This window comes from Budorcas taxicolor, chromosome 6 (genome assembly GCF_023091745.1).
Source record: "Budorcas taxicolor isolate Tak-1 chromosome 6, Takin1.1, whole genome shotgun sequence".
NCBI classification, from domain to species: Eukaryota; Metazoa; Chordata; class Mammalia; order Artiodactyla; family Bovidae; genus Budorcas; species Budorcas taxicolor.
This window is the reverse complement of record NC_068915.1, coordinates 70,516,057-70,660,235: the sequence shown is the minus strand read 5'-3', so window position 1 is coordinate 70,660,235 and position 144,179 is coordinate 70,516,057. Positions and strand designations below refer to the sequence as shown.

The 144,179-nt window shown below is 41.1% G+C and overlaps 1 protein-coding gene across 1 annotated transcript; it reads right to left on the bottom strand.

Moving 5' to 3' along the window:
- Window positions 1-53,920: 53,920 nt before the first annotated feature.
- Window positions 53,921-132,821, bottom strand: KIT (KIT proto-oncogene, receptor tyrosine kinase). The gene is made up of 21 exons (XM_052641937.1): window positions 132,718-132,821; window positions 98,596-98,865; window positions 95,238-95,519; window positions 94,025-94,161; window positions 89,635-89,806; window positions 84,797-84,986; window positions 82,564-82,679; window positions 68,186-68,300; window positions 66,317-66,498; window positions 65,001-65,107; window positions 64,780-64,906; window positions 64,403-64,507; window positions 64,208-64,318; window positions 62,716-62,866; window positions 60,684-60,775; window positions 60,101-60,228; window positions 58,966-59,088; window positions 55,954-56,065; window positions 55,755-55,854; window positions 55,303-55,408; window positions 53,921-54,210 (listed from the first exon to the last, which is right to left on the bottom strand). Exons 1-21 carry the CDS (start codon window positions 132,782-132,784, stop codon window positions 54,082-54,084), a joined length of 2,922 nt encoding a protein of 973 aa, XP_052497897.1. The 5' UTR covers window positions 132,785-132,821; the 3' UTR covers window positions 53,921-54,081.
- Between the last annotated feature and the right edge of the window lie 11,358 nt (window positions 132,822-144,179).

The window sequence follows — 144,179 nt, the reverse complement described above, 5'->3', positions numbered from 1 at the left end:
GGGGTGAAGCAGAGAATGAGAGGAATGGGCTGAGAGAGTGGGAAAGTCTGACTCTATAATGGGAATGGATAAAGCTTCTCTATTTTTAGAAAGAGCTGGATCCAGGCAGGAGATGTGCATTAAGAAGAACATCTACTGACTTAGGAAACAGTGTATCCCCGTTTCCTGCCTGTTCAATCCCTTCTTAAGCCTTCACTTGTAAATTCCTCGAGTCAGAATGGAAACTGTGAGCTGAGCTTTGGTCAGGACCAACAGAGTTACCCTGGATTGTTTTATAAGGCACCTACCAAGGGCTTCCCTGGTAGCTCAGTGATAAAGAATCTGCCTGCTAATGCAGGAGATATGGGTTTGATTCCTAGCCCAGGAAGATTTCCTGGAGAGGAAATGGCAACCCATTCTAGAATTCTTACCTGGGAAATCCCATGGACAGAGGAGCCTGGTGGGCTACAATCCATAGGGTCACAAAGAGTTGGAGATGACTTAGCACCTGAACAATAATAGCAACATGTTCATGGTCTATCCTCATGGGCATGTGGTTCTCAAAAAATTGCCTTATGCTTGATAACAATGCTGTCCAATAGAAACATGCAGGTCACTGCTGGAATTTTTAATTTCATAGTAGCCACATTAAAAAAAAAAAAAAAGAAACAGGTGAAATTAACCTGAGTAATATATTTTCTTTAACCCACCATATCCAAAATACCAGCATGTCAACATGTAGTCAATACAATCATTAACTGGATATTCTACATTCCTTTTTTCACACTATATCTTTGAAATCTGTATACTTACAGCACATTCCAGTTCCAACCAGCCATGTGTCCAGTCCTCACTATTGCATGTGATCCTGGCTTGAGTGCATCTCGGAGTGTCAGCTCCTCATGGGAGCGTGGGCTGCACCTTTTAATATTCTGAGCTCTGGGAAGTCAAAACCATGCTCTTTATCAGGAAAGAGCACTTCATTAACAATATAAACTGTCCTGGGTCAGATGGCTCACAGTGGTTGCAGGGGAGACCCTGGAAAATACTGGCCGTGGGCTGTGTACTGCCAAATGTATAGACGCAGGTCCCACTTTAAACACTGAAACAAGATTTTTGGGGGGAGTCTGGAAATCTGTATTTCTAAGGCAGATTTTTAATTATAGGTTTTAATATGATAATACATGGTGCCTGTTATTAATAGGAGGAAATGGAGTCCCAGAGAGACTGAATGACTCACACATGTTCTCATAGTTGGGGATCAGCCAGCTCTTGAACCTCGATCTGACCCACCAGGCTCCTTTCCGTGCTACCACCAAACCCCGCCCCTCCCCCCGCCCCCCTGCCCCAGGCCCATTCTTCTGTCAGCACAGATTCTGCCAATAAGATACCTGCTGGTGTGTGACAGGCATCAGTGTTTTTGGAATACTCAAAATAACTTTCTGGGAAGGTAAATTGTGTTTATCCCATTAACCCAAGAAAGATGAGAAAGAATAACTTTCTTCCTCTAATCTGGTTGTGTTCTAGGTTGAAATTGCCCTCTTGTCAAATAGTAATAAAAAAAATCACGTGATAAGACAGGTGGGCCAAGAATGAAACTCCTGGCCTACCTTTCACAAAATCGATAGTCCTAGCCCGGGTTCTATTTTTCAGTGTAGAAATACGCAGGTGTATACTTAGATCAGAAGGGTTGAAACAAATGCCTTGGAGACATTTCAGTAACAGAGACGACCTAGCTAAATTGCCTCTTCGGCCGGGGTCATGTGGGAAAACGCTTTTCAGACCCAAGTGTGTTAATGAAACAAGAACAGCCAGAACAGCAGGTCCGTAAACATCCTGATGACAATGGGGAACACACAGCTGGGCTGAGACCAAATCAGTTCAAGAAAATGTACTTGTGCTTTTTGATCCAAGTCCTGTATGAACGGATGCAGGGGAGGCAGCAGCTGCTACACAGCTGGACTCGGGAGGCATGTGATAGCGTGACTTGCAAATCATGCTTGAAAAATTCATTCTCCTGAGCTTGGACGTGAACACAGTCACATGGGCCCCCAATCAGCTCATACGCTGCAGCCAAGAGGGAGGCAGAAATGCAACCGGGCTGACAAGAAGCATTAGCCCCCACTTCAGGCTGGCCAGGGCTGTCTTTCAAGGAAGGAACTGTCCAGGAAATGCACTATATTTGGAAATGACCCTAAATTTAGAATAATTTGAATGATGGACTGGCTTAAGCAGGGAGAGAAAGTTTGAGAGATGCTTAAATGTATTCCATAAGCGTCGAAGGCATTTGTGGAGTATTTATCAGAGGTTCTGAAATGAAAGGCGTTTCTGAGTCCTTCTATTGGTCCAGCAACTGGGGTTTGCAAAGAGCCTCACATTAACTTTCACTTCACAAATGTGGAAATGAGGCTCAGAGAGATCAAGTAAACAGTGAATGTGTGTGTGGGTATGCACACAGTTATATATACACCCCAGGAATATACACACTGTATTATACACACAGCTGACCTGTAAACAACATGGATTTTGAACTATGCAAGCCCACTTACATGTGTTTTCTTTCAATAAATATATTGGAACATTTTTTGGAGATTTGCAAGAATTTGAACAAATTCACAGACAAACTGCATAGCCTAGAAGGATCAAAGAAAAGAAAAAACTATGTCATGAATGCATAACATGTATCGAGATACTAGTCTGTCCTTATATAGGCACCAGATGAGTGATAGTTAAAATAAAATTGATAATGTTCTAGTTTTCTTATGGTTTTTTAACTTTGCATTCAAATAATTAAACTACTGTACATATGCCTCTCTCTCTGGAGAAAGGTGAACATTAGCCTATCAGCATGGGTTAGTGTAACAATGTTTTTAATTCACTGAAATATGACTGTATGAATATGACTATAATACTGTATGTCATACAAATTTTATAATGATTCAGTTGTCAGCATATAGGCCAGGCTGCCATGAAGCAACCATACTACTACTTCTTCGTTATCAATGCGTGAATCATGCTACCTGTAAATAGACATGAATTTCTTATTCATATTATCTTTTCATTTTGATGTCTGGTGTTAATAATACATATGACATCTACGTTGTTTTGAATTATATAAGACAATATTGATGTGGCAAGTGACAGATGATTCCTCTTGTAAATGCTACCAAAAAGACAGTAAGCATTGTAGATGTATTTTCTCTTCCTATGATTCTATTAATAATGTTTTATTTTCTCTAGTTTACTTTAAGAATACAGATTATAATACATATACAAAATGTGTGTTAGTTGACTCTTCATATTTTTGGTGAGGCTTCCTGTCAACAGTAGACTATTAATAATTAAGTTTTGGGGGAGTCAAAAGTTATACACAGGTTTTTGAGTGGTTGGGGCCCCTAAACTTCATGCTGTTTGAAGTGCAACTGTATTTTATGTCTCCTGTAGTATAGTGATATATGCATATATGTCTATATAAAGAAACATAGCATTTATTCAATAAACATTTACTGAACAATTACTAGGTCCTAGGACCTGAGTAGCTGCTGTCTCGACAAGGCCAAGAGATACAGGGATGGCTGCAGCTCTCGTAGAACTTGCAGTTTAACTGGGAAGAAGGCATTCCATAAATAATTGTAATCTAAATATGTAATTAGAGTCTGGAGTAAATACTACAAGAGAAGGGCATGGCAACCCACTCCAGTATTCTTACCTGGAGAATCCCCAAGGACAGACGAGCCTGGCAGAGCCTACAGACGAGCCTACAGTCCATGGGGTCGAAACGAGTCGGACACGGCTGAGCAACTAAGCACAGCACAGCACAAATATTACAAATGAAAAGCACAGGGGTCCTGCGAATGTATAAGAAGAGGGGTCTGGCCCAGCCTCTGGGAGAGGACTTTGAGCTGAGATGTTGGAATGAGCAGTCACTAACTACAGTCTCTACACTATGTCCACTGAGGATATGGACATAAAAAACACAACTGCAGTTTCACCATAGACAAGGCAGAAGGTTCTCCACAAAGTTCCAGTTTCACAAAGCTCCAGTTTCACAAAGCTCAATCCTGTCTTCAGTTCAGTTCAGTTCAGTCACTCAGTCGTGTCCGACTCTTTGTGACCCCATGAACTGCAACACACCAGGCCTCCCTGTCCATCACCAACTCCCAGAGTTCACCCAGACTCATGTCCATTGAGTCGGTGATGCCATCCAACTATCTCATCCTCTGTCATCCCCTTCTCCTCCTGCCCTCAATCTTTCCCAGCATCAGGGTCTTTACAAATGAGTCAGCTCTTCGCATCAGATGGCCAAAATATTGGAGTTTCAGCTTCAACATCAGTCCTTCCAGTGAACACCCAGGACTGATTACCTTTAGGATGGACTGGTTGGATCTCCTCGCAGTCCAAGGAACTCTCAAGAGTCTTCTCCAACACCCCAAATCAAAAGGTAGGGCTTCATGGAAAATGAGGTTGAAGTCCTGCCAATTCACTAAAGACTAAGAATGGAATGTAACATAGAAAGGGAAATTTGCGGGCAGGCCCTTGTTTGCTGCCCTTTAAAGTTGCAAGAAGAACAAGCTCTAGCAAGAAGCACAAGTTCTGGCACCCAGAGCTCACCTAGTTTTGATATGGTCTGTTCTCTCCTTCTTCACTTTAAATTAATACATTCATGTCAGCTAGCCTATTCATCTTGACTATAAATAGCCATTTTTTCATATTAAATGCTCATCAGTTGTCTTCTAGATTTCAACATTTTTAAATGATATACAACACAAAGCAAGTTTTATTTATATTTGCACATGCACACACAGAGAGTAAAATAAAAGGGTGCATAGGTAAGATTAGAATCAATTCCTAGTGTTTACCACTTCAGGTCACTCAAATTCTAGTTAGCTTAGCCTGGTTATCTAACTAACCTTGAGGGTCTTCTTAAGCAAATAGTAAAATCATCATAATATCACAGCTATTTTCTCAAAAATAACGAGTTTGAATTCTTGCTGTAGTCATTCCTAAATTAAGGAGAGACTTCCTGCTCCTGGTTGCTCAGATTCAGCAGTTTCCAGGAGGCAAGGATGCCAACAATTTGGCAAAAGCAGAAAGAAGAAAAAAAAAGGCAGTAGAACCCACATGAAGTTTCAACACAGTGGTTGCCTTGGAGCCCATTTGGGGGTTAACTTGAGCTTGTCTCCCCAGCCCTTCCTCGCTTAAGGAGACTTGTGCTCCAATTCCAGCAAACTCCAATAAAATGGAGATAAGATGCCCTGGAGGCTTGAAGGCAGCCCTGTGGGTGTGAGCAAGGTCACATCACATCATGGGAACTAACGAGATGGGATTTTACATAGTTTGAGTGTTGGCTCTTTTTCACTTGCCAACAGTGGGACGTTTGTTCTCGTTGTTCAATAATTAAATAGGCAGTTTGTATTTATTTAACATACAGACTCTAGCCAATTCCTGCTGACAGCTACCAAAATAACCCCACATTTCCTAGCTCGGAACGGCTCCGAAGATTGTTCACTGACTGCGGGGGCATCCCCGCAGACTGAAATTCTCCGCTGAGTCTCTGAACACCGTTTTTCATCACTTCAAACAATAAATCACTTCACAGCATGTGACCCAAAAACAAGCAGCCCAGGTTTATTGGATGAGGGTCCTTCTCTGAGGCTCTTCCTGCTGCCAGTGCTGAGCTGTCATGAAACTGTTTAGCTAGGGCACAAGAAAACGCTGACAAGTTTTCCTCATTTGTGCATGTCCACTAAAGAAAGTGAATTTTGACCTAATGATTTTAGAAAGGAAGAAGGGGTGGTAACTTGGAGCAGAAAGTAGGGAGCTTGGGAAGAAACAGGCCAATCAGGGAGTCAGGAAAGGTGACTATTGAAAGGCCACAGTGGGTATCTTTGGAACAACTGATGGTAAAGTTAAGGGTCCTGGCTGGTCCCCTGAACAGGGAGAGGGAGAGAGAAAAAACTGAGTGGTGGAAGACTGCATTCTTTTCCGTGGTGAAGGGCGATGCTAAGAGAGATACTGGGAATGTGTCTGTACTGTTAAGGCTTTCCCCTATCACGTGTGCAGAAAATGGTATCAGAGGAGATGCAGACCAGACCCCTGTTGAGGTTTCCTGGAGTTCATACATACCTGGGGTATTTAGGCTGTACATGCTAAAGAGGGATCTTTGGTAGGAGTTTAGGTGGGAGAAGGATGCTATTTGCCATGTCCTGTTTGGTTATCAAGCAGCCAGCAGCAGGGCAATCAATGTATGGTACCACCACACTGTACCACCTTTCTTCTGATGCCTTTACTAAAGTGGGCCTCAAAGGGTCACACTGGGAAGGAGCAACCAAAGGTATGAAGCAGCAGTCAGTGAGAAGAAGATTCTTTTCCTTCTCAGCATTCTACCCATACCCTCTCCCTGGCTCTTGAAGGGCCCCTCAACTGTACAATTTGCCTTTGAGTGACTTGTGACTCAATTTGCCGCTGAGTGGACTTATGGTGTCCACTCCAGTATTCTGGCCTGGAGAATTCCATGGACTGTATAGTTCACGGGGTCACAAAGAGTCAGACATGACTGAGTGACTTTCACTTCAGGCTTCCTTTGTGACTCAGCTGGTAAAGAATCTGCCTGCAACGCAGGAGACCTGGGTTTGATCCTTGAGTTGGGAAGATCCCCTGGAGAAGGGAAAGGCTACCTTAGTATTCGGGCCTGGAGAATCCCATGGACTGTATAGTCCATGGGGTCACAAAGAGTCGGATGTGACTGAGTAACTTTCACTTGATGGTGCACACTGTGAAGGCCTCTGTGTGGTCAATATTAAAACTAAGCACTGAAGAGTCAAACAGCTCCACTTTGAACTATTCAACATTAGCAGCACTGCAGAGATTGGAACTCGGGTGAAGAAAACCATTCACACAAGAAGGAAGCAGCCTATTAGGGTGACATCCACAATTCACCTAGTATATTGTATCTAAAGAAGAAGTCTCTTTCCCTATTATCTGTGCATATCCAACAGTCTGAACTCACTTTTCTCATCTGTAAAATGGGTCTGCCCCATTTGTTCTTATCAATGCGTTGTTCTGGAGGTTGAAATGGAAGTACTCTGCCCTCTGTTACTTACCCTTAATCCTTTCCTTTTAATCCACCCTGAGGATTCATTTTGGCCTCTTCCAGAGATGTGAAACTATGGATGTAGCCGTAGAAGTTGAAGTCAATTTTTTAAAATGTCATCATTCTGTACCTCATTTTCTCATTTGTGAAAGGAGGAAAAAAATATCTTTTTTGACCGTGCTGTGCAACTGTGGGATCTTAGTTCTCCGACCAGGGATCAAACCTGAGACCTGGTAGTGAAAGCATGGAGTCCTAACTGCTGAACTGCCAGGGAATTCCTGAGGAGGAAATTTTTTAGTAAGCTCTCCAAAGTTTCTTCCAACCTCAAAGAAAAAAGGGCAGGCAGTCCGTTCAAAAATATTGGTTGCAGAGTCTTGACCACCTTTGGGATGAGAAACAATGTCTAAGTAAACTCAGCCTAGTATACTAATAGAGTATATAGAAGCAGGTATTCTGGTGTTGGGTGTCTCAGGAGTTGGGGCAGAGATCTTGGCATGTTTCTGAAGCATAATCAAATGGGTGTGGATAACAGAGAAGTCTGTCATCCTGCTCATTATCTGGGGCCATATTCCTAGGAGGCTGATTCAACTATTCACAGCCAAGAAACCTCTTTTATCACAGTCTCAAGTCTCCCATCAGAAACCTGCTCCTGGCATGTCACCTACACTGCTGTAATGCTTTCAATTCCCTGGATCATGAATCCAGTGACTACTGTCAAAAACAATGAAGTTGCTCATTGTGTATTTTCTGGAAGGGTCCCTCACCTCTTTTTGCATATGATTTCTTCTCTTCTCCCCTTCTTGCCTTACTCCCAGAACCCTCTACAATCTTTATCATTCCTTTTCTCGCCTACTTCTTTGCTTCCTCTCCATTTTCCCTTCCTCAGCACACCTCCATTTTTTATACTTCAAAGCTTCCACTGGGATTGACACAGTCTGTTTCACTCCTGTTTCCCTCCTCCTCTTCCTTCCCTGTCCCATTCCAGTTCCTCATCATGGAGGACAAGAGGACTGTGTACAAACTGGGACTGAATACAATCTGCAAAGAACTTAACAATCTAAGCCCCACAGCCACAATGCACTATATTCTAGTACAATATCAGCAGATCACAGGATCAAATAGCATGCCCTTATTAGGATGGAGCATTGTTGTTCCCCATGGAGAATTGGCCTCTGTCGATGGAATCCTTTGATATCCATAATACAGAACTGGATAATGGGCAGAGAGAAAGAAAATCACAAATTGGAGGTTATAGGAAAGAAGGCAGAGAGAAACCAAGTTACTCTAAAAAAAAGTGAGGGAAGACAAAAAGCTAAATGAGATGAAGAAGCATTTTATGGGCAGAGAGGCTGTTGGTGACTGGGCAATCAGAGTAATATGGGGTGCAAGAGACTCAGGTGGAGAAAAAAGGGGAGATGAGTAGTGTCTCTAAGTTATAAGTTGGATCCTCATAACCTTTTTTAAAAAAGAGATGCAGTTTAGAAACTGGGTTCCTTCTTGATTACTTTCAGCTGTTTGATCTATAAATGCTTGAATAAAAGTCTCCCTAGAAGCTGAGACAGGTGGGTCAAAGAGCCATACAGGTTGCTTACCAGAGTTCATAGAAATATAGAAACTTCTGAGTTGTCTCTGAATTAAGTTTAACCCACTGAGGTTTAGAAAGAATGATATTTGCAGGAATTTCCCCTACTGTACTCTCTCATCAGATTTTTCAAAGGGCAGTCATTTCAGCAGAATAAGAAAGAGATAAATGGCAGCCTGTGCATTTGATATTTGATAATTCTTCTTCCACTGAGAAGTTAATGCTTTAGTTCTAACTTACCTGAAGTCATCAGGAGACATCAGAGATGTCAAACTCCCATGCTATGCTGAAAGGAAGTAGGTTTTAGAGGCAAAAGGAGAATTGTGTCTCTCTCTGTAGTTCAAATGGCATTTGGAAATCCAATTAATGTTTGGTTTTTAAAGCAGAATCAGTAACTGTGTTCAAAACTGCCGACTGTTCAGTTTGATAATAAAACAAGCTACTCTAAAGATGGCTTATAGTCATTAGGGAAAGTCTCGCTCTGTAGAATAAACTTTCTCTTTGGAATAATAATATTTTATGTTTTATGATTTCTTTCATCCAAGAATTTCAAAGCATTTTAAAATAGTTTGGGGTGATGGGAAATGTAATGCTTCATAACTTAAGCTACATATGTCAATACTTTGCCTGGGGACAGAAATTAATTATTCCATGGAAGTAATGTTGGTACCTAATTTTATTCCATTTATACTATAAAAGTATCATTATTAATAATTATGATAGCTATTATTTATTGAAAGGAGAATGCTTGTGTTAAATATTTTACATGCATTATCTCATTTAATCTTCATATAGATCTAAATCTAATGTCATTTCAGTATGATTCTTTGAGAAAAGTACTACTTTTATCCTTCTTTCACAGATAATGTAATTTAGGTTCAGGAGGTTAAGTAACTTGTTCATTGTCATGAAGCTAGTGAAAATGACCGTGTGTCGTTAGTGGGTGAGGATTAGTTAGCAAAAGTTCTGGTGGTCGGTTTCCTTTCCACTTGTCATCTGAATCGCATTTTATGCAGCCTCTTAGATCATGAAGAGATGTTTTTCTTAATCCTAGGACTGTGTGGCTGCAATCTTTGCTGATCCTTGAATGTGTCAAGAGTTCTGTTGTCCCTTGACACCTAGCAAGTAGAGAAAACTCAAGGGTGATTAAAAATATTGTAAATGACACCCCTTCTCAACTGTCAGCCAAGTCTCTAGAATTACAACTACAAAATGTTCTGTAGCCAAAAATTCCAGGACTTCAAGATACAGGGCCTTTACCTTTCCCCTGGATTGTTGTGATGTTCTCCTCTTAATTGGTCTCTCTGCTTCTACGCTTGTCCCCTATAACCTAATACTGATTGAGTATCCAGAATAATCACCGTAATATGCAAAACCAAGTCAAGTTCCCTGCTTCAAATTCTCCAAATGGTTTCTCATCATATTTAGAATAAAACCCATGGTTAAATGCTCTCCATGATCCATCCAAGCCAAGCAATAATCTGATCTCATCTTAACATCCCTGTCTTCCTGGCACACTCCACTTCAGCTTGACACACTCAGCCTTTTTCAGATCTTCAGATATACCGAGTTGGTCCTGCCTAAGGGTCTTTATACAGGCTGCCACCTCCTACTGAAACCACTCATCCCTGCTCTTTTCCCAACTCCTCCCTCCTGTTTCTCAGGACTCAAATGTTATAGTACGTCTTCAGTGATACATACACCCCTCCCCACCACCATCCACAGACACACACCACATCGAAATTTCATCCTTGCTACATTTTCTCCTAATACCCTGTGTTTTTCCTTCATACCTCTTATTCATATTTATCATTTTTTTAGTACTTCTGTATCGAATGAGTGTCTCCACAATTGGGCTATAAGCTTCATGAAGGAAAATTCCTTATCTCAAATACAATGGAATTGTATTTGATCACCAGTGCCTGAGAACTTGTGTGAATCATGCTAGGTACTGATGAAATATTTGATATTGAATAACTCTAAGTTTGATTCCTTATCAATCACCTAATTGCTATGTGACCTTTGGAAATATATTCAACCTCTTTTCTAAGTCTCAATCTTTTCATCTGCTAGATGGATTTCATAATAACCTTGTCACAGGATCCATAGGAAGTAGGTACATGATAATATATACAAGATGCTTTGTAGACCATTACAACTTCTGTTATAAAATTTCAAGCTTTAGATCCAGCACCATCTCTGTGGAACAAAGGGCATTCCCTCTAGTCTACTCTGCTAAACTTGCAGGAGGAGGAAAGCTGTGGACAACACGTGGGCATTTTTCACAAGGCTTGTAACTGGGCTCCAGGGCACTCAGAGGCTCCATAAAGAATGAAATTAACGCAGCTGTTCCTCCAAGGAATAAACTGGTCCCTTGACTGAGCCTGTGTGTTCATGTTGCTGACTTGGGCTTCATAAACTCAGCTACCTCCTGTCTGGCCTTTTGTCCTCTTTCCTAACTGACTTCTCCTCCAAAGCACACAGCCAAATGGAAACCCACAGGGGCATGTGTATGGACAGCACATACCCTTGTAGGATCAGAGTGCCTGGTGATTATTTTAAGGGACAGAAAAATGGAGAAGCTCTGTGGGCACATAACCTGTGCTTAAGATAGACATCACTCTCTTAAATGCTTAGGGAAGGAAAGGCTGTGTTCAGTGTAGGATAAAACTTTTCCCAGGGGTTTTATGAAACTCTTCTTCTTTTTTGTTGATCTAGATTTGATAAAAGCAGTAGTATCAGTAACTATGTTAGGGGAAAGGTGAGGATGGCTAGAGTCCATCTTATATGGGAAGGATCAGAGTAGGTGGAGGTCACAAGGTATAGCATATTTGTTTTCCTTTGGCTTCTTTCTTCTCAGCAGTGAGCAGATCAGTGACCTAGGTATAAGCATCCTTGGAACCTTTGAGAAGTTCTCTTATCTATTCTAGTATTTTGAGACAGAGTGTCTCAGACCAGACTACATTCAGAGGTCTTTCATTTCCCATGGTTTGTCTTCTGAAACAGGTGAGAAAATAAGCCTCATTACAACTGGTATTCCAAATAACTATTTGAGATTCTTAACTGGTATTATGTGACTGGTGATGGAAGTAAAGTCTGATGCTACAAAGAGCAATATTGCATAGGAACCTGGAATGTTAGGTCCATGAATCAAGGCAAATTGGAAGTGGTTAAATAGGAAATGGCAAGAGTGAACATCGACATTTTAGGAAACAGTGAACTAAAATGGACTGGAATGGGTGAATTTAACTCAGATGACCATTATATCTACTACTGTGGGCAAGAATCCCTTAAAAGAAATGGAGTAGCCATCATGGTCAACAAAAGAGTCCAAAATGCAGTACTTGGATGCAATCTCAAAAATGACAGAATGATCTCTGTTCGTTTCCAAGGCACACCATTCAATATCACGGTAATCCAAGTCTATGCCCCAACCAATAATGCTGAAGAAGCTGAAGTTGAACAGTTCTATGAAGACCTACAAGACCTTCTAGAACTAACACCCAAAAAAGATGTCTTTTTCATTATAGGGGACTGGAATGCAAAAGTAAGAAGTCAAGAAACACCTGGAGTAACAGGCAAATTTGGCCTTTGAGTACAGAATGAAGCAGGGCAAAGGCTAACAGAGTTTTGCCAAGAGAACACACTGGTCATAGTAAATACCCTCTTCCAACAACTCAAGAGAAGACTCTGCACATGGACATCATCAGATGGTCAATACAAAAATCAGATTGACTACATTCTTTGCAGTCAAATGGGGAAGCTCTATACAGTTAGCAAAAAAAAAAAAAGACTGGGAGCTGACTATGGCTCAGATCATGACTCCTTATTACCGAATTCAGACTTATATTGAAGAAAGTTGGGAAAACCAGTAGACGATTCAGGTATGACCTAAATCAAATCCCTTCCAATTATACAGTGGTAGTGACAAATAGATTCAAGGGATTCGATCTGATAGAGTGCCTGAAGAACTATGGACAGAGGTTCATGACATTGTACAGGACACAGTGATCAAGACCATCTCTAAGAAAAAGAAATGCAAAAAGGCAAAAGGGTTGTCTGAGGAGGCCTTACAAATAGCTGAGAAAAGAAGAGAAGAGAAAGGCAAAGGAGAAAAGGAAAGATATACCCATTTGAATGTAGAGTTCCAAAGACTAGCAAGGAGAGATAAGAAAGCCTCCCTCAGTGATCAATGCAAAGAAATAGAGGAAAACAATAGGATGGGAAAGACTAGAGATCTCTTCAAGAAAATTAGAAATACCAAGGGAACATTTCATGCAAAGATGGAGTCAATAAAGGACAGAAATGGTATGGACCGAACAGAAGCAGAAGATATTAAGAAGAGGTGGCAAGAATACACAGAAGGAAAAAGATCTTCATGACCCAGATAACCACGATGGTGTGATCACTCACCTAGAGCCAGACATCCTGGAATGTGAAGTCAAGTGGGCCTTAGGAAGCATCACTCTGAGCAATGCTAATGGAGGTGATAGAATTCCACTTGAGCTATTTGAAATCCTGAAAGCTGATGCTGTGAAAGTGCTGCACTCAATATACCAGCAAATTTGGAAAACTCAGCAGTGGCCACAGAATTGGAAAAGATCAGTTTTCATTCCAATCCCAAAGAAAGGCAGTGCCAAAGAATGCTCAATCTACCACACAATTGCACTCATCTCACACACTGATAAAGTAATGCTCAAAATTCTCCAAGCCAGGCTTCAATAGTACGTGAACTGTGAACTTACAGATGTCAAGCTGGATTTCGAAAAGGCAGAGGAATCAGAGATCAAATTGCCAACATCTGTTGGATCATCAAAAAAGCAAGAGAGTTCAAAAAAACCATCTACTTCTGCTTTATTGACTATGCCAAAGCCTTTGACTGTGTGGACCACAACAAACTGTGAAAAATTCTGAAAGAGATGGGAATACCAGACCACCTGACCTGCCTCTTAAGAAATCTGTATGCTGGTCAAGAAGCAAAGTTAGAACTGGACATGGAACAACAGACTGGTTCCAAATTGAGAAAGAAGTATGTCAAGGCTGTACATTGTCACCCTGCTTATTTAACTTACATGCAGGGTACATCATGAGACATGCTGGACTGAATGAAGCACAAACTAGAATAAAGATTGCTGGGAGAAATATCAATAATCTCCGATATGCAGATGATACCACCCTTATGGCAGAAAGTAAAGAGGAACTAAAAAGCCTCTTGATGAAAGTGAAAGAGGAGAGTGAAAAAGTTGGCCTAAAGCTCAACATTCAGAAAACTAAGATCATGGCATCTGGTCCCATCACTTCATGGCAAATAGATGGGGAAAAAGTGGAAACAGTGATAGACTTTATTTTGAGGGGGCTCCAAAATCACTGCAGATGGTGACTGAAGCCATGGAATGAAAAGATGCTTACTCCTTGGAAGAAAAGTTATGACCAACCTAGACAGCATATTAAAAAGCAGAGAGATTACTTTGCCAACAAAGTTCCATCTAGTCAAAGCTATGGTTTTTCCAGTAGTCATGTATGGATGTGAGAGTTGGATTATAAAGAAAGTTGAGTGCCGAAGAATTGATGCTTTTGAACTGTGGTGTTGGAAAAGACTCTTGAGAGTCCCTTGGACTGGAAGGAGATCTAACCAGTCCATCCTAAAGGAAATCAGTCCTGAATGTTCATTGGAAGGACTGATGCTGAAGCTGAAACTCCAATACTTTGGCCACCTGATGCAGAGAGCTGACTCATTTGTAAAGACCCCGATGATGGGAAAATTGAGGGTGGGAGGAGAAGGGGATGACAGAGGATGAGATGGTTGGATGTCATCACTCACTCAATGGCCATGAGTTTGAGTAAGCTCCGGGAGTTGGCAATGGACAGGGAAGCCTGGCGTGCTGCAGTCCATGGAGTTGCAAAGAGTTGGACACAACTGAGTGACTGAACTGAACTGAACTGATATTAAAGGGGGAAAGGTATTTTTTCAACTTTATGAGGAACCCCAGTGTCTACTGGCCACTGGGAATGCACTCTTTCCTTTCTGCCACCTTGCAACTGCATCCCAGGACTGTTCCTGACCCAGGACCCCGTCATCTCTTGCCTGGGCCACTGTAACAGACTCCAAAGAGGGCTCCCTGCCTCTGGTGTGGCCCTGCTCTACCCTCCCCCATCCATTCTCCACTTTTCACCCAGAGTGACCTTTCTGACATGACCCAATCCTGCGGGTGGCTCTTCTGCTTCAAGCACCTCTGCAGTGGCCCATTGCCTTTGAGGTAGAATCCATGGCATCACTTGGCCTTCGAGGCCTGACTACCTCACCAGCATCAGCTCTTGTAATTCTTCTCTTCAATCACCACCCCCCACCCCGACCACATCTGCCCACTTCAATTGCCAGCCATTTTTCTCTGCCAGTAGGTCCCAAACTGGCCAGGTTCTCTCTCAGGACTCTGGGTTTTCATACATGCTATTGTCCGTGAATTACAAAGTCCATCTTCTCACTGTTGTTTATTCCCAATATTTTCCCTGAGCCCTGACACTGTGCCTAGTACTGTCTGATAATGCTAATGAATAAAGCAAAATTCCTGCCTGAGGAGATCGCAGTCCAGTAGGGCAGATAGGTGAGTAAACAAGTTAATTAAGAGTCCAAATGTGATTGAGGGAAATAGGTACAAAATGACAGGAACCCAGAGGAAGGGGCCACTGGGTTGGTCAAAGAAGAGTCAAGGAAAGTTTCCATCAGAAGGAAACTATAAGCAGAAGAATACAAACGATAATAGTTTGTTTTTATTGAACATTTCCTTAGCTCTGTGCTAAGTGTTTTGATGCTTTTGAACTGTGGTGTTGGAAAAGACTCTTAAGAGTCCTTTGGACTGCAAGGAGATACAACCAGTCCATCCTAAAGGAAATCAGTCCTGAATATTCATTGGAAGGACTAATGTTGAAGCTGAAACTCCAATATTTTCGCCACCTGATGCAAAGAACTGACTCATTTGAAAAAACCCTGATGCTGGGAAAGATTGAAGGCAGGAGGAAAAGGGGACAACAGAGGATGAGATGGTTGGATGTCATCACCAACTCAATGGCCACGAGTTTGAGTAAGCTCCGGGAGTTGGCGATGGACAGGGAAGCTTGGCGTGCTACAGTCCATGGGGTCGCAAAGAGTCAGACACGACTGAGTGACTGAACTGAACTGAACTGAAGTGCTTTAGGAATATTACCAAATTTACATAACAATCCAATGAGAAGGATGCTATCAGGAGACAAGGGAACATAATGGTTTAAACACATAAGCCATACCTTGGTTCAAACTGCCTCTTTCATGTGTAATGTTTAGGGCTTTGGGTGAGTTATTTAATGCCCAAGGCATTGCCATCATCTTTATACAGAAGACGATAAGTGTAAAATAAGTCAATGTTGATCATGTATATTATGAGAGAAGACTACATGTAAATAGCAAGGTGCCTGGCACTAACTAAGCAAGGGTCCATTGAAAGTTGGCTACTACTAATATTCTTCTTCTTGGTTTACAGAGAGTTTAAGTAACTCTCCCAAGGTCACACAGCTAGTAAATGCCAGAGCCAGGTTACAAACCCAGAATTGTCTGAGTCCAGAATGCGGGCTCTAATCCAGGATGTGAGCCTGTATAATGAGAGGAATTTGGGGATGAGTATCATGGAAAAAGGAAAAGGTTGTTGTATGGAAGAAATCAACACAGTATTGTGAAGCAATTTTCCACATTTTTTTAAATATAAAAATTAAAAATTGTTTTAAATATAAAAAAACAAAATTAAAATTAAAATTTTTTTTAATTTTTTTTAAAATTAAAAATTAAAATTTTTTTTAAATTTAAAAAAAACAAAAGATGGTGTTGACACAGCACCAGCTTGGGAAGAGTTACTTGGATCTGAAATCTGCAAAACAGTGCATCCTGCCTAGAGAAGAATGCGCTGAGGCTGATTCAGCTCAGGTACGCAGTGCACATGCAGGGCAAGCAGCAGCAGTTCATACTGGGCCCAAGGCTAGCTGTGCCGGGCTGGGGTGGCCTCCAGGAATGCAGAACCAACTCTCTCCTCCCTCCTTCCCTTTACCCTGGCAGCTGCTGCTACTAGAATATACCTGACTGCAAAACAGTTCCCTCCTTAAGTACCAGCTGGGCCTCTCCCTGCTACTCGGACCTGCTGTAATAGGAGCTGGAGGGATGCATCAGTGAAAGAGCAGGGCCAGACCTCCATCCCACAAACTCTAATTGCTCCAAAGGAGTGGTTAGGGCACGTCTATGTAAAAACCCCTAATTATCTGTTAGCCCAATGAAACAAGTTTCAAAGGGCCCACGAAGACCTATTAACCAAACGTGTAATCTGTAGTTACAAATCATCCATTGGGCAATCAATGGACATTTTAAGCCACCATTTGAAAGTTTATGCCCTTCCATGGGAAACGGTTTTCCTGAGGCCTTTTATGTTGTTTTTAAACTGAACTACACATAAAAAGTTGATCATGGGTATGGAACCATTTTTATGGAACTCACACATCAAGATGAAATATCTGATCTCTGATGAGTTTACCGAAATAAACTATGATGTTGACAACAGTCCCTGAATCATACTAAAGGCAATAGATTTGAGGCCTTCAAAATTGAAATTGAGTCTATGATAATAAAATGCTGGTTGTGACCCAAGAACCAGCAGCTTTCAGTGTGTCCCAGCCATGAAACCAGACCATGGAGTCCAGACAAAATGACTCTGGTTCTTGGGCTGAGTGACACCCCTGTGAGATGGTTTCATTCATATATTCATTCATTTGGCCAACAAATTGCTCCCACTGTATTGTGTATTGGTGAGGATTAGATGGACAAGGTCCTGCTCCCTTGGAGGTTATATTTGGAAGTAGCAAGAGATAAGTAAACAGATATGATAATTTCAGAGAATGGTAGCTACTGAGAAACTAAAAAAGGTAATGGGACAGTTATTACCCAGTAGGAGGCTGGAGAGGGCCTGATTTAAATGGAATAGAAGGCTGATTTTGAGAAAGTGACTTTTTTTTTTAGCTGGAGACAAAATGATGGGAAGCATCCAGAGACATCCAGATTGGCAGCAAGCTTGCCATGTAAGAGAAATAGAGGCCAGTGTGCCTGAAACATAGAGAGCAAAGTGGTCTAGGATAGCAGTGGAGGGACCGGCAGGGACTAGCTCATCTGCAAATTTGTCATAGAAGGAGTTTGTATTTTGTTTTTCACGCAGTGAGAAACTACATGAGCATTCAAGTAGAGTGATGACATGGAAATATACATTTTAAAAGAACATTCTGGCTGCTGAGTGGATAATAGATTATGTAAGAGCAAGAGTCAACAGGGAGACAGCTAGGAGGCTATTGCAATCATACAGATAAGACCAAAAACAAACAAACAAACAAAAAATGTGCTTCAATTACAATGAGAATGGGGAGATGGTGAGAAGTGGCTGGATTTGGAATCTATTTTGGCATCGACTCAAGAAGACTCAGTTTATGTGGAAAATGAGGGAAGGTGACAAATGAAGACTAACTTCTGAGATTTTGATCTGAGCAACTGGGTGGATGATGAAGGTAGTCCCTAAAATATGGGAAGATAGATAAAGAGGCAGTGTCAGGAACAGAGATGCAGCAATCAACCATTCTGTTTTGAAAATGAGTTGCAGTGCCTGTTGGACTTCTAAATGAACATGTCAAATTACACTGAATGACTTAGAGCCCAGAGGAGAGGTCAAGGCTGGAGCTTTAGTATATTGAAAATCATCTTCATTTTAAGGAAACTGAGACTTCGGAAGGTCGAGGGACTTCCCTAGGACCATGTAACTTATGGGCCCCAGGATGTGGTCTCCTGATGTCCCATCTGCCACATCCATAGTCCCCAGGCCTGTGCTGTCAAACGTCCAGCCACAGAGACTTTCCCTCCAGTTCTCAATGGGATACAGTTGTCTCCTGCCTTGGAAATTTATGCACAATCTATCTTCTGCATGTAGTCTTCCATCTACATCTACCACAATGTCCCCCCTTGGGAAAGCTTTTCCTGACCCCCTGAGATAGATAATTTACCCCTAAAAATATGCATTTATGGTTCCTTCTATGTGTTACATGTCATAATATAATTTGAATATGCATGATTATTTGGTTAACTTCTGCTTATGTACTACAATAAGAAGCTTCATGAATGGTCTCTTACTAGTGTTTACCCAGGGGCTGGGTAATCAAGAAATACAAGTTGAAATTGATTATTGATAAATAGTGGTAATCGATAAGTATATGTTGAAAGAATTAATTATTTTTTAGAAAATTAATTGATTATTAGATAGATAGATGGATGATTTTATTATCTGGATAATGTTGGGAAATTATTTAGCTTATCTCCGTCTTCTACAGATGTGTAAAATTTAAATGAAAAAACAACAAAGATCTACTTATAACACAGGGAACTATGCTCAATATCTTGTAATAACCTATAATAGAAAAGAATCTGAAAAAGGATATATATATATATATATATATATATATACATACACATAACTGAATCACGTTGCTATACAGTTGAAACTAACAAAACATTGTAAAAGAAATTAAAATTGACACATATTCTTTATGCTTTTGGAGATGTTAAAAGGCTAAAGATAAAGTGCTTTGCTAGCTTGAAAATAAGACATATAAATACAGGGTATTTTAAGATCCAGAGCAAATACCAAAACATCGATTAGTTAATAGCTACTCTATTTTACCAAACCTTTGTTTAGAGTTGCAAGCAAATCCATTTCAGCAGATTCCCATTTCCCTTCCCTCTATTTCTTTGTTCATTCACTTTTAGGAGAGAGAAAAACTTTTAGAAAATGTCTCAATTAAGAGCAGCCAGGAATGTCCCAAGTAATCCTCTAATAACTGTAAAATTAATCTCCAACCAGAGGTTAGAAAAGCTAACTGCATTTTTCTCTCCTGTTACTTTTTTCGTTGATGACCAAATGACCTGGGACCCAATAAAGCCTTCATAGGGCATCTGTGGGCCATGAGAAATAAAGTGTCATTTGTAACTGAGCCAATTGTAACTAGTCCAGCTACTCTGCTGCAAAGATCATGTGCAGAGGGAGAGATCCTGAAACTACATGAAGAGTGAGACAATGGCCCAGTCATCCCAGCATTTCAGCTGAGCCCAGTCTTCCTGCCACCCCTACCAAGTTACCAAAAACGTGAGAGACGGAGGCTGGAGATGTCAGTCTACCAACCCCTCAGGACTATAGGCACAGCTGACACCGTATGTGAAGCAGAAAAACTGCCAAGTCAGGCCCCACAATCATGAGAAATAAAAAATTGTTGTTGCTGTTAACCTTCAATTTGTGAAGGTGTCTGTTAAACATCAATAGATAACAGAAATAGAAATTGCTACTGGGAATGAGATGCTCCATAACAAAAGCCTGAAATACATGGCTTTGAAACCAAATGGCAGGTTGATACTAGAAGCACTTTGAGAATACTTTTAGTAAAGGCTGTGTGGACACTAAGAGCGTTTTTTATTAGAGCCTAAAGAAAAGGTGAACTGTGTTAATTAGTTGTAGAAATGTTGGTGAAACTGTTACCCACTGTCACAGGGAAGACAGGAAGGGTATGTAATTAATTAGTAGGTGGTCAAGGAAATTTCCAGGCAGAATGTTAAAAAGTGTCAGCTTGTTTTATCTAGCTGCCTATAACATAAGAAGAGAGAGTTTAACTGAAGAAGGAATCGTGCAGTTTTCATGCGGAATTTGGAGGAAATATAGAGATCCCAAAACAGTTTTTTTCAATCTGAAAAAGGTTCCGAGAAATTAAAAAATGTTCTCAAGCAAAGATCAAATCCAAGTTACTGCCAGTTAAAAAATGGCCTCAGGGTAAATTTAGATCAAACATGGGGTAAGACTTTTTGTTATGACTCTCAGGAAGATATAAGGTAGTCCCTCATAGATCCTCCCAGCTGGAAAAAAAAAAACAAAAAGACTTTTATTTTTTGAGCACTGGAAACAAAGGAAAATTTTTTTTGTGTGTAAATGGTGATGAAGAAAGAGATGCTTCATAGAAACTCATTTGGAAGTAGAAAGCAGGATGAAAAACGCTGAGAAACGAAGAGACCAAATAAGAAATAACCACCTAGGTGTTGGAGATTCCTTCTGAAAAATATTCTGTTCTTAACTCTAGAAGAATACAGAAGATTCAGCACCTACTGTAGTATCTAATACACAGTAGACATGCAAGAGCTTTTGCCAAATGAGCGTATGAATGATTCAAAAATGGGAATATACTAACGCTCACAAATGGCAACCCACTCCAGTATTCTTGCCTAGAGAATCCCAGGGATGGGGGAGCCTGGTGGGCTGCCGTCTATGGGGTCGCACAGAGTCGGACACAACTAAAGCGACTTAGCAGAAACAGCAGCACAAAGACCTAGCTTCAAATCAGCGCATTGGATTAAGCTGATCCAACCCTAATCTAACTGCTTGCAGAAGCAAAGGCAAACCTTCAAAATATATAATGCAAAATCTGATACAACTGAAAGAGGAAACAGAAAGATTCACAAACACAGGGAAAGATTTTAACACATCTTCCTAGTTATTGACAAAATGAGTAGGCAAATATAAAGATATAAAAAGATTAACAATGCCACTAATAAAACTGACCTAATTTATAAATATGTGCTGTATTGCACTTAGTTGCTCAGTCGTATCCAACTCTTTATGATCCCATGGACTGTAGGCTGCCAGGCTCTTCTATCCATGGGGATTCTCCAGGCAACAATACTGGAGTGGATTGCCATGCCCCTCAAGAAAGTAGAAGAAAGAAAATGATAAAGATAAGAGCAGAAATCAATGAAAGAGAAATAATATAATATACAAGAGATTAAAAGTTGAATCTTTGAAAAGACTAAAAAATTTTATAAACTTCTTGATGACTGATTAAGAAACAAGAGATGATGTTCAAACAAATAATATCAAGAATGAAAATGTGATGTCCCTTACATTTTACAGACACTGAAAATATAATAAAAGGATATTATGATCAATTTTTTGCCAATGAGTTCAAAAATTCAGATAAATTAGACAAGTAACTAGAAAAACAAAACCTACCAAAACTGATCCTGGAATAAAGAGAACATGTAAACAATCCTGTGTCTGTTAAAATCACTGATTCTGTAGTAAAAACCTTCTAGATGGTGTCTTCAGTAAATGCTTACAAATATTTAATATATTTAAGGACAAAACAACATCAAATTTAAACTCTTCCTGAGAATAGGGGGAAAAAAGGAAGCACTTCCCAACTTGTCTCATTAGACCAACAAAGCTTTGATAGTAAATCCTAATAAGCACATTACAGTGCAGGCCAGAGTGTTTCATAAATATAGACACAAAATCCAAAGAAGGTTATTAGCAAATTGAATATAAGAAAGAAAATACATCAGGACCAAGCTGGGTACATTCCAAGAATGCAAAATTGACTTAATATTTGAAAATCAATAGATGCAATTTACCACATTAATAGAACAAAGAAAGAAATAATATAAATTATCTGAATAGAAGCAGAAAAGGCATTTCACAAAATTTAACAGTCATGCATAATAAAAACCTTTGCAAACTACAAACAAAAGTACACTTCCGTAATTTAGTGAAGTTATCTATAAAAATCCTACAGAAAATATACCTTGAAATCAAGGGAAAGAAAAAATGCCCACTTTATTACTTTGATTCAACATTATATTGAAGATTCTAGCCAATATCATATAATGAATGCAATAACATAATAAAACAAAATAAAAGGTAAAAGGATTGAAAGTCAAGAAATAGAACTGTCAGTATTTATAGATGATGTGATTTGTATTCTTACCCAAGAAATCTCCATATAAATTATTATAAACAATAAGTTAAAAATTGAGTAAGATTGAAAAATAAAAGGCCAACATAAACAATTATTTGTATTTTTATATACCAGTCACAGTTAGCAAATGAATTTTTTTCAAAGATCATTTACAAAAGGATCAGAACAAATACCTAGGTATAAATATAATAAAAACTGCTCAAGATATACATCCTGAAAATTATAAAAAGTTCCTGAGAGAAATTAAAGACAATCTCAAAAATTGCAGCATATGCCAATTTTCATGAACCAGAAGATCAATATTGTAATGATGTAAATCTCCACAAGTTGATCTACAAATTTAATGCAATGTCACTCTAAATTCCAATAGGTCATCTCATTAAAACTGACAAGCCAATTCTAAATTTTATATGAAAATACTAAAGATCATGAACAGCCCCCTTGAAAAATTGTAAAGAAGATCAAATTTAGAAAACATGGATTATCAGGCATCTAGACTTACTATAAACTCTGGTAGTAAAGACTATGTAATATTTGCACAAGGATATACAAATAAACCAAAGGAACATAATTGAGAGCACAGAAGTAGATCTATGCATATATGAATACTTTACTGATAATAAAATTGGCAAAGTAGAGCAGAGGGGAAAGGCAAGTTCCTTTCCATAAATGGACCCTAGCCAATGAAGTATCCATTCAGAAAAAAAATGCTATTAATACTTGACTCTTACCTCACATAAGTATCATTTCCAGGTGAATTCTAGTTTTAACATGAAAGGTAAAATTTTTAGAAAATAAAATATGAAAATTTTTCATGGCCTTGAAAGAGAAAAAATGCTTTAAACAGAACACAAAGAGTAATAATCATAAAGAAAACAAGTACTGTATAGATTGTATTGAATCTCTGATTCATCAAAAGATACCATTAAGGGAATGAAGAGGCAAGCAACAGAATAGAAGATATTTACAATATAGAAAACTGACAAATAACTTAGTCCAAAATAAGCATAGTTCTCCTACCTATCAATAAGAAAATCTCAGAAAAAACAATAGAACAATACCAAAAGACTTAAACAGAAATGTTACGAAAGTGGAAGGCCAAATAGCCAATAGGACTAAGGAAATGTCCTCAATAGGAAAGATGCATATTGAATCCATAATGAGACTGTATTATTAATGCACCAGATTGGTCAAACCTTTAAATTATAGTCAGTAAATTATAAGTTTTAGGTGATATGTGGAACAATGAGAGCTCTCACATACTCTTGGTGTGAGTGAAATTAATATAACCACTTTGCAAAAATATTTGGCAAAATTTACTTAAGTTGAACATACTCAAAGACTCTGATAAAGAAATTCCACTCCTGGGAGTATGCCCAACAGAGGTGCATACTTTTGTTCAAACCTGTTCATGGCTGTGCTTATTGTTAATAGTCCCAAACTACCAACTCAAATGTCAATCAATTATAAAATGGATATATTGTGGTTGCATTTGTATATGGAATATTTTACAGCAGTAAGAATGAAGGCACTACATCAATAATGCTGGTGAAACTTAAAATTGAGCTAAGATGGTTAAGAATTCACCTGCAATGCAAGAGACCTGGGTTCTATCTCTGGGTTCGGGAAGATCCCTTAGAGAAGAGAGTGGCTACCCACTACAGTATTCCCGTCTGGAGAATTCTGTGGACAGAAGAGCCTGGTCGGCTGTAGTTCATGAGGCTGCAAGGAGTTGGATACGATTGAGTGACTTTCACTTTGCCAGCGTGGGACAGATGGCCTTCCTGTGCCTTCAGATGTGGGTCCTGAGATGAGCACATCATCACTCAGTAGCAGTCCAGTATGGAATGCAATTATAAACCCAACCTTTGGGAAACATCACTCAAATCCCAAATGAGGAATAACCTACTAAAACACAGGAGGGGAGATAATAGTATTCATCAACATCAGAGTGAGGCAAGACAAAGAAGGGCTTTGTGGAAACGTTCCAGATCAAAGGAGACCAACGAGTCACAATAAGTTCAGTTCAGTTCAGTTGCTCAGTCGTGTCCAACTCTGCAACCCCATAGACTGCAGCCTTCCAGGCTTCCCTGTCTAAATGCAATTCTTAATTCTATACAAGAGGAGTACAACTGTGAAAGGCATGAGGTCAAAGGAACTAATAATTGAAAAACAGATGGTAGTATTCTCATGAAAGCTGTATGAAAGTGTTTAGGTATAAAGAGTCATAATGAAGACAAATTACTTAACTAGTTCAATAAAAATTTTATATATGTATATGGAGAGAGAGAAAGAGGCCATAGAAGGCAAATGGAGCCAATATTAACAACAGGTGAATCCAGGTCAGGATTGTTAATTGTGTTTTACATACTATTCTTATTCTTGCATATTTTCTCTAAATTTGTTTTGAAATAAAAATTTTCAAAATACATTGACTTATTGGACAACTTCATTGCACTGACACTAGTTGACATGGATACTGAAGTTACAAGTGTTATGAATAAATCAACAATTGAGCAACCTGCACAGCCCATTCTATTCCATTCTGTGTTACTGAGACATGTACCAATTCTAATGGTACAACCAGATTTCTTAAAAAAAAAAAAAAAAAAAAATATTTATATATATATATATATATATATATATATATATATATATATCTCCACAGTGACCCTGTTAGACTCCTGCCAGGAGAATTAGCAACAAGTTGCAAGTCCCTTTTAATATTCCTTAAGTCTGGAAAAAATATAATGTCTGGGACACTTGTCTGGGACACTTGAGAAATTTTCAACATCATTTATCAATTCAATCACTGAGAAAGTCCTATGCATGAGCTGACCCTGGTATTAGGCACCAAGGCTAGTGCTGAAAAATAGAGAACATATATGCTTCCTGAACCCAAAAAGGGAACTTAAGAATGTAACAGGGAGAACAAGATGGTGGAGGAGTAGGTGGATGTAGAGTACATCTCTCTCCACAGATACATCAGGAATATACCTTCAGACACAGAAGTGCATGCAGAACACCAGCTGACAGCAGATAGGAGTACCTGACCAGCGGAAAGGAATATATAAAACATGTAAAACTTGGCAGGATGAAGGAACTAGGGGGGAAAACCGGAGTCTTAGTAGGACTGGACCTGCCCTCGGTGGGTGGGGGAACGGAAGCAGGGGTCTGATCCCCACATCAGGGCGACTGTCTGAGTCAGAGGAGAAACATTTAAGGCTGAGAGTAAAACAGCTGATCTCTGGCGGCCTAAATGGAATGAGAATGGCAGTCCTTGCCACAGCCATACATACCCTGGACACACACAGGTCCCCTGGAAGGGGCAGCAGCTGGGAGCTGGAATTTAGGGATTGTGGAGCAATCCCAGGGTGAGGGCTGCTGTTGACTGTGGAGAGACGGATCAAGGGGATATGAGGGAGGAGATTGTGGTGGGAAATGCTGGTGGAGGAAAGCCAGGCAGCCATGGAAGCAACGTGATACTGTTGAGTCGCACGTAGTGGGTGGAGACATCACCACAGCCTCTTTCACCCCACACACCAGCATTCAGCAGCTGAACAATAGAGAGGCTGGCCCATCAAACACCTGACACAATGAATCACAGAACAGGGCCCCACACAGGGTGCTCCTTTAAGTTTCTGATCTGCCAAACTACAGGGTAGGACCCCAGCTGGCAGGGGGCGGGGGGAAGGGCCCTCCATGTGCCTGGCATGCCAAACAACAGAGAAGGACCCCAGGCAAAGGAGCCCTCCAAGTGCCTGAACCAGCGGAGGTATGGAGAAAAACTGGCCAAAGAGGACTTCTGATTGCCAGCTCTAAGAGGCTTGAAAAAAGACTCTGAAAGGGCCTTAACTCCTGCGGTAGAGGAAGTCCATGTCCTTGGCACACTTGGCACAGCCAGGGTCCCTGCAAGCCAAGCATCTGTGCCACCTTCACGCCCAACTCTCACTGGGGCACAGCTGCCACAGGCAAAAAAGTCTTGTGTCTGTTCATGCAAGGTCACTTCGATCATGTCCAGCTCTTTGGAACCCTGAAGACGGTGGCCTGACAGGCTTCTCTGTCAGGGAGGGGGGTTCTCCAAGCAAGAATCCTGGAGTGTATTGCCCAATACCTGGTGCTTCCAGAACCCCTGCTACCCAAGCAGCTCTACCACCTCCACACCTGGCCCTCACAGGGGCAAACCCAAGTCCTCCAGGGCAGCCTCAGGAGCAAACCCCAGTGGACAGCCCACATACAGAGGTGGAAATAAAACCACAACTGAAACCCAGGGGCAGTGTGGCTAAGGAAGAAGACTCAAAACCTTCCCACCAGTTGTAGAAACTGCAGATTAAATCCATACCATCAATTAGGCAGACTCTGTATCTATGGAATATATAAAAGGACATTGAGAGTTCCCACAAAAGAAAAGGCACTAGTTCTGATAGCTATGGACATTGAAGGCAAGAACACACAGGAACAGGACCAGATTAGAATCTAGCTGCCCACACAACAGGTCCAGAGATCAGCATAGAGTTGGAGGGCATCCTAGGGAGGCGAGGTGGACTGTGACTCCCCACGAGGGAAAGGACTCCGTTTGTTGGACTGTTTTGATTTTGCTTATGGGTGTATATGTGTATATTCAGTCACACTTTTTATTGTTGTTATAAACCTCTGCCTCTATGTTGGGTTTTGCAGTTTGGTGGAGTTTTCTTTGTTTTCAGTGACAGCAGGAAAACATTTATTATTCTTATGTTTTAACTTGGTCCACAGATTCTTTTGTACTTTTTTTTTCCCTCAGTCTCATTTTTTATTGTTGTTAGAAACCTCTGCCTCTGAATTGGACTTTAGCAGTTCTGTGCAGTTCTCCTCTTTTTTTTTTTTCTTTTTTTAATTTTAATTTTTAATTTTCTAAACCTATTATTATTTTTTCTACATTTATTCCTTTGTTTGCTTTTCCTACTCTTCTTTTCTCCTTTCAGTTAATCTTTAATGTATATAAATCTTCTTTATCTACCTCTATGTAACTTTGCATATCTCTTCTTTCTTTCCTTTCCTCTCAACATATTTGTTAGTTTTATTTTCATTGCTTTATTCCCCATTTGGCACCTTGTGTTAGTTTTGTTTTCCAGTTTGTGCTTTAGTTAGTTTTGTTCTAACTGGTAGATAAAAATTTTGGCTTCCTTTGTTTGTTGGGTCAGTCTATTGTACTTTATGTTTGTTGGACTGTTTTGATTTTGCTTATGGGTGTATATGTGTATATTCAGTCACACTTTTTATTGTTGTTATAAACCTCTGCCTCTATGTTGGGTTTTGCAGTTTGGTGGAGTTTTCTTTTTTTTTCCTTTACTCTTTTTTTAATTTTAATTTTTTTAACCTGTTATTATTTTTCTACCTTTATTCCTTTGCTTGCTTTTCCTATTGTTCTTCTCCCCATGTATATAAATACATTTTAATGTATATAATGTATATATATTCTTTAATGTATATAAATATTCTTTATCTAACTCTATTTAACTTTGCACATCTCTTCTTTCTTTCCTTTCCTCTCAACGTATTTGTTGTTTTGTTTTCATTGCTTTATTCCCCAATTGGCACCTTGCTTTAGTTTTGTTTTCTAGTTTGTGCTTTAGTTAGTTTTGTTCTTAACTGGTAAATATAATTTTTGATTTTCTTTGTTCACCAGGTCAGTCTACTGTGCTTTTAGTTGGACTGTTTTGACTTTGCTTATGGATGTATATGTGTGTATTCCATTATTTGAATTATTATTTGCCTGATGTTGTCACTGCCATTTGTCTGGGGTTCATCTTTGGTTTCTCATTTTTGGGTATTTGTTTTAATCTCACTTAATGCCATAACAAACCACTTGTGGAATCATCATTCCTGACCAGAGATCAAGACCTGAGCCTCTGCAGTGGGGGCACTGACTCTGAGACCCCAGACTACCAGAGAACTAACCCTAGGGAGTATCACATAGTGAGAATTCATACAAAGGAAACCACTTGAATTCAAGACCCAGCATCACCTAACCACCAGTAGCACTCTATGCAGGATGCCTCTTCTAAACAATAAACAAAACAAAAATACAAACCCAATCATCAGCAGACAGGATTACCACCTCACTCAGCCTTGCTCATGAGAAAAATCAAACAAACAAAACAATTCAGCACAAATCTCACCCTATATGAAGCTTACACAAACCACTAGACCAACCTTAGGAGGGCAGAAACCAAAAGGAAGAAAGAATTCAACCCTGAAGCCTGGGAAAAGAAGACCTCAAACACAATCAGCTAAAAAAATAATGAGAAGGCAGAGAAATACTACACAAATGAAGAAACAAATTAGAAGCACAGAAGTCCAAATAAACAAAGAGGAAATAAGCAAACTACCTGAAAAAGAATTCAGAATAATGATAGTGAAGATGATCAAAAACCTTGAAAACAAAATAGAGAAAATGTAAGAATCAATTAACAAAGACCTAGAAGAATTAAAGAATAAACATACAAAGACAAACAATACAATCACTGAAATTGTATTACTCTGGAACGAATCAGCTGAATATCTGAAGCAGAAGAACAAATCAGTGAGCTGGAAGATAAAATGGTGGAAATAACTTCTGAAGAGCAGAATAAAGTAAAAAGAATGAAAAGAACTGAGGATAGTCTCAGAGACCTCTGGGACAATATCAAACACACCAACATTTGAATTATAGGGGTCTCAGAAGAAGAAGAGAAAAAGAAAGGGTATGAGAAATTTTTTGAAAAGATTATAGTTGAAATTTCCCCAACATGAAAAAGGAAATAGTCAATCAAGTCCAAGAGGGACAAAGAGCCCCGTACAGGATAAACCCAAGGAGAAACATGCCAAGACACATACTACTCAAACTAACAAAGACTAAACACAAAGAAAGAATATTAAAAGCAGCAAGGAAAAAACAACAAGTAATATACAAGGGAAACCCCAAGCACTTAACAGCTGATATTTCAGCAGAAATTTTGCAGACCAGAAGGGAATGACAGAATACGTTTAAAGTACTGAAAGGGAAAAATTTACAACCAAGATTACTCATTCAAATTCAATGGATCTCATTCAAAATTGACAGAGAAATAAAAGGCTTTTCTGACAAGTTAAGATAATTCAGTACCACCAAACCAGTTTTACAACAAATGTTGAAGGGATTTGTATAGTTAAGAAATACAAGAGAAGAAACAAAAATCTACAAAATCAACCCCAAACAATTAAGAAAATGGCAATAGGAACATATATATCAATAATTATTTTACATGTAAATGTATTAAATGCTCCAACCAAAAGACACAGACTGGCTGAATGGATTCAAAAACAAGACCTATATATATGCTGTCTACAAGAAACCCACTTCAGACCTTAGGACACATATAGACTGAAAGTGAGAAGATGGAAAAATATATTCCATGCAAATGGGAAGCAAAAGAAAGCTGGAGTAGCAATCCTCATATCAGACAAAATAGACCTTAAAATAAAGAAGATTATAAGAAATAAGGAAGGACACATAATGATCAAAGGATCAAACCAAGAGGAAGACATAACAATTGTAAGTATCTATGCACCCAATATAGGAACACCTTAATACATAAGACAAACACTAACAGACATTAAAGGAGAAATTGACAGTAACACAATACTAGCAGACTTTAACACCCTACTCCCACCAATAGACAGATCATCAAAACAGAAAATTAATAGGGAAGCACAAGTCTTAAATGATACATTAGATGAGATGGATCTCATTGATATCTTCAGGACTACAGAAGACTACAGAAGACTACACCTTCTTCTCAATGCACCTTATGCAGAAGACTACACCTTCTCAATGCACATGGAACATTCTCCAGGATAGACCACATCCTGGGTCACAAATCAAACCTCAGTAAATTTAAGAAAATTGAAATTGTATCAGGCATCTTCTCTGACCACAATGCTGTGAGACTAGATATCAATTACAAGAAAAAAAATGTGAAAAAATACAAACACATGGAGATTAAACAATGCATTTCTAAATAACCAACAGGTTACTGAAGAAATCAAAAGGGAAATCAGAAAATTTCTATAAACAAATGACAATGAAAACATGACAACTCAAAGCCTATGGGATGTAGCAAAAGCAGTTCTAAGAGTGAAGTTTATAGCAATACAATCCTACCTCAAGAAATTTAAAAAAAAATTGAATAAACAATCTAACTTTACACCTAAAACAACTGGGAAAAGAAGAACAAAAACACCCAAAATTAGTAGAAGGAGAGAAATCATAAAGATCCGAGCAGAAATAAACAAACAGGAAATGAAAGAAAGAATAGTAAAGATAATAAAACTAAAAGCTGGTTCTTTGAGAAGATAAACAAAATTGTCAAACCTTTAGCCAGATTCATCAAGAAAAAAAGAGAATAATCAAGTCAACAAAATTTGAAATGAAAAAGGAAAGGTTACAATAGACAATGTAAAAATATAAAGGATTATAAGAGACTATGATGAACAACTATATAGCAACAAAATGGATAACCTGGAAGAAATGGATAGATTCTTAGAAAAGCTCAATTTTCTAAGACTGAACCAGGAAGAAATAGCAGTTATGAACAACCCAGTTACAAGGACTGAAATTGAAGCTCTGATAAAAATCTCCCCAAAAACAAAAGCCCAGGACCAGATGGCTTCACAGGAGAATTCTATCAAACATTTAGAGAAGAGCTAATGCCTATCCTTCTAAAACTCTTTCAAAAAACTGCAGAGGAAGGAATACTTCCAAACTCATTCTATGAGGCCACCATCACCCTAATACCAAAACCAAAGACAACACAAAAAAAGAAGAATACAGGCCAATACCACTGATGAACATAGATGCAAAAATCCTCAACAAAATTTTAGCAAATAGAATTCAGCAACACATCAAAAAGCTCATACACCATGATCAAGTTGGGTTTATTCCAGGGATGCAAAGATTCTTCAATATATGCAAATCAATCAATGTGATACGCCATATTAACAAATTGAAAGATAAAAACCATATGATAATCTCAATAGACGCAGGAAAGGCCTTTGACAAAATTCACCCGTTTATGCACCCATTTATTCACCCACAAAAGCACCCATTTATGATTAAAACTAAGCCTTTGACTGTGTGTATTACAATAAACTGTGGAACATTCTGAAAGAGATGGGAATACAAGACCACCTGACCTGCCTCTTCTATATACAGGTCAGGAAGCAACAGTTAGAACTGGACATGGAACAACAGACTGGTTCCAAATAGGAAAAGGAATACATCAAGGCTGTATATTGTCACCCTGCTTATTTAACTTATATGCAGAGTACATCATGAGAAACGCTGGGTTGGAAGCGGCACAAGCTGGAATCAAGCTTGCCAGGAGAAATATCAATAATCTCAGATATGCAGATGACACCACCCTTATGGCAGAAAGTGAAGAGGAGCTAAAGAGCCTCTTGATGAAAGTGAAAGAGAAGAGTAAAAAGGTTGGCTTAAAGCTCAACATTCAGAAAAGTAAAATCATGGCATCTAGTCCCATCACTTTATGGGAAATAGATGGCGAAACAGTGGAAGCAGTGTCAGACTTTTTTGGGGGGGATCCAAAATCACTGCAGATGGTGATTGCAGCCATGAAATTAAAAGACGCTTACTCCTTGGAAGGAAAGTCATGACCAACTTAGATAGCATATTGAAAAGCAGAGACATTACTTTGCCAACAAAGGTCCGTCTAGTCAAGGCTATGGTTTTTCCAGTGGTCATGTATGGATGTGAGAGTTGGACTGTGAAGAAAGTTGAGCATGAAAGAATTGATGCTTTTGAACTGTGGTGTTGGAGAAGACTCTTGAGAGTCCCTTGGTCTGCGAGGAGATCCAACAAGTCCATTTTAAAGGAGATCAGTCTTGGGTGTTCACTGCAAGGACTGATGCTAAAGCTGAAACTCTAATACTTTGGCCACCTCATGTGAAGAGTTGACTCACTGGAAAAGACTCTGATGCTGGGAGGGATTGGAGGCAGGAGGAGAAGGGGATGAAAGAGGATGAGATGGCAGGATGGCATCACTTACTCGATGGACATGAGTTTGAGTAAACTCTGGGAGTTGGTGATGGACAGGGAAGCCTGGCATGCTGTGATACATGGGGTCACAGAGATACGGACACAACTGAGCAACTGAACTGATTCAGGAAATAGTCATAGAAGGAACCTACCTCAACATAGTAAAGGCCATATATGATAAGCATACAGCAAACATTATTCTCAATAGTGAAAACTGAAAGCATTCCCCCTAAGTTCAGGAACAAGCCAAGGGTGTCCACTTTCACTGCTATTATTCAACATAGTTCTGGAAGTCCTCGCTACAGCAATCAGAGAAGAAAAAGAAATAAAAGGAATCCAAATCAGAAAGAAGTAAAACTCTCACTATTGGCAGATGACATGATACTGAACATATAAAACCCTAAAGATAGTATCAAAAAATTACTAGAGCTAATCAGTGAATTTAGCAAATTTGCAGGATACAAAATCAATACACAGAAATCACTTGCACCTCTATATACTAACAATGAAAAATCAAAAAGATAAATTAAGGTATCAATCCCATTCACCATTCTTATTCTTTTTATTGCAATAAAAAGAATAAAATATCTAGGGATAAACTTACCTAAGGAGACAAAAGAACTGTACACAGAAAATTATAAGACACTAAAGAAAGAAATCAAAGATGACAAAACGGAGTGATATTCCATGCTCCTGGGTAGAAAGAATCAATATTGTGAAAATGACTATACTACCAAACACAATCTACAAATTGAATGTGGCCCCTATCAAATTACCAATGACATTTATCACAGAGCCAGAACAAAAAAATCTCACAATTCATATGGAAACACAAAAGACCCTGAATAGCCAAAGCAGTCTTGAGAAAGAATGGAGCTGGAGGAATCAACCTTCCTGACTTCAGATTATACTACAAAGCTACAGTTGCCAAGACAGCATGGTACTGGCACAAAATCAGAAATATAGACCAATGGAACAAGATAGAAAACCCAGAAATAAACCCATGCACCTATGGGTACCTTATTTTTGACAAAAGAGGCAAGAATACACAATACGGAAAAGACAGTCTCTTCAATAAATGGTGCTGGGAAAACTGAACAGCTACATGTAAAAGAATAAAATTAGAACACTGCCTAACACCATATACAAAGATGAACTCGAAATGGATTAAAGACCTAAATGTAAGACCAGAAACTACAGAACTCTTAGAGGAAAACATAGGCAGAACACTTGATGACATAAATCAAAGCAAGATCCTCTATGACCCACCTCCTAGAGTAATGGAAATAAAAACAAAAGTAAACAAGTGGGACCTGATTAAACTTAAAAGCTTTTGCACGGCAAAGGAAACTGTAAGCAAGGTGAAAAGACAACCCTCAGAACTGGAGAAAATAATAGCAAATGAAGCTACTGACAAAGGATTAATTTCCAAAATATACAAGCAGCTCATACAACTCAATGCTAGAAAAACAAACAACCTAATCCAAAAGGGGGGAAAAGACCTAAATAGACATTTCTCTGAAGAAGACATACAGATGGCTAACAAACACATGGAAAATGCTCAGCATTGTTCATTATTAGAAAAATGCAAATCAAAACCTCACTGAGATATCACCTCACACCAGTCAAAAAGTCTACAAACAATAAATGCTGGAGAGGCTGTGGAGAAAAGGGAATGCTCTTACACTGTTGATAGGAATATAAATTGATACAGCCACTATTGATGACAGTATGGAGATTCCTTAAAAAACTAGGAATAAAACCAGCATATGACCCAGCAATCCCACTCCTAGGCATATACACTGAGGAAACCAAAATTGAAAAAGACATATGTATCCCATTGTTCATTGTAGCACTATTTACAATAGCTAGAACATGAAAGCAACGTAGATGTCCATTGACAGATGAATGGATAAAGAAGGTGTGGTACATATACACAATGGAATATTACTCAGCCATAGAAAGGAACACATTTGAGTCAGTTCTAAATAGTTGGATGAATCTAGAACCCATTATATACAGTGAAGTAAGTCAGAAAGAAAAAGATAAATATCATATTCTAATGCATATATACAGAATCTAGAAAAATGGCACTGAAGAATTTATTTACAGGGCAGCAATGGACAAACAGACATAGAGAATAGAGGAGAGGATGAGATGTATGGAAAGAGTAAAATGGAAAATTACATTACCATATGTAAAATAGATAGCCAACGGGAATTTGCTGTATGGCTCAGGAAACTCAAACAGGGGTTCTGTATCAACCTAGAGGGGTGGGATGGGGAGGGAGATGGGAGGAGGGAAGTTCAAAAGGGAGGGGATATATGCATACCAAAATGGCAACCCACTCCAGTATTCTTGCCTGGAGAATCCCATGGACGGAGGAGCCTGGTAGGCTACCGTCCACGGGATCGCAAAGTCGGACACGACTGAGCGACTTCACTTACTTACTTACTTACATGGCTGATTCATGTTGAGGTTTGACAGAAAACAACAAAAGTCTGTAAAGCCATTATCCTTCATTTAAAAAATAAATAGTTTTATAAGGATTGCCAGGAGAAATATCAATAACTTCAGATATGTAGATGACACCACCCTTATGGCAGAAAGTGAAGAGAAACTAAAGAGCTTCTTGATGAAAGTGAAAGAATAGAGTGAAAAAGCTGGCTTAAAACTCAATGTTCAAAAAATGAAGATCATGACATCCAGTCCCATCACTTCATGGCAAATAGATGGGGAAACAGTGTAAACAGTGACAGACTTTATTTTCTTGGGCTCCAAAATTGCAGATGGTGACTGCAACCATGAAATTAAAAGATGCTTGCTCTTTGGAAGAAAAGCTATGACCAACCTAGACAGCATATTAAAAAGCAAGAGACATTACTTTGCCATATAGTCAAAGCTATGGTTTTTCCAGTAGTCACGTATGGATGTGAGAGTTGGACCATAAAGAAGACTGAGTGCTGAAGAATTGATGCTTTTGAACTGTGGTATTGGAGAAGACTCTTGAGAGTCCCTTGGACTGCAAGGAGATCCAACCGATCCTAAAGGAAATCGGTCCTGAATGTTCATTGGAAGGACTGATGCTGAAGCTCCAACACTTTGGCCACCTGATGCAAAGAACTGACTCATTGGAAAAGACCCTGTTGCTGGGAAAGATTGAAGGCAAGAGGAGAAGGGGATGACAGAGGATGAGATGGTTGGATGGCATCACCAACTCGATGGACATGAGTTTGAGTAAACTCAGGGAGTTGATGATGGACAGGGAAGCCTGGTGTGCTGCAGTCCATGGGATTGCAAAGAGTTGGACACAACTGAGTGATTGAACTGAACTGATAATTGAGGACACTGGAGCTCAAAGATCTTATGAAATTTGCTCAGAATCATACAACTAGTAATTAGCAGACTCAAAAGTCCAGGCAAAGCTGTCTGGTTCCAAAGCTCATCCTGCCAGTTTGTATCTCCAGCCTTAACTACTCTCCTGAGTATACCTGGAATATACAGATGTCTGCTTTATATTGTCACCTGCATGATGATGGCCATCTCTAGGCACCTCTTCCATGTCAAAATGAGCATGTCCAAAATGAATTCTTGATGTTCCCCCTCCCTCTTTACCCCCAGAGTCCTCTGTTAGTAACTTTATCACCATACACCAGATTTTCTCAATGAATAACTACAGTTGCTGTTGATTACTTTCATTCCCTAATCCCGTAATGCTAATTCATCAGCAACTCCAGTTCACTTAGTCTCCAAACTACATCCTGAATCTAGACCTCATGTACCACCTTCACTGTAAGCACACTCAAGTCAGCACTGCTCCTACAGCAGCTCCTGCTTTCCCCTCTTGCCCCCTAACCATCCACCTAGCAGCCAGGATGACCTTTTAATAATGTAAAGCAGATCAAGTCACTTCCTACTGAAAGTCCCTCAATGACTTTCCGTTGCACTTAAAAAGCTAACTCTTGCATGACAGAGGTAGGCATCGGTCATTTCTCTGCTTATCCAGAATCCTACCCTACTTTGCACATTAGAGAAATTCCCTGACTTTTGGGTTTTGATGGGTGATAGATTTTACATCCCTCTTAAGAATGCATCAGATACTCACTTTCAGACTCTTTTGTGAAGTGAGTGAGTGACCACTTAACCAATCAGCTCTCCTTGTCCGCCGTGATGGTCATCTTTATTTGTCAACTTGACTGGGCCATAGGATGCCCAGGTATTTGTTGAACCATTATTCTGGGCGTGTCTGTGAGGGTGTTTCTGGATGAGACTAGCATCTGAATCTGTAGGAGTAAAGCAGATTGCCCTTCCCACCGTGCATGCTCAGTCATTTAGTCATGTCCAACTCTGTGACCTCATGGACTGTAACCAGCCAGGGTCCTCTGTCCATGGAATTTTCCAGGCAAGAATACTGGAGTGAGTTGCCATTTCCTCTCCAGGGGATTTTCCCAATCCAGGGATCGAACTCAGGTCTCTTGCATCTCCTGCATTTGTAGGTAGATTCTTTACCACTGCACCACCTGGGAAGCCCCCTAGACTTCATTCCATCACCAAAAACTTTACTTGACTAATTGTCTGAGAAAGGAAGAATTCCTTTTCTCTGCCCGTCTTCAAGCTTAGACACTGTCTTGCAGAAGACTGGTCTTCTGCCTTCAGGCTTAGACTGAAATTTATTCCATCTGCCCTCTTTGTTCTCCAGCTTTCCAACTACAGATCTTGGCACTTCTCAGCTCTATAATCATGTGAGTCAATTCTTTATGATAGAACAGATGATTGGTAGATAGACAGATAGACAACTCTCATCTTGTTGGCTCTGTTTCTCTGGAGAACCCTAATATGCCCACGTACCCACCATTTGACGCAAGCTTTGGTGACTACAGGGACTCAGTGCAGATAGCAGCAGCAGTGGCACTGGCTGCCATCCAGCGGAGTATCCAGTGACAGGGATGATGGCAGGAGCACCATGTCAGTGTCCAGCTGCCGTCCCTTGTTCTTGCCACTTTTCTACACCTGTCCCTGACAATCCTGTGGGCTATCTAAGTTCCTTCCAGTAAATTCCTTTTCTGATATAATTATCCAATCATTCTCTATTACTTACGGTTACTTACAGAAGGGTTTATAAGTGTGGCTAATGAAAGCTGGTCACTGCCTCCTTCCCTAGTTTCATCACATACCACCTCCCCACTCAGTCCCTACGCTCCATCCCTTGGAGTCTTTTTCTCCAAACTCTTCTCATCTTGATTCTTGGGTCTTCCCTGGGTATATGTAGAAGCTCCTTCTTGTTATTAAAGATTCAGCTCAGTGTATCTCTTTCAGCGAGAACTTTCCTGACTGTGTGACTTAAGGCAAATCCTTCATCAAAGTGCGTTTACTGATTACTTTGTTTTCTTTATTGCGCTAGTAACTACCTGCAAGTTTATTAGTCATGCTTTTACTTGTTTATGGTCTATCTCGCCCATTAGAATTTATCCCAGTGGAGCAGGGACCCCTTCTGTCCTGTCAATGCTGCCTCTGCAGAACATGGAGTGGTGTCAGGCACATAACCAACCTGCAGGAATCATTTGCAAAAGAGAGAAAAGGGAGGCCCCTTGAGGGAAAGCCGTGGCGGCCAGACTTCTCAGAGGGAAGGGATCGCTCTTCATGCTTGAGCATTGATTTCTAAGTGCAGTAAACTCATGAATTTTGTCTTTCTGAGGATCCAAGCTTTGCCCCCTCAGGGTGTCAGCAGGGGTGGTTCTGTCCATGTGGATTGCTGCCATTTAAACCCTGAAAACCGCTAGAGTGTTTGACAGTAAAAAGTTAGCAGGCCAAAAGCCGCAATCACCCTGAGCTACAAATGTCATCGAGAGAGCCCTGGCTGTGTTGTCAAGAAAGGGCACCCGGGGGTACTTTTGACTGAGAAGCAACAATAACAACAAACGATTTATTTCTTTGCTCTGGTCTGTCTTCATCTCTTCCTCTGCCTTTTGCATAGGAAGGGGCGCGAAGAGGAAGGGGAACAAAGAGCAGAGGGGGCTCTGGTTTTCCAGGCTTTGGAGCAATGTCTATAGGGCCATCTTGGCTGACATGGGCAGAGGGAGGAAGACGAAGGTTACAGGGAAAGGAGGAGGGGAGAGAAAGGGTGGATGAAAAGAACAGACCTCAGGGGGCTGAAGGGAGCTGGAGGGAATGAGAGGAGGGAGCAGAAAGGACAAGGAAACAGAGGGAAGTAGGAAAGGATGGAGAAGGGAAAAGGGGAGGAAAGGAAATGAAAAGGAGGGGTGGGGAAGAGCATGATGCTGGGGAAGGGAAGGCAAATTCCGGGGACTGTGGATCCCAGGCCAGGTTTTTATTTTGTTTTTGTTTTTTCTTGAATGCTGATAAGAGCAAGTTCCATCTGGGAGTTACTGAAAGGAACGCCTGTGCTTTTAATCTGGATCCCATCTTCCCCTCCTTTCTCTACTCCTTCCAGTGAAGTGAAAATTGCTCAGTTATGTCTGACTCTTTGCAACCCCATGGACTGTAGCCCACCAGGCTCCTCTGTTCATGGAATTCTCCAGGCAAGAATACTGGAGTGGGTTGCCATTCACTTCTCCAGGGGATCTTCCCAACCCAGAGATCAAACCTGGGCCTCCCACATTGCAGGCAAGTTCTTTACCATCTGAGCCACCACTCCTGTTCAGTACCCATGGTAACCAACAGGCCCATGTACTGCACTGACCCACTGACCTTGCACCAAATATTGATTTACATGTGTTGACTCATTTTTGAAAAAACTTTATTGAAGTATAACTGATTGACAATGTTGTGCCTTTTTCTGCTGCACAGCAAAGTGACTCCGTTATACACATATATACATTTTTTCATATTACTTTCCATTATGATTTATCACAAGGTACTGAATATATTGCCCTCTGCTATACAGCAAGACCTTGCTGTTTATCTATCCTATATATAGGGGTTGGTGCATGGGGATGATCCAGAGAGATGATATGTGGTGGGAGGTGGGAGAGGGATTCAGGATTGGGAGCTCGTATACACCCGTGGTGGATTCATGTCAATGTATGGCAAAACCAATACAGTATTGTAAAGTAAAATAAAGTAAAAATAAAATTAAAAAAATAATAAAATATCCTATATATAATAGTTGGCATTGGCTAAAAATCTTTGTTGACTCTTAATCCTCAAAGCAACCCTAACAAGGTAAGGTCAGTACTGTTAGCCCCATTTTTTCAGATGGGAAAACTGAAACACAGAGGGGGTTACCTAACTTGCCAAAGTTCACACAACTAATGAAGTGAAGGAGCTGGGGTTCAATTCTAAGCAGTCTACCTCTGGAGTCCACCTTCTCAAATATCCACTCATTCACTACATATTTATTGAGGAGATACTATATTCCAAGCACTATAAAGTCTCTTCCAGTCCTCCAGGCAAAGCTAACTGTTCCCGTCTCTTTGCTCCCAAGACATTGTGTGTACCCTGATCCCACAGTAATAAGTTGTACATATGCGATTTGCCACTCCCAGGAACCCAGACATTTCCTGAAGTCACCATCCATGGCTTGTTTTTCACCCAGTCCTCTGCTTTCTACAGAGAAGGTACTAAGAAAATAGTTGTTGCGTAAGTGGGATTCAGTGATTGATTGATCAATATTATTTGGTATGACTTTGGAAATAGTTGCCCCCGAATTCTAGAATTGCAGGCTTCAGGTAGGGAAAATGGCAAAACAGCAGTTAAGGCAGCCAAAAGAGAAAGCATATATGTGCCTGTCTGAGTCCTGATTCATCTGCAGCAAAGGGGTGCAGCCCAAGGCAAGATTGGGGTGGGGGAGGGGGAAGCAAGGAAGAGTGATCTTGAAAACCAGGGTAGGAGGCATTTTGCCACAATTCCTAAGGAACTATGCACATCCCAGAAGGGTTCAGTTCTGATGTGGTGTGTCTGGGTTCTGAGTCAGGGCTGGGACTGCACCTATTATTTGCTTACATCTAGGAAAGGGCTTGGGTGGAATGACACACAAGAGAAAGGTCATCACCTGTTCTCAGCTGATTCTGAGAATCTGAATTGCAGGCCCTAGAGATCAACCAATCCAGTGGTTTTTACAACCTTTTTCTTGCTTTGGGTAGCAGACCTTTCTTCTAACCAGATATATAGATCAGATAAACATCAGATAGCTCTGGGTAAATCAAGGGTGGGGACTCAAAGTCCCACCCACTCCCATCCCCATGTTTACTGAGTATTTTGAAAACCACTGATATATCATGACCATCTCATTTCAAAAATGGTTGAGTCCAACCCCACAGAACTTAAATGACACCATCTGAAGTCACCTTGGTGCCGAACAGCCTATGTGTGGGGTTCAACAGATCTGAAGAAGTTTCCTCCATTACGTCCTTCTGCTTCTTTTGTAATAGATACAGCACACTAAAAACAATGATGAGGATGGTACCCTGTGCTGTCCAGCATGTGGTTTGCAGGGCACTCTTTCGGAGCCCATGGCTGAAATGCTGCTGCTCATTGGGATGTCAAGAGACTTTTTAGACAAATAACGAATCCCTGAGTTATACTCAGTGCACTTGTCGACTTGTTGGCAGATCGACAAACTCTTTTTCAGATGTGGCAGTATAATTTGTTGGAAGATTAATTTGTGTGACAGGCAGGAGCTGCCAGAAGACAACATTCCCTCCCTTTTGGAGCCTTCATTTTTTAAAGCCTAGGTTCATAGAAGTCATTATGCTAGCTTTTCCTAGAATGAATGAGGAGGCAAGTGGGGACCTGCCAGGGAGGCTGGGGATATAACTGGGGAGACTGCTGGAGACTCAAAGGGTGTAGGAAATGGAAAGCCTGGCCCCTAGGTATCTAGACCCTCAGCCAAGATCAGGAATTGAGTACCGGCCTGCTAACACTTAGCCTGGATTATCTCATCTAATTTTACAAACAGCCAAAGAGCTAGAAGCTGTTCTTATTTCTATTTAATAAATGACGCAGCCAAGGCTCAGAGAAATTACATGACTCACCTGAAGTCTTAAAGTTAACAAATGGCAGAGCTGAGATTAAAATTCAGGTCTTCTTGACTCCAAACATTCATCACTATAATGTTCTTTTTACAATTTTCTTAATCTAAGGTAGAAGCTGATGGAATACTCCAAAGTATAATTCGGCAAAAACATTTCTGGGGTTATGGTTCAATATAGCCTGACCATGCAAACAACTTTCTTACGTTCGTGGAGAGAACTTACCTTTCGTAGGAGAGAAGAGATGAACTTATTATCCTTTAGATGATTGTGCATAAGCACTGTTTCCAACAACTAGTCTTCTGATGGATTCGGAATGTCAGGGAGTTGGAGGTTAGACGGCTTGACAGCTATTGGTGTGCAGCTATTATATTTTGATTGTTGGTTATAAGCAGGCTAATGCTTAACTAATCAGCCCAAACAGGGGTAAGGATTGACATTCTTATGAGTAGGGGAACTGCAATCATTGGAGAACAGTTCAAGGAGGAAGTGATACCTCATTGCTATCTGAGCAGTGAATATCTAATGTAACCCTGGTGTGGTCTGGCTTTATTTTAATCATGGGCAGCTGAACTGTAGATGCATGTGTATGATTGGAAAATACCTCCTTTTCTTTCAATTTCCTTTAGACATCTAAGAAAAGCTAATAATCTTCCTTTTAAAATTCACTGAATAAAAATCAATCCAGGCACACTAATGTACCTTCTACTTTCTCAGCCTCTTTTTACTTACTAAAGGATATTATACTTTCAGATTTAATTAACCTTTAATGAACACACACACCTTACCTGGCATTGCTCTAGGCCTTCTCATATGGATCATCTTTATCTAATAAATTGACTAAAATCTATTATCACATACTTCCCCAACTCTGTTTTTAACCCAAACAAACAAATGCATGTCAGCTTCTACATTTGTTAGACGTAGGCCCCAAAATATAAGGTCTATAAACTTTCGGTAGCTAAAGTGATATTTCTTATCTGAAAACGTCAGGTTTTGGTATGTCCATGCAATGTAAAATTTTAAGCTTCATTTACATGTGGTGATCTAGAGTGATAATCATGATACAGTATAAGTTAAAAACATAAGTTGAAGAATATATAATTTCCCATTTCTTTAAAGAACAAGAAATACGTATATAAATATATATGCAAAAAGAGCTAGACAGATGATAGAGGTAAAGATATATATTTGTATAAAATAAAAAGCTATGGAAGGAATCATATCAGAGTTCACACTGTTGACCTAAGAGGGATTAACAGTTAATTTGAAAGCAACAGGCTTGGTGCTGGAGAGGACTGGAAAACTTGCAGACAAGGAGGCTGTACTTCCTCCTGTATCTTCCTGTTAAGTCAAAAGAGTGTCTGTTTAATGGCTGAGAAATGCTACCCAAATGCCCCCAGACAGGAAACCTTTTAGTAAGAGGAGCTATCAGCTAGTCAAGCACGTGGAAATGCGACAGACAGAATTTTAAGCTACTGAACTGTAGGGAACTTCTATGGTTTCCCAAATGTGGTCTGTGATGGACTAGTCTGGGGTGACTGTAGAGAAGGGGAATAAGAGTCTGCCAGGCACACCTCTGGGACCCCATTGCCATGGAATGTTTTGCTTCCTAGAATTTCCTTTTAACTGGGGATTCAGCAGCAACCCAGCAAAAGAAGTAGAACATTTCTGATTCCATTGAGAGAGACTTTGGAGCCAAACAAAATTTGCTTAAATTCCCTGGATCTTAGTTTCCTCATTTGTGTAATGGAGACAAAGTCCTACCTCCTAGGACTGTTGTGAGGATACAGTGAAACAATGCAGGACTTCCCTGGTGGTCCAGTGGCTAAGACTCCATGCTCCCAGTGCAGGGGGCCCAGGTTTGATCCCTGATCAGGGAACTAGATCCCAAGTGCCACAATTAAGACCTGGCACAGCCAAAGGGGGAAAAAAAGAGATGAAATAATGCAAGTAAAGAGCTTAGCACTTAATAAATGGTTGTCTAAAAGAAAAAAAGTTCACTTGAGCTGTAAACAGAACCACAGGTAGGGCAAGTGATGGGCTTGGAATACCTTTCACAGTATCATTAGCTTCAACTTTCCCTGTCAGCTTTAAACATTATGCATTTCAGAGACCTGAGTTAGCCTGGACTTGTGGTTTATACCCACACATGTTGAGCACCTGGGAAATTCCTCCTTCTCATCCTGGGGACTTCCACCTCCGCTGTGACTCATGAATAGATACCTTCTTGTATCTGAGGCCAAGGGAAAACATGTGAGGCTTTTACTGAATGAGGCTAACCCACGTTGTCTGTCTTGATTGAAACAGGACAATAGAGGCAGTCTGACACAATGCTTTAGAACCAAATTCCAAAGCCAGACTCCCTGCATTCAAATTCTGCCTTGGCAACTTACTATGTCAAGTTACTTGACCTCTCTATGCCTCAGTTTCCTCATCTATAAAATATTAAACATGGTCATTGAAAGGATCATATTAGTTAATGTATGTAAAGCACTTAGAACATAATAAGAGCTATATAAAGGTGTTATGTGGGTTAACAAATAAACAGCATTCCCCATACCCATGTCCAGGCAGACATCACTAATTGACAGCAGCATTCTTTTTCACTGAACCTGTTTGAGGTTCTAGTATCCTTCTCGAGAAAGCCACTTGAAGAAGTTATTGATAGATTAGGTCACTGAATGAAAACCATTTTCACAGACTAATATCATATCAACTGGATGTAAGCAGTAAAGAAAGTCAGTTTACCCGTACCAGTTTTTTAAACCACCCACCCCTCTCAAGAGTAAAGCACACCTTGATTAGAGCAAATGATGCCATATAAGGAAGGTTTGGCACTCAGGTCTGGTGATTTGTCATGTCAACATAAATGTTTTCAGCTGCCCTAGAATATCTATTCACATCCTGAGACAAATAACCACTACAAAAGTGCTTGCCTGTCCTCATTCTTCATTAGCTATAGAACAAAAGCAGCTGCTAAGCCACAGACCACAGAGAAAAAGGTCAGCCTCATACAATACACCAGGGTCTTGCTGATGTGCTTGAAAAAGCACGCACACACTTCAAAGCCAACGGTGGACAGAGATACCTAGAAGAGCCACTTGAGAACATGCATTTCAATTAGGAGCCTTTAACCCTAAGGACCCAGCCCTTGAGAGGTTAACACCGCCTCCCCCCACAACCCCGTCAAATCTACATCATGAAAGCTGCACTTATCCAACAAAAGTGGAATTGACAGTGGAGGAGACATATGGGCGACAGCTTGTTAATTTATAAGCAACAATAACAACTGTTGGAGCAAAGGAAAGGTGGTATTTTCACCCCCACTCTCACTGATCTGCAATTCCTGATTTGCCCTCTTTCTCCAGTGCTTCTCTGCATTTCAGACTCCAAGCCCCTGCTGCAAACACTATTATGTTTTTCTCACAAGGCTGGAATGAACAAGACTGTTCTTTTAAATGCAAAGGGGAAAATGTCCTTGAAGGATTCGAGGAGGGTCACATGGTACACAGGTGAGAGCATAGACTGTGAACCTGGGAAGTCAGTGGTTGATTCTGGAGCCTCACATTAAGTTTGACTTCAACCACCATTCTCACCGACATTCAGAGGAGATGGTATTAACAATAGGGAGCAAAATGGTTGATTCACTTTCTCTTTCTTTGCAAAATTGAAGGTGAAATGAAATGGCTAAAACCTCATCCAAAGCACAGAGGATACACGGAGCTTGCCTGTCTATATAACAAACTAGTTTATAGTGACATTGCTGTTTAAAATTCAGAGATCAAACAAACTAGAGCTTGCCTCTCAACTCGACCGCTCCTAGCTGTGGGGTTTAAGGCAAGACAGCAAGCCTCTCAGAGGCAGTTTTCTGATCTTTAACTGGAGATAAATCATCCCTACCTCCTAGTGTTATTTTGAGGCTTAAATAAGGTAATCTGTGTAAAACATCTGTTGAAGGACAGGGAGAATAAAAAATACCTATGAACTAAGAAGTTATCCTGAGACCAAAAAATGAGTCAGGCAGCTCCATTTAATCAATGAACCAGTTTATTATAGAGTAATTTACAGGATGGATTGGAGAAGGAAATGGCAACCCACTCCAGTAATCTTGCCTGGAAAACACCATGTACATAGGAGCCTGGCAGGCTACAGTCCATGGGATCACAAGAGTCAGACACAACTTAGCAACTAAATCATCCACCACTACAAAGTGAATATATGCTTAAAGATAATGTGTGAAAAGGATATTTGCCATATACTAGCTAGTTTTTTGGAGAAGGCAATGGCATCCCACTCCAGTACTCTTGCCTGGAAAATCCCATGGATGGAGGAGCCTGGTAGGCTGCAGTCCATGAGGTCGCAAAGAGTCGGACACAACTGAGCAACTTCACTTTCACGCGTTGGAGGAGGAAATGGCAACCGACTCCAGTGTTCTTGCCTGGAGAATCCCAGGGACGGGGGAGCCTGGTGGGCTGCCGTCTATGGGGTCGCACATAGTCGGACACAACTTAAGCGACTTAGCAACTTAGCACCACAGGATGGATTGACCAGACAAAGATCTGGGAGCATTTGCAGTGCACCCCACACTGCTGAGGGGCCACTGGGACAATTTTATACATAACCTAGGGTATGGGGGTACTTGCTCGGCATCAGGGAGCGCATTCCTAAGTCAAGATTTATGAAAGGGTAACTAGTCTCGCGGAGAAGGCAATGGCACCCCACTCCAGTACTCTTGCCTGGAAAATCCCATGGACGGAGGAGCCTGATAGGCTCCAGTCCATGGGTTGCCAAGAGTCAAGCACGACTGAGCGACTTCACTTTCACTTTTCACTTTCACGCACTGGAGAAGAAAATGGTAACCCACTCCAGTGTTCTTGCCTGGAGAATCCCAGGGACAGAGGAGCCTAGTGGGCTGCCATCTACGGGGTCACACAGAGTTGGACACAACTGAAGTGACTTAGCAGCAGCAACAGCTGGTCTTGTGGGTACTGGGAATACGTCAACAAAGGCCTTTGTCATTGTTTGGAGACTATCAGAGCATAGAGGCCACCTGGTTGTAATGGTTATAAGGAATATCTATTAACTACAAAGCTGTTAGCAACAAAGAAGGGATTTACCACAGAGCACAGTCCTGGGTAGGAACAGTGGAAGGACAGGAGGAACTGTGTGGGTCCAACGTGGTGTCAGTTATGTTAACCAGCCATAAGCATCCAATATAGACCCAGGTACATAGTAGGCATTCAACAAATGGTAGCTATCATTACCATCATCACCACTGTCTGCATCATCACTGATAATATCCAAACAAGGCAACCTATCAATTATCACTGTTATTTGATCAAAACATTTAGAGAGATCCCAGCGATCTAAATAACTGAGTGCATTCTATGGGAGTCAAATATGTGGTGTCACCTTACAAGGCAAGAGTAATCAAAACTTAATTCATTAAAATTATTTGAATACTCATTAAGTGCAAACAAGCATGAGATAAATTTTGGAGAAAATGTTCTAAAACTATATCATGGGGATGGTTGCATAACTATAAATTTAATAAAATCACTGAATTGTATACTTACAATGAGTAGATTTTATGGTATGCTAATTATACTTCAATAATGGTGTTTAAAAAAAAAGTTCTCGTTGGGCAGTAGCTGAAGGGGGATTTAGACAACAAGAAGAATAAAAATTACCTTGTAAATAGTGTAAAAAGACAAAAAGAAGGGAAATATGATGAAAGATTTAGTGACATGGAGGGTAGAGTGAGATGCTCTAAGATGCAACGAATTGGAATTCTAGATGGAGAAGAGAAACAGGATGGGCAGAGGCAATTTTATTTTTTATTTTTTATTTTTATTTTTTTAGTTTGTGAAATGATTTTCTTTTTTTTTTTTTTTTTATTTATTTATTTATTTTTTTTTTAATTTTAAAATCTTTAATTCTTACATGTGTTCCCAAACATGAACCCCCCTCAAGAAATACCCGGTATCCATGAAAAACATCAATCCATAGATTCAGAGTCCAAATAAATCTCTAAGAAATAGAAAGAAATTTGATCTCTGGCTGTTTCTGTTTTGCAAGTTCATTTGTATCAATCAGAGCTTAGACATTTCATAGTGAAATCAAAGACAGGGTTAGAAGCAATAAAGAAAAAAGATAACTCTCTTCAAAAGAACAATATATTGATCTGACTTTTCAACAATGACAATAGAAATCAGAAGAGGGCATGGAAATAAGGATGCTGAAAAATTTAACTGCCACTCTTGAGTTTTATATCCAGTGAAAAATTTTTTCAAGAATGAAGGTGAAGACATCACCTTTAGACAGCAAACACAAGGAGACCTGACATCTATAGATCTTCACTAAAGTAAAGTTCCTCCTCTGGTTTTTTACAGTCATCAAAACTCTTCATTTCTTCCACGTGCTGAAGTTTGATTCCTCAAATCTAGACAAGGGTTATCAGATTTAGCAAACAAAATATAGGGACACCATTACATTTGGATTTCGGATAAACAAATACTTCTTTAGTATCTATGTCCCCAATATTGCATGGTACGTTTAACTGGGTGTCTTCTATTCTGTCTCACAACCCTAGTCTATACAGGGAGAGAAATTTCAGAGACAGAGTTGGAATCATCTTACCATGAGAGCCATATCCCAGAGATGATATGAAATAGATCAGGGGTTGATGGGAGCATATCAGATGAGAGAAGACATTAAGGACCAGATCTTGTACAATTCTGATGGTTGAAGGGGTGATGGAGGAAAACAGAGGAGGAAGATGAGGGGGGCAAGTTCCAAGGAGGAGCATAAAGTTTCCTTCATTCAAGAAGTATTGAGTGTCTTCTACAGACCAGGCACTGTTCTAAATAATAAAATAATTGAAAAGTGTGCTCTGAAATTGGCATTTTGGAGATCATTTTCTTAGTTTTTCAGAGAGCCAATTTCAGTACGCTAGTGAGGATCAGGTCACCTGCTACAGTACAGAGGGTTTTTCAGACACTTCTGCTATGGACTGAATTGGTATCCCACCAATTCATATTGAAGTCATAACAGTGACTTCCAGGATGTCAAAATTGACCTTACTGGAAATAAGACCATTGCGGACATAATTAGTTAAGATGAGGTCATACCAGAATAGAGTTGGCTGACCCAACATGACTGCCATTCTCAAAGAAAGAGGAAATTGGACACACACACACGGGGAGAACACCACACGAAGAAAATAGAGATCTACAAGCCAAGGAACACCAAAGATGGCTAGCGAACCACAGGGAGCCAGGTGACAGGCAAGAAACAGACTGACAACCTTCAGAAGGAATCGACCCGACCCTGCCAACACCCTGATCTAGGACTTCTAGCCTCCAGAAGACAATGGGTACCTGTTGTTTCAGCCTCCCACTTTGTGATACATCATCACGGCAGGCGTAACAGACTAATACACTTTCCTTTACAGGTATCCACTGGAAGGCTGCCCAGCTGGTACTAGCCAGGCTGGTCCCAAGGCCCCTCCTGGGAGTGGGTGTGCAGGGTGCTTCTTCATGGAGATGCTGGCCCTGCTGGGACCTCCCCGAGTTCAAGTCTAGGGTGTAGGTCTCCTGTCTTACTTCTGTACCTCCAGCCCAGCCTCCTGGGCTGCACAAGAGGCTCTTTGTAGCCTCCACACTGCATGAGAGAACTTCTCTTTCCCTTCCTCCCCAACCCTGCCCCAGCTACCTAAGCCCTCCTTTTCTCTACTTCTCTTCTCCTCTTTCCCACAAGGCAGCTGGGTGTTCCTCAGTGAGGCTGCCAGAAAGTTTTTAGTTCCCCTTCCCTCTTCTCCCCAAAGCCTCAGCCCTAGGATGAAATGAAGCTGCCTTACCAAGGTGCTGCTCTGGGTAAACTTTGTACATTTCCTGTCTTTCCAAGACCCATTTCCTCCCAGACGGCTCTCCCTTACTCTGTGCTGCTGGAATGTTTAATTATTCATTCAAAAAAGATTAATTAATCACTCATGAAACATTGTGCTAGAAGCCTCAGGAGCATCTGAGAACACCTGTTTCTCAAGAAATCTTGAAACGTGGTGATCATTTAAGGGTGACGGGTGAATCTCTCCTTAGGCTAACTCCCACTGACAAGTACAGGCTTCCAGAGAAGCTGAGACTAAGGCATCTCCGTGGGACAGAGTGCTGTGATAGAAGAGGGGTGACTACACGAGCACAGATGGGGAGATGCCAGCATGGTAAGACCAGGTACTTGTCACCATGCAGGTACAGAGACTCCACAGACCACTGAGTGAACTTGGGCTAGTCTTCACTCCTAGCAACTTCTCAAGCAATTTAACCTCTGGAGTGTCTAATTAAATACTTCAACAAGTGAATGATAACCTGTGAAATCAGAGACCTTAGCCCATATAGGTCTGCTAATTCTAACACTGAATATAGTACAGGTGGGGAGGAGCTAACACAAGAATCAAAATAATTATAGTAAGAATTAAAGATTTTAAAATTAAAAATAATAACTTAAAAAATAAATAAATAAAAATAATAATTATAGTACCAGGCAGAATCGACTGTAAGAGTAATAAAAAAGGACGGGTATCAAGTGTCATGGGGATTCAGAGGCAACTTCCAATGAGATTATTTATTTGCCCGGTCTGGAAAGCTGGGGGCTTGCTGGGAGAGGAGACAACATGAAGTCAGAATGAATGGAAACAGAAGTGTGGGGCATGTTTGTGAGTCTATGGTAACATGAGAGAAGAATGGAGGGAATACTGGAGCAAAAATAAGAGCCTTGAATTCCTGATGATTTTAATATAAAACAGAGACATCTCTCTAGCAAAGTCAAGTTTCACGGCAAACTAGTAGTTTTGTTTGCATTTTAGAGGAAGACAGTAGCTGGAAGCACATTTTTGACCACAGAGTTCTACATGGGGTACATTGGTAGTTGGTACAGGAGCATCTTCTTCCTTCTTAAGAAGCCTAATCAGTCATGACAAAAGTTACCATTTTTGAGTGCTATTTATGTAATAGGCACATGAACAGACTTCAGTTGAGTATAATGAGGCAGTCACCACTGTTACGGGAGATGAGATTTCAAGAGCTCATCTGTTCAGTGTCACAGAGCAGTAAGAGGTTGGGACAAGGCTGGCACCTCTGAACCCAGAACGTTGACACCAAGCATCTCCTTGATTAAAGCTGGGTCAGTGAAGGAAACACCTAGACTAATAGAACAGGGGCTCTGGACTGCTTCTAACTCGAGAGTGCACATACATGAATAAGTCTAAATGACACTGAAAATATGTATAAAGGATTTTCTTGTTTTGTGGTCAATTAGCATTCATTCTTATCTGTAATAAAATAATGGAAAATGCTTAACTGAAATGCGGGTCTATTTTTCATTGATTATTGATATGTTTCTAGTCACACCATTTCCCCTCAAGACTTTAAAAGGATTCCTCTTCATTACAGGTCACCTTTAACCCCTCTTCCCTCTGCTTTCAGGAGTTACTTCTGCAGGAGTAGATGCCATGACAGCAAAGAAAATAAAAACTGATGGCGTCTAGTGTGCTTACCTCATCTTTAATAGGATTCTGTGGTTCAGGGTGAGTCTTTATTTTAAGCTGGAATAACTCTTAGGCTCTATGCAGGGTTCACTGGTCTGGACAGCCCTCCTGAATACAGAGGATGCGTCAGTCACAAAACATACTGCATTAAGTAATACAAGTCACCTCCCTCCAAGCAAATGATAGAATTTTGTCCCAGAAACAAGTGAGAATAAAGACTAAAAGGTGGAGCGCAAACATCTCAGGACGGATGTTCAAAATCTAAGCCAACAAGAACACAAACCATTTTCTCAGGATTCTTCATGTCAACCTTGTGAATTACTTCACTGTTCATATTAATTTTTAGACAATCTCTTTTAGGAGGAAACAAGCTAGTTATATCAGATTGAACCACATAAAATTGCTGCTAACCAAGATGGGTCATTTCAGAATGAATCAACTTAATAATCATCTTAGCATTGTTTTCTATATTACTTTTCAATTTAAATGGAGATCTTGGGTTGTAAAATAAAATGAGAAAACAGCACATACAAATTCTTAAAAAATGTTTATTGAATCTTTAAGTATACAAATCCTAGTGATCTGATAGCCTTGCATGTATCTTACACGCACACATGTGCGTGTGCTCAGTCGCAAGGTCATGTCTGACTTTTTGTGACCCATGGACTATAGACCACCAGGCTCCTCTGTCCACGGGATTTTTCAGGCAAGAATATTGGAGTGGGTTGCCATTTCCTTCTCCAGGGGATCTTCCTGACCCAGGGATCGAACCCAAGTCTCCTGCATTGGCAGGCGGGTTCTTTACCTATAAGCCATCTGGGAAACCTCACCTTACACATACTAGGTACAAACCATTCTAATGTCAGGGTGAATGCACTTTAACACTTTTAACACTTTCAAGTTTAATTTCACTGACTCTGAAATAATAAAATAAAAATTCCATTTGACTTTATATTTACACTTTTATTAGAATTCTTTAGAACTGTGAACAATTGGACAACATATCAGGAAAAAACACATAGAACATCAACATCCTTTAAACTTGCACCGCTTACATATTTACACATAAAGTTACTGTATATATAAAAAATATTTTCAAGGACTCATGGGCTTGGGAATATTCAAAAGACATTATTGCTACATTTCAATATTTACAAAAAAAAATGCCACAAAATAATTTCAAACATTAAGCTACTGCAAAGAAACATCAGATGTAAAAAAAAAAAAATTATAAAAATATAAACTTTCAAGAATATCCAAGACAAAACTCTCAGTGAAGTGCCCCTGAAGTACCTAGACATCTACAATTAACAACCACTTTTCTTACTATAACCAAAGTCAATAGAAACGCAAAGGAAATTTTCAGACAAAGTGTGGCAAACAGCAAAAACGTCTTACATTAGCAACAAAACGCCCCAACCTGTTACCTTTGGAAAGGTGCGAGAGCATAGAACTCCAGTGCAAATGGTTACTTTCAGATAAATGGCGACAGTTCTCTAAACGAAAGCAGAGAGACCTAGGAGGGGAAAACCACGAGGGCAGCATACCTGAATCTTGCGAGACAACACACAAACCCTGCCATGTACCCATGGACTCTTATAATTGGGTAGAGGCAAAACAAAACAAAAAAACAGGTAACACTAAGAATAACATCCAGGCTACAGCCTAAAGGGTAGAATTGAAATGTTTCAGTAGGAGAGTAGCATTAATAAGGTCTAAGGAACAGGTACAGTATGTTGAGTGTAAGTAACAGAGTGCCTTAAGTGCAGGTGGATTGCAAATAAATATGGACTTAAGCACGCCTCTATGTAAGCTTTTGGTAAGCTTCTCTACACAGCAAGGTGAAGTGAAACAAAAGCTGGGCTGCTGCTGAAAGCCAGGCTACTTCTTGGGTGCTGAAGGACCCTCCTGGGCTCAAGGCAAGACTACTCCCACAATATTTTGTCTACAAGCACACATACACACGCACACATACACACTTATATAGATACTGGCCAGGTGTCCAGGACATGCCTGTGATGGAGGCTGAATCTAAAGTTTATTTTTGGCTACAGAAGAATCCAAACTAAGATAGCACTGGTTGTCACTCCTGCCAGAGTCATGCAATAAATCACTTTTTCAAAAGGCATCAAATCCACTGAACACGATGACATTCTGAAGCTGGTCGGCTTGTTCTGGACAATCTCTAGAGCAAGTTCATCGGCTACAAAAGGAGATTTTTGTTAAGACTGTGCTTGGCAATAATTTTTTTTTTTAAAGCACTGTTTCCTTCAAACTTGTTCTGGCTCATCAGTTATTCCTATACACAGCAGACTCAAGCCAGAATTGTATTCAGAAACTACACCTTGTGGGTTTTCCCCCCTCAATATGTGAATGTGTACAATTTATAGATGAGTATATACAAAATGTGGGCTGGGAGGCCGTCTCTCCAATTCAGCTACTATTAGTGAATTTGATTTAGAAGGCTCATGCCCAGCAGTCTTTATTCAGGACCAGAGAGCATTTTTCCATGGCCTATGTCTTACTTCCAGCATGAAATACTAGATTTCTTGACCCCAGATAGTCTTGAATAACATTCTATTTTCCACATCAAAGGATAAGGTTTCAGCTTCTAGCCTTGCTGCATCATCATACCATCATGCGTGATTATGAGGAATGAAGGTGACTACTGCTATGTACTCAAAACTATCAACTACATTTTTCAGATAGAAATTGGAGAAACCTTGGGAAGGACTCAGTGTGTCTAGTCTATCCCACCCACCCTTTCTCCAAGTCTGAAGTTTCCTCGTTAGCAGGGGCTAGTGTGCTATTAGGAACATAGGCAGATCGATGGTAGCTGATGACAAAAATCATCGGCCACTAAAGGGTGCTCATAAACACAGGGTGTCCACTACCCTTCGGTAGGATTCGAGTCGAAGGAAAACAAAGGAACCATTGTAAAAACCAAAAGAGAGGGGGGTCGGGGTTGTCAGGAGACCCCCGGATGCAGACTCTGCTTCAGACATCTTCGTGGACAAGCAGAGGCTGCGTTGAGGAGGCGCTGCTGCCCACAGAGTTGATGCGCACAGAATGGTCCACTGCGGGGTTCTCCCGGTGGGGGCTGCAGTTTGCTAAGTTGGAATAAATCTGAGGAAAATAAATCCACAGTCAATACGCCAGTCCCCACAAGGAACAAAGGGGCACATGTGCAGCTTAGGAACTGCAAATAACTTCGGAAGATTCTTACAGCCAGGAGGTTGACAAGACCTTACAGCCAAGAACTGAACCACACTGACCAAGGATAAGCTTTGTTTTATCCCTCATTTTCCCATGGTCTGATTACATAAGAAGTGATAGTCCAAAATGTGCTTTTCTGCTGGGATGCATCTAGGAATGAGAACGACCTAACTTTTTTTTAAAGGTGCATAAATTTCTGTAGCCAATTCCCATCTAATGGCTGATGTCATTCACTAAGAAATTGGTGGTTCTTCCATTGAGAACCAGGCACTTGGGTGTGAAATGCTGTCTAATTTGAAATGTGCTTTGACACCCAGAAGAGCGAACTTCAACCTGAAAGTATCAATGGTATAATCTTAAGAAAAGATAGCTCCAAGCACAATACAGAAGAAAAAAGCAGCTTAAAAAAAATCTGAGTCGAAGTAAGGATCACTCATTCTTCCTTAAAAGCAAAGGAAATCATGAATTTGAGTTTTGAACTCCCCGCTTCTCAAATCACTGGGAGGGATCCCTCAACTTCAAGCAACTCTTCATTCTCTACGGTTTGTGGCCATGAAAGCTATCTGCCATATTGTGGTTATACTTACTTGAGCAGAAGGTTTATTTTACTGCAGGGAACAAGCTGTCTTTTCTACGTGCCCTACCCCAACCCTCCAAAGGCCGAATGGCCTGACACGTGAGACAGAAAAGATGCAGACTCCCAGGACCAACACTTGGGGTAAAGAAGGAAAAGTGGCAAATCGTTTCGGAAACTTCTATGCCCACACTTCTGAGCGTCAAGCCCTCTACTCTTTCCCCTCTTCATCTCATATCCCTTGGCTCAGAGTAGGGGGCTAGGCAAAAAGAACTTGTTTCCATTGCTTCACTTTCCTACTCAATTTATAGCCTAAGTGAAGGAGAGAAAGGGTGGGTAGCTTAGTCCTCACCCCCAGAACCTGAGAAGGAGGACATGCTTTGGAACCAAGAAAATGGAGGTCCTATGCCTGGCTAGAGTATACTCACATGATTGGTGCTCTCTGAGATCTGCTTCTCAATCAGCTGCACAATCTGCTTAAATGTTGGCCTTTTCAAGGGATCTGCATCCCAGCAGGTCTTCATGATGTCATACCTGCAAGACCAGGGCCAATTATCACTCCTCAATGCCCTTAACTGATCAGCAGGTATATGCCATTCAACAATTTCAAACTTAATTCCAGGGTTACACGACTGGACATACTGAATGACACGGGTATAAAATAAAACTGTGTGTACTGAGACTCCGCCAAAACTTTATTTGGTAGTGATTTTATGAAACTCAGCAACAGAAATAACATTTGCCCAGGATGTCATTACAAGGAACCAAATGACATTTCAAGCTATGCTTAGTGAAAACCCTCAACATATGGGTTTCTGTCTTTAAAAAAGGAAAACAAAAGAGGAAACGTTATCTGAAGGAAGGACATCTGGGCCCTTACATTTCCGCAGGTGCATGCTCAGGGCTGAGCATTCGGAAACCTTCCTTGATCATCTTGTAGAACTTAGAATCGACTGGCATTCCAGGGTAGGGGCTGCTTCCTGAGGCACAAACAGTTTGCAAATCAGCATGACAATAAGCAAGGAGAGCACTGGTAGCTCTGAGTGTGATTAAGGCGCCTTTGGCAAGGCTCACTTTACCTAAAGAGAACAGCTCCCACAGAAAAATCCCATAGGACCAGACATCACTTTCAAATGTGTACACACAGTTGAAAATACTCTCCGGTGCCATCCACTTCACAGGGAGTCGAGCCTGCAATGGAAGCATGGAAGATCCAACAATGTTAATCACATTGTGATTAACAAATCAAAAAAAATCAAAAACTGAATAGAAAATATTCCTATAGAGAGGTGGGGTGAGAACTTGATGGGCACCTCACAAAGACCTTCTACCCATATGACCTCAGAGGACCCTGACTGCCTCTGAGAATTATGTTATGTGTGATTTTTTTAGTTTGGGGTGGTTTTTCTTTTGTGGGGTGGAGTGGGGTATGCATGCCAAGCAGTGGGCAGGACCTCAGTGCCCTGACCAGGGGCTGAATCCAGGCCTTGTCAGTGAAAGCCCAGAATCCTAACCAGGGGACCAGCAGGGAACTCTTGTGAATTATGATTTTTTACTTTTTTTCTGACTACCTCTGAAATATGTGGATCACGAGTACAGCTGACCCCTGAACAATGAGGGTCTGAACTGCATGGGTCCATTTATACAGGAACATTTTTCAATAATAAATGCTACATGATCCATGCTTGGTCGAATCCAAGGATGTGGAGGAACCATGGATATGGAGTTCTGGCTTTCATTTATACTGAGATTCACCACTGCCTTGTGCAATGGTCAACTGTATACTGTCTTCTGGAGTGGGTTGCCATTCCTTCTCCAGGGGATGCTCCCAACCCAGGGATCGAACCTTGGTCTCCTGTACTGCAGGCAGATTCTTTACTGTCTGAGCCACTAGGGAAGCCCCAATACTATCTTCAAGATGGGGGTCACTGAGTCTGTACAGCCTGGTGGTTAGGAACATAGTTGTCAGAGACAGATACTTGGGTTCTAACCTGGGCTCCACCACTGGCCTACGTGTAACACAGAGGTTAGTTACCAAAGGTTAGTTACCCTTATCCTTTAATAGAAATGTGGCCTCCCAGGGTAAGGACTACATTGCCCAGCTCCTTCATAGCTGTGTGCAGCCATGTGGCTTGGTTTTGGCCACTAAGTATTGTATGACAGCTTTTGGAAAACTTCCTTAATATGAAGTTGGCATGAGTCCTGTGGCCTTTTCCTTCTTGTCTCCTCCTCCACTGTCTTGCCTTCTGGATATGTTGGCTGGCTTTCTTGAGGCCATCTTGGACCATGAAGCTAAGGCCCACACCAGGGATGGTATAAAATGGAAAGGTTGAGGAATTTGTTCCCTGGTACAGAACCTCCATACCAGGCCTGGCCTGCAACTCCTATACTTATTTTACTTTCCTTTTGGGTGTTCTGTCAAATACAGCCACAATTATCCCTTATTAACATACTGGGAACATCACATACATCTGTAATAGAAGCCTCAGGATATTCTTCTGTAAAGCAAAAATCAAACCTCAAATTCCATGAGTTGTCTTGTGGATTAAATGAGATAATGTGGGTACCAGTGCTTAGTTCGGTATGGTTGATTCACTAGGATCTGGAAAATTGCCCTGTACAACCAACCACTTGATAAAGACAGCAGTGGCTTATGCTGACTATGACTATTCCAAGGTGGTGAGTGGCAGATTCAGAGTTTTAAATTCAACAGTTGAACTTCACATCCTGAACTCCTTCCGCTAACATCGAGCCAAACTTTCTGTGACTATTCCTCTTAGAGACATTTCTGGATTCTTGGATCTTAATTTACCACAGAAAGCTAAATCAACCCTTCCCATAATCCATTTAGGACCCAAAACTGGGAAGACAATTTTTTTCTGGTCTTAAAGTTATTTCAGTCAGTAGGAAAAAAATAAAAATGCTTTCTAGTATCCCCTCCCAGATTTTGTGCTAAAGGTCTTATAGGGGCTCTTAACTTGAGATCTATTAATAAAAGAAATCAGAGGTGCTGGGGTCATCTTTACCAAATACGATACACTCACTAAATGACAGAACCAGGTTCGAACTCAGCAAGACTGGGCCCGGAACCCATTAGCCTTTTGTCAATATTCAAAGGCCTGGATAGAGAACCACCTTTCATTCTTCCCTCCAGTAGTGCACCAGGATGGTGGGGACTTGGTGTTATTAACACTCCTAGCCTTAGTGAGTTATTATTATAGAAACACATACTGTCATCAGAAAGTAAACCCAGCAACATTTCTACAAAAACCAAGTCTAGTACAGCCCACCCACAGAGACGCCTTAGTGATGGAGAAGGAAATATTACGTTATGTGTAGGCACACAAATAGCCACCTCTAGGAATAGCTCTGGACTGGAGGCATGAGCCTGGGAAAATAGATGGAGAAAAATATATGTTCAGGACTACTGGCTTCCCATACTAATGGGATATTGCTCTGGGAATCGTAAGCTCTGGTTTCAGCCACTACTGATCCGTGTCATCTCAGATAAATATCACTAAAATACACTGTGCTTTCAGTTTCCCCAACTTTTAAAATGTGAAGACGCTGCATTCTAATGCCAAGGGGTTGCCCTGTCGATACAATGAAAATTGACAATGAAATAAAGCACTTTGAAATAAAATCACTATGTCCCATAAGCCAATTATTCCTTAAGAACGTCTTTAATAAGCTCTCTTGATTATAAGATCCAAGATTCTATATACCTAACTCTGAACATTATCTTAGATTTTAATCTTTTTCACATAGCCTGTCAATCTCAAAATAAAATTCTCCTGCTGTGACCTTCAGGTCCACATTTGTTTCACTTGAACAAAACCGAGTTCATTGCTATTCTCAAGCTATAATGAAAATTAAGGCTATTTCTGTTTCCTTCACATGCCCTATAATTACACAATTAGAATTAGGAATCCTATTATTGGAATTTTGCTAAAGTATATTTAATTTGACTGCTAAAATGCATGATATCGCAAAGGTAGGATGTGCATTATAAAAATCATAAAAAGACAATATTTTTAAAAAATTGAAACAAAAATCTTTTGCTGGACTGTCAAGAGAGAGTGGGTACTCACGTTTCCTTTGACCACATAATTAGAATCATTCTTGATGTCTCTGGCTAGACCAAAATCACAAATCTTTGTGATTCGACCATGAGTAAGGAGGATATTTCTGGCTGCCAAGTCTCTATGAATACACTATTAGAAGAGTAGGAGACAAAGAAAACCATTTAAATTTATTTTAAACTTTTTAAAGAGTGAAAGCTATATTTAATGCTAGAATGCTGCTTATGTTATATAGAGCCAATAGTTTTGCTTTACATTTAAACTATTCGGTGCACCAAAAATAAATATCTAGATTACGCTTTGAACGATGTTCAAATTTGTGTTTTACATTGTTAGGACTTTAATTACTATAATTGCTTTCAAAACCAACTTGAATAAATGCTTTTTTTCCCCCTTAGGACTGCTTTAATTTTACATGCTTCTCTTTGACTATGTCCTTTTAAAAAGTTTCTAAAATGTCTACAACTTGAATTTGACCCCTCCAAAGGACAAAGGGAAGAGGCTCTTTATTTCAGCCATCCTATATCCTCTTTTAGTTTGGTAATTGTTTGGAAATGTCACCAATGACAAGGGTAGGATCTGTAACCTCATCCTATTCTGTTAGCCTGGTTTTGTAAGAAATTCCTCTCACCCTTTTAGAGACCATGTTTCTTGTTTTGGTTCCTTCATTCTCTTCCTACCCTCAACCTTCTGATCAAACGTTTATTACTCTCTCTTGATTCCTTACTTCCCCAGCACTTGGTAAACCATACATGCAATATTTGAAGTCTAACTTCAAAAAGACTCAAGTATATGCTTCATCAAGCACTGCAACTACAAGAGATACCCTTTCCTTTGGCTGATAAAATAACTATCTCTTTATTTTCTAAGAGCAGCTCCTACATCCTAAAAGCCAAATTCTAAATGAATTCATTGCATATAAAAAAATATATTCATAGAAAGCTCATTTAGACAGGCTTGCACTTTAAAACTTATGAGAACAGGAACTTCAAAGAGACAGCAGTTGGAACATGAAGAAACTATATTTCCTCTGCTTTTGGTTACCACACTTCAAGCGACACTCTGCATTCTAAGTATGGCTCTAAATACTCCTTGGGGGCATGGGGGCAGGGACAGGACCCTTCTGAGAATCACCCCCACTTACATTCTTTGAGGCAAGGAATGCCATGCCCTTTGCCACCTGGTAAGAAAAGCTCAGCAAGTCCTCCAGGTCCAGGGCCAGCTCATCATCTTCCATGATAGCAGGAGTCACGTCTCTTTCTATGTATGAACCTGTTAGGAGAAGAAGGATTTTCATAGCAATTAAAATCTTTAAGACAAGGAGAATAAAAGACAGTGACAACAACACCAAGGGCTGGTAATCAGGGAACTGATGTGAACTTGCAGGCAAATCCTCTCCCCAGTGTTAAGGATAGGAAGGTGCGGAATCACAAAGTTAATATTCCCAATCCTGGGCTAAGTTACAAAATCTTAAAGGAAGAAGAATGGTGGATGAACACAAAACTCCCATATTTTTTATATGTATCTGATGTATTTTGATATTCATGTTATCATATATGCAACAAGATGCTCAGATACAATAACACAGGCTCTGACTCCAAATACCCGCTTACCCTGAGCCTGTTGTAAAGAAGAACCGGTTACTACCAGGAATCATGTTAGATTCCACGGTGGTATGAGAAACTCTGAGTCAATGAGGTTGTTCTTATTGTTTGATAGGTACCCACCTATTCTTGCAGATCTCCTCTTGTCTGCCTTGGTTGGTACAACATAAGAAACTCCAGGTTTCATGTCCATGTACTCATTAGTACTATCATTGCTGGGAGAAATGAAACATCCATCAAACCACGAGTAAATAAAATGGGAGATGGGGGAGCATGTGAGAGGCAGGCTATCTCTCCACTCCCTTTTTTACATAAGAGGCTGATTTATTTAAAGAAAGTATTGCCAAGTTTGAATGAAGAAAATCTTGTTCAGTAAGATATGAGTTTTTAATATTCAACATTGGGGTCTAATCCCTAAGAATTAGATGGCCTTTCTTTTGTATTCAACGGTAGAGGGGACTCTGGTTAGAAATGTCCTATCTCTCAACACCAGGGATTTAATGAGAAACAGAGAACCAAAACCATTATCCCACATCACTTCTAACTCTCTAAATTAGCCTCAAGAGAGATAAAATGAAAGAGACAAAGAACCGGCGCTCCTGAGATGTGTTATTAGTGGGGGGAAGACGGGGATCGTTAACATATAGCGACTGATGGAAGATAGTTTAAAAAAACCAAGTTTGGTTCAGATAAACACCAATAATTTGGATGATTTTCTGAACCATCTGGACCTCTTGAATCTGTAACATTTGGCTGGAGAGTCTTCAAGATTTCTAGTACTTCCTGCTTCTGATTAGCATAGAAACACCATGACAACAATCTCCTTCAGAGCGTGCTGGTGGTTCCAATCCCATATGGGATCCCAAAGCACAAAAAACACTACACAGGATTGAACTATTTAGGCCATTATTTCAGAAAATCAAAAAATATGTGTGGGGCCAAGGTTTTAGAAATAAGGCAAAGTGGTTCATTTATTCATATAAAGAGCATACGTGCTAGAGAAACAACCAAAGGTGGTTTGGTTTATATTGTATTTTACTGCCACTTGACACCACTCAAAGTTTACAGGATTGAAAAAAAATAAAAAGCTTCATCTAGGGTTTAAAACTTCAGCCAGAGGTACAGAAAAACACTTTATGAGGTAATCGCCCATCAACCATATTTAAAGAGGTCTCCTTCAGGGCCTGGGGTTAAGTTCAGGAGACAAAGTCTTGCATTCTCAAAATATAGGGGATATGGTAAATTAAAAGGAAAGAGGAAACCCATCACACAACTGCAGAGATAAAATGTGTAAGGGATTAGACATGATGACTATGATTCTGTAGGGCTGCATAAATCTAGAAAATCTTAAATGGTGGATCTTAACAAACACTTGGAAAGAAAAGGCAAAGATGGCAGAGAATTCTATTCTGATTGTAAACTACACAACTTCTTAAAGGAACTTGAAACTCTTGACATATTCAAATTCAGAATGGTATCAAGGATAAAAGAGATGAAAATAAGGTGCAGAATTTTAAAAAACGTGCTATAGTAGTTATGCCTCTTGATAACCTAAGTTAAGGAAACAGAGGGCAAGGAATACAGAAATAATTCAGAGGTAGATGGTGAGAAACCTTGGTGTAGAGAGCTGTTTGGAGCTCTCTGCCATTCTGTTAAAGGTTTTAAAGGAATTCACTGTGACAACTTGGCAGCCTTTCCCATGTTCCCTATAAACAGTGTGTCTCACTCTAAAGATGCATATAGGACCCTATTGTACAGTATAAAGAGAATCACACAAGAAAGAACCACGGTAAGAGAAACAGGTACAGAAATTATGTAGGACCCTGGCTCAACAGTCTAAAGAGAATGACACACAGGAAAGAACCATTCTAAGAGAAACAGGTACAGAATTCATTCAACTAAACAGAACTAAAGTTCAGAGAAACACTAAAGATACATTTTAAAAAATCAACAAAAATTTAAGTTCCAAGACTATTTGAATCTCTAAAAACAGTTTGAACTTTCTAAACTGTTAATCACATTTAAATGATTTAATAATTCTGATTTTGCACCTCAAAGTACCTCAGTTCACTTTTTTAAAGAATCAGCCTTGATTGCAAACCCTTATGACCCCATGAACTGCCTGTCAACAGCTATTTATGTAAATCAGTCTTACCAGGAAGACTCCTTTGAATGAAGAAGGTTCTTATAAAGTGCCACTTCGGCATGATCTTCCTGCTTTGAGCAAATAAATGAATCACGTTTTCTTCTCAAAAAATTCAGAAGATCACCATAGCAACAATATTCTGTAATGACCAGGGTGGGCCCTATGAGCATTGAAGAGAAAATTAGAGGGAGGTGAGATATACAGACCATCCAGTCTTCCATAAAAACACTCAAGGGTGATCACAGCCATTCACATTTAGGGTCAATGCTAAGCCTACCAAGTACGAGTACAATCCTATCTATGAACATTGCTTAGCAGGACTCGGGATTCTGTGGAGTAAAACCAAACAACCTTTGTAACCTGAATTTCTGCCTGATTAGGGGTCAGGCGTGACTGCTGGTTTTAGACAGGAGTTACAGCTTTCATCATTAGTTATCAAGCTTCCTACGTGAGTCCTCTGATTCACTTCTGTTTACAGAGAGGGCTTCACGCCTTTTGTAATGTCATTATGGAAATGATGATGAGCATAAGCACAAACGGCAGCATAACAGGAAAACCAACCACTGGAACCACAGCTGAGACTGGAAGGTGGGGAGAAACCCTGAAAAGGAGGGCCATCACGTGTGTTCGGGGCCCTATCAGTTGAACTTTTGTTTTCTTTCCCTGTTGTAAAAGCCTAAAAAACTATAGCTCTGAAGTTATTTAACAACTAACTAACTTGGGCAAAAATCTCTCATGAACAATTCATGATGTCAGTGAAGCAACATTTATGGGGGCTGTTTTAAGAAATTACAGAAAGCTGTCAACTTGACCGTAGATCTCTCCAGATCTTCAGGAATGGCTCATTTTAATACATCTTTGTTCCTTTGGACCAAAATGTTTTCTGGAAACATAGTAGAAAGTCTTGATGGGAGGACTAATGAATGCTTCAAAACTGGAAATTTCTTTTTTTATCAAAGTGAAGTCTTTGCTCATTTGGTGTAGATTTGAGGGCTGGTAGGCTTGGAGGCCTATTTTTAATGATAGCATGCACATGAACATTAACTCTTTAGTGGCTAAAGAGTCATCCAGCCTAAATAAAAGCTCGCAAAATAAAAGAAAAGCTTTCTGGAGGAGATGGGACAGTCTCAAGATATTCAAGAGGTCAATGTTGGTGTGATATACACGACAGTAACTAGGTACGTCCTTCTGGGTGTTCTACCCCATGATGATAAACACAAAATATAATTCTTAAGAACAAGACACATGAACCTGGGTCTCCTACACTGCAGGCAGATTCTTTATTGTCTGAGCCACCAGAGAAGCCCCATATATTCTTATAAACATTAAAATATACATTCTTAACATTCAATGGGGTTGGGGGGAATCCAGCAAAAGGTTAAACATTTGGTTCAAAATCCTGCAAGGAGCTTATAATCAAGCATTGTCAAAAATCATATCAAAATCTCCCACCTTTTGATAATTTGACCAATTACAAGAGGCAGGTTGGCCATGTCCTTACCTCCAATGGTGCACGCTCCCAGAAGATTCACAATATTCATATGATTACCGAGGTAACTCAAGACTTTGAGTTCAGACATTAGGGCTTCTCGTTCTGTTAAATGGGCGCTTGCTAAAATTAAAAACATCTTATTTTAGAAAAAAGCAAATCTGGGACACTGATGGTGAGCACCCATAACAGCCTGCAGGAACTTACGTTTGAGCATCTTGACAGCAACAGTCATGGCTGCATCCGATTTAATTAAGCCGTAAGCGGTGGCCTCAACGACTTTCCCAAAGGCGCCAGCACCCAAGGTTTTCCCTGTAGGAAGGAAGACAAGGGAGTGAGTGGTGGTGGTGGAACTGAAGAAATATTTGTGTCATTTCAAAACCAATAAAGGAATTAGGGACAAATGTGTCAAGATACACTTCCCTAAAGTGTACTTGATGCTAAATCTACCAAAGGCAGCGAAATTGTAGAAAAAACCTTATTGTTTCAGGTGAAATAAAATAAAGAAAGCTATTGGGATTCCCTAAAGGCACTGCTATGTGAAAACAAAAAGGTGTCATGGAAAACCCCTGTAGCATACTGACCAAAACTCAGCCTGTTCCTGGGAAACTCCCATTTGTGATCATAAGGAAGTTGTGTTGGGTCTATGTAAACATAATTGTTCCCATTTATCTCCTCGACAACTTTCCACTGTACTTCATACATGGGTTTCTGGTGGAGAGAGAAAGGGAAAGAGGAGTCATCTTTTAATGGTTAATGGTTCTGCCATTACAGCTTTTGAGGGAGAGAACAAATAAATGGTTACCTGCAAATATTTGTATGTAAGAATCATCACGAAGATACACATTAAGCCAGCTGCGATCACAAAACCAATCAGCAACGGCGTGAACAGGGTGTGAGCATGGATTTGTTCTAAAATCAAAGAGGGATGTGGAATCACAACCTATTAGCTGCATCAGATCTTCACACAACACCTCTCACCTCCAACTCACCCACCTCCCGCACTACCTACCGCCCATCACAGCAGGAGTCAAACCAGGTGCATCTGAGCTCCCTGCCTTGGCTATTATCTCACTCTAGGAATCTTTTAACACAAGCACTTTCAACCAGAAAACTGTGGGAAAGAAGTTGAGATTTCCACAGCACAAGAATAACGTTAGGCAGTTTTCCAGTAAAAAGTGACATCTGAGTGAACTTTGTACTTCAAATTCCTGCCTTGAACTTTAAGATGCTTCCTTTATGGATGTTTTATTACTTTATTCTTTATGCTTTCCTGTATTTCCCAAATTTTCTACATGGAGCATTGAGTGTCTTTCACAACTGAGAAAAACATTTTTTAAAGTGTTCTTTTCATTGCCCTGCCTGGAAAAAAAAAAACATCCATGATGAAGAACAATATAAGACTCTTCTCCTCATCACTCAAATACCGAACAAATACTACTTTTTGGCACTCGTCTTTGCCAACTGAAGAAAACAAAAACCGAATCCTACAATGTATGCACCCAGTTCTTTTGTCTTCCAACTTCATACCAATTCATCAATTTGTCTACAGGATCATTTAACTTATGTTGGGAGAGCTAGTCATTCATGAATCAGACTTTAAAGATGTTAAAAGAAAATAGCTCATTAACATGATTTCACAAAAGGTAATGTTAACTTTCTAACAAGCTATCTGGCGATGCGTTAAAATAACTGGTTTTAAGTAACAATGTAAATTTTTAATTGAATTTAAATTTAATTGTCCTAATTCTGTTTCTGTTTGGGTATAAGGTAAATCTACTTCCCCTATTTTATTTCTCTACCCTTTTCTAATGGAAACAGTTGGAAATACATGATTAATTTTATACATATACACACATGCATGCATACATACACACATATGTGCACACACGCATAAAATACATAAAACACATAAAGTGCATGGTTACTGCACACACTGTATTAACAAACTAGCACAGAATGAAACTTAGTACGTTTGATGACAATCACATGCATAATGTAGATATTACCGGAAATGACATGCCAGTGATGGAATGGACTTAAAAGTCATGATTGACATGGCAGGCAGAGTCTAAACATCCCCTTAAATTGGATTAAAAAGAAATATACCTTTGCTGTTACCTTTAAATGCAAAGTTAAAAGAGGCAGAACTCTTGCCTACATCGTTGTAAGCCCTGCATTCCACCGTCCCATTGTGTTTGAATGTGCTGTCATCAATGGTGCTATAAACCACTAGTTTTCCAAATGGTGAGACAGATGAGTTTTGGATCTGTACATCCACTGGCCCAACAGGAACAGAACACCTAGGTGGGAGAAACAGCAGCCCAGACTTACTCTCAGAGAAAATCAATTGAATGCATTGGATACGGCATACTTTTAAAACCAAGTCAGAGATTCATAATCAGATATTCCTTTTTACAAGTGGAAGTGTGATGACAAATGAACATGTCTGTGCCACCGAGAGCAAGAAAAGCACTTGGAAGAGGAGAAAGAGAAGAGGTTTTGAGGTGAGATGTGGGTTTGAAATCCAGACTCAAACACCTACTCCGTTGACTTGTGAGTAGTACTTAAGTCTCCAAGACTCAGTTCCTACAGCTGTAAAACCGCGGTAGTAATACCCATCTTGGAGGGTTACTGAAAGGATTAGAGATGAATTCAGTAAGACCGCTGGCTCCCGTCTCTGCACACAGCAGCCATTTATAAATAAAGTAGTTGTGAACAGATGTATGCAGGGTTGAAAAGGAAGACGGAGGAGGAGGAAAGGAATAAAGTCTATAGGGATGAAGACAGGGCCACCCCCACACCCTGGAAGTGAGGATGCTCTGGCTCGAAGTGCCATGGAGGGAGATGGAGACAGTGCCTGCTGGGCTGAATGAACTCCAGGTGGCAAAGATCATCAGGAACCGGACTCAGATGACTCTGTTTTAAATTACCCCCCCACATGCCTAGCAATTTTGTTCCCACACCTGGTTTTACTTTCTCCCTTGGCTCGTAACACCTGCATATGGTAGTTGTCAGTCTTCTATCCATCTCTACTCACTAGAATATAAACTCACTAATGGGACTCAGGTGTGTTTTGTTCTCTAGACCCATGTCCAGCATATAGTTGGCATTCCATAAACATTTTCTCAGCGAATGTCTACAACTACTGGGGCTGTGTCCCCTGTGGGCAAACTTTCCAGGGGTCTTGAACCTCCCTACTTCTCCCCCAAAGAAAACACTCAACTAAAACCCAGCTGAGAACAAGTCTTACGTAACCTCTCCAACTTGCTGTTTATTTTTTAAAAAAAGAGCTGTTCTGTGAAAAATGAAATTTCTATTATTACTGTAACTAGTCAATTGTGATGTTACACTGGGCTTTAAAGCCTGAGCATAAAATAGCATTTGATGGATAAAAACAGTGAAGCTGACCCCATTTTCATCTTCAGGTAATGCGAAAGGACAATTTAAGGCTTAAGTGTGGATTGTGAAAGAGAGGAAGTACAATTCCAGATGCGCTCTGCTCAGGGGCTGGGCACCTCATCAAGGAGAAAACCTTTTTAAGACATGTAGCTCCCCAGCGCCATATGTATGGTAATTGTGCGATCATTACTTTTTTGGTAACTTGGCAATTAACTTCTGAGGTAATTTTTTTCATGATAACTACAGTCACATTGCCCACACATATTACCTCCTGTGTATATATTGGAAATCTAATTACTCTGTCCTGGGAAATTGCTTTATCTACCTGCAGGCTGGAAATTGCATGATAAATCCAAAAGATAACCACCAAAATAAAGATGTCGCTCAGTAATCATGTTTCAACAAACAAAATTAATGTCTACCAAGAAAAATATAGCAATTATGCTCTCTAAAAAGCCACATGGATAGAAAAAAATTAATCAAAACAAAGTTTAAAAAAATAACAATACTTCGAAAACATATTTGAAATTCAACTGAATTGCAGTCTTCCTGATGAGTGTTAAGTGGTATCCAAAATAATCATCTCACCTCTGCTCGGTTCCTGGACAAAAGTACCAATCAATGGTTGGCTCTGGGAACCCTGCGGCCACGCACTGTAGCATGCCATTCACCAGCCTGTCATGCGTCAGGATTTCTGGTTTTGCTGGAGGAAGAGAGAAGCGGCCATATGTCAGACTGCTAGAAAACCTCACCAAGGCTCCCTCCACAATTTCTGAATTTTTAAAAACTTTCTCAAGGATTAAAGGGACCCTGAGGGAACATGTTGCTCAAAGGGGAGAATGTGAACCAGTGAATGGAAGGTACAGGTAGGCGGATGTGAAGGTTTGACCACGATAAAGGCTTTCCTGGTTAAAGCTACCCAGCCCCCGTGTGGACTGTGCATCCTGTGGATATGGGGGTCTCTGAGCTCTCCCTGCCTCAGGGATGACTGAGGTTGCAGGGCCACCTGGCAAGGTTTCTGTTCCCAGGGATGGGGAACCTGAAAGATGGGTTCTAATCAGGATTCTAGGGTTCCCAACTGTCTAACAGGTGAAAATGCTGAAGCTCCAATACTCTTGGCCACCTGATGCAAAAAGCTGACTCATTCGAATACACCCTGATGCTGGGAAAGATTGAGGGCAGGAGGAGAAGAGGGTGGCAGAGAATGAGATAGATGGATGGCATCACCGACTCAATGAACATGAACTTGGGCAAACCCCGGGAGATAGTGAGGGACAGGGAAGCCTGGTGTGCATGAGGTTGCAAAGAGTCAGATGTGACTTAACAACAACACTGTTTATTAAAGTATTCCTGCCATCAGAATCTCATTGGAATTTCAAGTTATTGCAAGAACTAGAAGAAATTAGGAGGAGTTACGGGAAGAGATAAGATCCCCCCCCCTCGAAAACTTCCCCCCTCCTTTTTTTGATGGGGGTGTGGAAGGGATGGTGCAGACAAGGAGCTGAATCACCCCTTTAAAGAGAAGCCAAAACATCGGAGTAAAACACAATATGGGCTTTTAACTCCAAACTTTTATTTCAAATGCAAAATAGGAATAGAAAATTAGAAGAGGAAACCAGCCCAAGAGTTTTACTCATACATATGTCTAAACCTGAGTACAATCACTGAAAAAGTAAACTGTATCAGCAGGAATGCTCTAATTTGACATTTCTGTGTAACTATAATAATCAACTGATATTCAATCAAAGGTACCCTGCAAATTCTTGAGATTAGTGAATGGGAAAAGAACTTACATTCAGCTGTTCTACTGGTAATACACTTGAAGGACCTGAACCCTCTGAGAATAAGTAAACTACACTGGAAGCATCTGAATGGCAGGGACAGTGATGAGCTCATCCTGCATCCCTGGCACAGCATCACGGGTGCCGCCCCCAAGCCTGTGCACAGAGCTATGGGTGGCCATGTGTGTGGTAGACAGAACTGTACCCAAGCTCTGGCTTTTGGTGGATCTCTGCTGTCCACCAAGTCTCCGGGTATCCAATGGGAATAACAATAGTAACAACAGGAATTCTTCATAGTGATGTTGTGACAATGAAATGAAATGATTCTTGACAAAGAATCAAGAATGAGTCACAGAAATCAAACAGTAAAAGCATTAATTAATGGGACTTCCCTGGTGTTTCAGTGACTAAGACCCTATGTCCCAGTGCAGGGGGCCTGGGTTCGATCTTTGGTCAGGGAACTAGATCCCACATGCTGCAACTGAAGATCCCACATGCCTTGACTAAGACCCAGAATAGCCAGTAAATAAATTTTCAAAAATTTTTTAAGTATTAATTACTACTTTATTACTACTCATTTATTATTTTTTCTCCTTAGAGTACCCACCCTCCTAGGTTAATCAAGTTTGGTACCAATTAAGTTAACTGTATTGGTCACTCTACATATTCTTTTCAATATATAAAGATATTAGATATTGAAGAGAAACTGCTTAACACAGCATGATAACATGCATGTGTTTTAACCCGAAGAACTGGGAATTTGACATTGATTACACTGCAACTGAAAGGAAAAATACATATATTTGGTCAGAGGAAAAGGCCAACAGGTCAGAAACTAATTTCTTCGAAGGAAGGTAATGCTGATAAATGACATCTTTGTAGAACAACCTCTCAGCACCTCATCTCCTTGCAGGCAAAATGGCTTGGCAGGGATCAAAGTGTCTGCATGCATGGCACACCCACCTGTCATTCAACCTGGCCCTGCTGATGGGCAGGCCATTTGGCTAATACACACAAAAGAGCAACACTCCAAAAGCAATCTCAAGGTAGGGGCATCCTTGAGAGTTTGGATCCAACGCCAGCTTTCACAAATAGAGCAAGAAGACAAGCCATCGTCTTGCGAAAGCGTCCATCTGGCAAGTTTCATTTAATTATCATGGGCAACTGTGTGACCAGGCTGAAAAGTAGGACATAACACAGAAAATAGTGGAACTTGAGGAGAATGCTATTTGCTGAAGACGGCAGGCGCCATACGGCAGGTCTCTCTGGACTGAATTCAAGTGTCATCTCCTTTTCCTAGCCATCCTCAACTCTCCAAAGCCAAGTTGGTTGGTCTCGCTTCCCTACTCCCGAAGCACTTTAGAGCACCTGACGCACTTCTATAATATCCTGGTCTGCCTCCATCCGACTGTTCTCAAGGGCAAGGACCATGTCTTACGGACTGTACTTCTGACTCCTAGCAGAGTCTGACCTGTGGCAGACACACAGTAAGAGCTGTTAATTATTGAGTCCTCCCAAAGAAACAAGTCCTTCAAATTCCAAAGGAATTCAGTGTCACAAGAAGGGACCTGGAATATCAGCCTATGGTGACTTTCCTGTTACACCATTTTTGCAATAGTGGGCCACGAGATAAGAAATCGGCACATAAACCTGGCCATGTCGATTTTTTCTTCCATACTGAGATTAACGATGAGAGAAGGTCCACACACAGATAGCAAAGATAACTGGATACAATCCAACTGGACAGAATTCAAATGGGAATCAAGTTCATAAGACAGATTTCCTCATAACAACCTTCCTCTTGTCATTCATTGTTCCTGGATTTTTCGTGGAATTAACTATTACTCAGTAGGAAAAAAAAGAGGGGGCTGAAAGGGTGCATTATATTTATAGTTGTTGTATCTGGGTAGTAGAGTTATACATCAATATCTGTTTCATTCTTTTGACTTATTTTCTATTTTTTTTTTACAATGAACACAGCTAATAATAAACTTACAAAACATTGGAACAGTTGAAAATTACATAATCAATTACATTTAGCTTCGGTTACAAGTGCCCTAAGATCTAAGCCTTCCAGCGCGACACCTGGTAGCAGCTATACAATGGCCAGGGCTGGCAAACAGTGTGGTCCGGCTGGCCTACTTGTTCCTGTGTGCTGGTTAATCAGGCACATTTTTAAGCTACTATCCCAACTATAACCTGAGGCAAGCCAAGCAGCTTTTGTCCTGTTGGCTCGTAGACAGGCCAACCAAGCTCAGAGGGCCCCTCAAACTTCAAGGTGCATTTGAAGCACAGAGAGATGAGGTTAAAAAGCATATTCCTGGCCCACCTCACCTCCCCCAAGATTAAGTAATTTGAGAATCTGACCCAGAATGGGGTTATTTCAGAAAATCTTCAAGGGACCCCATCAGGGCCAGGACAAGGATGTGGCAAGAAAAACACCTAAGGTGAGGAATTTAAGAAGGCTCTCATCCTCCAGGTCCTGCAGATTCAGGTAGACACCAAGAGTGAGCACCTCCTTAAATTCTGCACCCTAGGCATCTCTCTTGCCTCATCCTAATTCCAGCCCTGTCCCTAATGCTGGTGACAAGAGACTTCATTCTGAAAGGGCTAAATTACACGAGTACAGCTGGGGCTATACATGGCAAGTTGCACAAGGAACATGTTTAATGCATAAAGAATGAGCTAGGTATAATTCTGATTCCTAAAAATGAAAATCTGGGCTCATCTGCATTTTGTAAGTGCCTCAACGCACCGTCTGAGTCATTAAATATGCATTTTGCTTTTAAAGATACATAACTCCCTGCAATTCACCAGGTTAAATCTGAGCTGTGTTTTCTTAGATATTCTGCAATCAGCAGTATACCAAATGACACATTCCCTAAATCCTCCCAAGTTGGAGGTTTAGATAAGCCTAAGAGGTGTATAAGTTATGTATTTCCTGTAGAGATAAAAAAATAGCCTTGTCTCCTTTCAAAGCACTGTGGACCTGAGTCATCTGGCATCTCCGACAACAGTGATCAGCTCGTAGGCCGATTTCAGAGTGCTTGTAACTCTTCTGAGAATTTACTGCTCATGCAATTAAAAACCCCAACCATTTGATTTATCCCACAGATATATGATTTTAAAAAAAATTCCTTTTCACCACCATCAGGTCCATAAGGAAGGCAAGAACAAGTTGAATTTTAAAGAACACAGCACAGATAATAGGAGCTGGGGGTGGGAGGAAGTATACAAGTAACTGGTGGGAAAGAGATGAGCATAGTTTTTGGCTTACCCTAACCGACTCGGACACGACTGAGCGACTTCACTTTCACTTTTCACTTTCATGCATTGGAGAAGGAAATGGCAACCCACTCCAGTATTCTTGCCTGGAGAATCCCAGGGACGGGGGAGCCTGCTGGGGTGCTGTCTATGGGGTCGCACAGAGTCGGACACGACTGAAGCGACCCAGCAGCAGCAGCAGCAACCGACTCCACCAAATCCTGCTATAAACACACATCTGCCCACACTCTCTAATCAGTGAAGAACTCAGACTTTAGTGTCCGTGTGTGTGTGTGTGTGTGTGTGTGTGTGTACATGCATGTGTCCAACTCTGCAATACCAGGGACTGTAGCCCACCAGGCTCCTCTGTCCATGGGATTTTCCAGGCAAGAATACTGCAGTGGGTTGCCATGTCCCTCTCCAGGGGATCTTTCTGACCCAGGGATCGAACCTACATCTCCTGCATTGGCAGGTGGATTCTTTACCACTGAACCACCTGGGAAGCCCAAGTGTCCTTATAACAAAACACTAAATGAAGAGGAATCACAAGGATGAATTTGTTTTTACAATTGTAGGTCTGATGATATTTATCAGCAACACAGTGATGCTTTGTAGCAATTTGTCACTATCCTGATTTGGATCTGGGTCACATCCACATTCCTGCCATAATATCATTATAATATAGGAATTTAAATCAACTAAACAAGTATTTGAAAACTTGGGTTAACTTTTACCTATAAAAGGAGTATTATACTTAAAATCTTCAGAACAGATATTTTGAAAGTACATTTTGGATACTAATATATACAATATAAACTACAAGACCCTATTGTATAACATAGGGAATTATATTCAATATCCTGCAATAAATCATAATGGAAAAGAATATGAAAAAGAATACATACACATACACACAGAACTGAAACACTTTGCTGTACACCAGAAACTAATACAACACTGTATATCAACCATATTTAACACTGTATATCAACCATATTTTAATAAAAAAATTAAAGAAATTACATTTTGTTTTATACATTCTTAAAGACATCTAGAAACTGGTGTGTGAGTACTTTAACAGAATTTCATTTAACTAACTAAACAAAACTTCAACTACAGTCTTCTGCATCCAGTTATGTTTTGCAGAATGTCTATCATTAAAAAAAAATCATTCTCCTAATAAAATGATGTCTTAAATAAAAAGTATGCAAACTTTTCATGTGAAAGGTGAAACTAAATATTTTACATTTTACAGGTTACGAGTCTCTCTTACATACACTCAATGTAGCCACAGACATGTATGCAAATGTGCAAAGCTGTGTTCCACTAAAATTTTATTCACATGCACTGAAATTTTTTCACATCTCACAAATCTTATTTTTTTAAATCATTTTTTCACATCTCACAAATCTTGTTTTTTTAAATCATTCCTACCTCCCACCCATCCCAAAGAAATAAAAAAATTCTTAGATTATGAGCCATTCAGAAACAGGATACTTGTCAAATCTGGCCAAAAGGCTATAGTTTGTCGATCCTTATTCTAAACAGCCATTAAGAAGATCTCCCTATCTTGGAAGTTAGCTTTACAAAAAATGATGAAACTACTTGGAGAAAGCCTTCCTTAGCCAGAATCACTGTGCCCAATTTACAAGAGCACCATCATCAGTGACCCAGGGGTTGGGGTGGGGGATGTGTACACATGTTACAATGTAGCCCAAATGCTGCCTAGGAGTGCAGACATGTGATAAAGCGCTATCCTTCTACTCTGTATAAGTAGTGGATTCATTTTTCCACATTAATTTAGAAGTGGAAGAGAAGGGTTAACACAATCCCCATGGAAAAATTACATACCTATTCTTGGATTAATTTAAATTTCCACTATACATTATAGGTGACCATGTATACATCTGTAACTGAAGGAGACTAATTTGATGTAAAAACACGTGGGGCTCAATTGGAAAGGAAATTTCCACAGAGCAGCAGTTCCACTCATATGAAAGCGACTACTCAGGCTATTTTTAGAAAAGTATGTCCCAGGGCCAGGGTCAATTCTAGCTGAAGTTTGAAAATGAAAAAGTGAAAGTGTCTCAGTCGGGTCATACTCTGACCCCATGGACTGTAGCCCACCAGGTTCATGGAATTCTCTAGGCAGATGGGTGGCCATTCCCTTCTCCAGGAGATTTTCCAGACCTAGGGAATGAACCCGGTCTCCTGCATTGCAGGTCGACTCTTTACTGTGTGAGCCACCAGGGAAGGCCCAGGAATACTGAAGTAGGCAGTTACACCTCTTCTGCTTTCACACCACACACATGAAATAATGGCCAGATCATACTAACAAAGGGCTAACGATCTAGATAGGTTACCCTGTTCTCCAATCAGTTCAGTGATTGACTAGATCCCCCAAATTAACTATACACCCAGCCAGACCACCAACTTTCTTAGGAGACATGAAAGAAAAATCATGCCAACACACCTAAATTTTTTCAAAATATGAGACTCAAACTCTGCTTTAAAAGTAGGTTGCCATGATATTCCTTTATTCTTCCAGTTTAAATGTCTATAGCAATTCTTGCATCGACAAAGACCCTCTTCATAAGGAGGAAATATTAAAGTGTCACATCAAAAACAACACTCATAACTCCCAAGCAATTTAAGAACAAAAACTCATTTCAAGTTCAGGAAAAGAAAATAAAAACAGACTTCAGATACTGTCAAGTATCTCAAACTACCTATAAAAAAATTAATGTAGAAAGACAAGAAACTATTTTTACGTAGATTAGCTACCCATACTAACGTTATTCCTTAATTTGGAACTGTCCTGCAAGTCAGCACAGCCTATCTTCCTAGACATATGTTCAAGATATAGGAGCATGAAAGACAATGACAGATGATAACCTCATTGACTTCCTGCCACTAGAGTAAGGTTGCTCATTTGAGATTAAATAATTATAAACTTTAAATAATCATTTAATAGATTTCTTTTAAAATTCATTCACATTATTTCAGAGTTTCACCACATAACACCACAATGTCTCAAAATGGTACCACATACTGGTTAAGGAAATCATGAAATATCCATGCAAGGAGATAGCAAAGTGATATTTGGGCTTCCTGGGTGGCTCAGATGGTAAAGAATCTGCCTGCAATGCGGGAGACCTGGGTTCAATCCCTGGGTTGGGAAGATCCCCTGGAGGAGGGCATGGCAACCCACTCCAGTATCCTTGCCTGGAGAATCCTCATGGACAGAGGAGCCTGGTGGGCTATAGCCCTGGGATCACAGAGTCGGATATGACCGAGCAACTAAGCACAGCACTGTAGAAGAAATATTACGGCACGGAAAACGGCTCACAATGAATTCACTGTTCAGCACCAAAACACAAGGTGATGCAAAAGAACTTCATTTTTGTTATCCCCCCCCAAAAAAGTGTTTTTAAGTGGCCTGTGAAGATATATTAGCACTGGTAATCCATAAAATGTAAATCAACTTTAAAAGGAAGAATTAAACTTATTTCATTCTTATTTTTGCCTACTTATAATTTCAAGTTATCATACCTGTCATATAACAATTTTCTAATATGAAAATATTGTTTTAATCTAAAAACAAATGTGTATAAGTGTATAATGAGGCACAAACCAGGCCTCATTCCGGGTATACTGTGGTAGTCTTACAGCAAACTCTGAAAAGCAAGTAAATAAATCAGAAAGGATTTTTGATTTATTTAGCACTTATCTTTGTAGCACTAGCTTTATTTAATGTTGAAGAACTCCAATAATTTAATACAGAAGTAGGTCGAATAAAATCCACCTAACCAGAAAAAACGAAGAAGGCAATGGCAACCCACTCCAGTATTCTTGCTTGGAGAATCCCAGGGACGGGGAGCCTGGTGGGCCGCCGTCTATGGCGTCGCACCGAGTCGTACACGACTGAAGCGACTTGGCAGCAGCAACAGCAACCAGAAAAAAGAAAAGAAAAATACTAAAAAGCAAAGCCTCTCAAGCAAAACCTGATAAGTGTGTTAACATTAAGTCTCAAAATTTCAGCCTCTAACACAAGTAAGGTTTGGACACTCAAGTGTTTGGAAGGTCCTATCACTTTTAAAAACGGTTAAGCGGTTGGAAACATGTCCATTATCCAAAAAGGCAAAGTCCTAGTGACTCTGCTCTCTTGACTCATGAAGATCTGGAAAGGTGCCCCAAACCTGATAGCATTACTTTTATCCTAAATATAATCACTGAGACTTGCAGCCAGGTGGGTGACTCAGATGGCTGGCAAGCAGGCTATCCAAAGCCATCTAGCTACAAGGCTGTCGTGACAGCCCTACACTCACCTGTGCCAAATGGTGGGCTGCCCAAGTTGTTGCAGGGTATTCCACATTGGGGAGCTTCTCCCTGGAAGGATGGTCTAGCCATCCATAACTGGATTTAACTATGACCACAAATGGGCTTCCCTGGTGGCTCAGTGGTTAAGAATCTGCAAGACACGTGGGTTTGACAAGATCCCTGGAAGAAGGTGGCTTCCCAGGTGGCTCAGTGGTAAAATAATCTGCCTGCTAATGCAGGAAACACAGGAGACGTGGGTTCAGTTCCTGGGTTGGGAAGATCCCCTGGAGAATGGAACGGCAACACATTCCAGTATTCTTGCCTGAGAAATCCCATGGACAGAGGAGCCTGTTGGGCTACAGTCCACGGGGTTGCAAGAGTCAGACACGACTTAGCGACTAAATAATAATGACCACAAATATATAAAAAGCAGCCCAGATTCTGCAGCTGTGGTCAAAGGGAACATTCCCATCGAAGGCCTCATTCTGAATGATTTATTACTTTGACTGATTTGAATATACTGTATGATCTATAAATAATCGCTTACACCAGACAGGATGTTAATTATGTGATGCAGTGGTTTAGGAATAATACATTAGTTAGCATTTCCTTAAATTGTTTCAACCCCTCTGTTAACACTTTGCCATAAATGAAGGGCAACCAGTGATTCTGAGAATTTGGTGTTCAGCAGTCATGTGGATATCCTATCGAGCTTAACATCATTTGTGTTCCATATAAGCCCAAAGATGAAAGGCAAGCCCTTTCATTCTCCAGACTTTTCTTGTCCTGCTGGCCATTCTGCACCACCGCCTGAGTACCACCATTCTTTTACTCAACTAGTGAAAGTGTTAGGTCACTCAGTTGTGTCCGACTTTTTGCAACCCCATGGACTGTAACCCGCCAGGCTCCTCTGTCCATGGGATTCTCCAGGCAAGAATACTGGAGTGGGTTGCCATTCCCTTCTCCAGGGGATCTTCCTGACCCTGGGATCAAACACGGGTCTCTTACATTGCAGGCAGATTCTTTACTGTCTGAGCCACCAGGGAAGCTGAAGTAGGTCTGTCATTAAAGGACAGATCTTTGAGATTGAAGAGAAATCTCCAAATACCATTTGCTACAAATTTTAAATTCATAATGTGGATCTGGAAATGCTACCAGATAACATTTTATTGATGTAATGCTACCAGTGTCATTCTAGGTTACTGGTAAATCAAAACTACAATGAGCTATCACCTCAAATCTGTCAACCTATTTATCATCAAAAAAAAAAAAAACAAAAGATAACAAGTATAGGCAAAAATGCAGAGAAAATAAAACTCCTGGTTCCTTAACATAACAGGAAGGTGGGAGCATAAATTGCTATATCCATTATGGAAAATGCAGAACTTTTTCTTATCTAGCATATCTGTACTCCCACATTCACCACAGTAATTTTTACAACAATCAAAGTATGAAAGCAATGCAAATCTCCTTCACTGGATGAATGAATAAAGAAAATGTGGTGTGTGTGTGTAAGAGAGAGACAGAAAAGTAGAGAGTCAGGATTAATTAGGGTTAAAATACATGTTTGGCCTTTTATTTGTCCTAGATCTGGTAAAAACCTTTATTGTATGACATTTATTTGACATTTATTATTACCAAAGAGATAAGTTTCTCTTCCCCCCAACCGCTTTTTTTTTTTGCTATTTTGTAAGATTTCTATAATTATATTTTTTTGCATTTTAAAAAAATTTAACCTTTTTATTTTCTATTGGGGTATACTCGATTAACAATATTGTGATAGTTTCAGGTGAACAGTGAAGGGACTCAGCCTTGTATTTACATGTATCCATGCCATGCTAAGTCACTTCAGTCATGTTTCACTTTGTGGGACCCTATGAACTGTAGCCCACCAGGTTCCTCTATCCATGGGATTTCCCAGGCAAGAATACTGGAGTGGATTGCCATTCCCTTCTCCAACATATGTACCCATTCTCCTCCAAACTCTCCTCCCATCCGGGCTGCCACATAACATTGAGCAGAGTTGCATGTGCTATACAGTAGGTCCTTGTTGGTTATATATTTTAAGCATAGCAGAGTATATATGTCCATCCCAAACTCCCTAACTATCCTTTCTCTCCAGCAACCATTAAATTCATTCTGCAAGTCTATAAGACACCAAACAGACCACAGATTTCTAGTCAACCATCACAGGCTACCTAACCTACAGAATCTTGGTGTTAGCACTTTTTCTAACACCTGCAGGAATCTTGGAAAGGGTAACGTGTATTAAGAAAACACTTTGGGGTAGTTTTATAGTTCCTAAAACCCTATTTTTCACCAAATTTTGATCTGAAATGGAAACAAATGGCCGTTTTCATCAAAGATATGAAACTTCCTTTTAGAATTAAGAACCTGACTTCTATATACATCTTCAATAAGCAATTCAAGAATAATTATAGCAATGCAAGTTCAAGGCAAAGAATCACCGATTTTTTTGTTTCATTTTTTGGCCATTACAAGCCACCTTTAAGGTCACTGAGTCAACAGACCCATGCAAATCATGCCTTGTTAGAGAAGCTAAAAATAGTACTAAAACATTTTAAAGTTTAAATGTACATAGCTTTCTCTTAACATAAGTGATTAAAACACAAACACACACAAGTACAATATTCTCAAATTTTCAAAGCAAATGAAGTCTTCAACTACCAAATATTTAACTACTCAAAATCAAGGATTTCCTTGAGCATTTCTCATGGCTGAATCTATTAAGCAATTATGCATCCCTGTCACTAAAAGTAGCCTGAATTTCTACACTAACAGCATGCATTTATTATTCTGATTTTTATTCATTCTAGTTTCTGCAGAGCACAGTTCCTTTCACCCTTGGGGCTCAGCTTATTTACAGAATAAACCACACAGCAGACCTACATATGCATTTGGCTCGCTAAAATAATATGTCAAAATGGACACAACTGGTCCAACTTTAAATTTTAAAATTATTTTTAGCTTTTGATTTTAAATTTAACATAAAAAAATCTTGCCCCATGATAGCATCAACTAGTTTTTTTTCTTTTTCAATCCAAAAAAATAAAAAGTCAGCAAAGAAATTAGCTAATTATATCTGTGAAGGGCAACTGCGACACAGTTCCCAAGAAACAGATGAAGTATTCACACAAAAATGCTACCTCTGTCAAAGCATCTAGAGATCAAGAACTCCAATGTGTTAGGTAAAGTGAAGTAAATGCCTTTAGTCAGCTTAGTGTCTGAAGCGACTTCAATGAATAGACCCCTGAAGAGCTTAGCCAACGAGAGGAGACACTGCACACCGTCATCCTTGTGCCCAGTGCTTGAAGCAGGAGCTCAGCACATGCTGGAAAGTATTTGTGACCCAGGCCCCAGAATTATAGGGAATCCAAGAAAGGATCATTTGGGAAGGTTCAGGCCATTTCCTCTCTAGCCTCAAATAAGCATGAGTTCACCAGCAGAGGTGATCAATATGGATCCTGTTGGATGGCAAGTTAGGCTGGTAAGTAAAAACGCAGCAATTTTGTCACCCAGAGAAAAGTAAGGGTGACTTCAGAGATGTCTTTCTAAGGTCAATGACTCATGACTGACCGGCAGGCCACATACTGGCAAATGGAAGCAGGGAAAAGGGGGAGAGAGATTTTAATGAGCCCTTGACCTTGAAGCCAGGGAAAGAGAGATGGATACAAATGACACAATGTTAGAAAATTCCCAACAACTAAGCTTCTCAAAGGGAGGCCTGTCGAGTAGACCACGGCCACAATCTACTAGTTCTGGTGCATGGTATGTAAGCACAGCAGCCAAGACTAAGCATTGAGAAGGAGCAACTTCACTTAATTATATCTGTTGAGCCTAGTAATAAAAAAAAAAGATCCATTCTTGGATTTTATATATCTTTGTTCTTTTCCATCTCTCTATTCTAGTGACTGGTTCTTTCTGTATTTTGTTAAGGAGTATTGATTCAGAACAAATTGGAAACTACAAATACACAAGGTCCTTGGGAATAGGTTGAGAAGCACTGCACTAGAACGCCTAAAATAAGGTTTTGTATAGACAGTAATGCATATGATGTTTGCAAGGATATTGATTCACCTGCAATCATCTCTTCAATTACTTGAACATGAAGATTTCTCAGAAGCAGGCAATTTTGCCCATGTATAATACACTAATCTCTGATTAACATCTGAATTAATCTAGAGATACCTGAATTGCAGGCCAATGAGAATACCATGTAATCAAAACTGTTCTGAAGAACTGAGATGTTAATTAACAAGTTTCCCTTGGAAAAGCAGTTTTGTGGTCATACAAATTTGAGATATATGCTCAATCCCACGCCTCCTTCTGAGCAGGCAAAACATACATTAGCGTATTAAGGATGCCGAGAAAGTCTGTAGCTCAGAAAAATCTGTATGTGGATATGATGCTCTTTATCTAAATACACGGTAACACCTTTTTTTCAGGAAATACAATTTTAGAAATGCTGGAACAGACAAAAGACTCCAGATTAGCAACCAAAAACCTGTCTTGAGTATCACTCGCTAGCTGTTTCCATTTGTAAGGGGATCATGCTTCCCACCCCACCATGCTGGTGAGCGGCACCATCAGGGAGTTAACGATGGAGAATCACTCCACACAGCAAGTAGGAAGCTCCTGGAAGATGGGGAACTGGCTCCCCTCCTGCAGCACAACACATATGAAGGGCTCAGCCATTACTGAGCTGTTTTCCAGGGAACGTTCCAGGTTGTCATCTCACCACCGCCCCCCCATACACCCCGGATAGCTAATTCTGCTGGTCGTTTTGTGGACAGTCCCTTGGAATCCCATGTCTTTGGAGGCCTCCAGCCTTTGGTCCCCTGCTGGTATGGTGCGGCAGGCACCTGCCCCTCTTTCTGGAAAATGCAGGTGACCCCACAGTAGAGCCAAGAGCAGGTCATGCACTTGAGAAAAGCCCCAGCTGGTGAGGACAGCCCCTGCGGCTCAACCTTTGTACAGAGACGTTGTGGGACGTGGACCACACAGGGCTCAGGTGTTCAGGTGTCCATGGCCATCCTCCCACCTTAAACCACCTGCTTGCTCCCTTCTCCCCCAGTCCCCGCATGATACACAGCAGGGACACTCTGAGCTGATCAATACTGCGTTCATTTCACACAAAATAATACCCTAACCCTGAAAGAAAAGGTGCTGTAACAAAGAAATCGTTTGTTGGGGCTTGATAGCACCTCTTTCCCACCTAATACCATAATCCAGCTCCTATTCAACCTCCAGCTCCCCATCTCGGCAATCAATGATAATACATTCTCCCTCAAACTGTTGTTATTTTTAACTTCTATGTCTCTTCTGTTGACTTCAACGGGCAGCACCCAGCATCTGAGCACCAGCTCAAGGTCATGTGGTCAGCGAATTGTAGGACAAGGAATTGGTTTCTGTACACATCCTTCCAACCACCAAACCACGAGGTCTTTGTTAAGGTCAAAATTATCATGAAACATTATCGACCCAGTACACAATGAACTCGGGGCGGCAGCTGTTGCAAACACCAGCCACAACTTAAAAGAATAAAAAATAAAAAGAAAAGGAACCATTTGTTCTACTCACTGTTCACGTAAACATTAAATGTCACGGAAGAACTGACATCAGAATTGGACACGTGAAATGTGTAAGTGCCTCCTTCAGCCCCTTTTAATCTGGTTAGATGAAGTTCATTTACGTATCTACAAAAAAAGAACAACCCATCAGTCACCTGTGGATCACCTACCTCGAAATGTGTGGCTTTTTCAGTTTCCATCTGAAATCCATGCCTGTTTTAGAAAACTACATCCCATGTAATTCAGTGTTAACAAAATCCACGTTAACAAATGCAAACACACACATATATTTCATTGAGACAAATGCCTGGTATATGAGAACAGCGTCGGGAAAGGCTTTCTTGCCGTAAGGCAACCTCACCCTCATCTGTGCTGTCCTTATGGCCAGCATCCTTCCTCGCCCTGGTCCTCTTTCAGCCTCCCTCTCACCAGTGTCCCGAACTCACTTTAACAGCACCTGCCTAGCAAAACCCCAGACTGGCAGGCATCTCCATCAAGGTGTCTCAACGCAGACACTTCAGGGCCATGCAGCAAGGTCAACACCATGGCGCTCACCTTCATTCTGACACCAGCATCTCCTGGTTCTCCTCCTACCCCTGCCGCTTCTTCCAAGTGTCCCTGGGAGCATGTGCTACCGGGGCTTCTGTTTTACACCAAGGTTATCACAGGTGGCTGTGTTCAGCACCACCATCAGGGAGTTACTGACGTGGGCTCCAGTGTGGACAGAGCACTCTGGGTGGTCCTAGACCCCCAAGGGCCACAATCAACTCTGCACGGGGGGTGGCTTGTTCAGGCTCCTGTCACACTGCATACATTCCCTGGGCATTCACGCTCCTCTGAACTACTTACTGTTGCTTACAACTTTCAAATCCTGACCTCTAGTCCAACCTCCCTGTCCTACGCCTCTTTCCTCTCCAGACCTATGTTCATGGCCCCCAGCCCAAAGACCCCTAGGATGGGACCGCAGCTCACCCACATCCTCTTTCCCTCCTTTCCCCCTCCCTACCCTACTTCCCCAACTCTCTGCCCAGTCTCTCTCTTCTTAATGAAGCCCTTGCCTGTGAATCCCACTCTCAGGAGCTGCATCTAGGGAACCTGACCTACAAAACATCCTACCTGAGTATCTCCACTCAAGATCCCACAGGCAAGTTCAAATTCAACAAACTCCAAACTCAGGTCACTGGATTTGCCTCTCTCCCTCCCACTGGAACGGCATCACCTCTTATCATCCAATCTGGCTGCCCCAGCCAGACTCCTCCCTCTTCCCTGCCCCTTCAGTCACCGAGTCCTTTAAGGACGAAGCCTGGACAGCACCCAATCCATCCTCTTCCCTCCAGCCCTTAGACTTTGGTCCAGGACAATATCCTCTCTCACCCATATTTTTACAACGGCCAAGAGCTCCCAACTAGGGGGAAAAAAACACCAATTGTAACTAGGCACCAACCTCTTATAAGCCACTGGCTCTTGATGAGATTACTTAACTCATCGAAGTCTCAGATTCATCTTCCAAAGAAAGGAGGGAAGTAAGCGTGCCTCCTCCTAGCATTTGTGAGGACTAAAATTATTGAGTTAATGTACATAAGGGAATGAGAACAGCGTATGGCCAGAAACAAGCATATACAACTTATTTGAGAATCGAATGAGAAGTCTGATGTAAAAGAAACTTGGGTTCAATGCTTGGCCCAAAGATGCTTAACAATTCTTAGTTTCCTTCTAGCTTTAAAAATGTAACTAAAGGCACTAACATGCCTCTTTCTCTGAAAAGAATTATTTACTGTGGCCCTAGTGTATGCTAGTCACTGCTCTGAACTATCCTCAGAACTCTAGGACAGGACTCTCCTCTAATTTACAAATGAGACAGCTGAGGCATGGAATCTTCTGTGTGGTCTAAACACATGGCAAAATGAAATGATGAAGACCCAGGGAGCAGCCCCAACCTTCCTTCTGTATCAGCTGTTTTCTCATACATTGACAGTTACAGAAATAGGATGAGGTAGCAGTTAAGAATCCACCTACACTGCAGGAGATGGGATTTCAATCCCTGGGTCAGGAAGATCCCCTGGAGAAGGGAATGGCAACCCACTCCATTATTCTTGCCTGGGAAATCCCACGGCCAGAGGAACCTAGCAGGGCTACAAGGCCATGGGGTCAAAAAAAAAAATCGGACATGAGTTAGTGATGAAACAACAAGTGAAGGGGAAAGGTAGACCTGCATAATTGCCAGTAAAAGGCCCTTTTCTTACCTGATGTTACTTTCATTCTCAGACTTGGGATAATCGTCCCACTTTTCAGTGGAGGTTCTGTTCATATATATCCACTGTCGGTGTTCAGGTTTGGGATATGCCTCATACTCAACAACCAGATCCACATTCTCTCCATCATTTACAAATACTGTTGTGTTCATCACAGGGAAGATATTAATGAATCCTTTATCTAACCACAGCAGAACGAAACAGAAAGAAACTGTTACCGCAAAAATCTTAACAAATAACACAGCTTCATTTTTGGATTACAAAGGTAACTGATTGATTTCCAGTATTAACTAGTAGTGCCAAGTAGGCTGGTAAAGAATCCCCCTGCAATGCAGGAGACCCTGGTTCGATTCCTGGGTTGGAAAGATCCCCTAGGGAAGGGATAGGCTACCCACTCCAGTATTCTTGGGCTTCCCAGGTGGTTCAGATGGTAAAGAATCTGCCGGCAATGCAGGAGACCTGGGTTCAATCCCTGAGTTGGGAAGATCCCCTGGAGAAAGAAATGGCAACCCACTCCAATATTCTTGCCTGGAGAATCCAATGGAGAGAGGAGCCTGGCGGGGTATAGTCCATGGGATCACGAAGAGTTGGACAAGACTGAAGTGACCTAGCACACCCTTAGCACGCCAAGTAAGAATTTTAACTAGCCATTTTACATTTTGTTTTGCTCTTGGAGAACCACAGTCATAAATGAGAAAGAACACACTTTGGAAATGTTTATTCTCTTATTTTTATCTCTTAAGCAACTCTGTTAAAGATCTATCACCATGGAATAAGTCTTTTAGAACTACTAGTCCTGATGCATATTATGCTAAAAATTATTCGGACTAAGTAGCCTATTCCTAGACCCAATATAATTGTATGTGATAAGAAGATGTCATAAATCAAGGAGGGGAAGATAGCCTCAATGTTCAATAAAAATATTGGAAGAATGTAATTTAGTATTTAAAGAAAACTAAACTTAGATCTCTTATATCATACATCACAGATGATTCAGAACAGCATTTTAACAATTAAGCCATATTTTTAACTAAACAACAAAATTGACTTCTATTAAACTTTGACCAAGCTGGGGGTGGGGGTGGGGGTGGGGCAGTTTTCTAGGCTTTTCAGAAGCAATAAAAAAAATAAAACTTATAAAAGACAAATCTGAATACATAAACATTTTCAAATGTCTACGTATAGAAAAATTAATTAAGGTAATAGGAAAAAGAAGACATGAAAATATAGAAGCAAAAATAAGCTAGTAATTTAAATAGGGGATCCCTTTTCATATATTAAAAATAGCAAAACTTCAATAGAGCTGTTAAAAATAATGTATATCCATTCTATGGAAAACTAGCAAAGCTAATTTGAAAAAACATAATAATTTTGCAAGTGTAATTAAAATAGCATGCTGAATTACACATTGTAATTTGGCACAACTCCTTTAGAAAGCATTTCTAGATAAAAAATTATCTATTTTTCAGTTTAATACAGAGAACTCTTCTTAGTGAGGTAGATAGCTACATGCAAAATAGAAGTGCTATTTACCCTAGTCATAATAATCTTAAAAATGAGAAAAGGGAGAACTGGTTAAGTAAATGAAGCAGCCCTTAGAAATGGTTGTATAATAATACAATGAAGAACTTGAAAAAGACCATAATAAAATAATTGTCAATATTATATTTATAACCTCCTTTTATGAAATGTTTACTATGTTCCAAGAACTGCATTAAGTTCTTTAGCATATTTTATTTAATAATTATGACAAATATTTAATCTTACAGCAATACTGAAAGAGAACCTTGTAACCCTTAATTTATAGATGAGAAAAGAAACCAAGGCCTGGAAAGCCATATAGCTGGCTACCCAAAGGCAGAAACTAAACATGAATATACACAGTGAGAGGCCAAGGCTGGCTTCTTACTGTAGCATACCCTAGAGCCTCCACATACTTTAAGTGAGAAAGAGAACCTAAGATTACATGTATAATTAAAATCCTGTTGCAGTTGGAGAAGACTCTTGAGAGTCCCTTGGACTGCAAGGAGATGATTTTCCAGGCAATAATACCGGAGTGGATTGCCATTTCTTCTCCAGGGGATCTTCCCAACCCAGAGATCGAACCCAGGTCTCTCGCATTGTAGGCAGATGCTTTACCATCTGAGCCACCAGGGAAGTCCATAAACCATACACCAAACCCTAAAAATGGTTACAGCAAGTTAGTGGAATTTTGAAGGAGTTTTAATCTTATTGTTTTATTTCTTTTTCAAAATGTAAGATGGAATTATAATAATTAAGACTGTCATTCACTATCTCTGGCACTATTTAGTCAAATATATTTACACCCCAGGCTTCCCTAGTGTCTCTGTCGGTGAAGAATCCACCTGCAATGCAGGACACACAGGTTTAATCCCTGGGAGGGGACGATCTCCTGCAGAAGGAAATGACAACCCATTCCAGTATTCTTGCCTGGAAAACTCCACGGATAAAGGAACTTAGTGGGCTAGTCCATGAGGTCGCAGAATTTGGACACAACTTTGGGACTAAACCACCACCACCTACTGAGTAGATATCCTCTGGAGAGCATCTAACATGCAATTGGTACCCCACAGGAGGTTGCCATTAGAATATTCACTGTTTAGTTTCCTACAGATTCAGAATAAAAAAAAAAAAATGGAATCCAACTGTCCTTTGTATCAATGGAGAAACATTTTTCAGGTGAAATTTTAAAAAACATCCAAATGAAATCAAGTTGGAAACCAACAGCTTGTTCTAATACCTGAATCATAAATGGTGCCCCTCTGTCATTCTTTAAGCTAATTTAAGTTAGTTTTGAGGAAATAAATGATTTATCTGAAAGCTACATTAAATTTTCAGGTGCTCAAGGTCATAAATTCAAAGATAAAACACAATGCAAAATATAGAAATATCACAGGCAATATTACTTGCACTGATTTCTGTCACAATCATCACGAATAAAATACTAGTTCCTCCGGAGTTTTCTACAGTCTAGTTTGGTCAAAATGGTTTTATGTCCTATAATAGAATGGAGTTTCAAATTCACGAAGTGTAAGAATTATTAGAATCAAAAAATCCTATCTGGCTTGTTATAAAGGATGGTTTAAGAAACTGATGAGACATTAACAGTTAATCAAGTACAAACACTATACCAGGCACATCTATAAAATCTGTTGCTTTTCTCCCTTCTACAGCCTTGGGAGTTAGAGGTTGTGTGTCTCGTTAAGAGAAAATAGAGACAGAGTTAAAGTGGGGTGCATTTGAAATTTAAGTGGTAGAGCCCCAGTTCAAAACTAGGTAGGGGTCATCCTAAAGTCTTGTGCTGCACATCACTCCACTCTGTGTCCAAATTCTACTCCCAGCCCCTAAAGATCACTTCTCTCTGTCTCTTCCTGCTCTTGTCCCGTTCCAACTCTCTCCCGAAACAGTACAGATTCAGATTACATGGCCCCAAGTCTTTCCAGTTATACAGTTATATTCTTGGAAATTGATAAATGGATTTTAAAAATCTGATTACATACAACAATATGCTCAAAACATCCTTACTAATTGCTTTCTGGAGCTGAAGCTGATATATCAGCATGCTCCCTAATCAACTTAGCAAATTAGCACTTATGGAGTTTAATATTTTAAAAGCACAGCCTTTTATTCAAATTATAATAAATGGTTCACAATCATGTTTAGGGACAGAATAGTACCCTTTCTCTGGGCTAGCTCTGTAATTGCAAATAAAGTGTCTTTTTCACGTTCATTTTGGTGAGACACTTTCCATTACAACGTGAGCAGAAACACCTAACTCATATGAGATAATTGTAGGATAAATTGCAAACCTCTAACACTGCTACATAAATTATTGAAGAAATATGGGATAGAGAGAAATGAAAACAAATATATAATTTATTATTGATAAAATTATGAGGAAGAATTTCACCACTCTACAAGTACTTAATCAAAATCAAGCAATGAAAATATGGTGGCATCCCCCCGCCAAAAACAAAACACCAAGAAAATAGATTAAATGCAAACAATACTGAGAGCCCAAAAAGTGTTAAAGAAATAATTATAAAATTACTATACTTTCCAGTAACTCAAAAACATCATGTACTTTACCAATATGCTCTCATTAAGTAGATGCTTGGGAAATAAGTATTTAATAAGATTGCTAGATCAGGGAAAACTAAACCAGTTGTGTGTACCACTTATGATATAGGTTAGGGCACAGGTTAACATGTTTGTTTATGCTCTGTAGAAACAAGAAGCCATGCCCAGTGGTCTGCCTTCCTGAAGGTTTATGTTATAGCCTGTAGAGTCAGAGGACAGGGTAAGGTGAGGGGCATACTGAGAAGGAAAAGTCAGTTCAGCCCTTTCTGCTGCCAAGTGATTAGAGCCCATGAACTGTAAAACAATAAACCAAAAGGCCAAAGAACCTCACCAAAAGATCCAGAGAAATACACTGAGGTCTAAGCATACATCTTTCTCCAAAGAAAAAAGTCTCCATCCATTTCCAAACTCAGGTCATTCAGCAAGGAGTAAAATTTTAGGAAAAGCTCAACCTACGTTTGTTGGGGTAGGGGGGTTAAGCAGAGAATGACATGTTCAAACACCTTCACAGTTACAGCTTTTCACTTGCCTCTATTAAATGGGTAGGATTTGCTTTTGTGCTCTGGTTGGAAGACTTTTTTTTTTTTCATGTATTCATTCATTCTTTCATTCAGTGATACTAAAATCCCTAAGAATCTGTTAACATTCCATTAATGTAAAAAGGAAACTATTAGGTAATTTCTTCATTCACTATGCCAAGTAATTTACCCATTCCCAGAAATATTTACCTACTACTTCTAAGGTTGTTGTGACATTTGCTGATCCAAAAGTATTATTGGCGTAACACATGAACACACCGGAATCATTCACTCTTGCTGAGCTGATAGTCAGCCTTTCCTGACGGAGATAACTGAAGTCACCCTGATGCCAGCTATTCTTCTTCGTCTGTGCTTTACTTTGCTGCTCTCAGAAGGGGAGGGGAAGAAAGAAATCAAAGATTACCATACAATTTATATTCAGGATCTTTCCTAGATAAATTAAAAATAGCAGCAATTAACTTCTCCATATTAGCATTCATTATACACTACTTAAGTAAGAATAATAAAACATCATGACAAGTCTGTCACTGGAACACTTCATATTACAGGATTATATTGAAAGATAGTCATTATTAATGATTGGGAAAAAACATGAAAATTCATTTCTTAATAATCACAGCATACATAATTCCAAATTCTCTGCAGTGCTAAACATTTTCTTAAAAAACAGTGCCAAATTTTAAAAGCTAGTATATAAGAAATACTACAGGATACTGATATTTTACAAGTCAGCATACCTGCATCCTATCAATATTTCCTGTTTTATATACATATTTGGAGAAGGCAATGGCACCCCACTCTAGTACTCTTGCCTGGAATTTATGTATTTTCTATTCTATAGCCCAGTGATTGAAAGAAAACACATCACTACTAACAATCATGTTCTATTTTATTAACATTTATATTATTTTCATTAATAAAAGTAAATTTACAATGTCTAAGATTAACTTGAAAATTAATCCTATTGTTCTTATCCAGCAGAATTTTGGCAACTATTAAAGAGCATTCAGAAGTACACAAGACATGTATGACCAAACCCCAAATTATTCACACATGAGCTGAAGAAAAAAGGTTGTGTATTTACTCATGTGATATCACCATCCTACTGTTAATATCTGTCTGCACATAAGACATGGAGAGAGTTCTTGTATGGAAACCTCATGGGGAAAAAACCATAATATAAACTACAACCATTCTCTGAAAAATGAAACGGAATAGCATAGAGTTTTCTGCATCTTCCAATTTTTTTTTTCTTTACACATTCCTATTACAATGGGGAGGGGTAGAAGGGAGAGGGGAAACAACTAAAAAAACCCAAAACAGCAGCGGATATTGACATGGAACAAGATCAAGGGTGACTCCCTGTACAGGCTATGGTGGACCTATTAGCATTAGACAATTTTGACAGCACTGTAAAGCAGAACAATCCTGCTGGAAAGCAACTAGGAAGCATGTTCAGAGCCCTGATCAACTCCAGCAAATGTATCTCAAAGAAACAACTCAACAGGAAACAAAAGCTTCAAGATATTTGCTGAAGTGAAAAACTAGAGATGACCTAGTGTGTACCAGGTATCAAAAAGACTATGAATACATGAAAATTAAAAATGCTTATTTTATGTAGAAAGTGTAGAATGAGTGTACCTCAGTAACCATGTGTTCATACATATGCATGGGGACAGAGAGAAAAGAAACATGGGAAAAAATGTGGGCAATATAGCATTTATAAGGACTAACCACATGAGACTGCAAGCACTTGAAATGCAAACTGAAGGGTGTTGTAAATATAAAATGTGTCCCAGACTTTAAAGACTTAATATGAAAGTAAGTAGTATAAAATAGCCCATTAATAATTACGTTGATTGCATGATAAAATACTTTGGATACATTGGACTAAATACATTAAAAATTGATTTTACTTTGTTTTAGTGTCATGTGCCTACTAGAAAATTTTAAATTACATTGGAGGCTCACATTCTATTTTTATTGCACAGTGCTGCTAATGTACAGTGGCAGAATTATAGCTATTTCTCTTTTTTCTCATGTTATTATATTTTTAGAAAATTTTTTTACACTAAAATAAGCACACATAAAAGCTGACTGCCAAAGCTAAATGTTTTGAAATAAAAAGAAGAGAAACCTGCTTGCTTAACTAACTGTGAGATCTTGGCCAAGTCAAGGATGCCACTATGGTCTCAAATTTTATTCCCAAAAATGAATAAGAGAACAAAAGTCTTTAAAGGCCTTTCTAGTCTGGGAGCACTGTGTTGATTTGAAGATACTCCCTTCTAAGAGATTCTTCTAATAATTGGCAGAAATCTGACATTTTTGCTGCCTAACAGCAATTGTTAAGAAGAGACGAAGGGGAAATGACATTTTTCTCTGGCCTCTCCTAGTCCATCATGTTACAGACTTCTCCTCTGTAAAGGCAGAGGACGATGGACAGGTCACATACTATATTCTACATTTACCAAATCTTCCCTCTAGTTTCTGCAAGAGCCCAGGAGTCCATTGTTAGGGAGCTAAACAGGACAATGAATACACTGGCGCTGGAAGGAATAGTTTGTCAATAATTGATACAATATCAACATCCAAACCTGGAGGCCATAATTTAGGATACTATCAGAGACCATGATTAAAAGCAGTTAAAATATGAGAGTTTATAAGCCTTAGAAAAGCTAACCAAGATTTATAGTGTTGAATAAACTCCAAGATTCTCTTACATTTTAAAACAAACAATTGCAAAAACTCTCCAACACTCAATTCACCCTAAATTTCATTGTGAGTTAAACTTATCCTAAATGATTCAAATCAAATTCCTCAGATTTTTAAAATAATTTGATAGTGCTATAATAGCACTAAGTATTCCAAATTAAGCCAAAGGATGTCAGCAAAAGATTCATGGATGAACTCTGGCATTCAGCCATGAGCCCCATCTGCAAGTCACACGTTACATAGTGTTTGCACGTGATTTGGTTTTCCTTAACCCTTGGAGGTACGCACTGGGATTTCCCCAAAGAGCTCCCAACACTGCAGCCTTATCTACCAGTGCCAGTGGATTAATTGGGAATGGCAAGCAGGGCTCCTGGGAAAAAATGGTTCAGAACAAAACTGCCTGGGGCAATTTATTTCTCATCTCAGAAAGGCTAATTTTCAAGTTATACAGAGGCTCAGCTACACACACAGTCTAAACTGTTCTCTCATCTGAAATCAAGGATCATAGAAAGGCAATTAATATGGGATTGTGTTCTATAGGGTTAGTCAAAAATCCATATGTGTAAGCTATTGTTTTTATTAGGTTATATGATATGAAAACTAGGACTTCTTTCTCGGAGACATTGGTTCCATTCTCCTAGTCAATGGCAGACTCCACTTAGCAAGGTACCATCCATCACAGGTCTGCAGGAACACCATCATAATGCTTTGCATTATGCTAATTGCCATGGTTACTTATTTAGCATAGGATTCTCTAAACAGGCATAAAATTGCCAATTCAGAGCATGAGGAGGAAGAAAAGACAGTATTTTCTTCCTTCCAATGTAATACATACGTGTGTACTGAAGAAAAACTACTATGATAGCAAATTAACGAGATGGCCAAGATTATACAAACAGATATTATTGAAAAATCAGTCAATGGGAATCTTAAAAGCAAAATACTAGGGAAACTGGACATTTCAAAGTCCTTGCTATTAATGTGAGTGAATTCAGCGGGAAAAAACCCTTCAGATATAACTAGCCAAAATTTATTAAGATATGCCTAACACAGTATCTGACATATAGTAGACATTCAATATGCATTTGTCAAATGAATGATAACCTAAACATGTCCAAATGCTTCATACTGAAGACAACCATTTTATTAATAGCAACTAAAACAAATAGAAAACCATTAGCAACCTGATCTCAGGTAAGCAGTCTCAAAGGAGGAAATCAGACCCATATACAAAGAAATCCATTTCTCAAATGGACAGGCCTTTTCATGGGGGAGGGAAGGGCTTCCTGGTTAATATCTAAGATCATGTTTCTTAATAAGGAAGGGGAAAATGGCAACTTTTCACAGTATTTTAAATAATCTGGCCTGAGTAGTTTCCATAATAACTTTATAAAAATCAAGGTAGCTATTCACTGAACTGTTAATTTTTAAAAAAATTTTCCCCACTAAAGTCATTCAGAGAAACAGTATAGAGTAATAACAAGTCTGCAGTTTTCAATTTTCTCAAAATAAATTTATAAAATGACATTTGTTTGTTACTCATAACGAACGTACACGTCTGCATATGGTGCTATGAAATGGGGAAATACGCATCTCAACACACTCCAGACAGTTCCACCTCTGACAGACACACCAGCTGAGCCATCCTCAGGATGATTAATAGACTCTCTCAGAATGTGAAAAAGAATGCATATATATGTACTACTGAATCACTTTGCCGTACAGCAGAAATTAACACAACACGGTAAATCAACTAGACATCAATAAAACACATTTTTTTAAAAAATAACACTTCTTTAAAGAAAAGCCTTCAAACCTCCCACACAGCATGATACATTGAGGAAAACGGAGAAAACAATCCACTCACCTGGCTGTTTTCCTTTAGCCACATAGAGTCCACGGAACTAGACACGTCTTTAATCAAGCATGTCACTGCAAATTCCTCTCCTTCCCTGAGAAGATAGCTGGTTTTGGACACAGACACAACTGGCACAGCTTTGATGGCTAGAATTAAAGGAAAACTGGCCCTCAAGCAACTGGTTGCACTGTAACTTAACATTTTAACTTACCATTTTTCCTAAGCCATGCCCAGCTCACTCTGTGGTCTTTTAAGTAAAATATAAAGTATGGCACTAACCAATCTGCATTACTTGTGTACCTGAAGAAATCAGGAATTAAACTGTGTGTCCCTCAAGTAAATTAATCAATATAAAGTGAAAAAGAGAGAATGTCTACTTTGAGATGATAATAATCCTGAACAAAGCTAGGTAGAAACCCTAGCATAGTGAAGCTACCTTTATCTTTATTTCACGTGATGATTTCATGAGGATGTGACCAATAACTAATTACATCCTTTTAACCAAACAGGCAACTTTCTCATGTACTGTAAAATTAATATCTTGATTATTTCTTAAAATAACAGGTCTTAAACAATCAAACTTTCCTTAACTCCAAAGAGAACCCTTTTCAAAAGCCTTAACAATAACTACTCAATAGCTAAATGCCCTCTGGTATTGAGTTAGTTGTTTTCTGAAATACAAAATTCTAGGTATCCTCCAGCTACCAAAATATTCTACCTCGTGTCGAATTCATAACAAGGTCCATTGTCAGCTGGTACTTTCTTTCTCATATTGTGAACAGTCTAAGAAGGCATTAAAATTAAATATTTAAGGAGGAAGTCAATTCACAGATCAACAGTGAATCAAGGAGTGAATAATCTGTATGCTAATCTTTTCAAACAGTGTAAGGCTTCCAAATAAGTTTTCCTTGAAAGGAACACTGTGCATTTACAAAACTTTGGGATGTCCTGATGTCAGTAGGTTTAATGACTGTCCCCAGGACCATCGAATTGCTCTTCCCTGGTAGACCCACCCAGCTGGAGGTGGGTCTTGGGCCAGTCATATAGTATGAGAAATGTGAAATAAAGAATTTACAAGCAGCTGGCATTACTTTGAGGCTGGGAGAACCGATCAGAGCAGCCGCCTGAGTGACCAACATACTAAGATGGACCAGCGAGAAGAGAAGTCTTTTAAATCAATGGATGTTCCAACATCTAGCAGAAAGCAAACAAGGGCCTGTACCTGCCCGCACTTTCAGGGTGAATTTCTTCGACAGCATGGACTTGCCCTTCTGATTCGCTGAGCAGTGCAGACAGAGCCGATGGTACTCGCGCTTCACATTTCTGATTGTGATGCCTGCCTTGGGGTCAGCCACAAACGTCAAATCCTTGGGGAGAGGTTTCCCCTCACACCCCGTGAGAGAGTAATTGGTCACCTCGGGGTCTGTCAGGGGACAGCGAACCAGCGTGTCGTTTTCTTCTTTCCCGTACAAGGGAAGGTCAATCAGGAAAAGCTTCTCAGGGTCTACGGCATAACCGACAATCAGTATTTCAAACAGCACGTATATAAAGTGACAATAAAAATACTTTATAAAGATCTAAGATGTTGCCTTTCAGGGACTTCCTTTGTAATCCTGTGGTCAAATGCTTCCACTGCAGGGGGCACAGGTTTGATGCTGGCTGCGGCTGCTGCTGCTAAGTTACGTCAGTCGTGTCCGACTCTTGTGCGACCCCACAGATGACAGCCCACCAGGCTCCCCCGTCCCTGGGATTCTCCAGGCAAGGACACTGGAGTGGGGTGCCACTTTAGGGAATTAAGATTTCTCATGCTGTGTGGCTCAGCCAAAAGATTTAAAAAAAAAAAATGCTCTCACACAGCAAAAATCCCCAGTAGCCCAAATGGCTGCTGACTATTCTTTGCAAATGAAAGAAGAATTTATCTGAACTATACTAATAAGGAAAAGGTAACACTTTAACCATATGTCAGGCACTAAGATTGGACCATTACACATTTACCTTTCTCATTTAATCCTCAAAACACCTATAATGTGATGGGCGCTATCATTATCACTATTTTACAGATAAACCGAACTCTCAAAACTAGCAACTCTCCTTAAGTGATGTGGCCCAGAAATGACTAGAAAGAACTCAAACCCAGGTCTGACTGATACCACAATCTGAGCTCTTAAACTCTGGGAATATTTCACTATAATATTTATAAATATAAATATTACAAATTTTATTTTTATTTTAAATTTTATTTTTAAATTATAAATATAAATATTTATACATATAAATGTTTTATTATATATTTATGAATATAAATATTTGTAATATTTATATAATATTTGCTTTTTTTCTAAAATGGATAACACTGCAAAGAACATAGGCCAAGAACAGGCAGCCTGATGACATCTAGTAGTGTGGGGGAAAGTGTTCTCCACTAACCCGAGTGACCTTCTTTCCAGAGTTCACAGTCTCCAGGACCCTCCAGCTTCTGAAAAGAATCTAGAAAACTATCAGGGGGCCACACAGTACAAATAACATGTGCTCCGTGCTCTATTCTATTCCTTGAAAGATACATATAAATAGAATTTCTGGCAATCAAATAAATTGATACGCACAAAGGAAGCTTATGAGGTTCAGCAATGCTGTGGTAAATACATGATTGTCCAAACCAGGACACTTGGACGTGAAAGAGGTACAATTAGTAATTATGCTGCGATAACTGGCATGGACTGGGAAAGCCTTAGGCCGACTGGGACCTCTATACAAACCTCATTCTGTACACACAATATGCTGCCACCTCTATACTGTGTAATGATCATACAGACGCATGGTTGAGCCAACAGATAATACTTAAAACGTTTTTTCATCTTTTGGCCACACTGTGCAGCATGCGGGATCTTAGTTCTCCAACCTGGGATCAAACCCGTGCCCCCTACAGTGGAAGTGTGGAATATTAACCACTGGATCACTAGGGAAGTCCCTAAAATGTTTTTTAAATGTCCTTTCCACATGCAAATTGAGTGCTCCACATAAACCAATGACATAATTGAAATCCACTTATCATATAATTTTGACCAATTTTCAAAGAGTTTTCTTAAATGAATTATGCACCTCCCAGCCTAACTAATTTATTCTGCAAATAAATTATCTCATAATGGCTGAAATATGGCTTGAGGCTATAGTTGGTTATTTTCCCACTTAATTTTTTCTCAGTCACTTGAGCTAATGCCCCGAGTTCCTTCACTGCCATAAGACAAACTATATAGGCATCTAAACATCTTAAACTGGTAATAATTAAATATAGTTCTAAGTTATTGAGGATGACTTCCCCTATAAAGAAAACCTGAGCGCTCTGTGAGACTGATTTGGCTAATGCAGCAGTTTCCCTATTTATTCAGACGTCTATCCATCCTATTAATAAGCAGAATGACACTTCATTACAACCTGGAAATTACGGAGTACCTTCTTGAATGTCAAAGAACAGAACACGGGTGGCTCAACAATTATGGAAACATACCCAGAGGCTAGCTGTGGCTTGTGAACGTGTATTTCTTTTCAGTTATCCACCCAGGAAAGAGTAAAAGATGAACTAAGGAGAGGCAGTTTCAGTTTCATGGCGACCTTCTTCATAGCGAACAGGAGAGTCAATTTTACTAACCTTCCATAGAGCTAAAATGTGCATTAATTCTGTCTCCCTGAAAACAATTATATAAGGAAGACAGAGCAGGTGATCTTATCCAAGTGTTGCTCTGAGGAACTGTGACTCCAGAGGTTACTCAGATTCACAATCTAGGACAAATTTATTGGATCTTCTTCCACAATATCATAGACGAGGTTGCAAGCCCAGGACGAGAACTGAAACTATTTCTCCTCCTATAACCTTGGTATGTCTCTTACGCTTTAAGTATTCTAGTTTTTATACCAACAAAAAGACCCCTCCCCTACCCCTTCCCCTGGCCCCACCAGGAAACCTCCTTCTGACAAGGTTATTATAAGCACAAACACAGATGAATCACTGCATTCATCACAGGAAATGAGGTACAGAAATCCAACCATCACATTTTCCTTTTATTTCTCAAAGGTCACAATTTTTTAAATGAATGAACTGACTACTATTAAGAACTCAGGAAAGATAGAGGGTGCTTAACCAACTGAATTGTTTCTGGAATTTACTCTCTAAAAGTGGGTCAATTCATTTGAAGCTTTGGTCTGTTTGGGGCCTTTAGAGGCCTTTAGTTCCCTGAAGTGTTTTTACTAAGTGGGAATATCTGGGATCTCAAGGCATTAAAATGCTGTCTTCCCAAAGGGCCTAATTTATTCTCAGGGTTTACTGACACCACCAGGACAAATGGGCTAAACCATATTGTAACCTCATTAGGAAGAGCATCACAGCCTTACAAGACCTTCAGCTGGAGTTAGACCCGAAGCCACTGTATCAGAAGATGTGGGAAAACTAACCAAAAAAATTGTGTTTTATGTTCTCTAGACCCAGCCATATTTTATCCATGACTCAGCTATCTATATGTCATCCTTAATTAAGGACAGGATATAAAGTTCCCTAAGCATAGCATCAAAGAAAGCTGAGCATTTACCTCTAACAAACACATAAATGGAACTGCTCAAGCCGCCTTTATTGGTGCACGTGTAATTGCCTGTATTTGTGGCCTCTGCTTTCTCGGTGATCCATTCCGGGTTTGCCTTCTCACTCAGTTGACCCAGGATCTCAAAAGTCCACTTGACAAATCCTGGATCAATGCATAACAGCCTAATCTCGTCGCCAACACTGACAATTAACTCTGATTTTGCTGGATGGATAGATGGTAGAGACAGTTCCCCTGGACTCACAGATGGTTGAGAAGAGCCTGCCAAGAAAAACGAAAATCGTGTTGAACATGATCTTTTTCTTGGGCGAAATAAAGCATTTTTTCCAATATTGATTTCCATCTTCTGTGTACTCGACAATAAAAATAGGACAAAGCTGCCCAGCTATTTATGGTGAGAGAGTTCTGTTTAAAGTTTCTAAAGTTCATCTAGAAAATTAAGTTATTTTCGGCAACTCTCAATTAATCCTGAGGGTCACCCTTGGTATGCAAGCCAAGACTTGCTGGATGTCATGGCATTCTCTGGGTTAAACACACAACAGGGTCAAGTTTCCACTCTGAATATGGGCCACTGTGATGACACTGACATGCTGACACCCAGTCTAGAAACAACAAAAACAAAACCTCACACGATTAAACAACACAACAAAAAAACTACCGGCCCATCACTCTTTAGGCAAAATATACAGGATCATTTTAGCCTGGCGTTTCTTACAGCTTTGTGAATTCAGTTATTTCTCTTTATTCTGTGATGGTCATTTAAAAAAAAAAAAAAGATCTTTGTGTTTCAAATGATAAGGCAGAAAATGAAAATCTTATTTTAATGATCAGATCATGAGATTTCATAGCAGACATGGGGTTGCAGTCTGATCAACCTAATGCCTACAGAAATTTGCTACATAGCAAACTAAAGATACAAAAACTAAAAGGAGTGCCTAAATAGCTCAGCTGGGAGAGTGTCAGACTAAAGATACAAAACTAGAGACTCTGAATATGAAACTGGAACCTTAGAAAATCACAGCAGCCAATCCATTCATTCATTTGTGCATACAAGTGCATACATGCATCCATTGCATGGAGGTAAGTATCTGTTCATTACTTATGAGCTGCAAAAGCACTGTGTTAGATGCTGGGAGAAAATCCACATAGAAGGGACACACAGTCCTTACACTCCAGAGCTTAAAGTACACAGCGTTCAATGTCAGAATAATGAAACATAGATTCAAGACAGCTTCAGGCTACAGAGAAAGAAGTGGGCTGGATTTCCACAGTATCAGAAGAGGAGAAAGAGCAGATAGACAAGATACCGCAGACAGACACCAGAGACACTCGTGCACAGTGAGATACCCGAGGTCAACTAGACTCAAGGAGATCAGTGAAAAGTTCTGGCCCTCAGGTCAGCAGAAGCCAGAGAACTGACAGTTAAGGATTTAGACAAAAGAGGACGATGTGAGGCGGCCAGAGAAAGAGCACACTAGTGGTGACGGCGCCATGAAAAACACAAAAGGTTGACTCACGTACAATCCGGGCGAGGGGGGCGAGGGCACCAGGATAACAGAGCTCCCTGGGGGGCTTTCAGCCACTTCTGCAGGATCATGGGGGGAATGGTTCATGTGCCTTGGCGAGGCACAAGCTCCCCTCCACACATACAAGGTCAGAGACAAGAACTGATGTGGGTTCTGAAGGAGCAGCAAAAGCCATCCAAGCCAGTGGAGGAAGCAGCGGGAGGGCGGCAGGGGCCAGTGGGAGGCAGGGGCAGCCAGAGGAAGCCACAGCAGGAGCCTCTGCACACGTTCAGGGCAGGGATGGAGATAAGGTGAGAAAGGGACAGAGATGGGAGAAGCAGAACACCTGCTCCCAGGTGCTACACCTGGCCAGCAGGTGGACTTCTCACCACCAATTCAGATGGTAAGAAAAGGACAGAGATGGGAGAAGCAGGACACCTGCTCCCAGGTGCTACACCTGGCCAGCAGGTGGACTTCTCACCACCAATTCAGATGGTGAGAAAGGGGCAGAGATGAGAGAAGCAGAACACCTGCTCCCAGATGCTACACCTGGCCAGCAGGTGGACTTCTCACCACCAATTCAGATGGTGAGAAAGGGACAGAGATGGGAGAAGCAGGACACCTGCTCCCAGGTGCTACACCTGGCCAGCAGGTGGACTTCTCACCTGATGATGTGAAATTCAGATGGTGGGGAAAGAGCAGTACCTGTGAAGTTATAAGACAGGATCAAATAATCCAAGGAAACGGTTTTGTAGAAAAAAGAGGGACACAATGAGTACTGGTCGAAGAGTTTTTCCAGCTAAGAGTGGGTAGGAAAGAGCCAAGACAGATTTTTTTTTTTTAAACGGGACCATCAGAAAGGAGGGGGAGAGGCTAAAAAAGACAAGGGAGGCAACACATCAAAAGGTTTCCAAGAGAAGGTGGATGGGTCCCAGGGCAGATGCTGAGCAAGATCAAAGGGAGCGAACACAGGTCCCCAGATCTGGTTAGGAAGACACCACAAGAAATTCAATTTCAGTTGAGTGGGAATTTCTGTTGGCTTCAAGGTTAAGCCTGCAAGTGTAGACCTCTTCCTGGAGCACTATGGCAGGAGAAAGCACAGAAATAGATCTGTAGTTAAAACTTTAGTAGCAGTTAAAAGGTTACAAGTTTATTTAAAAAAAAAAAAAATAGGAGGCGTGCTGACATCTGAGGATACCAGGAACAGAATCCACAGAGAGGGACGGCCCAAAAGTGCTCTACAGAAGGGCTGAAGTTGTCCCCTGAAGGTGTGTATAAATCACCAGTCTCAGTTTAGTTTTCCAGACAAGTATTTCATCTGGGTGCCTTCCAACCATGCCATCAATTATAGCCCCATGATGTCATGCAAAGTACACCCCAGATCAGGAGATTCTGGGCAGCCTTGAGTCATGAAAGATTCAACAATAAGGTGAATTAGTCATCACATGTTACCGAGCACCAAGAGTAAGAGAAGTGCTATGGCCCAGACTGTGTGCGTCCCCAGACTGAAGCTCTAAATGGTGGAACCAGACTATGGAAATGAAGTAGTTGGAGTGATTTTTAGTCATACAGACTGTTAAATAATGAAAATGGGCACAGTGTTAAGTGAAGATGCTGGTTTTTCAAGTATTTATCTCCTTTAAAAATGAAGTACTTTCAATTTAATCCAAAAATTCTTAAGAATTTATACTGCAAATGTATTTCATTCTGGGCTTCCATGGTGGCTCGGGGGTAAAGAACACAGCTGCCAATGCAGGAGATGCAAGTTCAGTCCTTGGGCTGGGAAGATGTCCTGGAGAAGGAAATGACCCCCAGGGTCCTCTGTCCATGGGATTTCCCAGGCAAGAATACTGGAATGTGCTGCAGTGTTTTTTTCTTCAGTTAGTTATTATAGTGAAAGCAGTAAGGCATCCTAGATAAGAACTTGACTCTCTTTATTTTTTTTTTTTTGAGGTTTCTAATTTTTTTTTATTGAAGTATAGTTGATTTACAATTATGTGTTAATTTCTACTATAAACAAAGTGATTTGGTTTTTTATATATATATATATTCTTTTTCTTACACTTTTCCATTATGGTTTATCACAGAATACTGAATATAGTTCCCTGCGCTATACAGTAGGACCTTGTTGTTTATCCATCTAACTTACTTTCCTCAGTACCATCACATCTAGAGATACGACTGTCCAGATTTGCATCTGCCAGGATGCAAGCATGTGATCCTTAAGAAAGTTACCAAGCATCTCTACCTTGGTTTCCTCAGCTGGAAAGTGGGGACAGTAAAAGCACCTAATTCATAAAGCTGTTATGGAAAGCACTCAGAACTGTCCTCAGGCATGCAGAAAACACGTAATAAGTACAAGACACGATTACTCTAGAAACAGTCTCATCTTCCCTCCAATCAGTCCTGACATTTCCTATGGAAGTTACTGGGCCCATCATTTCCCAGATTTCTGCCTGACTTCTCCCTCCTTGGCAATAAATCATACCAGTCATTCCCCAGAGCCTCTGTCACACATCCCTGTATGTCTCTCCACTCCTGCTGCCCTGATCCCAGACGTCATTTACAATGTCCAGAAAGAACATCCTTTCCTGAAAGATCTCCATGCCTCCAGCCTCCACTCACCCCACCCCCAAATCATCCTGCCTCATAACCCTGAGATCCATCAGCCTAAAACACTTTTTCAACAGCCCCAACACCGGCCTCAAAAACCCTAACAGAGGCAAGCAGCAGCTAACGCTGACATCATGCACAGCTTACAGAGCACTCTCATGGTGTTAATTTCTACCTGTTTCCTCTGGACCCAACCTGCCTCTCCAATCCTTTTAGCCTAAGGATCCTGTGAACGCTCTTCATTCCATGCTACGCCCACCTCTCTGTCCATGCACCCAGGACATAACTACTCCATCATTTTGCCTCCTTATCTGGAAGAAAGCCCAATCTTCGTGGATATTGTTTGCTCTCTAACTATTCCAGGTCACGATCACCTGTTGCCACTAAACTCTCCAAAATCTTCAGCTCCATCACCCATTTGGCTTCTGATGTACAACAGTGGTCTACATCTAGACCTTACCTCTGCCTACTCTGGGGTATTAGGGCCCTCAGAACAAGGATCATAAATCGCACTCCCCCTCCACCCCAGCACAGTTACACAAAAATTCCCTTCAATCACTGACCATATAAAAGATTGGTGGAGGGACAGGTTCTGAAACTCCTAGCCCCAGTAACAGATGTCAACAGTCTACTGACCTCTTCTCCAAAGGAGGACAATGTCTATTCTGCTGCTCTACTAAGAAAAAGTAATGGCTTGATTCATCCATTAAAATTACTATAGGTACCACCAAAAGAAAAGGTTCCAAATTTGAGATCACTAGCTTACACTTTGGGAGATGGTAATGGCAACCCACTCCAGTACTCTTGCCTGGAAAATCCCATGGACGGAGGAGCCTGGAAGGCTGCAGTCCATGGGGTCACGATGAGTCGGACAGGACTGAGCAACTTCACTTTCACACATTGGAGAAGGAAATGGCAACCCACTCCAGTGTTCTTGCCTGGAGAATCCCAGGGACGGGGGAGCCTGGTAGGCTGCCGTCTATGGGGTCACATAGAGTCGGACACGACTGAAGCGACTTAGCAGCAGCAGCAGCTTACACTTTGCTTTTAGAGTTAAAAGAATAAATTTTTAAAACAGTCACCACCAGAGGCATTCAGGGTTTTCTTTTCAAAATAAAATGTAAGTTCAGCCCACAAACTTGAGCATATACTAGCGTGTGGCTGCGGATATTATTTATTCTCTTTTCTCCAAACTATCTTGAGTGCTGTTATAATGTTCTCTCTCTCACACATACACACACACAAAGATTAGAGGTTCATGTTAAATATATATATATATGTATATATATATATACACACCCACACATATACATACAAACACACAGTGTGTGTTTGTATGTGTAAAAACACACAGACATATATATATATATATACACACACATACCTTTATATTTAAAAGTCCATATCAATAAATTAGTCCAATTGAGCTTTGAAACTGCTCTGGAATCATACATTTTGAAATGTATCTGTATATAGCAAGTTCTCAACAGACATTTGCTGAATGAGGTTTTATCTATGTCAGGACTTTTTGTGTTTGAAATATACTTCCCTAATGATGTTTGACTAATAAAAACACTGAGTTATTTTCTGTTTCCTGAATATGTTAATTAATGAGTCCCCCAAATATGACAGATGGCAAAGCCCACCATTCTGAGGACCAACTAGTACAGTGACTGATGGCTGGGGGCTAGGAACTCCAGGATCTACTCAGAAACTCTTCATTCCAGCTATCCTGGTGAGTGCTGGACCTAGGAGACAGCCCCTGATCTCAAAAAGCATAAATAAGAGAGGAAAGGGGGCACTTACGAACAGTCAACAACGCAAGATTTTAACAGTTGTTCAAAACAAGTACCAACGTACCCTCTATAATCTCTTTGACCAGTATAAAATTAACCATACCCAAAAGAATTGAAAGCAGGAATGCAGATACCTGTACACCAACATTCATAGCTGCAGTATTTACAATAGCCAGAAGGTGGAAATAACCCAATTGTCCATCAAACAGATGAACGGGCAAGTGGTGTATACACAAAACAGGAGTTGAAAAGGAATGAAATTCTGACATGCTGCAACATGAACTTTGAAAACATTATGCTAAGTGAAATGAGCTGGACACAAATGGTTAAATATTGTATGAGTCCTCATATACGAGGTACGAGTAATAGGCAAATTCATAGAGACAGAAAATAGGAGAGAGGTTGCCAAGGGCTAAAGAGAAGAAGGATTAGAGAGTTATTCTTTTAATAGCTACAGAGTGTCTGTTTGGGATGATTTTCTTTAGGACATGGTGACGGTGATACATCATTGTAAACACACTTTAATAGCACTGAATTAGACACTCCTAAATGGTACTTTTTATATTATGTATATTTTGCCACAATTTTTTAGAAACTTAAAATCAGTAATTCTTAGATTTAAAATCAATAAATCAATAATAATTAAAATTGATCTAATTTAAAATCAAGGCCCAGGTGAAGCCTCAAACTTTCTCAGCCTCCTTGGCTCTTTCTTATCTGACCACTCAGACCTTCAGTAGCAGCCTCTGTGAGCCCCCCAAATTTATCTTAAATCCACATCACTAAAAATTAATCACTGTTATTATTTTTATTCATTCCACATAGTTGCGCTTAAGGGCATGAACACTACTTTTTCTTCCTAGCTTTCTACTACCTTATACAAAGTAGGCATTCATAGCAGAAGCTCTTTAACTCTCTGGGCTGAATAACCCAAGAGTTTTAAATCACACTGACTACTGCCCAAGAGACTTGAATGCCCAAGGCTACCAGATTCTTCTTCCATCCATTTTTCCTTCTCTCCTCACACTATCTGAGTCCCTTGGTTTTATTTTCAAACCTGTTTATAGAATTTGGACTTGACAGTATATTATATATAAATTGTGTGTGTGCTAAGTCGTTCAGTAGTATCTGACTCTGTGTGACCCTAAGGACTGTAACCCACCAGGTCCCTCTGTCTAATACTAGAGTGAGTAGCCATGCCCTCCTCCAGGGAATCTTCCCAACCCAGGGATCGAACCCACGTCTCTTATATCTAAGCACATATTATGAAAGTTGATGAAATATGAGTATGTGTTGCGGGGAAAGCTGTTGATTCTCTGATAACTAAGCAACACTCTTACAAGGGTGGCTCAACTGAAAAAAAAAAAAACAACCCACAAGTACTTCAAGTTAAATGTGGGTGAAACACTAGAAGAGTGAGAGAGGGCCTCCAATTTGCAAACACGGGGGGATTCTGCATTCCAAGCTAAAATTAAAAACTGTGGGTGTGGAGGACAGCAGCTCAGAACGGTCTGAGAATGCCCATCAGTCAACCCAAACTCAGGAAAGGTTTTGCTTCTCCATCAAAAAGAACAAAGCTATCAATTTTTCTTTTCTTAAGCAAAATAAGCTCATTTGAGGTAGACCTGCTATTTTCTGTAATCTTTGGATTCAAAGACTCATTGAGAGTCCACACTGGACTTCCAGAGAAGGCTCTTAATGACCCGCATAAGTAGGGGCGACTTGCTTGAGCACAGGAGGCTCCCCAAGCATCTACAGCAGTGGCTGGACCATGTCAACTGTTTATTCAAACAAGTCTCACCTGTCCTCCTTCACAAATATCTAAAATATCCTTCACAAATATCTAAAGCTGCAAAAACCAGATTTATAGCTGAAGTTCAAAGTAAGGAAGTCATTACAAAACCTTCTCCTCTTTGGACACAAATATAAGGAACCCGGCAAAATAATGGCACTGAAGACCCACGTAGAGAGGCTATTCTAGTTTGGGGGAAGTAAAGGCAAAGTGCAAAGCTCTACTGCAGTTCAGCTACTCTTTGGTTCATATACTATTCAACCACAATTCGTAATAAAAGAGCTAATGATTTGTATATCCTACTGTTTCTGACATACTTTTATATTCCCACAGGAGCAAACTGGATAAAAATCACGATGGAAGGATTGTAGTAATTGCCCACAACACCCATGAGGCTTTAAAAACAAGTGGATCATACTGGAAATAGAATAGAGCTGGGGGAGGGAGGTATGAGCTCAGTGAAAACCACACAAGTCATTAAAAATGCTCTTGTCCAGTGGCAGGGAGAGTGTGAATCCACTCTGGATCCTCACGCAAACTGAAGGAAGCCCTGCCCTGGACCCCAGCATGGTCCCCATCCCACAGTGGTGAAGCCATGCCACCAGAACCATTAAGAAGTCACTGGTGTCAGCATGGATCTATCGCAGGATTATTACCATGGTAGTGAACTAGATGCTGGTGGGGAACTCAGTCTTGCAAAGGAGACAAATCCAATGCAAATGAAGCAAAAAGACTGAAAGATGACAAACAGGTCCCAAGACTCAAAGGAGGCAGCTGTCATTCTGCCCAAAAGGAACATGAAAAGCTCCACGGAGAGGCGCTGTGAGAGCTGAGCCAGGAAGACGTTTGTATGTGTCTATTTGTATGTGTGTTTGAGGAAAAGTTCACCCTACGAGGACCCCATCCCACCCACTAAACTGCGAGCTCTCAGAATCTAAAGCAAGGTTTGCCCCCATCTCTAGCCTCAAAGCCTCACAGGGTACCAGGAATACAGAAAGTGCTCAGTAAGTGCACAGTGAAGGAATGACTACATACAGGAAATGCAGAGATGCAGGATTGGGGAAGGTAATTTAGGACGTCACCTTACAGAGCAGTGCTTTTCTCAGCTAGAAGATTGCATAACAGTCTTCTTGAAGGTCAATTTCACTCAGTGACAAGTTACTGTCAATGCTTGTTTTATACTACAATACATACAGTAAAACTAACAAAAAAAATCAAATGCATCTTTTCAGGGGGGAAAAAACATGAGCTTTCAAAGAAACTGAACTACATCCAACTACACACTTCCAAACACATCACCCAAATCCTGAGTATCTCCAACCTTGAAGAGCACCTCCACAGGTAAATCTGAGAACATTACTAAACGGATCATATGAATTCCAATTTACAATTGTTCTGTTTCCGATGGATTGTTGGGGGGGAGGGGGCGGGTAAGAGAAAAGTTCAGAGTTATCTTTAATTTTGTAACACAGAGATTTAAAGGACTCAACTGAGTAAAACTCACTGCCTAAATCTACTTGGTTTTAGACTTGAGATGAATAAAAAGTAACTGACACAACTTCCTCACCATCCTTTAAGTCTCTCACTGTAATATTCCCATGTTTGGGGACTGAAAAAACATTTCCTTGATACAATGCAAATTTGTACTTAGCTTTTGAAAATAAAAGAAATTTTCTCTCTGCATGCTAGGTCTTGGTACTACTTTAGGTCCAGGATATTTAGGGATTACACAAAATCTGTTTCCATGTTCGAGATGGTTTAGGGTTTCAAGTAATAGCAATAGACCATTGTAAAATGATCAGCCATTTGAAAGTCAGTTTAAAAATCACAAAATAACAAAGATTTCCTGCAGCACAGCTTTTTTTTTTTTTAAGCAACTCAAGTGTCTTTCAATGTTGGTCTAAAGATTATGAATTAATTGAAAGAAAGAAACCAAAGGGCAGAGAAAGAAAAGCTGGAGTGTTAGTCATTAATCGCACAGAGAAAGGGCTCAGAAACAAAGCCAGTGCTTCTGAAATGTGTGTTCACGGATGCAATGGTAATTGAGCGTCTACTATTTCGCCTGGGTGGGGCCAAGGACCAGGAATACAGAGCAGGGGATGGCAGCCCAGTGGGGAAGCTGGACTCACACAGATAGCAGTACAATGAAGCAAGCATAGGCAAAAAGGGCGATGGGGGCGGGGATGGTAAGAAGAGGGGTCAGAAAGGATTCCTAGAGCTCGGATTAAAGAATGTGTGTGACCTGGCCAGGCTGCATGCAGACAGAGAAAGTCTATCAGGTCAGGGACCACAAGAGCTAATGTCACAGAACCAGTAAGGTGCACGCTTAGAAGTCATGTGTTACTCAGAATCCCTGCAGGATCAGGGTGTGTAAGGCCAGAGACCCAGCAGGGTCTCTGTCGTGTTAAGGAAGTGAGCCTGCCTGATGGGGAGCTACTGGTGCATGTTTTGGGGGAACCCCTCTGGCAGCAGGGGAGGACAGTACTGACAGAACAGGACTAGAGACAAGAACAGCCAGGAGACTAGACCTAGACCGGAGCTAATGAGAGCATAAGCCAGGCGTGGGGATGGACAGGAGAGATGGGCTTCCTGGGTGAACACGGGGCCTTGGGATGCGCTGGATCTGAGCAGTGAGGAAGTAAGAGGAAGCAGAGAAGACACCCCAGTTTGGGGCTTACACCTATGAGAAGAAAGGGTGCCAAAAGACTAGAGGGGGATAAAACTGATTTAGAGATATGTGGACCAGCAGGCGGTCGCTAGAAGGTCCCGCAAACCGAGAGGGGGTAGTGGGGGAGATCAGGGCCAGAGACATACTCATCAGCACCCAGTGGGTGGTCAGAGGGTGTGGTATGAGGGGTGTCCACGAAGTCATCCATGAAGGTAGTGGAGACTACAAAGAACAGAGGGGCCAAGAAGAAAGTGACAAGGCCCAAGGTGGCTGGAGTAGGGTAGAGATGGTGAAGACTTGATTGGTAAGGAAGAAGCAGGAAACTCCAAGCTAGATGGTGAGGAGACTCCTAGAAGGATGCTAGATTCTGATGCGGGGGGGGGGGGGGGGGGGGCGGTGGGAGCAGAAATGGTCAGAGAACCAGTCTCAGAGTCTTCAGCACAGAACTGATCACTGACAGTAGGGAGGAGGGATAAGTCATAGAACTTACACCACTCATTCGCACCCCTGACTGCACACCAGCACCCCAACCTCCCAGCCCTACACCACGCCAATTCCTGCAGTCTGATGGTACTGCAGTCATAGGCTATGGGAGAAGAGGAGCCCTGAAAGCATGGCAAGGGAAGGAGGGGCAGGAGGGGAGGGATGAGTGGGGGAGATGAGGGGGGAGGACTCCTGAAGTCCGCGAGTAGAGGAGGCCCCTGTGAAAAGGTGGGAGGATGAATATCAGCAGGAGCAGGCAGCCAGGGTGAACAGCAAAGGAAGAGGGAACGGGAAGAAGAGACAAAGAGGAGAGACAGCAGAGAAGGTCCCTCGGCAGACCTGATGGAAGCACCAGGGGAGCTACTGCCTGACTGCAAGGGCTGATGAATGTGGCCACGAGCTGCACGAGGCAGAGTAAAAACACTATTATTTTTAAGCTCCTCTTTCTTTGGACCTGTTCTTTTCAGAAAAATATTCATGCACAAAGGAGCCATGGGGCCACACGTGGGTCCCACATTCTGATGGACGTCTGAGCAAGAGTGATTCATTCATGCTAGGAAGGGATGTCCCGTTGTGAACGGGGGTGCCCTTCTCCAGGAGGCAGGATTGTATCCCCACCACCCACTTCACTGGCTCACCCTTCTGCAGGCTTTCAGCCTGGGTGGATTCACCTGTGGTTTGGGCTCTTCCTGCCTCTGCTCCCGAGAGTGGTTTCCTCCTGGGGCCAGAGTCAGCCCCTCTATTTTCTGCCTTAACCACATGGACTAACCCAGAACTAATAAATCACCTGTGTTGATCACACCTCTCCTGCAATACTGCCATTTTCTGCTTTTCTGGCTGTTATTATGATCCTGGGCCATATCATGCAGGCCTGGTGCTCTGCTATAAAGCATGTCCCCACTCAGATCCACCAAGTCCCCAACTGGGAGCCTCCCTGTGCTTGAACCCTCAACTCCTTCCTTCCATCAGTTCTCCACTCACAAGTGTGCCATCTGGTGGCAAGAGAAGACATCCTTGGGCTGTTTTTAATGTTTGAAAAGCACAGCCAAGATCAAGAAGATGTTAGATGTTCTGCACACCTGTAAGGAAATATACTAACAGGACTCAGCATCAAGGATTCGAGTTTTCAATAAATGCCTTTTAAAGATACAACACCTGTCAAAGCTTTTCTCAGGTTGGAGGCAACAAGCAAAGTTATTAATTGGCTGATATCTGCTAAGATATTTATTATCTGTATGTTTTAGATGAAATGTGTGATTGGATATTTTTCCTCTGAAGCAGTTCGTGAAGGATGTGAAGAAAAAATGTAATGGTGGGGACATAGAGAAATTCTAGGTTCTAAATCTTGAGCAAGTCCACAGGCCTCTGTTTCCTCTTCTGAAAAACTAAAAAGAGGGCATCGAAAGCCATCAAAAGCTCTAGGATGTGTACCTAATCAAATACTTAGGCCTTAAAAGAGTCATGATTTTTTTAAAAAAGTATTAAAAAAATCCAGTAGCTAGACATAAAAAATACTCAACTATTTGTGGCAATAATGAACAGCAACGATTCTCTTATTATATAAGTAATACAATTAATTGCCTGCTTTGTTTTTAAACTACTGTTTGAACACAGAATTAGAATAAGGGCCTAAACATGGAATTCAGTCCCTAGGTCTTACATCTTACAAAGTGAACAGTAAGCATGTGTCATTCAGAAAGGAGGATCCTTCTCATCTTATTATCCTGCAAAATCTCTTCCAGATACACACACATCCTCCACAGCAAAGGCTTTCACAAGGCCACTTAATATATTTCCTACTCACTTATCCTAAGGAAAATACAACCTGATTGTTTGAGGAAGCAGAACTTCCCCTTCTGATCTTAGACAAAGATCTGCAAGGCCATTATGAAGTGTGTCTTGGGGGAGTCAGATAAGGTCTGGACTTGACAAGCACGATGTATCAGGATCCACCCGGGCAGCAGAAAAGAGGAACTTCCTCATTTCCAGTGGGTTTTCCCCAACAGCCTAGTGCAGCTCTTGTTGTAAATATGTAGATTTCCATGTTTTGAGTTCTGGAAAGCAATTTCAGAAAGAAGCACCAGATAAGAAGCAGAAAGACTCAAATCAATAAACACCAGAACAAGACCCTTACCATCTGTGAAGTCTGTGGTTGGGGGTGGAGGTGGGGGAGCTCTTGATTTCTTTCAATGTTAACTTCGACTTAACAAATATTAAATATCTTAGCAGACAGAATTAATAACTTTGCTCATCATCTCCAACCTGAGAAGAGCTTTGACAGATGTCGCTTCTTTTAATGGCAAAGTGAAAAGGAACAGGGCAAGAAGGGCATGGAAGGTCGGCCATGCCAGTCAAAGGCCAGCTTCACCCCAGACCTACCCAGGGCCACGGAAAACTGACATGCAGGCATCTCACTTCTAAATAGACCCCCCTGGCTGCACGCTTCACAGAGGGCAGAATAGCCAGACTCTTGAAGGGACCTGCAGAAGGACCTGTCAGACAGAAACTGACTTCACGCCAGCGCTGTCCTGGACATGTGCGGTTGAGAGTGAGTGTGGGTATAGAGTTCTAATCTAATTACCACACCTTGTCCACCAGCCAGGAAACTGACAATTCCTCGAAATGCCAATTCCCAGGCTCAAATGGGGAAATGAGGCAGAGTTAAAAGCAAATGAAAGCTTATACAAAATAAAAATGTGACACTTAGAAGTTCTAGTTTTAATTCTACAGCATCTCATTCTAATGACATCAAACTGTTAAAACAAAGGACTGTTATATATAAAGTAAATATATGCCAATGGGAGTATTTAGAACATTTTTTTGTTGGCAAAATATATGGAACATAAAATCTATCACTTTAACCATTTTTAATTAAACAATGGAATGGCAGTAAATATATTTACAATGTCATGTGACCACCACCACTACCCATTTCCAGAGCTTCTTCATCATTCCAAAGTCAAAGTCTGCACCCATTCAGGAATAACTCTCCATTATACCATCACTCCCACACCCCAGCCCCTGGTGACCGCTGGGTTACTTGCTGTCTCTAGGGATCACACGTAAGTGGACCCATACAATACTTGTCCTTCTGTGTCTCACTTAACTCAGCATAGGGTCTCCAAGGTTCTCCTACGTTGTTAGAGTGTGTTAGAATTTCTTTTTTAAGGCTGAATAATATTTCACTGTGCGTATTACATTACATTTTAGTTTCTCCATTTATCCTGATATTTGGGTTGTTTTCCTGAGGCGCTTTTTAAACTCTGTCTTCAAATGTGATCTATATTTTTGAAAGCACTCTCTCTGCTTTTCTAGCTCAGAAAAATGCTTGGAATAATACGTGGCTTAAATAGATGTTTAAGCTAATTTTCACCATAATGGGTAAGTCAATACATTTAATTAGTGATTATACTCTGAATTCTGCTTTTAACAGACCTGTCAGACAAGGGAAATTGCACCTTCCCCTCTATCCCAAACACTAGGAGGACAGAACTTTTTCCTTTTGTTTCCACTTTCAAAATATCATTTTATAGCTGGTTTAAAACAGAGGAAATAAAAACAAAATTATTGATTAAAAAAAAAAAAGGAATTTTATCTGAAGCACTTGCCAGAGAAAAGGTAACCAGCATTGGTTGTGTCCAATTCTTTGCGACCCCATGGACTATAGAATAGAGTCCATGGAGTTCTCCAGGCCAAAATACTGGAGTGGGGAGCAGTTCCCTCCTCCAGGGGATCTTCCGAACCCAGGTCTCCTGCACTTCCAGCAGATTCTTTACTAGCTGAGCCACAAGGGAAGCCCCAACTCTCTTGAAAACAGAAGTCAAAGGGAAGAGGTCAAATAGTTTATCTGCAGCCCCGAACAAGGTAGAATGAAACCCCATTCTCCCCCTTTTTCACAAAGTAAGTGGAAACATGAGGAACCCCTTTTTATTTGCCTATACTAGGTGCCATAGAAGAGGGTTTGTTGGTTATTTGCTGAAGAGAGCCCATTTTCAAAAAGGCAGTTGCATGGGTTTTAGGATCTAAATTAAAGGACTGGGACTAAGGCTGAGGGCAAGAGTGAGCTGAGGCTCCCTGCTTGGGGCGGGGGGTGGGGTGGGCGGGGGGGGGGGGCGGTGTGGCGGTGGAGAGGGTAGAACCATATGGATTGGGGCCAGAAAAGGAACTCAGCCTGGGTGGCCTCCATATTCTCATAAACCCAAGGCTGAGGCTCAGATGGGTTTTCAGGGAGGCATATTAGCAACTTAACTCTCAAAAGAGTCAAAAAAAAACTAATATGTATATACATGACAAAGCAAATGTGGCTAAATGTTAATATGTGAATCTAGGTGAAGGGTATCCTGAAGTTCTTTGCATTCATCTTGCAACTTCTGTAACTTTATTCAACAGTATTTTAAAGTCTAGAATCCAATTCAGAGACTGGAGATGACTCTGCTTTTCTGAGCTTGGATGAGCAAGGGAGGCCACAGGAATAAAACGGAAAAGGTATGGGTTTTAGAGATTCCAAGTTGAGTGATGTGAAACTTGGGGAAGTTATCTGACCTCTCCAAGCTTCAGAGTTCCAACATCTATAAATCAGTAGTGAGCTACATCAGGATTTAGACATTATCTCTAAATCCTATACCTACCTTATGGTCAATAAATGGTTGCCAATGAGAAATAGTGTTTAGGGTGTTTGTTCCAAAACTTACTGTGTTTATTCCATTTCACTTTATCTATCAGGAGTTTACATTGGGTATGAGAGTATGCTGAATCCCAGATGTAAAATAAACACAAAAGTGAAGTGGGTTAAGTCGCTCAGTGGTGTCCAACTCTTAGCGACCCCATGGACTGCAGCCTACCAGGCTCCTCCGTCCATGGAATTTTCCAGGCAAGCGTACTGGAGAGGGGTGCCATTGCCTTGGCAAATACAGAGAGCAGATTATCAGCTTCCTATATCAAAAGCAAGAGTGCCAACAAGCCACTCTAGATATTGAAACCACCATCTTTAAAGAGTATTTAAGTTACTTCCCTGGCTGTCCAGTGGTTAAGACTCTCTGCTTCCACTACAGGGTGCACCAGTTCAATCCCTGGTCGGGGAACTAAGATCCCCTGTGCAGCACCCCCCAAAAACAAATGAGCCCTCCTCTAAATATGTGTATTTTTAATAAATTATATCCATAGATGCTATTGCCAGCCCTTCCACTGATTGTTACCAAGGCTTACTTAGTTTCTGATTTCAGGCAAAATGCTCCCACTTTGAAGTTATCACCTCTGGGAGGTAACTCGCATATTGTCACCTTCTACAATAGGAATGAAAAATCCTAGCTTCATCTAGGCCAAGACAAATTGATCAAAATGAGGCAAAGGAGTGCGTGTGAATTCTATCAAACAGATCTGAAAGTGGGCGGGGAGAAAGATGGTGCCCCAATATCAACTCTGTGAGCAGAGTGAGCAGGTCTTCCTGGAAGCCCTGAGGGAACAGAGGACAACAGTCATTTCCCTGAAACCCCCCCAGGTGCCACCTTTACCACTCGGGCTACTGGCCTGTGTATTATGAATATCTCCATGATCAGAGGATTTCCCCCCTTTCCCACATTCCTGAATGCATAATACTCAAGAACCTCTCTTGGGCGTCCCATAAGCCAGATTCCAAACTTGAAATCATGAGATTCTGCTCCCCTGTGCAAGGGACTCCCCCTTCCAGCAGGATTAGATGATGGTGGCAACTGGTCTTATAAATAAAACTCACTAGGTGACACACCATCAAAATTGCATACATTAACCATCCCACATGTCCTAGGGATAAAAATGGGACTACTTCTCCCTACCTTTCATTCATTCATCCAAAAACTTTTCTTGAATGTTTGCTATAGGCTGGACCCTTGGGCAGCAGTGAAAAAGGCAGGGTCTCTCTCCCCCTCACGGAATTTATATTTAGCTGCACCGGTCAACCAGTAATTGTCCAATCACACAATTACAGTGTGCAGAGTGGGGAGACATCCATCGTACAAGGTGCCCTGACCTGACCTACCCTGGGGGGTCAGAAAAGAAACACGCCAGCTGGGGTCTGAAGGGCACCAGGAAGCAAGGAGAACTGGTGCCCCTGGCAGGGGCAGAGGGGCAGGGAGCTCCAAGGAGCAAGGACAGCTTCAAGGAGTGAAGCAAGCCCTGAGAACAGAAGATGCGGCAGGTACTGTGTGCAAAGTGGAGATCAAGTGGAGCTACTGGAAGTCTCGGATGGGATCTACATGGACAGACTTTACTCCAAGAACACTGAGAAGTCTCTGAAAGGTTTGAATCAGAGAGGAACACAATCACATTTATTCCTTTAAAATACAATCCAGAGGGGCCTTTCTATCACCATTCCCCCACTCCCACTTCCATGAACGACTTTTTTGCAGCCTCTACCAAGGGCATTGTCCCCCAGAACTGCAATTGTCTGCTTTCCTATTTGGAGCAACTGAAAGGCCTATCTATCTTTTCAGTGCAACAGAAAGAGAACAGAGAATTGCACACTGTTCTAATATGCAAGAGGCTACATTAGCTTCAGTTTTTTTTAACTATCTCAGCCCAACACTGTAACAAAGCTCAGTCATTTTTATACTCAGGATTGGTGGTTTTAAAACTTTACCCTACACCAGATACAGCTGGAGAGCTTGGTAAAAGGGACCACTGGGCCCCACCCCCAGAGTTTCCAAATTTGTCGGGTCTGGGGTGGGAAGGGAGTCTGCACACCCCTGAAAAGCCCCAGGTGATGCTGCTGCTACTGCAGGTCTAGGACCACACTTGGAGAACCAACCATCCCCTCCCCGACAAGGCAGTCAGTTACCAGGAGAAACCTATGGCATTAGCGCAACAACAAAAAAAATCCTTTTTAACCAGCATTAATCTGGATCTGTATCTTGGAATTCAAAGCAAACCTGCAAAAACAGATTTTCTTGAGTGAGCAAATCTGCCTGGCTTTTACACCTAGAAATCGGCCTCGTGCTGGGTCCCCCTGACAAGCTTTGGCAGCCACTCGGGCACAGATTTCTCAAATCCCCAAGCTTTAGAAGTGGGAAATATTGCAGAATTCACCAGTCACAGCTACAGGACTCCGGAAGAGTGACACAGGGTGGCAAATACAACTTCTGCAGCACACCAGACCTCAATCTGGTGCATGGCATGCAAGAGCCCACATCCACAGCCCAGGCTAACCAGTGACGACCTCAGGGCTCCCACCTGCAGTGGGTCAAAGACAGTCAACAGCCCAAGCCTGTCCTTAGACTGTGTGTGCTCCTGCACAAAGTCCTGTGAAATGCCAGGCACTGCTTGGTGAGTAGTCAGATACCACTCACCAATTTTCTAAATTGCTAATCAGATAATTGCTGCAATCATTAATTCTGCAGCCATTCTACATTTGAATACACAAAATAAAAAATAATTAGACCAAAACAATCACATTGGTCTAAAAGCACACTAATGGACAAAATTAGTTTATTCAAATTTGTTGCAACATGTATCAAAACACTTGGCTGGTCAATCTGCTTAATGAGTATTGACTTTTCCCTTAATTTTTCTTGGGTGACATTCAATTAGAGCTATACATTAAGCCTGCTACCCTTTGCAAAGGATTCTTAAAGACCAGCTCCATTTTGAAATGATTTCTTCTCAATCTCTTCATAGAAAACCAGAAGGAAATGTCTGAAAATGATCTTGCTCTATTTTCCAGAATTAAAAAAAAAAAGTTTCTACTATGCCCATTGAGTAAGTTTTACTTCTTTCAATGGCTTTAGAATAATGGTTGTCCCTAAATACAGGAGGAAAAGGGGGCCAATTCTAAATTGTCACCTTTTAGCATGTAATTTAAATCAATGGCCAACTGGAGGAAACTCAAATTGGAGGAAGGAAATTTTGTATTTTTGGAAATCTAAATTAATATTATGTCAAATCCTGGCAGCATTTTTTTCAAATGACTATAATTAGAGATATGCAAATTCTTCACTGGGGGGAAAAAAGCTGAAAGAGAAAAATGCACCTAATTAAGTAATGATTTTATCTTTATTAGATGGCATTAAAAGTGCAAATGTGGTTTAATCCTTTTAAAACTATAAAATAGAATTGTCTCCTTTAGAACTCAAGGAATATCAACCCAAACAAATAATGGCAAAAGTGGGTGGCTCTTTCCACCTTTTCCTCAGAAACAACAGCCCAGAGATGACTTCCTGGTCCTCAGATAATTTCAACCATTACATTTTGTAACACTAAGTTTAGAATATGGCTTAGGTAGCCCATAAAGTGGCCAGTTTGCAGATAGTTAGAAGCACTAACTTTTCTATCACACATTCTTATATTTTGAAAGAAAATTACTTTTAAATAAGGCAGCTATTATTAGTGATTTAATGTTTTAAGACTTTGCTATTTTGCTAGCAGACCCAAAGGTTATCAATTTCATGTTAAAAAGCCCATAGATATTCTGGCAAGATGGTGGTGGGAGCATAATTCATTGAATCTCCCCAATTCATCCTAACCATAAAAACGGACAAATAGAGCAGCACCAAAAACCCATAGATAGGAGCTACAACAAACCCAACTGATAAGGTGTCCCCAGGAGCCCTGTGTATGAAGGAAATGGGGACAGACCACCAGGAGCTTGAAGAACAGCCACTAGGTGCTCACCGGAAAGCTCCAAGTCCCCATTCTGGAACACCCACAGAAGCTGGCAGAGTACTCTGCAGGTTCCAACTTCCCTAGGAAGTGTAGAGGGATTGTGTCCCATGTATTTCTAATGTGCGAGGATGCTCTGGGGGTGAGGGAGGTCTAATTCCTATGAACTAACAAACTAAGCCAAAGCTCCACACTGCAGAGAAACTGCTAAGGATGAATCCAAGGTGAGTAAATTGGGGCAAAGGAAAGATTCAGTCAGGTAAGAGCTGGGGACAGAGACCAAAAAGTTAAGATCTTAGAAGTGGAAAAGTCAAGTCCATTTTTTTAAACCACTTCATGAAAACAATGTAAGTGGGTTCTTTAGAACTGTGAAGCAAGAAGAGCTATAATGGTTCTAACTAAGAGTATACGAAAACTAAAACTCATAGTGAACAACAGAAAAGAATCACAATTGAATTCCAAATGTTTTATTTAAAGAAAGAGTAAGGAACAGAATCACATCCCTAGTATAGACGATAAAATCATGCCAGAAAAACACATAGGAAAACTATAATACTTCAAAAATGAGCTAAAAGAAATAAAAAAAGTTCTAAAGAATAGACTAAATCAGAATTTTAAAGTCATAAATGAGCTGGTTGATTGAATATATATATATGTAACTGAATCACTTTGTTGTATACCAGAAATTGACACAACATTGTAAATCAACTATACTTCAATTAAATAAAAAAGAAAAAAAAAATGAGCTGACTGGAGAAAAGATTTGAAAAATGGAGATAAAAAACTAAGAAAAATGAAAGAAAAAAATCATTTTAGAAATAAAGGGTAAATAAAAAGAACACAAGAGCAAATAAAATGAATAATGCCTCAAAAGAAGTAGAAGAGAAGGAGGAAAATGTTTTAATTCTATCAAATTATGAAGATATTAAAAGGGTTTGAGAGAAAAAGGTCAAAATAAAAGATGGGCAAAGAAGATCTAACATGCACACAATGGGAGCTCTAAAAGCCAAGAGGAAAAAATAGAACCAGGAGCAAAAGCTGCACTGTAAGCAAATTTAAATTTATCGTCTGAGCCCAGGTCCCCGGCATTGTCAGTGGATTCTTTACCATCTGAGCTACCAGGGAAATAGCACATTATGTCCCGGGGGGCGGGGGGGGCGGGAGGAATCAACTCAGAGCATCTAACACTACAGAACTATAGACTTCAAAGAATAAAGGTAAAAAAAAACAGTCCTTTGGGTATCTAGACAAACATATCAAGCTAAATATGAGGGAAAGAAAATCAGATTGCCAGCAGACTTTGACAACACTTTATGGCAAAAGACAATACAGTAAAATATTAAAGATCCTTGAGCAAACAAAAGATGAGCCAAGGATTTACATCAAACAACCTGACTTTTAAGTATAAAAAGCAAAGGCTACAGACAAGCTCCTGTGAACATAATTCAGGAACTACTTCCCATGAGTGCTTTGAGGTACTTTAGAGAATGAGCTACGGAAAACCAAAATGTCAGGAAAGACAAGACATAAGCCGTGGTGGCAAGCATTAAATATACATTTACTTGCAGAACTAAGATTAAATGATGATTAAAAAAGGAGATAGCAGAATATGTGACTGCTATACACTGTGATCAAGTAATTTCGGTGCAGTTTCAGAAAAGTTAGGGGATGGAGGAGTATCTGCAAAGCAGAACATGCTTGCTGATTGCCTTATAGATAGTAACTGGGAGCACAAGAGTATCTCTTCAAATCCCAAGCTAGGAGAGAAAAGGGAAAGAACAGACTAGTAACTAATTTCAATGTTGCTCACACAAGGCAACCAGTAGGAAACTGGGCCCAGAAAGAGTGAACCAAGAGTATTATATAAAGGTGTCAGTGTAAAGGCAACCATTAGAACAAAAGCCAAAAACTTTGCAAGTACTCAACCGTATATCCAAAACAGAGAAAGAAAATAAAATTATAGAGGAACATACCATCTACTGATGTCATCTTGGTAAAAAAAGAAATCAAACTTGAGTATGATCATACTAACGCCACCAAAGGCAGCCCGAGTCCTACTCCGTGCCCAAGAGCAGACAGAGGAGGAGCTTTCCTGTCCTGTGTACCCAGAGTCTCCATTCTCACTGGGGGAGTCCTTGATTTGAAACGGGAGGGCTTATCACTTCATGGACCTCTGAAAGTTCATCCTAAGGCTAAGAGGCAAAGAAGTCATCCTGTCCTCTCATCCACGCTACTGCAGTTAACAGTGGAGTGGATAGACCACGCCCAGCATGACAAGACAGTGGCTGAACTGTGTTTTAGCTTCTCCACGACCTGCGTGCTTTGTCAGACTCAAAGTGCTGAATACAGGTATCATTAGAAGCTGAAGATGGTCAATTTCAACAACAAAAAAAAAAAAAGAAGAAAGAAGGTGAAAAGGAGGTACAGAGCCTCCCGTCCTTGGAGACAGACTGGAGAGCATTCAGCCTGCATCCCTGAAGCATCTCTCTCAGCTGTGAAAAACCATTCTGGTCCATTCGGAGGAAAAAATGGTTCCAAACCTACAGACGGATGACGGACTTTTGGCACGTTCAAGGCTCTGCAGACTCCTGAGAAGTGAAGACATTCCCCGGCATTGTGGACACTTCTGTCACCCACTCTGGTACCTCCTTCATCAGTACAGTCTCATACCTGTTAGAGGCTGAAGTTATAAACACTAGCGCCATAACAAGCTGGGGTCAGACTGGTATGTGGGACACCACAGAGGCAGACAGGGCTCAGGAGACAAACATCTCACAAAGCTCCTCCTGAGCTGTCGCAACTCCGTTCCCTTCCCACACTCCCATCTCTTTCCATTTTGCCTCCTCTGGCCCCTCCTTCCCTGTGACCCCCAACCCTCTGAGAAATCTTGCCTTTCTTTACTTCCTTCTTTAATTGACCCTAATGCAAAACTGAAATAAATCTAAATAAAGCTGCTTTCTCGCAGAGAGACCCTAGACCTTTTCTTTCTTCTGGGCTCTTTGTAAACCTGGGCTCATGAAAGGAAAAGAATTCACTAGAACATAAGCCCCAAAAGGACAAGGCTATTTGCCTGTTCATGGCTATGCCCCTCCAGCATATCAATAATTATTTGTAAACAAATCTACAAATTCCTGGTAGATGTAGGGTCCACTGAAAAGATACTGAAGGGACGAAGAGAATGAAGCTGTAAACCTTAAGCGCTACAGCTTTATGCCCAGAGGTGCTGTTCCCAGATTTCCACATGGAGAGAGAAGCCAGCTGCACCTGCCTGGATTGTGCTCACCTGCCTGGATTGTGCTCACCTGCCTGGATTGTGCTCACCTGCCGACGGCAGGCTGCTCACTACCGTAGCACTTTTGGCATCCTGGCTAGCCTCTCCTTAGAAGGCACTCATTCTGAAACTAAAGTGATCATTTAAAATAATATCCCTTGAAAATGCTGGAATGGAAATTAGGCTACGCATTCAGATCTCCTTAAAAAATTCATAAACCCTTCCACATATGCTAGTTTATTTTAAAAGACTGGAAAGAAGGGTTCTTTTTCATGAAAGTGAGCTAGAAACTTGCCTACAATTTCCCTGTAGTAAATATACTAAAATAACAAGAAAACCACTTAAACATCCCAATTAACTGTTTTCAAGTGGCGATTCTAATGACGTATTTTTAGAGAAAGGATCCTAGTTTAATTTAACTAATGACGAAAAGCCTAAAGCCTGTGCGGTTTTACCAGGCTGTTTCTTGAGATGAAAATCTTCCATCAGCCATTAAAAAAGAAATCTACATTGTGAAGAACATGATGGAAACACATTTTTAACATTTTACAAACTATAAAACATGCTTTAAAAGGAGCCATAGTCTTTCCAAGTAGAATAATTCCCAATTTTTTAAACCACTTAGTCTTGTTTTCTTTAAAACATATCCTAGCCAAGTAGAAAAACAGCCAAAGGCTACACAAAACCACTAATATTTTCCCCAGAAGTCAAATCTACATTAGATCCGTTTCTAGAAATACTTCCCCTCCAATAAAAAAGAGACACCAAACAATTAGCAAACCTGGTAACGCCTCCTTTGTTCAAACCCTGCAAAGCAATTCCTCTGCTAAATCTGCACAGGCTATTATATTTAACTTACTGGCAGCCCTGTTTGTTTTCAAGAATTTTAAAACGTTCTTTGAAATTATCTGAGTCACCTGGGGTAAAACCAAATTTTTTTTAAGAGATACAAAGGAAATAAGTAAGGATTTCTCCTCTTTTCATTTACCCTATTATTTTTTAATCCATTAGGTCAAGTACAAGGAATTCCCTGGAAAATACCATCATTCACATGTTTATCTCAAATAATAGATTTCCACCTCTCACCAACAGCTACCTCCTCCCCGAGGATCAGTGCTTTGGAAAGGGCAGTAACCAGCACCTCTCATTACCTTTTAATTACCTTCTAATACAGGGCTAGGGAATCCAGAGCAGATGAGAATTCTTTTCAAGGCTTGAGGGTTTTACTCGCTGCTGGGTTTGTTTGTTTGTTAAACCAATGAATTTATGCATATTTATGCACAAATTTATGTTACATACTTGAGTTACCATTATAATAAATATTTAAAATTTGTTAATAAGCTAAGACTCAAAGATTATCTCTTGCTACTATCAGATGTTGAGCATACAAAATCTGTAGTCTTGGCTGGGGGCGGAGGTGGGTAGGTAGGAAGGTAGAGAAGGGTAATCAACCCTGGACTTAAAAGCAACTCCAAGTACATATCCGTGGACCTACTCTGGATGCGCACTGTGCATACTGTGTGTGTATGTGTGTACGTGCACACGCGCACGTGCATACACTGCACATAGTGTATATGTGTGTGTTAGTTGCTCAGTCGTGTCTGACTCTTTGCGACTCCAGGCTCCTCTGTCCATGGGATTCTCCAGAGAAGAATACTGGAGTGAGTTGCCATTTCCTCCTGCAGGGGATCTTCCCAACCCAAGGACTGAACCCAAGTCTCTTCACTCTCCGGCATTGGCAGGCAGGTTCTTTACTACTAGCGCCACCTAGCAAGCCCACAATATATGTAATACCATGCAAAAGTGAGATCTACACTCTTCCTAAAATTACTTCTCTGAGTAAGCACCTACTTGACCAGATGACACTTATAAAAAATCTCATCACATATGGCATTATAGGAAATACTGCAATTACTGAAGAAAAACCCAGGTGCCCTAAAACTTATCCTATCTCGTATTCTGTTAGTCCCCACAGAGATTGTTTTCTACGGGAGTCTTTCAGCTGTCATCCTCTGCGTCTATTGTTCACATCCTGACCAATCGCCCCACTCTTCAGGGTTTAACTTGGCTTCCAAATCTTCCTTGCAATCAGCTATTCCTTCAGCCCAGTGCTATACATTATGTCTTACTTAGCTTCTGGACCCGAACTGTTAAAGTCTTATTATAAATTTTACTACATTAGCATCTACCTAGCACTTCTGTTTCCATAGATTCCCAGCTCCTTCAAGGCAGGAAATCACATCTCAGAAATCTTCATGCATGACGACATGACAGGTGTAATGATGTAATCAACGAGAGACTGCTGAATTGCAGTTCCATACCACATTCCCCTGCTGGATGGTCGGCTGATTTAACAACTGCCACTGAACCATGAACACCAAATGACCAAAGGGAAGGGGCAGATGCGAAGGGAAGTGAGAATGCTGGGCCAGCCCCAGAGCAAACAGTCCATCCCTGAGTAATCAAGGGGAAAGGGCTCCTTCATCCTTACAGACCTCAGCCTGTGTGCAGCATGGCTGACTGTGTCTCAGAATCACCAGTCGGTGGGGCAATCACAGAGCACAGCCATTCTTAGGTCAGGGCTAATTACGGCTGATGATAGATTACTTTAGACCTCAAACTTCCTTGTTTTTATTCTGGCCCTCAGCTTAAGCTATAGCACTGTACAATTCATTCTGTGGTTATTTTCACCACCCCCACCTCCAATACATCAATCAGTAACCCAATTTTAGGTGCAAGTTCTTTATTAGCTACCTTCAACATAAGCAAAAATTGTGAAGATCCTGTTAGTCTACTCAGAATTGATGAGAAACCCTCCACAGCCACGGCAGTGAAGGGGCTGGTTATTTTATTTAGCAAAGATTTCAGGCAGGCCCCTAAAAAGTCATCATACCAACTGAGGGGTGCAGGACGTAACCATTTAAAGACAAAAATTACTTACTTGGCTTTTGTCATACCTGCAGCCAAGACCCTATAACTAGTTCTGGTAACACAATAAAGTCTTTCCAACCTTTCCAATCAAAGGATTTTCCACACACACACACACACACACACACACACACACACACAACAAAAAACGTGACTTCCCTTCTGGGGCAATTTAAACTAGTCTTATTTAGTCCCATTCTTCACTCATATTCTGCAAATATTTGAAGACTGTCATTCACTAAACCTCCCTTCACCTTATCTTCTTCAGGCTTAATAAATCCAATTTCTTTAAGTTGCTTTCAAAGGGCCTATTTCCCAAAGCTTTAATCAACTCTATATTCTCTTCTATACCTAAAACATCCATTTTATTCTCTGAGAAAACCAATAAACATACTTTTTAAATGGTCTAATGCAGAGAATAAATGCAGAATTATCTTCCTGTCATCGATTTCTTTCCAGGAAAATTTACTTCTCATTACATGACTGACTGGTACACAACACACAATTCTTTCTAATCCCCAAAACCTACTGTAACATTACAGAGCCATGTTTTGTTGACCTTTGGAGCTTAAGTTTTGTTTTTCACTTGGACCTGACCCTACGAAGAATTTCATTTATATCTGTCGTCATTTCTGTGAAATTGGCCTTCAAGAAAATGCAGTCTGTAAGTAACCAAAGAACAACATAGCATCACATGCCCTCTTTCAAAAGGGCTCATCCTCTTAGCTTTATTTCTGTGAATTCCATAGCACCCCCAGTGCTGTTACCACACCCACAGCAACTCCTGTTCCCCCTCCTCACTATCTCATCAGTGACTGGCAAATCCGAGATGCCTGTAAATTGGCCAAGTGAATTAACCAAGTCTGCCACCTTTATCTTCCTCTTATTTCTAAAGTGTTTCTCTTTCTCTCCAGAGCATGCACTCTAACACCCAAGCGCTCAGTTCTTCATCCAAAGACCATCTAATCATCTAAAGAGTGTGACTGATGGACCCCTGCCCAGCTCCCCACTAACATATAACGCTCAAAGGCTTAACTCCACTCTAACAGAGGCTCAGAAACTCTCCCTTAGGTATTTGTACACCCATGTTCATAACAGCATTCTTCACAATTGCCAAAAGGGGGAAGCCAAGTGTTCACTGATGGATGAATGGATAAACTGTGGTAGACACGTCCACGTACATGCACTGCCTTCCTTAAAAAGGAAGGAAATTCCGACATGCACGACCACATGGTGGTGGTGTAGTCACCAAGTCGTGTCTGACTCTGCAACCCCATGGACTGCAGCCCACCAGGCCCCTCTGTCCATGGAATTCTCCAGGTAAGAATACTGGAGTGGGTTGCCATTTCCTTCTGCAGGGGATCTTCGCAACCCAGGAATCGAACAAGGCAAATTCTTTACTGGACTGAGCTATGAGGGAAGCCCTGAACCTTGAAGACAGTATGCTAAATGAAATAAGCCAGTCACAAAGACAAGTACTGAATGATTTCTCCTATTTGAGGTCCACAGAGCGTCACAGTCGTACAGACAGAAAGTAGAATGATGGTTGCCAGGGGCTGGCGGACTGTTTCATGGGTTGAGAGCGCTAGGTTTTTGTAAGATGACAGTGTTCTATCTTAAATAACAATGTGAAGATAATACCACTGAGCTGTACATCAAAAAATGTTTGCGATGGTAAACTTTACGTGTATTTTACTAAAACTCACACACACACACACTCCTTAGTTTCAGCTGCCCACAGCAAGGGGTGCCCAAGTTTTTGGAGCTGGCTGAGGAGTGTGCATTAGGACAAAATGGTGGAGCAAACAGCCCTGGACTAGTGAGCAAAGCTGGGAGGGCCACTGCTGGGTCAAGTCTACCATAGCCTTGACTACAAGAGTATTTGCAGAATCTGGACCAAACCCAACACTAACATGACCCTCCCCCACCAATGATCCTTGAGGCTAACCAAAGTCCACCTTTCCAGCCTCTTCCCGCCAATTCCTTCCCCCTAGTCCTAACAGGAACTGAATCTTCAAATAAGATCTTAATCTCTTGCTCCCTCTTTCAGCAGTTATTTTTCCAATACAAGCCTCAACCACAGACACTCTGCCCTCCTTTAAAGTGTAGAACTTAATGTCAAATATTATCTCCCATATGGACACTTTTACTGATCCCTGATCTATCACATGCCCACCAAGATGTAGACTCCTCTCCTTTGAAATATTGCCTGGGTACTCTGCACTCATGACACCAAATTCTACTTTGAATTGATGGTTCTGCTCTCACTTTATTCCTCCGCAGTCCAGGAGTCCACACGTACAGTACCTGCAAGGACCAAAGCATAGGGATTGATCATCCTTTGCCAAACTGAATCTGAAACGTTGACTGAGATAAGCTCTATACAAGTGCTGGAGAACAGGCGAGAGTTCAAACTAGTATTGACTCAGCACTGCTGTGTGTCCAGTACTGGGGGCAACGGACAAGCCCAGCTTGGTCCTTCAACAGCTAGAGAAGAACCTCTTACAGTCGCGGAGGAGCCTCTCCCTCTCAAGGCTTTCTCTCAATGCCACTTTACAGGGCATAGGATTCAGGGACCCTCTGTGAGCTATACTTACTTATTCACATTGAGAAAATGGCTATCTACAGAACTTTCCCCTCCTAAACTTTTATCCAGAAAGCTGCACCCCCCTTTTATAGAAAGCAGCTATGAATAAGGTTAAACAGAATCAGGGAGGGAACTATGCACAACGCTAACTGAATCTTAAAAAAAATTTAAAAAAAAAAACCAAGACATTAAATGGATAAGCTTCAGGACTTTCCTGGTGGCCCAGTGGTGAAGACTCCATGCTTTCACTGCAACGGGTGCAGGTTCCATCTCCGGTCAGGGAATTAAGATCCCACATACCTCTCCATGAGGTCTAAAATATACATATAAAAGTAAAAAAATAACAGTAAATGGATAAACTTCATCTTGATCTGGGCTTCCCTGGTGGCTCAGATGGTAAAGAATTTGCCTGCAATGCAGGAGACTCGGGTTCAATCCTGGGTCTGGAAGATTCCTTGGAGAAAGGAATGGCAACCCACTCCAGTATTCCTGCCCCATTCCAGTATTTCTGGAGAATTCCATGGACAGAGGAGCCTGGTGGGCTACAGACCGTGGGGTCGCAAAGAGTTGGACCCAACTTGATTAATAACTCGTCTTGATTAATACTAAGACAAATCCCTCTATATAACTTGGGTTTAAACCATTTCTGAATTTCTTTCCTAAGAGACAAAGCTGAAAAAGAAACATTAAAATCAGCCTGGTGGTGGCGTTCCCATGCTTTCCCTGTAAGGGACGCTATGCAAAATGCATTTTCTGCATAATCTAATTTTCTCCTTTTAGTAGCCCTATGCCATCATTCCCATTTTACAGGTGAGGAAATGAAGCTTGATTGAGGAGAAGGGTCTCATCCCAGGCCACAGAGCTGGCAAGAGGTGGAACTGAATAAAAACCCACCTTGTCAATTTCAGAGCCCAAGCTCTTAACTGGGATGCCATATACCCTGAATAGCAATTTCGCATAAACTTTAAAGTTCGCAAACGCCTTAAAAACATAGCTGTCAGAAAGGTATCAGCCAAAGATATCTAGCAAAATCATTTCATAACTAAAAGGTAAGCATAAGATGAATGGAAAAAATTAGGAGGGATAAATATTTTCACTGGAGAAATCTGGGTTTTTTTTCCTCCTGAGTAAAAAATAGTCCAAGATCTGTTCAATCTCTAAGACTAGTGATTCCCGACTGTTATGTCAAAAGCTATATAAAATTCAAGACAAAAATTAAAGTTTATTTCATTTTAAAAGTTGTCAAAATCTGTTGGTATCTGCATGCAAGGATTATAAAGAGAAATAGTCAAATTCTACACATTTATGAAGTTTCTTCATTTGTTAGGTGGCTATCCCATCCCATACCCTGCGCCAAGTATTTTTACAATAATTTGTTTCTAATCTTTAAAGTAATCATATTAGAGAAGGCATTAATCCCATTTTAGGGATATCAATAATTTCTAATTTATAGATAATAATTACGTATTAAACTTGACATGTATTGAGTTTGTACCATGAGTGTGCCAGACAGCACCATGTTAAAAACTTTATATGTAGCCACATACTTACTGACACAGAGAGGTTAAGTAATTTTCTCAACGTCACACAGCTAAAACTAGGACGAAAGAGGGAAGCTCAGCAAGAGTAAGCAATTCGTTCCAAGGTCACAAAGCTGTCAGTCATGGAGTCAACAGACTAAGACAAGGCTGTCTTCATTGCTTAGGCCTGTGCTCCTTCCACAAGGTACCTGCAATATCCCACCTGTGCTCACTGGAGCCCAAGGCTAAACGCCTAAAAGCCTGACTGGCAGTGGAGAGGGATTGTCTAGGTCCCATGTAAAGAGGCAATTTCCAACTCTTCAAGAGAATTGAGAAATCTAGACTTTGATACAAATTCTCCATATTTTAAATACTTCCCCAGTATTTTCTAAAAAAGTATTATGTGAGCCAAATAAAACACATCCAAGTAAGGGCTATCAGTTTACAATTAAGTGTCTGAAGTCAAAAGATGGGCTGTCTCAGGTCCAAAATGTCAGAAACCAGAGCTGCTAAGCCAGGCTTATTCAAAAGTCCTCTCTACTTTCAACAATGATTTACACTGAATTCACTCTATATTCAAACTTTAACTCCCTCTTCACTCTGGATTTGCAGCCATAAAAATATCTATTCAAGTTACAGTGACCACGTGTGAAATTTTGCATGCCTAAGATTTCTTCAAATGTCTTTCGGTGCCTGTTTTTAAAAAGACACCAAACATGAACACAGCAACATTTAGCACTTCCCTAGCCTGTCGGCTGTTAAACTAAATTCATTCTGGAAAATACCGCTGCAGCCTTGACCATTGCCTTGAGGGGTTCCCGCACTGCAGTTCAGCTTCAAGAACTCTGCTCAGGACACCATGGCTCATTTCCTGGTATCCTTTAATCAGCTGTGGAGACTTGAGGAAATGAGTCAAAATCCTAAGGGCAACTTTTAGTGGCCGTCAACAACAGCAGCAAAATCCATCACAACAACATCTGTACATAAACGTGCTCCAAGGGAAGCCCACAGAATAATCTGGCACACCATTTGTTTGGGGGAGAGAAAGGTTTTGAGTGGTGAACTAACTGCATTATAACTCATGGTGCTCATCCAGGGTAAACGGCCAATGGTGTTATCCACCACTAGGGGTTTTCTCTCTCACAAGTTCACCACAAGTATACAATGCAAAGACCACTTTTTTTTTTTTTATACAGTGGGGATGGAAAAAACATTTCAACTAACACGCATCATCATTTTAGAGACAGCGCATCTTCATTTTGGAGGGATTCTAACTGGAACAGGACAGTTCACACCTAAAACCCTCATGCTGTGCTAAGTCCCTTCAGCCATGTCCAGCTCTTCTCGACCCCATGGACTGTAGCCCGCCAGGCTACTCTGTTCATGAGACTCTCCAGGCAAGAACACTGAAGTGGGTGCCCTCATACCCAGCGTCAAAAGGGGAGCTATCATACACACATATCATACATAGCCCTGGGGAGCTATCACTGAATAACTCCCCCTTCGATGAAACCTCCCTCAAATTGAGAACTCTAACTCAGACACCCTGCGACAGGCAATTCAAGGTCTTTTTTCACCACCATTGGGAAGGTAATAATCTTGACCAGCCTATATTCCCAGAACCTCCAACAATGCCTAGCATATGATATATAATAGTTTCAAATAAATCTCACTTTACAACTGATTGAGAAATCATGTGAATGGATATACACCTGGGCAGATGGGGCCAGTCTCAGGCTTCACCACTGATTATTGTGGGAACCCTGGGTTATTCTCAGCCAGTTTCTCCAGATTTGGTAGGGATGGTAACAGGACTACCTCCAAGGCTTATCGAGGGGACTGGAAATTTCAGGCAATGGAACCCAACACAGGACCTGGCACTAATGTGAAATTTAAGGCACACTAGAAAAACGTGTTGCAATAACACAGCATGAGTGATTTATAAAGTCTTGAGGGGAAAAAAAATGTGTGGATGGGTGGGAGAGACCAGAGAGGGCATTAAATGAATTATCTGGGTTTCCTGTATAAAACCGTCATGTTATTTCCAGCAGGATAATAATCCAGAATGTTCTGTGTCCAGCTGCTGAGAATGACTCTAGCCTCACACCTGCAGGAACGAGGGCAGGGTATGATTCACTATTCCTTGCAGGTTCATCCTGCTGGGTACAGGAGCTGTAAACACTGCGGGGGGCGGGGGGTGCTGGAAATGGAGGATCCTGCGGAGTGGGCACCTCCTAGCCCTCAAAGGGAAACTGTAGGCGAGCATGTGAGAGAACACACACCTCACTGCTTTAACCAGAGGCAGGCGAGTAGGGTACCACCAAGGAGTCTCTGTGACCAGGAGAGGCAGCGGAATTTCAAGGAGGCAGGAAGGATTCAGGGAAAGAGCTCAGAAGTAGAGAGTCTATGCTCACGAGACTGAAAGAGGAGACTTTGGGACCCAAAGGATCCTTCATGGTGCAGACCCCTCACTACCCTGTGGAGGACCCTGAGCTCCCCTGAGTTTAAGGGACTGGTACAATGGCAGGCAGCCAATAAAAGCTGAGAAAGAACCAGAAAGGCAGCACGAGCTTTTGTCACTATACCACACTGCCCCCCCCAGGAGCCAGACCTTAAAATCCCCTCTGCCAAAAAATTCTCTAGGATGGCGCAGGCTAATTCTGAGGAAGAAGGAAGCTATTCATTTAATTTTCTAAAAAATGGGAAACAGTCTGTGTGGTGGTTCTTGTTCCCCCCTCAGGTCCATTGCACATGTCTTAAATGAAATTAAAATATCAAGGCACCAGGACGTAAGGGACCAAACATCTCATTTGAAGCTTAGGCAGTCAAACAAGCCACCGGAACCCGGCCACTCGTCATGATCCTTCCTACCTCTCTTCCCCAACAGGAAAGCCCTCACAATGCCTTAAGATTTTATGGGAAAACTGACCAGCAGAAAGAAAACTGACGAGACAGTTCCACAATAGTTCACAGCGATGCTTCCTCTGGAGCCCTTGAATTCCAGTTCAGACTCACTTTCTATCCTAACATCATCAAATTAGCCTTAAGGGTTAAAAAAAAAAAATGACGTGGGAAATAGTAGAGCTTCAGGGGGTTAGCTGGGCGACTTGCACTCGCTTGCGCACCAGAGACACCCAGAAAAAGAGAGAGGGGGCAGGAATGTGATTGAGGGCTTCCAGGAGTCTACAAATCCTCCTCCTCCACCTGAAGACCCAAGTTCCCGCGCAGATATAACCGATTTTCACAACAGCTTTAAGATTTAAGTAAGATTTGCTGAAAGTTCCACTCCATCTCCCACCCCCCACCTCGGGCAGCCGTTGAGTAAATCACGCGAGAGGCTGTGTTGCGATTCTCAATATTCCCAAAGAAAACAGGGACCTGGGATTAGAGGTCGCAGACACCGAAGGGGCTGGCAGAGCCCCGTCAACCTGGCCGGGCGCGGGCGGCGGCTGGGGTCGGGGACCGCAATGTCTAGGCGCGCCATCCCTGTCTCCCCCGGGAGCAGGCAGCAAACGCAGCCACCAGCCGCTCCGAGGCGCGTTGCAGGAAAGAAACGGCACGCGGCAGAAAGGGGCGAGCCTCGGGCACGGGATATACAAAAGCAAAGTCTGCAACCTAGCGGCTGCTTTCCACACCCCTGCCCAAGTTGTCTCCGGAGCCGCACCTCCAGGTTCGCGGCCACAGAGCCGCAAGCTCCCCCCTGCTAAAAGCATAACCCGGGAACCCGAGGACGCCGCAGCCTTCGACTCCGGTCCAGCGTGGCGCCTGGAACAGACGAGGCAGCGGGTGCGTCCCCGGCTCTGGGGCACAAAGAGCGCCGCGGTTTGGAAGGCAGCCGCTGCAGAGCAAAGAAAAGGCTCTCCTACAACTTCGCCCTCGGCGCGGCTGAGAACCTGCGGGCCGGTTCTCACGCACAACTTTTAACAAAAGGATGCAACCGCCGCGCCTCAGCCGGCGGAGATAACGCGCTGCGTGAGAACTCCCTCGCCGCCCGCCTCTGACCCCGCTCAGCTCCCCCTCCTCACAAAAGCAGCCCTAAACTCACAGACAACCCGCTGCCCTCAGCGTAAGCCCCTCGCCGCCCGCCTTCCTGAAAGACTCGCAGCTCAGCGCCCCCACCACCGGCTGAGGAGGGCTCCCGGCGCAGGTGAGCAGGGCAGGGCGCAGTAGAGTCCCGGGGCCGCCCCGAATCTTCCCGAAACTGAAACGCACCGGCAGCCACCTCTCCCCAGCCACCCCAACGTATTCGGACCCTAACGGAGCACAGGCTGCGCCGGGGGGAGGGGGGAGGCGCGGTCCGAGTACCCGCAGCGCCCTCCCACCTGTCTGGACGAGGAGCAGGAGCAGCAGAACGAAGAGGAAATCCCAGGCGCCGCGAGCGCCTCTCATCGCGGTGGCTGCGCTGGGACCGGAGCTCTGTTCCACGTTCCGGCTCTAGCCCGAGTGCCGGGAGCGCGGCAAAGCCGAGCCCCCAGAGCCGCGAGCGCCGAGCCGCGGCCGCTCCTCCCAGCGCCCTCCCCCTGCGCGACGGCCACGCCCCTTCTGCGCGCCCCTCCTCGCCTTGGTCTGGGTCTAGCTCCCTGGCGGCGGTGTCTGACCCCTGTTCTTTCGAGGTGCTGATCCCGGGGGACTGAGACCGCGGGAGTGGTTGAGCATGTCGGCCCTCGGCCCGCGCTCACGACCCCAGAGCCCATACATCTCTTCACCTCTCCTCCCCGGTGATGTTCCCGGACGAGAGTGGTGTTGCCCGCCGCGCGCTTTGTGAAGCAGGGCACCACGCGCACATCAGGGGATCGGCCCGCCACCTGGCAGATGCTCCCCAGACAATAAAGGTCCGCCACCGCCCCTCGAGCAAGCTCCCGAGGAAAGAGGCTGGACGCCGCTGGTGGTGGAGGGGCGCGGGGAACAGGAATTTGAGGGGAGCGAAATTGGGCCCCGACATTCTTCTGTATTCCTGTTGTTCGAGGGGGACCAAGCGTGGCGCCGGGAGCTGCGGTAGAAGGCTGAGCCCAGGCGTAGGTAATTTTTAATGCTCAGTTTCTGCACCTGCTCCTCAACCTGTAAGAGCACAGTTGGTTTCTATTGGTCGGCTTGGCCTCTGCTGAGACCTTTCTGGAGACTGGGGCTTTGGGGTAGGGAGGGGCTTTGTGAAGTTTACTCTGCGAGCTCGAGTTTTTAAACCCATTTGCGCCAAAGTTCTTGTACTAAAGGCCCTCTGAGCGTCTTTTTTTCCCCCCCGTTGTACTGTTTCTGTGCCTATCAGAAGGTAGTTACAAGAGTGGGGATTCTTGTATTCCTCTTAGCTGCCGTAGCCTGTACCAAGAGCAGAACAATAGTAAAATGATCCTCTTAAGCCAAGTTTTTCACGGCCTAGGAAGTGCTTTACCCAAGAAAACAACAGTGTCTGTGTAGAATTTTATAGTTCCTCCTTATGCTGAATGTTATTTCATGCTCACAATAACAGCTTTGTCAGGTAGGTAGGTTTATTATTTCAGTTCTAAAAGTGGCCCAAGATCACACAGTTAAAAGAGGGGAGACCCAGCCATTATAAGATTGACTCCAGGTATGATGAGTCTTCCCTCTGCATTCTAATAAATCAGTAAGACACCTCTCCATTCTCTTCAGAATGGAAAATAAATGGGAAGTGCCCATAAGAAAGAGCTGTGAAATAATTTAGATGCATTTAGACTCTTCTCTAAAGTAGCAGCCAAAATTTATCATTAGCCAGTTCTCCTCCTCCCCTTATTTCATACTGAAAGCTCCCTTGTTCCATGTTGGTAGGGCCTAAACTGGTTTAAGAAATGTAACTTTCAAAGTTAGCTAATCACTTAAAAATTATCACTACTCGATCAATATGGATATATGATCACCTCTCTTTAAATATATTCATTCAGTAAGCACTTAAGTGTCTACGGAGAGCAAGGAGGAACTAGGCACTGGGAGGACCATTGTTCTTAGGTGTGGGCACCCTGCCACAATCCTTAGAGTCAAGTGTGGGAACCCACAGTCCAATGTCCTAGCAAAAGGTTCAAGTCACACAGCTATGGGATGACTGAAATTCAAGGGGTACCATACTCAGGGCCATCAGACCACATCTCTTTCTGAAAATGACAGAGATAAAAGGTACCACTCAGAGCAGTAAGTTTCTGGGATCTTGATTTATTTCTAAAATCATTTCATAGTAGGGAGAAAAATCACTATGTGTTAAAATATCAACATTATGCCTGAGAGAGAAAATTTACAATTTTCTTCTTCAGTCAACTGATATTGGAGAGGATAACAAGTCTTCAGAAGACTGGATGAAAAGAGACCATACTGCAATTTAATTCTAGGCAGGAAACTTCTATCCAGAAAAAAAAAAAATAGAGAATTATACAATGCTGGACTATCATTCATGTCCTCCATTCAAAAACACCTATGAACATCTAGGTAAGCATATGCTACAAAAACCAATAAGATGGAGTCTCTGCCTAGAGGATTCTCATTTCAGGAGGGAAAACAGATACCCCAATAAGAAACTATAATATCTGTTAACAGGGGCCATGTTCAGCCTGTGTGTACCCAGGGTGGCCATATTGGTTGGGAGAATATTGAAATCTTTCTGTACTCATTGAGAAAAGCAAAAAACTACTTCCCTAAACACCTTCTCATCCCAACTCCCCTTAAGAACACCCCAAATCTCCCCAGATATAGCAATTAAAGGTTTAATACCAGGCATGGCAGAGAACCACCAGTCCTAGTGCCTTTAGGTTTATTAACTGTTTTTCATAATATCCTCTGCTAGCTCTGTCCTAAAAGGAGGCAGGTAGAAGGTGCCATGAGTGAAATGCCAGTGGAATGCACTGTGTTTTAGATCGTGTCCAGTAGAATCATTTACAATAATGGAGATATTTTATATCTCAGGTAATAATGTGTGGAACCAGTTCTGTACTATTTTGTGATAGCCCTTGCACCCTTTCATGAGTTATACTTTATATATTTTTATTGTTTTCATAAATGTATTAGTGAGGGCTCTTGATTGCAAGTTGTAGAAACTCAACTCAAACTGACTTATGCAAACAAAAAAACATAAAACCTATTAGCTCAGATAACTGGAGAGTCCAGGGATTATGATGTTTCAGACTTTCCTAGGTCTAAGAGCCCAGTCATCAGGACTTGAAGATGTGTGTGTGTGTGTGTGTGTGTGTGTGTGCACATGCATTCTCCTTCATCTCCATCCTCTAGCAGTGCTTCCCTGTATTGCTTTCCTGACTTCATATGCAGGTCTAGACTTACAGCTCATTGCAGATGCAAGCAGAGCTTTTCTGCCCTCAGGAACATCTCCTACAAAAGTGCTGACTTGGCTTGAGTCACATGCTCATCTAGAACCAGTCTCTGAAACCAGACAGATGGAACATAAGGATCAGCCAGGCCTGGGTCACATGCCCAGGCCTGGGTCACATGCCTATCCCTGGAGCCAGGGTTGGGGGCCCACTTCATCCACATCACAAGGCTTCAGAATGTGGAGGACTGTATTCTCAAAGGAAAACTGAGGAGGAATGTTGCTGCACAAAGAGAATCAGAAAGGTTCACTATAGCCTCACACAGCCCAAATCTGTAATTTGAAATTTTTTATATTTCTGATTGTAAAAGTAAAGATGCTTATTGTAGAAAATTTAGAAAATACCCCAAATTATAATGAATAAAACAAAACAACAATCACCCAAGGTATAATTACAGAAGAGTTCATTTTGTTATGTTTCTTTCTTTTCTTTCTTCTGTTTATTCTTTTTTTTTCATTATATGATTTAAGATTTTACAATATTTGGTAGGTTTCTATCTAGCTTTTTCACTAATCATAACACAAGCATTGTCCCAAATCATTATCAATTATTTGGAAACATACCATATAATGGTAACATAATGTTCAGTCCACCCTATATATGTACCATAATTCTGGGTGTTTCATCATTCCTCTCTTTTTTCCAGTTTTTTTCCTATCATAAATTACTTGGTGATGATCTTGGTGAATAAAATGCCCCTGCCTCTGATCACTTATTTAGGATAGATTCCTATAGATGGAATTACTACACTGAGGGGACAATCATTTTCAAGTTTGCTCCTTGATAGTCACTGTTTTTCCAGTAATGATTTGAAAGTCCATCAAGTGGGAGAAATGAGTATATGACCTTTATTGGTAGACTCTGTTTTAGTGATAATGCTCACAGTTAGTGAGGACAAAAGAAGATGATGTGTGCTCTTAGTACAAGCTTTCGTGCAGTATTTGTTGAACACCTACTATGTGCCAAGTGTGTTCTATTTGGTGCTAGGAATATGGAGTTGGACAAGACACAGATGCTGTCCTCATGGGATTTGCAGAGAAAGAAGAGGGACACATCAGGGGGTCAAAGATAAAATCATCATATGTGCTCTAACAGAAGTCTGCACAGGGTGATGTTTGAATGCAGAGGAGACCCTTGATCATATTGTACAATGGCTTCATGAAGCTTCCACAAAGACTTGGCAGATTCTGAGGCATGCAGAAGAGAGGACCAAGAGGGAGAGGGAGAAAGCAGGCATGCAAAGGGCTAGAGGCAGGAACCAGCATGAAGGAGATGAACCACGCTGTAGTTCATCACAGCCCAGCTAGGGAAGGGTGTGTAGTGCAGCACAGCTAGAGAATCAAGGCCTCACAGGAATGGAAGACCACAGAGATAAACAAGAGTCATTCCTGCCAAAAACCATGAACTTCATCCTCTGATGAAGAATGAAGCTATGAAGAGTCACTACAGGACTACTCTGGGGCCAGATGTGATTAAGATTTACATTTTGGAAAGATAGTGGGAAGACTCAGTGAAGGGTAAATGAAAAGGAGCCAAAACTTGATAAAATAGTCGGGAGCCTAATGTGGTGATCCATAAGAAGAGTGGTGAACTAGATTAAGTTAATGGAGGTGAGAATGGTGAGAAAGGGTGAAAAAGAGACACTGAGCTGACCTTAGACCTTGATTCCCCAACTGTGCTGTGAAAGGGGAATGGAAAGAGGGACGGATTTCTGATGTCAGTTCCAATGTGCTTCCCTTCAGCAAGACATTAAAGCAGGCTTATAATGGAACGTGAAAGATGTGGAGTCGGGCCTGGTGGGTGTGAGGAGCTCATGGATGCTGTGTAAGCTAGACGTGCAGTCCTGGAGCTCAGCATGGGTCCTGGCCATAGGGAAGTGGCGGCGGCCAAGGGTTTGGATAAGGTCACCCCGATGGAGTGTCCCCCATGAGGAAAACGGGGCTGATGCCATACCTAGGGAAACCCCCACATTTAAGGGATAAGCAGGAAAATGGTCTCACAAAGGATCCTGATAAGCAAGGGTCAGAGAGGCAAACAGCAAGAGCTATGGCTCAAGGAGATTTCAGGGGCATGGGCGTGTTCAGGTGTTGCCTATCTCTTAAGAAGTTCAAATAAGATAGAAATGTATTGGTTGCCTTGTAATCATAATAGAAAATGGCAGTACCTAGCAAGTTCCAAATTCTTTATGTTGATAGAAACTAACCCATTTCAACCTCACAGTAATTCTACCAGGTAGGTACTCTTGGTACCCCCCAGTTTATAGATGAGGAAACTGAGGCTCAAGAAAGTTAAGTAACTTACATTAAATTTACACCAGGATTCGAACTCTTGGCAGGCTGATTCCATAACCCTGGTACTTAATTCCTGTGATAAGTCACCTCCCTACTTAACCTCAAGGTTATTGGTAACTAAATCCATACTCTGGCACTCAGACACACACCTAGACACACACACTCACATACACACAGAGTTTGTGACACCAGAATTTAGGCTGCAGTGGGTTGAGTGGTACATTAGGGGTAAAGAGATGGAACCAAAGATTTATTGCTAGATACATTTTCAAGAAATTGAGTGATATAAAAAAAAGGAGGGGATGGGGCAAAGGACCACAGGGAGATTGGGAAGCCTTGAGCAGTTTGTAGGGTGAGGTGAGAACACCAGAAGAGGGAGATTTGAAAGATCCAGCTGGTGGGAAAGGGGAGATTAAAATATAGTCTAGGGAATTGAAAAGGGGAGATGAAAATAGAATCTAGGGAATTCCCTGGTGGTCCAGTTGATTAGGACTCAATGCTTTCACTGCCAGTTGGTTCGATCCCTGGGTGGGAACTGAAATCCCACAAGCCAAGCAGGCAGAGTAGGCAGAGAGAGCCTCTCTATGTTCAATCATTCAGTCAAGTCTGACTCTTTATGGGCCCATAGAGTATAGCCCGCCAGTCTCCTCTGTCCATGGGATTTCCCAAGCAAGAATGCTGGAGTGGACTGCCATTTCTTCCTCTAGGGCATTGAGGGTCAATTTTTAAATCCTGAAGTCATTTATATGTATATATAAATATATATATTTATGTATTTTAGTACTTAAATATATAGGAAGTTAATAATATATATATATACTTTTTATAGTTTAAAAATGACACTAAAAGATTATTATACTTAACAGCAAGTACTCCTCCTGGGTCTCTGTAAAAAAAATAAATAAATAAAAATCAACCCGATAGGGCCTCTTATCTAAATCCTTGCTACTTCCCAGAATCAGAAGTATTTCTAAACTTAAGAGTCACATTTGTGTTCCATAAATCTCCACAGCACATGGCTCAGGCATCTCTGAAGTCATATATCTTTCCTTGCCTTTTATTAGAATTATTTGCAACCTTGTCATAGCCTTTCCGCTAAATAATACATTCTTTGAGGAAACTGTGCTGTAATTCAGCTGTGGGTCTCACTGAAGGCCTTGCACAAGACGAATCCATGATACACACAGTCGGGACTGAATGTCGTCAAGATGGAATTACTAATAAATGTACATCTAACAGGGTGCTTTTTCCTTTAATTTTTATTTTACCAAATTTTATTTGGGCTCCAAGAAATCTAGCTTCTTTTTCTGAAATTATTATTGTTGTCATAAATTTGTGTAATCCAAGTTTGTCTTAATCACACACTAAATGCCATGACCTTTTCACCTTTGACATTTTTCTTAGGCTCTGATAAAGAAGTCACGTTGCAGGAGAAAGGAAGGAAGAAAAACTTGCTTTAAGATTGAAAGTATTAAATGATCAAGTAAATACCAGGAGGAAAAAAGTATTTAAAACACACACAAAAAGAATACATATAAATCAGTTATCCTGATTGATGAGGGAGGGAGAGAATAAAATTATTTAATCTTCTTGCCATTCTTGAAATTTGCAACTAAATGATCTCAGATTAGGGAACTTTCCCTCATTCTTTGCTTTTTCTTTAATTGAAGGATAGTTAATTTACAATGTTATATAAAAAGTGTTCAGAGAAGGCGATGGCACCCCACTCCAGTACTCCTGCCTGGGAAATCCCATGGATGGAGGAGCCTGGTAGGCTGCAGTCCATGGGGTCGCTAAGAGTCCGATATGACTGAGCAACTTCACTTTCACTTTTTGCTTTCATGCATTGGCTTTCATGCATTGGAGAAGGAAATGGCAACCCACTCCAGTGTTCTTGCCTGGAGAATCCCAGGGACGGGGGAGCCTGGTGGGCTGCTGTCTGTGGGGTCGCACAGAGTCGGACACAACTGAAGCGACTTAGCAGCAGCAGCATAAAAAGTGTTATAAAGTGTACAGCAAAATGATTCAGTTATACATATATATTATATATGTATATATTCTTTTTAGGATTCTTTTCCATTATAGGTTATATAAGATATTGAGTATAGCTCCCTGCACTATACAGTAGGTCCTTGTTATTTACCTATTTTATATATAGTCATGTGTACATGTTAAACTCCCTTCATTCTTGATTGATAAAAACTCCTTCCATGATTGAAGGGATAGCAATACTAACATAGTCCTTGTTACTCCAGTGCTGTAGCATAAACCATTCCCAGGGACAGAAGTGGCTCTGGTTGTGGCTTGTCTGCTGGCCCCCAGTGGTTAAAGTGACTGTGGAGATGGGGGTATATACAGAGCAGGCAAGGGTAGGGGTGAGCATGAGAAGGGGCCTGAGACACTCTGAAGAATGAAAAGGGACAACAGGCATAAACCAAACAATCCAGGAGGAGTGGTTATTCTAAGCATAAAGATTATAGCAACCTCTCCGCCACAGCTACCTCATTTTAATTCGGAATCAGATCTCTTCTTCTATCCCTTGGGCCCTTTAAGACAGAAATGTCTTGGAGATGTGTCTGCAGGGATTGAGTCCTTCTGTCCTCAGCTTGGAGGAGGGTGTGAACCCAGAGAGAGAATGAGAGAGAAGATGCAAGTGAAAAATCACTAGCATATTGTGGTTGACAATTAACTTTAATTGACTTGCACATTAAAAAAATAAATCCTGGCCAAAATCATCATCCTCATCATCATCATCACCATCCATAGTAATTATTATTGTGTATTATAATTATTCCTGGCATAATAACCAGAACTCCCCACCTTTCTACTATGCTGCTGCTGCTGCTGCTGCTGCTGCTAAGTCGCTTCAGTCGTGTCCGACTCTGTGCGACCCCATCCTTGGGATTCTCCAGGCAAGAACACTGGAGTGGGTTGCCAGTTCCTTCTCCAATGCATGAAAGTGAGAAGTGAAAGTGAAGTCGCTCATTCGTGTCCGACTCTTAGCGACCCCATGGACTGCAGCCTACGAGGATCCTCCGTCCATGGGATTTTCCAGGCAAGAGTACTGGAGTGGGTTGCCATTGCCTTCTCCCTTTTCTACTATAGAATGCCTTTAAGGCTTATTAATGGGTCATAATCACTTCCAGATGTAATAATAAGAGATAATGTTTGTTGAGTAATTATGATGCTTTATGTGCTGATCTGTTTGCCTGTATTAACACATTGCTTTTCCAAGCAACCCTTAGAGGTCAATCTATCTTTAGCCCCATTTTACAGACAAGGAGAGGAAGGCACTGAGAGCTCAAGTGACTTAGTTATGGTCACCTGGTTATAAGTAGTGATGAACTTGAACCCAGGCAACCAATGAGCAAACATTTATCCTGTGCTGCTTCCCTCTGCACACGGTTTATTTCACTTAGTTAGTGGGGTTTCAACTTCATACTCAACTGCTCAGAACCAAACGGTAGGGATTTTTTAATTTTACCACATCTCTATCCTCCACAGTCTTTTGTACTTGTTGAAAGTTCAAAATTTGCTTGCTGCAAATTAACTATTTTAAAATAAGTTGAAAGTGTTAGTTGCTCAGTCATGACCGACTCTTTGCAACCCCATGGACTATAGCCTGCCAGGTTCCTCTGTCCATGGAATTTCCCAGGCAAAAACACTGAAGGGGATTGCCCATTTCCTCCTCCAGGGGATCTTCCCAACCCAGGGATTGAACCTGGGTCTCCCACACTGCAGGCAGATTCTTTACCATCTGAGCCACCAGGTGCCTAAGTGAATGGTAAATGGGGCAGGCAATTGGAACCCTGATAAGCTGTTTGATGAGATTATTGTTATTTTTAAGATAATAGCATTGTGCTAATATTAAAGAGTCCTTAGCCTTAAAAAAAAATTAAATATTGCAGCAACATGGATGGACCTAGAGAATATTATGCTTGGTGAAATAACTCAGAGAAAGACAAATACTATAAAGGAAAAGTGAAAGTCGCTCAGTGTTGTCCAACTCTTTGTGACCCCATGGACTATACAGTCCATGGAGTGGGTGGCTGTTCCCTGTTATGCCCAGAGTCTGAGTCCCCAAAACTGAGAGAATAAGACATCCACAGCAGTGCAAAAGCATGAACGGGTTTTATTTCTAGCTCGAGCTAGGGCTCCCGCCACATCCAACACAGTGGAGTGGAGCAAGGAGCCCCGAGCCCAGATTTACAGCACTATTTATAGGTTTTAGAACAGAGAGTTGGCAAAGGCTGATTGGCTGCAGGAGTTTCCTAGTATTTACTAATTGGCTAATCTTTATTGGCTGCAGGGGTTTCCTGGTATTTACTAATTGGTTATTGGCTGCAGGGGGATGTCTTTTACGTCCTGATAAACTCAAACCAGGTTACGACTGATTAGACAAGTCCTGGCATCCACGGGGATGACCTCACTGGGCAATGACTCAGCTTTTCCCGTGAGTCCTACCTTAGTCCCTGAAGCCTATCATGGCGTTTGTTAGGTCCCAACATTCCCTTCTCCAGGGGATCTTCCCAACCCAGGGATCAAACCCAGGTCTCTGCATTGCGGGTGGATTCTTTACCAGGGAAATCCAAGAATACTGTAGTGGGTAGCCTATCCTTTCTCCAGTGGATCTTCCCAACCCAGGAGTTGAACTGGGGTCTCCTGCATTGCAGGCAGATTCTTTACCAAGTGAGCTATCAAGGGAACCCTATATGATATCACTTATATGTAAAACTTTTTAAAAAATGAATCTATATACAAAATGGAAGAGGACTCACAGAAAACAAACTTATGGTTACCAAAGGGGAAAAGGAGGTAGAAGGAGGGATAAATTAGGGATACAGGATTAACAGATACAAACTACTACATAAAATAGATAACCAAAAAAGATTTACTGTATAGCACAGGGAATTATACCCAACATCTTATAATAACCTCTAGGAGAAGGCAATGGCACCCCACTCTAGTACTCTTGCCTGGAAAATCCCATGGATGGAGGAGCCTGGTAGGCTGCAGTCCATGGGGTCACTAAGAGTTGGACATGACTGAGCAACTTCACTTTCATGCATTGGAGAAGGAAATGGCAACCCACTACAGTGTTCTTGCCTGGAGAACCCCAGGGATGGGGGAGCCTGGTGGGCTGCCGTCTATGGGGTCGCACAGAGTCGGACACGACTGAAGTGACTTCGCAGTTAGCAGTAGCAGCAGTGGAATATAATCTGCTGAAAAAAACCCACCCAAACCACTATGCTACACACCTGAAACTAACACAATACTATAAATCACCTATACTTCAATAAATATTTTTTAAAATGAGTCCTTATAGTTTAGATATATACTGAACTTTATGATGTGATGTCTGATGGAGTAGGAAATAGCAACCCACTCCTGTATTCTTGCCTGGAGAATCCCTTGGACAGAGGAGCCTGACAGGCTGCAGTCCATGGGGTCACAGGGAGTTGGACACAACTGAAGTGACTTAGCATAATGCCTGAGATTCCCTTCAAAATTATCCAGTGAGGGCTGGTAGGTGGAGAGTGAGTGGGAATACAGAGGAAGCCAGATTGGCCAAGCAGCTAATGATTGTTGAAACTGGGTAGTGGGACCCCTGGGGCCCATTATACTATTGTAGATGTTTAAATTTCTCCACAATAAACAGTGTTTGGTTTTTTAAGTTGTTTGTGGTATTAAACCAAGTGGGAAAAACCATGGGAATGACTGAGAGTAGTGGGCAGCAAGATCTACACCCCAGCAAGCTCATCAACAAGCTTAAACTTGACCCAGCTCCCCTAAATGCTCTGGACCCAGCATCTTTCTCGCTTAACATGAGAGGTTTGCCCTTGACATATTTCTGAGGTTCTCCAGAAATATGTCCAGCTCCAAAATGTTGATGACTCTGATTTGGGGGCAATAGTTTAACAAACAAACAAACACCAACTCTTTGCCCTTGTGGCCAAGAGGAGATGCTATGTGTGTGTGCGTGTGTGTGTGCGTGTGTGTGTGTGTGTGTGTGTGTGTGTGTGTGTGTGTGTGTGTTCAGCCCCTCAGTTATTTCTACCTCTTTGTAACCCCAAGAGTTGTAGCCCGCCAGGCTCTTCTGTCCATGGGATTTCCCAGACAAGAATACTAGAGTGAATTGCCGTTTCCTTCTCCAGGGGATCTTCTTAAGCC

Coding starts and splice junctions, on each gene's coding strand:
- KIT (XM_052641937.1), bottom strand. CDS start 132,784: ATGAGAGGCGCTCGCGGCGCCTGGGATTTCCTCTTCGTTCTGCTGCTC. Junction 94,162..95,237: donor CACCCTGAAAGTGCGGGCAG/GTACAGGCCCTT, acceptor CTTTAATTCTAG/CCATCAAAGCTGTGCCAGTT. Junction 60,776..62,715: donor CATTCAAAGGAGTCTTCCTG/GTAAGACTGATT, acceptor CATTTCTCCCAG/CAATGATAGTACTAATGAGT.